Consider the following 101,934-nt stretch of genomic DNA (forward strand, 5'->3'; position numbering starts at 1 on the left):
TAAAAAAGAATATTCTACATAAAGAAGACAATTTGTTTTTGGTATCGTGACATTATTTTCAAACAAGCACATTTTCCCCCCACAATCTTATTATAATAACACAAAATCAAAAATCACATAATTTGACATGAAAAGCATCATGTCTTGATTCAATGAACAATATATATTTTTTATTTTTGCTAAATTATGAAAATAATGATACAATGCAAAAAGAATGTTCTAAAAATATTTTTAGAACATTCTTTTTTGCATTGTGTCATTATATGTGTGTGTGTATATATATATATATATATATATATATATATATACGTTTGACAGAACATATATTTATATATTCTTACAAGGAAAAATACTTTTACAGCATTTATTAATCTTGATTAATGTAACTTTTAAAATTTAAATATATTTTTTTATATATCATTATTAGTTAATGCTCAACTAACAATGAACAACTTTATTTTTGTAAACTAACATTAACAAAGATAAATGCTGTAAAAAAATATATATTGTTTATTGTTAGCACATTATACCTAATGCATTAACTCATGTTAACGAATGTAACCTTATCTATATAAAATATAGATATAAAAAATTGGTAACACTACAATAAGGCTTATTGTAATTTTGTATATCTATATATTTTGAGATTCACCCAAAAATTATAGGCCTTGATCTGTTTATTTTAACCCTTTTCTGAGTAAATTAAAATATCATAGATTAAAGCAAAAGATTATCAAAAAAAGATGTCAAAAGATTAAACATGTAATTTTCTTACTCTTAATAATCAAATCCCCACCCTCTTATTGTTTCGGTCTGTTGAACGTCATCATATTAAATGAGGGGAAAATACTAAAAATCATCTGGAATATTCCATAAAACACTTTAGCCAAATAATTTCATTATAAAAGTCCAAGAACCTTTTATTTTACTCATTAGAAGTAGGTTTTTATTTTTCCCTAGTAGTGACGGGGTCATCCATCCATGCATGTAGGGGGCAGTATACGTGCACACATCGATGATTCCTATAGAGGAAGAGATTCATCCAATCAGCGCCATTCTCATCATCAACCGCAAAAATTTACACCACAGCAACAGCAGAGTTTGTTTATGATTGTTTTACATGTGACATTTTAGGGTTTACATTTAATTATCACTGTCAAATGTCTAAGCAGTTGGTTTGGATAATAACTTAAGCGTTCTCTGTGACATGTTAAATCGTCAGTGATGTGTGCAGTCAGGTTTATAGTGATGTATGTGGATGAGTCTGTGGATGTGTATTATACAGACGGACGCAGACTGCAGCTCTCACCCTGCGGGTCTGAATTCATCATAGAGAAACACATTTCACCCACCGCACACCCGCTGCAGGCCCGAGAGAGAGTCAGACAGAGGACCAGATTCGCCATCAGTGAGTATAAGGTAACAGATGGATCATGCATAACAACAGTATGTTACTCAGTGTGTCCGTGAAGTCAAATACATGTCTCTCTCCCTAATTTATATGCCTAACTGTCTGTCTCATTAGCTGTCCGTTTTCTGTCTGTCTAAATGTTTTTCTAATACGCTGCCTGTTTTCCGTCTGTCTTTCTAACTGTCTGTCTGACTAACTAGCTGCCTGTTTTCTGCCTGTCTTTCGAAATATCTGTCTGTCTATCTATCTAGCTGCCTGTTTTCTGTCTGTCTGACTAACTAGCTGCCTGTTTACTGTCTGTCTGACTAACTAGCTGCCTGTTCTCTGTCTGGCTGACTAATTAGCTGCCTGTTTTCTGTCTGTCTTTTATAACTGTCTGTCTGACTAACTAGCTGCCGGTTTTCTGTCTGTCTGACTAATTAGCTGCCTGTTCTCTGTCTGTCTGACTAATTAGCTGCCTGTTTTCTGTCTGTCTGAAAAACTGTCTGGCTGACTAATTAGCTGCCTGTTTTCTGTCTGTCTTTTATAACTGTCTGTCTTACTAACTAGCTGCCGGTTTTCTGTGTGTCTGACTAACTAGCTGCCGGTTTTCTGTCTGTCTGACTAATTAGCTGCCTGTTTTCTGTCTGTCTGACTAATTAGCTGCCGTTTTTCTGCCTGTCATTATAACTGTCTGTCTGACATACTAGCTTCCTGTTTTCTGTCTGTCTTTCTAAATATCTGTCTGTCTAACTAGCTGCCTGTTTTCTGTCTGTCTTTATAAATGTCTGTCTGTCTAACTAGCTGCATGTTTTCTGTTGGTCTAATTAACTGTCTGTCTTTTTAGCTATCTGTCTTCTAACTAGCTGTTCATTTTCTGTCTGTTTGTCTCTGTCTTACTATCTGTCCATCTTACTAAATGTCTGTCTGTCTTTCCAGCCATCTCTCTTTTTTCTAAACATCTGTTTGCCTGTCCATCTCTCTTGCTGCCCCTTTTTTGTCTGTCTAATTAACTGTCTGTCTTTTTTAATTGTCTGCCCATTTAATTATCTGCCTGTCTGTTTGTCCAGTTAACTGTACGTCTGTAACTTACTGACCTTTCCTTTTCTTTTCAAACAGTCTGTATGTCTCTGTCTAAATAACTGTCTGTCTGTCTACAGTAACTAGTTATCCATTTTCTGTTTAACTAAGTGCGTCTGTATTTCTAACCATCTGAGCTGCCTGTTTTCTATCTGTCTTTCTAACTATTGGTTTGTCTGTCCATCTAACAATCTAATTAATACTGAACTCTATCTGTCTAACTTTCTGTCCATTTAACTAGCTGCCTGTTTTCTGCCTGTCTTTCTGTCTAATCTATCTTCCTAACTAACTGTCATTGTAACAATCTGTCTGTTTATCTTTCCATATAAAATCTGTCTTCCTGTATGTTTAAAGACCACTGTAAATATATATATATTATTCATTATATATTTGTTTCCTCTTAGGTATTGGTACTTAATGCCTTGGAGTTCAGAAACAAGTATGCAACTCATCCATATTTGCCAGAAGAGCTCATAACCATGGAATTCACAAAGGTTAGCCTTTTATTAAGGTGTAGATAAATTGTCTTTTCATTACTAATATATGGTAATTCAGCTTAATTGCTTCATCAAATTCTCATTTTCAGGCTTTCACTGATACTGTTACAGAGGTGAAGTGGCCTATGTCAGACTCTTGTAGTGTCACATGTGGGCCGCACGGAGAGATCACTGTTTGCTCTGTAGATGGACACGCTAAACTCATTCTTTCTTCTTCTGGGGAGGAGTTCACTGTAGAGTTTATCTGTAGATCCAGCCAAAGTCAAGCAGTCTCACAATATCTGCAGCCTCAAGGAAACCAACACAAAAGCACATGTTTACTGAGTAGCCCATCATCAAGATCCTCCCCAGCTAAGGATATAAACTTATCTAAAGCATCAACAGGTGCTCAGGTAGACCTTCTTGGAACAGATGTAAAATCCCCAGACACAGCGGAATCAACCAGTAAAAAGTCCAGAAAGGTGCACCAGTACACCAGAGTGATCCAGCAGTATTCACGAGCACTTTACCCACAAACTTGGCACTATCCTCTGTCATTAGCTGTCAGGTATTGGGAATCACACAAAATTCAAATAAATGCTGTCACTGGACAAGACAAAATAAGGAATACAGATGGAGAAGACCGAAAAACTCACCAGCTGAAGTCGCAGCTTCCTGATCCTTTGCCTCTGAAATGTCCCTCACCTCATCAACACAGGTGTGAACAAACACAACATACAACCATTGTACTGCAGTTACAAAAAGCAAAAATAAATTTGTTTTGCTTGTGCTACTTAATACACAGTCATTTCTCATTTGAATGCTTTCAGTGTGTAGTTCACACTTATAACAGTCGTTGATATGATGTTCAGATGGAGATATGATGATGGGAATCCTGATATGCTGGAGCAGGTGGAGAGAGTCACAGCAGAGCTGGTGAAAGTGGTCTGGTGCAAAGGCATCATATACCGGTGATTACTGATACATTGCATGTCATATTCATACATCACTAACATTACCAGTAACCATCACTTTAAATAAAAATACTATGGTAATGCATAGTTAGGGTGGCAACATAAGGTTAAAGCACAGGATTCCTATTTTTGTTCTTGCGTAAATTGGAACCAATCCTATATATTGCAACATTCACACCCACTTTTCAGCCGTCTTGACTCCAGAAGTATTCTTCCAATACATTTTTTTCCATTGGGATTTCATAAAATCCTTCTTAAAGAGTTCTAAGGCCTCAACCAAATCTACCAAAAGAGTATTTGAAAATCAGACAAAAAGACAAAGGTAAGACGGTGTACGTAACGTCTTTAATAAGGGAATGAACTACAATCCCATGAAGGAATGTGGATGACGATCGCATTACGATGGGAAAAAATAAAGTTATTAATCTAGTTAAACTATTTATCTTAAGTGTATTGCAAAATATTTAATATTCAAAAATATAAGTCGGTACTGCCGCTCCCTATACGCATACTACGCAGTCTGCGTAGGGCACAAACTCCCTAAGGGGGCACCAGAAAGTCCACCGGCTGCCCTTACTTGCACGTTATACGTTATTCAAGGACCCAAAAGCAGTTGCGGAACAAAGACGATCGGTTCATGCTCATCATGCGAAGGGGTGTGATTGCGTCATTCACAGAGTATTATAGGATTGGCCGGTTGCTGCAGAGCTTTGTCTGCAGTTGGCTTGGCTGCAACTCTCTGATTGGTGGATCTTTTTCTTCAGGATCATGGGTAGTGTAGTTCTGCACCAGGAATTCCTCTATTAAACAATGCAGACTGAAAAGTTCAACAGGAGCATATATCATCGATTAACAACCTCAGAGTTCACAATATGCCTGTCTGTAAAGGTTTACCAAGTTATCGTTTATAATTCCCCTATGGAAAAAAAAATGAATGGGAATTTTACTTCCAGAAACAGACTGTTGTGTTCTATTGGAATCAAGAAATTATCCAGCTGGATAAACTGAAATTCTTAAAAAAATAAAAAGCAAAAATAGGAATTTCATTTTAACTTGTAGAATCTTATTGAACTTGGATCTTGTAGAATTGCTGCCAAAATATAATAGACATTCCCATCAGAGCTCTGTACACATTTGTACTCTTAAGATGTTTATGACTAAGGTTGTTAGTTCTCTCTCTGTGGACTCAAAGAGTGTCTTTTTTAACATAAACAATGAAGAGGATACTTTATGTTTCTCTTCTTCAGGATAATTGATGGTGTGATAGCAGTAGTAGAGATTTCTCCTGGTGATGGATCTGTCATCCGATCCAGTGGTGTCTTAACCAATTACTTTACACATTACAAAGCTGGAGCTGCTCAGAGAGATGTAAGAATACACTAAGTTTACTCACTATCAAGTGGACTTGATTCACTTTAATGTCCAGTGGAATAAAGGCACTTGGTCTTTTTAAAGAACAGTAGTCTTGTGCTGATACATGTGATTTTCATGAGTCCATTACATGAATCTTAATATACAAATGTATAATTCTGAAGATGAGTTGATTTGTTGTTTTTTTTTCAGGCAGTGGAGTGTGTGTATTATTTATGTGGGCTTCCACCTGACATATCAGGACAAATGTATTCTGTCAGATCAGTCGTCTCCCGAGCCAGTAGGTGAGACAAGAGGCTTTAGACTTCCCATAAACTTGCATTGAATGATGCCCAGAATTTCTTGGGAACCGTGATTCTCCAGTTAATTTATTTAGAAGGTACTTGACATTTGATTAGTTACTATTTTCCAAAGCAACATAGATTTCATTAATTATACAAGGTCGACAAAGTTGACTAATTTCTTACTAATTAACCCGTCCTTGGCCTTGTGGAACTTTCAGACCCATTTAGAACCATTTAAAAACTGGTAAAAAATTAACCGCAACAACAGGGAATGGTTAAAAGGATCAATTAAAAAGTGTACTCCTTGTTTACTCACCCCTGTGTTGTTATAAACCTATATGACTATCTTTCTTTTTCTTAACCCAAAGGGAGAAATAGTGAAAAAAAAAATGTTGGTTTTTGGTCATTACCGCTTCAAAAGTATGATTCAAAAGTCTAATAAATGATTCCATTTGAGACTCATGATTGTTATTAAAGCATACAATAAGGTTTAGAGAGAAACAAACCAAAATCGAATGTATTGTTTAGTGAAAATGTTCACTGACTGTTGATCTCCTGTGTGCATTCATGATAGGGCACGAGAGCAATGGTTGATGCAGCCCCCTTGCAAAATTGGGGCGTTCAAGCAAAAACGTGTTTTGTTTATCTAAAAACAGGGACTTCACAGCGATTGTGAATACACTACACAGCTGCACACAAATCAGAGAACAGAACTTACTAAACATTTCTGAAGAGTTTGTATTCGAAGTTATGCATTTCTATGCCCAGCCTTAATTTTTTTTTTTAAGTTTTTGGACCAGTGCCAGTTCACAGTGGATTTAGTTACCCGCATGATGCCGAAAATAGAAAACAAGTGATCGATAGAAAGTACCATCGCTCATCACAGCTGGTTAGAACAAAAAAATCTGATTACCATAGAACATATACCTTTTATTGCGTGTTGTTTGCTGTCAGTTTTGGACACTGTGTGATGTTCCTGTTATAACCTTTTATTCACTGTGTGAAACTCCATTATAAAAATAAGGCTGGGCATAGAAATGCATAATTTCTTCAACTACAAACTCCTCAGACATTTTTAGTAAGTTCTGTTCTCTGGTTTTGTGTGTAGCTGTGTTGCGTACTTTTGTCACTATTGCTGGGCCGGACCTGTTTTTAGATAAAATGTCGACAGGAAGCTTCATGATCTGTTGCTCTCGTGCCATATCATGAATGCATGTGCACAGGAGATCAACGGTAAGTGAACATTTTCAGGAAATATTACTTAAGGTTTCGGTTTGATTCTCACTATACCTTATTGTAGACTTTCATAACAATCATGCCTCTCATGGAATAATATATTAGACTTCTGAATTATACTTTTGCATTCTTTTGAAACTTGAAAAGGTGGTCACCAAAAACTGCCATTGAATGACATCACTAAGCAACAATTTGTTTCACAATTTCTCCCAATGTGTTTGGGAAAAAAAGATAGTCATATATGGTAATAACAACACAGGGGTGAGTAAACAATCACTGAATTTTCATTTTTGGTTGAACTAATCTTTTAATTAAAAATACGTTGTTCAGTGGAAACAAAATCACATTTTTGTTTGTTTCATTAGGATTCTGAAATGCTACAGCCAGGCCAAAACGTCTCTGAGAGCCCCTGTCTCTTTTTGCTGTTGGAAAGAGGTGTGTTTCCAGTGTGCAGTGTATGGGTGTGTATAATTAAAACAGCTTCTTATATTGAAGTTTTACTGTTGTGTCTCCAGCAGGCTGCAGTGTGTGATTGTGTGAGTGTAGTTCAGGAGGTGACAGTGGCAGGCACAGGATATTTTAAAGCTCTCTCAGACGGGACTGCTGAGGTCTTGTTCCTGGATGGAGTGAGGGCACAGATGACATGGAAATCTAACACCTGTAAACCTGCACAGGAACAACACGTATGTATTTCATTAAATGTACAAGTGTACACCTCAACACAGGGGTGCCTTACTAAACTGTTTATTGATTAAAGGAATTAATTAGTGGAAATGTGTTGACAAAAATCCAATACACTTCTATTGTAAGTGGATTTCTCTCAAAGCTAAGAAACAGGTCAGTATTATTTTCTGTGGTACTCAGTCAGCTTGCCACAGAAGCTGTTAATAGAACTTAAGTTGTATGTATGATGGGACATTCCTTTAAATTTACATTTATACATTCGCCAGACGATTTTATCAGCATGTTTATCAGTGGTTTCCTTGGGAAGCGAACCTATGGCCTTGGTGTTGCTAGCACCATGACCTGCCAAATTGAGCTACATTAAAGGAATAATCAATATTCAACAATGATTTTTATTACCACAAATATGTATTTCGACTTGTCCCTACCTTACTTATATATATATGTATATGTAATACATCTGTGTAACAGTGAGGCACTTACAATATAAGTGAATGGGCCATTCTGTAAATGTTAAAATACTCATAAAAATATAAGGTTCATATTTCTGCCTTTTAAACCCTCCAAAAACTGGCCCCATTCACTTCCATTGTAAGTGCTTCACTGTAACCTTGATTTCTCGATTTGTTTTTGTCATTATCAACACGATACCACAAATGCTGTCGATTGAGTTTAACTTGTATTAAACCCGGAATATTCATTAAACAATTTTAATCCTGTCAGCAGGTCTAATTGTGTTGAATCCTGTATTTTTTTTTTTTTTATAGGTTGTGGATTAATGAATGTATTCATTTTGTTTTTACCTGTGATGACAGAGCTATCACTACATAATGGAGCAGAGACACCTGGCAGAAGCCAGGCCGTCCCAAAGATGGTGCCATCTCAATTTGCCTGATGGACACCAGACTCTTGTTCAAGTGGAGACAGACAAAACTTATCAAAGGTAAAGATAAGATAAGACAAGAATAGGGGTGTAAATGCAATGCATTGTGATGCATCAATCTGACAATGATTCAATGCATTGATTGTGGAATTTAATAATCGGTTATATTAACTAAAATCCAGCAACAAGTAATTTTTCTGTCTGCACTGAAACAGAAATGCTGCATGATGCCACACAGAATAATATTCTTGATGTTTCAGAACATATTTGATATTTAACCTTTTTAAAGATTTTCTGCTTCAGTGGCATACCCAAAAATTAAAGGCTTATAAATCGAGAGAGAAAAAAATTGTCAAGAGTTTAGTATGATTTTATAGAAAACTTTTCAGATTGTATTGTATTGTATTCAGCGGTATCTGAGAAAAATGTTGTGTTGATACAACAAAACAATCAAAAGTTATTGCATTACAAATATAATTTATTTTAGTCATCTCCAAGTCTCTAAAAGCCTCTTCAACCAAATAAAACATAATAACTCTACTTAAGAACTAATTACACATGCCAACACAACAATGACTAAAGGTTTGCATAGCATGCAGACAAGATTTTAGTAATGAAATCAAACCATAATAATTAAATTGTTCTAACTAGAATCAAGTTGAGCTATCTTATAGTGATTGTAGGTGTAGAGGAGAGTTTTTTTATATAGCTGTTTTCTCTGTCTCTCTCTTAGGTATGTGTCGGCAGTAGTGGAGTGGTGTGACTGGATAAAGAAGACAGAACAAAGCATAAGTGCAGAGGGTGTGGCTTTCTCAAACTCTGCCCATTCTAACATGCATCAGCCAATAACCAGCAGGTTTTATTGAACTCCTATTCCCTTCATCGTTTTTTATCAAATCATATCTTTGGTTTTTGTCTTTTATGATAAGAAGCGTAAGAGAAAGCATATCACAATTTATGATTACTTTTGCCCCAACAGATCTGTTGTTTCAGAGCTGGAAAAGATCAAAAGGTTTAACTGTATCCTTTTCTTGGGAGATTAAATTCACTATTTTCATCGTTTTAGAATCATAGAAAAGTCCTCAACTGAAATTGCACAAATTTAAGGGTAACACTTTACAATAAGGTTCCATTTGTTAACATTAGTTAATGCATTAGGTATCATGAACAATAATGTTTTTACAGCATGTATGAATCTTTGGTAATGTTAGTTAAATGTAATTGTTGATTGTTAGTTCATAATGCATTAACTAATGTTAACAAATTCAAATCCCTTTATTGTCACTCAACCTTATAAACAAGTGCAACAGTGGGTGAAGGTCTTGTGTGCACAGGGAATACAGGAGTGGGCTGAGAACAACGCTCTGCGGTGCTCCAGTGTTGAGGGTCAGTGATAATATGTTGCTGCCCATTCTAACCACCTGGGACCAGGATCCAGCTGCACAGCGAGCTTTTTAAGTCCAGAGCCCGGAGTTTCTCATCAAGCTTGGAGGGCACTATGGTGTTGAATGCTGAGCTGTAGTCTACAAACAGAATTCTCAAATATGTGTTCCTTTATTCCAGGTGGGAGAGAGAAGTGTGCAGTGTAGATGCAATGGCATCATCAGTGGAGCGGTTGTTGTGGTAGGCTAACTGCAGTGGGTCCAGTGAGGTAGGCAGCACAGAGCAGATGTAATCTCTGATTAGTCTCTCAAAGCATTTGCTGATGATGGGGGTCAGACTACTGTTATATTTTGGATTGCTTTGGTACAGGCAGAATGGTGAACATTTTAAAGCATGTGGGGACCACAGACAATGAGAGGGAAAGGTTAAAAATATCCGTAAAAACACCAGCCAGTTGTTTCACGCACGCTCTGATGACTTGGTCAGGAATGCCACCTGGACCCATGCCTTTACGGATATTCACCCATCAGAAGGATCAGGTTACATCCGCTACAGAGACTGAGAGTGGTTTAACCTCTGTTAACCTCTCTCTCTGCAAGGGGGGGGGTGTTATTTCCCTCGAAACAAGCATAAAAAGCTTGTTTAGATCTTTTTGGCTCACGTACACGATGAGCCAAAACATCATGACAACCAGCCTAATATGCAGTTGGACTTGATCCCTGAAGGTATCCTGTGGTATCTGGCACCAAGACATTTGCAGAAGATCCTTCCAAGTCCTGTAAGTTGTGAGGTAGACAGACTCGTTGGTCCAGCAGATCCCACAGATGCTCAATCAGATTGAGATCTGGAGAATTTGGAGGCCAGGGCAACACCTTGAACTCTTCATCATGTTTCATTAAACCATTCCCCAAAAATATGTGCAGTGTGGCAGGGTGCATTATCCTGTTGAAAAAGGCCACTGCCATCAGGGAATACCATTGCCATGAAGGGGTGTATCTGGTCTGCAACAATGTTTATGTAGGTGGCATGTTTATATTGACATCCACACAGGGTATCCCAGCAGAACATTGCCCAGAGCATCACACTCCTTTCACCGGCTTGTCGTCTTCCCACAGTGCATCCTCGTGCCATCACTTCCCTAGGTAAATAGCGCACATGTACACAGCCGTTCACGTGATGTAAAAGAAAACAGGACTCATCAGACCAGGCGACCTTCTTCCACTGCTCCAAGGTCCAGTTCTGATGCTCGCATGCCCATTGTAGGCGCTTTCGTCAGTGGACAGGTGTCATCGTGGGTCCTCCCTGGTCTGCGGCTACGCAGCCCCATACGCAGCAGTGTGCGATGACAATTTGACCCTTGTCAAAGTCGCTCAGGTCTTCACTCCAGCCCATTTCTCCTGTATTCAACACGTTGACCACAAGTACTGATTGTTTGCTTACCATCTAATCTACCCAGACCTTGACATGTGGCTTTGTTAGTAGATGATCAATGTTATTTGCTTCACCTGTGAGTGGTTATAATGTTTTGGCTTATCAGTTGTATACAGTTTTACATTTTAAAAAGTGTAAGTTTACATTGAAATTAACAAAAAACAAGATTAATAAATGCTATAAAAGTATTGTTCATTGATAGTTCAACAAATGGAACCTTATTTTAAAGTGTTACCAATGGAAGTATAAGAAAAACGTAGTGTCCATATTAATGCTTAACAAGTCATAACTTATATTACAGCTTCTTTAAAGTAGTGTGCATTGAGAATATAATGCCTATGTGTTTTTTTTCCTTAATACAAACAAACCAGTTTTGCTGGAGAACAGCCCTGTCCTGCGTTCCACAGGGAAATCTTTGAGCTGTGAGCGTTCTTCTGATCACTCTCATCTCCCGCTCACTGATAACTGTATTTCTGAGGCTCTTCAGAAGACATCTAAAGCCATACAGGACATTAACACACTTCTATCAGAGAGACCATAGACTGTCTTAATGGATACCCATGTGCATATACTGAAAAAACAAACCGGTTGATTATTTGAGGATACAAAAAACTTTTTTTGTTGTTTTTTGGGGGGAAATAAAATCTGCTATTTGTGGAACATAGTCAGATGTCATATATAATTTGACACAAATGAAAAAATATATTACTAATTGATCAAATTAATAAATATTTGTAACTTTTTCGGAAAGTCGTGTTTTATCAATGCAAAAGTGCTAAATAATAATAAATTAATAAACAAATTGAATGGACTATCATTTTTATTCCTCACAGCCTTGCTTTCATTTGTGTCAAATGAAAGGAATTCTTAACTCAAGAATGATGATTCTGTCATTATTTACTCACCCTCATGTCATTCCATACCCTATATGCTGTTATTTATTTTCCTTGGAACACAAAAGCGCTTTAGTAGAATCTTCATACAGCTCTTTTCCATACTGTGGAATTCATAGTGACCACAGCTGTCAAGCTTCAAACAGGAGCCATGAAAGCAATCCAAATGACTCATGCACTGTATTTCAAGTCTTCTGATGCCATTTGATAGCTTTGTGTAAAATAAGAGACCAAAGGTTGTTATTCACTGAAAATCCAGCTCTCCACTGCAGCTCTCAAATTTTTATCATCACACAAATGTGACGCCAATGATGTCAATCCTGCTGTGACAGCAGTAGTATCTAGGAATTGTCATTGTATGGAAGGGAACAAGATGAACATTCTTCAAAAATTCTCCTTTTGTGTTTATATGGGTTTGAAACAAACATGAGGCTGAGTCAATGATTATAGAATATACATTTTTTGGGTGAATATTCTGTGAAATATGACATCTACCCTGACTAAGCTGCAATATGATCATCTTTTATACAAAAATAGATATTATGTCTGTCTTCTTCATTATCACCGTTGAGTGCCTTTCTAAGTGTTTTATTTAATTATAAAACTTGATATCTGGTTATAATTGAATGTACTTATTCAATTATTGAATTTCTGTTATACCAAAAATAAATGTGTCTCACTCGTTACTTTAACTTGGTGTTACTGGGCAAAAGTTAAAGCCTTTTAAGAGGAAGGAAAAAGGCTGTGGCCAGAGTTTCAGTCATCAGTTCTCCCTGTACTTTTGGTGACACTTGTGGGCATAAAATCCACAAAGCAACAAATTACTTTGTGATAGCATAATGATATGTGCTGGAAGAACTAAGTATAATTTGTTTGCTTTAATTCTGTTATTTGTGAAACGTTTGTTTCTAAATTAGAATACTGACCTTTTTGTGATGCTCAACCGAACACTATAGTGCTGAATTGCAACAAACCTATAGTGATATTTATAAGGGCTTCATTACTAAGGTTTTCTTAAGGGTTTTGTTGCAATTAGCTGATTAGCATTATAGCTAACTGTGTAGTGTAGCTCTGTCATTTACAGTGGCAATAAAATATACCCTTTGGAATTCCCAGCTTTTGCGGGGTTGGTGGGATTTTCTCCCCAATTTGGAATTAACAATGTGCACTCTAAATCCTCGTGGTGGTGTAGTGACGAATCTCAGTTACCTCCACGTTTGAGACCGTCAATCCGTGCATCTTATCATGTGGCATGTTGAGCACATGTGGAGGCTTCACACTATTCTTCACTGCATCCATGTACAACTCCACGTGCCGCACTGAGAGCGAGATCCACATAATAGCGACCACAAGGACGTTAACCCGGGCCAATTGGTTGCTAGGATTACTGAATTGCCAGCTTTTTTGTTTAAATTTGTCTTAAAGTCTGGTTTGACCTTCATCCAAGTTACAATAATGAACAAACCCAATCTGTTTTAACTAATAACACAAATTATTGTATTGTTCTTGTACATATTGAAAACATCATTCGAACATTCACAGTGTAGGTTGGAAAAAGTATGCAAACCCTTAGTCTAATGATGTCAACAAAAGCTAATTAGTCAGGAGTTGGCAAACCTGGCATCCATTTAATGAAATGAGATTTGAAGTGTGGGTTAGAGCTACTTTGGCTTATAAAGGCATTGAAACTTTTTGTGTTTGGTATCACAAGAAGCATATGCTAACATGAACCAGGTCTGCAAAAAAGATATCTCAGAAGACCTACAGTAAAGAATTGTTTCTTTGCATAAAGATGATTTAGCTTAGATATGTATCTGTCCACAGTTGGACAAACTCTATAAATGGAGACAATTTAGTGCTGTGGCTACTCTCCCTAGAAGTGCCGTCCAGCCAATATAACTCAAAAGACACACCGCAGAATGCTCAATGAGGTAAAAAAAGAGCCGTAGACTGACAGCTTAAGACTTGAAGGAATCATTGGAACTGGTTAACATCTCTGTTCATGAGTCTACTATACAGAAAACATTAAACAGACATTGTGTTCATGGCAGGACACAATGAAGGAAGCTGCTGATTCCCAACAAAAACATTTCTGTGTGCCTGAAATTTGCCAAAGTCCATTTTGACACTCCACAATGCTACTGGGAAAATGTTTAGTGGACTGATGAAACTAAGGCTGAATTGTTTAGGAAGAACACGCAGCAGTATGTATGGCATAAAAAGTGCACCGCATACCAACATGAAAACATCATCCCAATGGTGAAGTATGGTGGAGGGAGCATCATGATTTGGGGCTGCTTTTCTGCTTGGGGCCTGGACCATTTGCCATCATCGAGGGAAAAATTAATTCCCAAGTTTATCAGTCAGGGTGGCTGTGTGCCAGCTTAAGCTCAGTAGAAGTTGGGTGATGCAGCAGGACAATGACCCTAAACATTGAAGTAAGTCACTAAAGAATGCCTTTAAAAAAACACCTTTTTGGAGTGGACCTTAACCCAATAGAGATGCTGTGGAATGACCACAAGAGAGCCGTTCACATGGCTTTTTTTTCTCTCCCCAGTTGGCATGCCTAATTCCCAATGCTCACTATGTCCTTGTGGTTGTGCCGTTGCTCCGCTTAATCCGGGGGCAGAGGTCAACCCAAGCATCTTATCAAGTGGCTTACAGGGCACGTTACTGCGGAGACTTGGCACATGTGGAGGCAATCACGCTTTTCCCTGAGATCTCCACACACAACTTACCAAGCGTCCCATTGAGATCGGGAACCACTATATCTTGACCACATGGAGGGTAACTCATGTGACTCTACCCTCTCTTGCAACCGGGTCAATTTGGTTGCTTCGGAGGCCTGGCTAGAGTCACTCAGCACACCCTGGATTCAAACTCGCGACTCCAGGGGTGGTTGCCAGTGTCATTGCTCTCTGAGCTACCCAAGCCCTCCTGAAGCAGTTCTGTAAGGAACAATGGTCCAAAATTCCTTCTGAAAATCTTTCAAGTCTAATCTGCAAATTGGAAAACTTGGTTGAAGTTATTGCTGCCAAAGGAGGATCAGCCATTTATTAAATCCAAGGGTTCACTTACTTTTTCCACAGCACTGTGAATGTTTTTCAGTATTCCCTATCAAATTCCATGTGTCATATGTTGTTGAAAGCTCTCAAAGAGTAGAACACAACCAGACTATCTGTTTTACTCACAGACAAAAATATATCGAGTAATAATATGTCTTTGACAATTATGTTGGTGTTAGTTAATATGCCACTGTGACGAGGAGAAGGGAGGGAACCGGAGTAATCTCAAAGTAATCTCATCAGTAATCAAAATACTTTTTGAATGTAACTGTATTCTAATTTCCAATTATTTAAATTGCAGCTGTAGTGGAATACAGTTACTTCTATTTTGTATTTTAAATACGTAATCCTGTTACATGTATTCCTTTTACTCCCCAAACTTGCTCGTTGTGCATGACACTGTGGAGACTCGCAGCATGTGGAGGCTCATGCTACTCTCCGCTATCCATGCACAACTTACCACATGCACCGTTGAGAGCAAGAACCACTAATGGCGACTACGAGGAGGTTACCCCATGTAACTCTACCTGTAGCTTGTGCACGTTCGTGTTAACAGAGATGACCAAGCAGGGAACGAAAAACATATTAGGGATTTCAAATATGTGTTTTTCATAGTTGAATCATTGGAGCAGAATAATTGACTGGTGAAGATCCCTACCCAAAAACATTTATTCACAATGTGTGGATGTTGATTTTATTTAGAGTAAAACCTGAAATCACCAAGTACATTTTTGAATATGAAATCTTGGACTTATGCAGCATCATACAAATGCAACAGTTTTTTAGTTATGGACGTCATTGTAGAAATGTACTATTAATATTCAGACGTGAGTAATTTAATCTAATGGTGAAAGTGTCCAATAACAATAGTTTTCGGCTGGTCATGTGATTCTAATATGGCAGCCCCAATGAGTAAACCCTCTGTAGATTAAATCAGCTTTTATAAGGTTACTGATATGACTGGAGTCTTAATTTATGTGAGTGGTCATGATTTTATACATATGTTTCAAAATTACAATTAATTTCTATAGGAGTCAGTCTTTTTGAAGAAAAGAAAATACTGAGAAAAAAAATACTGAGTGCTTCTTGAAGGCCTTCTGTGTTGTTCTTGCGTCCACTCTTCTGACTCGCTGCTCGCCTGACTTTACCATTTTTCTCCTCATAAAAAGCAGTCACAAAGTGGTGAATTTCACCACTCCAACAGTGCGAGAATACCCACTCCCCTGGCCTCTTGAGCTTAACTTGTATTGAACACTGAATATTCCTTAAATTGTCAACAATATTAGCCTCTTGAGACCAGGGGAGTGAGGTTTACACACTGCACAGCTACCTACCAGTCGGCTACCGTTACACTCACCCTCCCCCCAAACCTCACTCCCATCCGGGTCACGGCACCACTGTAACCGGTCCTGCTCGACCCACTCAGAGCGGGATTCGAACCGGCATTCTAAGGCGGTGCACTAACATGGAGGCTAAAGGCTACATCCTCTAGCGTCCATAACTAGTGCGCCTCTTGAGGCCAGGGGAGTGACAATTGCACGCAAAGTCACTATGGATAAAAGCATCTGCCAAAATGCATAGATGTAAATGTATATAAACAAGAAATCATGGTATGGCAATGACTGTCGTTACCTCAGAAAATGTCCTTTCTTATCTACCTGTTGTCATAAAATTAATACACTAGCAGTTAAGTAACAAACAGAATTTATTAAATGTAAGTTTTGTTCATTAAAATTGAAGAAAATTGTTTTTATATAAAACTGAAGTGACCTGAAGCATGCTTGAAGTAACACTAATGGTGAACTCTTGCAGGCACAATCTCTTGGCGCTCTTTTTTTCCCCTTGCTATTTTTTAAATTATGACCATATTTTTTTTGTGTATTGTTGATTACCACAAAAAATTATTTTGAATGCGCATAAATAATAAAAAAAACGCAAAAATCTTGGTTACAGTGAGGCGCTTACAATGGAAGTGAATGGGGCCAATTTTTGGAGGGTTTAAAGTCAGAAATATGAAGCTTATAATTTTATAAAAGCACTTACATTAATTCTTCTTTAAAACTTGTGTATTATTTTAGCTGTAAAGTTGTTTAAATCAACCTTTTTGGGTTTTAGGGTTTGTTGTAATTACATTGTCATGAAAACAAAGTGGTAAAATTGGATGTAACTTTGCACAGAAAAGGTTAGTAATCAATTTTATCACACTAAAATCATGTTAACACGCATATTGTTTACATCTTGTTGCTATAATTGTTTGAAGTGAGTATTTTAATGTCCCCAATTCACTTCCATTGTAAGTGTCTCACTGGAGCCCATATTTTTGCTTTTTTAAAAGAAAAAAAAAGGAAGGATGAGTCTAAATAAATGTTTGTGATAATCAATATTATGCTACCAATGCTGTCGATTGAGCTTAAATATTTCTTTAAGTAAACACAAATGCAAAGTTACTGCTTCAAAAACCCAAATTTTAGGGGTTTTTGTATAGATTTAAAATTATTTTATGACCCTGTGTTCTACTTCAAACAAAATAAAAATTTCTTTTATTGAAATTAATTATTGATTCCTTGAGATATAAGTGTTAGTGGGTGGGGGTTATAATTTTTTTTTATATATATATATATATATAAATATTTTATATTACTATTTCTGTTTTACTACTTAAACTATATTTATTGTTTAATATTGTAATTTTTAATTTTTGGATGTTGTTTTAGACTGGCTCTGTGTCTTACATCTTCTATTTCAATATTCAAAATGAAAGCATAAAAAAATATATTTCAGTGACAGGTGATTGTGTGATGATGTCTGCACATATGAATGGACACAAATTTACTGGTTGAACAGTATAAAATATTCAAATATTCCAAAGAATAATGATAGCTTACTATTAACTCCATGTTCTGAGCAATACGGCTCTAAATCCATCCCATTGTATTATGATATCTATTTAATTATTTTATATTATTGAATAATAAGAAGAAGATGATGAGCTCCAACGAAAAGCTCTGACCCTCTCAAAGAAAGTGATCTCGCAAACATCGCGAGAGTTTACGAGAGTTCCGGTGTTGTGACGATTGAACGTCCCTGCCAACATGGCGGTCAGCATCCGCGGCCGTCCGACCCGGAGTGTACGGATGAGAGGTAATTTAACACCACCCACACGCCCACCACCATTCACCACCAACGCTTTTAATAAACCTCCGATTATGTGTTTTTCACTAAGTCTCGGTTAAAAGCTCACGGCGCCTTTATTGTGTCGATTTGTGTGTTTGCTAGGTCGGAATGACAGCGGGGAGGAGAATGTGCCGCTGGATTTAACGCGAGGTGAGTCACCGTAAACAGCATAATGATCACTTTTACAATGTTGCTTCTTCAATATTCCAGTATCGATCAAATTCCACCCAAAATTCATAAGAGAGTAGCAGTCTTCCATTGCCATTCGTAATTTCTTTTCCTCTGTCTCTATCGTTGTGGCCTGCAGAGAGAAGAAAACAAGGGTGCAGGGGCGTAGAAAACTTGGGGCATCTGGGTGACGTGTACCCCTCACTTTCAATAAAACCAACGTTCATCCCCCACACTTTTTCACTGGGCAAATGTGTTTACGCTGTGTCTTTCATACAGCAAATGTCTAAAGGTGCAAATGCAACAGTTAAAATTCACTAGTCAATTATATAATTAATTTAATAACAAATTTTAATCGATTGAGAACCTTAAAAATATATCCTATATATTTATGTTTGCCTTGCACTAATCGTTCTGTCCCCCTCACTTTTGAAATGATTGCCACGCCCCTGCAAGTGTGGATGAGATGTTGGCCGAGATGGTGTCTCAAAATCAAATGAGCTTCCTATATAGACAGCATTTTTGTCTTATGATGCCCACAAAATGTTGCCTAGCTAGGGAACTGACTGGGGTTTGAGACACAGCTAGAAGCAGTTTGTGTTCTCTAGTAAACATCTGCATGTCAACAGAATACCTGCAGCTTAGTGTCTAAAGCAGAAGGCCTTGCTTCCTAGTCAGTCAATGCCTTAACAGACAGCTGAAGGAGCCTTGAAACCTTCCTACCCCCAGATACTGCATTATAGGGTAGCATTGTGAAAGTGTTGGATGGCCTTAGTCTGTCTGATTCATCTAATCTGATTCTTTAAAGATACAGAATATCTTTCAAGACCCTGATCTCTGTATTTGAGATCCCTCTTGAGTGATGGACTAATTACAGACTTGAGCTGGGGAAGAGTTTAATTGCGATTGCAGAATATAGGGTATATATATCACAAATGTGCTAAACGTTCTCTGACACAATCTTCTGATTTTTTTGGTTTTATTTCTGATCTGCACAAGGGAAATTATGATTCACGGTGTCTTTGGAGATAATAAACGTTGTGCTAGTGATATTGCCTACTTGTTTTGGATCTCATTTGGCTCTGAATTTAACTTTTTGATCATTTATTTTTTTACACAGAACCTTCAGATAACATGCGAGAGATCCTTCAGAACATAGCCAAACCGCACGGGGTTTCCAACATGAGGAAGCTCGGCCATCTGAACAACTTTGTTAAGGTAATACAACTTTTATTAATGCTGGATTTTCTTTCAAGGATAGTTTCCCCAAATATAAAAATGTACCCTCATATTGATCCATATCCGGATGACTTTCTTCTCGGGGGCACAAAAGGAGATGTTGAGCAGATTGACATCCTCACTCAACATTCATTTTCATTGTATGGGGGCAAAAAAAAGCTGGGAGGAGGCCTCGGGGAAGACCCAGGACTAGGTGGAGAGATTACATCTCCACACTGGCCTGGGAACGCCTCGGGGTCGCCCAGTCAGAGTTGGTTAATGTGGCTCGGGATAGGGAAGTTTGGGGCCCCCTGCTGGAGCAGCTGCCCCCGCGACCCGACTTCGGATAAGCGGTTGAAGATGGATGGATGGATAGATGGATGGATGGATGGGGGCAAAAAAAAAGATATGTTGAAAGTGAATGGTGACTGAGACTAACTTACTGCCTAACAGGGGGGTTGGGGGGGGTTATCCCTTCAAAGACAGGTATACACTATGCTTGCATATGTTTTCAGCAATGAGAGAAGTTCAGAATTAGTCCCATTTTCTGCACTGATTTGGGGGGAAAAGTCTTTAAACATTGTAAAATGTATTAAAATGGTACTGTACTTTCATTTATAGCTGAAAACATAGGCAAGTTGGCCTAAATACTTACTAAACTAAAAATCAAGGGGGGCAAGAATATGTGCAACGTTCCAGTTCTGCAGGCAATGATTCCCTGTGTTCCAAACAGCATAAATGATGCTTTAGGAGGGAATTTTGAAGGGAGAACAGCACGACTGTAAGCTATGCTGTAAGGTAACTTAAAAACAAGTAATTCCAGGTAATTGTTATTGGTAAATGTTCTGTCTGCCTAGCAGGGCGTTACTAGGATGTGAACTTTAGGGTGGGCAATAGGTTCTCTCTTGGTCTGACCGGGACGGTTCCCCCTTGGTCGTTTTGTTGTCTGACTGAGGGGGGTACAAGTAAATATAGGGGGCAATGTCCCCTCTATAAGCGCATGAGTCGTCGTTCGAGAATCTGTAATGGAACTGAAAGTCATGAAATCCTTCAGTTCTGGTATTTTAAATAAAAAATGGAACTGGTTCTAGGTTCCCACCCCTAATCATGATTACCTTTGCTCATACTTGGAGTTAAAGGCCCATGCATACTTCTACATCGAACCTACTCCGTAGGCTTCGTGTAGCTACTGTGGTTATGGTGTAATTTACGGCGTAGCATGACAAGCACCTCTTAAAAAATATAACTGCTTGATGCATTAATGCAGACTACAACAGCTGTGATTGGTGCACTTTGTAACCAGAGACCACCCCCAGGATGACCAACGATATCTGATGTAGCATCACATTTTAACTAGATTATCTATGCATTATATCACATTGTATTAGGACTCGAGACCATTAAAGCAATTGTCTCAATCGGGAGCATCTGCTGTTTTTATGTTCTGTTTGTTTTTTCATAAAGTTTTTAAAGAAACACTATTCAAAAGATATTTGTTTACAGCTTATCAACTCCACAAAAACTAATTCTCAGGGCTTTTACTTGATATCACTTGACATGTGAGTGAAATAATATGTGTTGTATTCTACTCGCACAATTTCTGATCCGCACGATGATTGACGAACGTATGTTTGACTGTATTGCGTTCAGTAAATAATCATATTTAATAAGTTATAGTAATAGAACACGTCTAATTTGTCAGCAAATTAAAAAGCACCTGGTTAAGAGTTGGTTATATTGCCTATATGTATTGTAAAGTCTTTAATAAGACACCCATTTAGTGTTCGCCAAGAGAGGTATAGTTATTCATTGATTTGATGATTTCTTTTCGAAACATTAAAAGTATGCCAAAATATTTATTTATTTTTAAGCGTCTCAACATCAAGCTTACATTCACATAAAATATCCAAAGAATCTTATATGCTGTTTTTTACAGTCTCCTCTAAGCAGTTCTGTAATATGATAAACAGCAGCAGGCAGTGTGTGTGTGTGTGTGTGTGTGTGTGTGTGTGTGTGTGTGTGTGTGTGTGTGTGTGTGTGTGTGTGTGTGTGTGTGTGTGTGTGTGTGTGTTCTTGGGTTGTTTATCTCAGTGGGCGCTCTGCTCTCACTTTCAGTTTCAGTCTGAGAAATTGTATGTGTGTGTTGAAAATGAGTGTGTTTTAGACCTGTGTGTAAGAGTTTTGTCTCGGAGGATAAAACTTGTGACCATTTGTAAATCAAGAGTTGTTTACTCCATTATGCTGTTGTTTTTATTGTGGAATACCGAGATATTTTGAAGAATTTCCATGTTGGTCTTATCCATATAACTAAATACAATATCCATGTCTAAGTGCCAAAAAGCACAAAACAAACTAAGAGTAATTAAACTAGTCCGTAGTACTTGTTTGCTATATTCCTAGTCTTCTGAAGCCAATTCAGTAACTTTAAGTGAGGACAAAACCTGAAATTTGAGAGTGAAAAACAACTTGTATTTCTCTCTGTTTCTCACACAAAGCTATGATATGAAAACTATGGACTACTTTATTTGTGGGTTTTAAGTGGTGTGTGCATAGATGGTGTGAATGTTCATGCATAAATTGTGTGTGTGTGTGTGTGTGTGGCCTTTTAAGGATGCTGATATAGAGGAGATCTAATCCTCTCAGAGGGTCACATGGCCGCCTCCTAACTGCCTGAGCTCTGATATCATCACAAACACACGCATGCATACACAGCCTGTTAAGGTCATTACGCTCTGCAGTAACACACACTCAAACATGTTTGGTAGGTATGCTACACTAATTTTACTCTGTGGTAATCTTTGATCAATTGTGTGGATGTGCCAGTCTTAGTTTACTTCCGGGTTCATTCAGTTCATGTGTCTCATGGTTACCAGATGATGTTATACTTCCTCGGTTATTTTATACAACTTTCAACAGCTTTTAGAAATTTTAAAGAACAAAATATGTAATTAACTGTGCAGCTACTTTAACTGCAGCACCCATAGAGGCCAACTGTTAACTATAATAATGGAGAGTTTTTTTTCTTCTAGCAGATGGAAAGGAATTTTTATTAATAATGTTGTAATGAAAATTTGCGTCCCTCATAATTTTGTCGTAACCATCTTATAGAAAGGCCATACATTTGTGAATTTAGTTACAGCTGAAGGTATTGCAGTCAATGCGTGTCTTACCTAAAAATGCGCAGTGGCTATATTGTTCAAATACAGTATTATTTTATTTAAATATATTTAATTGTTTATATATTTTGGCTGTCAATCAATTTAAAATATTGTAGGAAATCTATTCAATTCAATTGTAATCATTAAAATGATCACAAATTAATATTTACTTAGGCCCCCAAATAATGTTAATATTGGAAATACTAATTAACTTAATGATCTATCTATCTCCTCTCTCTCTCTCTCTCTCTCTCTCTCTCTCTCTCTCTCTCTCTCTATTTTCAATTTAAAAGTACTTTATTGGCATGATTGTGTTTACATACAATATTGCCAAAACATTAATACACAAAACAGATAATATTGATAAGATATTATATCATATATATATATATATATATATATATATATACACACTCACTACCGGTCAAAAGTTTTGAAACACACTCATTCTTTATTTATATATATATATATATATATATATATATATATATATATATTTATTTATTTATTTATTTCCCCACATTTTAGAATAATAGTAGTCATTAAAACTATGGAATAACATAAATGGAACTTTTGAATTTTGCAGACATTAACTGCTTAACTGGCTGCTTTTTAGCAATGTTAATATTGAATTGCTCCGATGGCGGGAACATTAACATCAAATTCACAGCCCTAATATATGCATATAATATCATAGTGCTGTTGTGTAACGTCATGCCTATTGCCTAACAACACCTTTACTATAGGTAGAATCACTGTAACTCATGACCTCGAGTGGCTTATTGCTATATTCAATGACCAGAGATTTGTATGTTTATACACTCACCTAAAGGATTATTAGGAACACCATACTAATACTGTGTTTTAATACTTTCCCCTTCAGAACTGCCTTAATTCTACGTGGCATTGATTCAACAAGGTGCTGAAAGCATTCTTTAGAAATGTTGGCCCATATTGATGGGATAGCATCTTGCAGTTGATGGAGATTTGTGGGATGCACATCCAGGGCACGAAGCTCCCGTTCCACCACATCCCAAAGATGCTCTATTGGGTTGAGATCTGGTGACTGTGGGGGCCATTTTAGTACAGTGAACTCATTGTCATGTTCAAGAAACCAATTTGAAATGATTCGAGCTTTGTGACATGGTGCATTATCCTGCTGGAAGTAGCCATCAGAGGATGGGTACATGGTGGCCATAAAGGGATGGACATGGTCAGAAACAATGCTCCGGTAGGCCGTGGCATTTAAACGATGCCCAATTGGCACTAAGGGGCCTAAAGTGTGCCAAGAAAACATCCCCCATACCATTACACCACCACCACCACCAGCCTGCACAGTGGTAACAAGGCATGATGGATCCATGTTCTCATTCTGTTTACGCCAAATTCTGACTCTACCATCTGAATGTCTCAACAGAAATCGAGACTCATCAGACCAGGCAACATTTTTCCAGTCTTCAACTGTCCAATTTTGGTGAGCTCTTGCAAATTGTAGCCTCTTTTTCCTATTTGTAGTGGAGATGAGTGGTACCCAGTGGGGTCTTCTGCTGTTGTAGCCCATCCGCCTCAAGGTTGTGCGTGTTGTGGCTTCACAAATGCTTTGCTGCATACCTCGGTTGTAACGAGTGGTTATTTCAGGCAAAGTTGCTCTTCTATCAGCTTGAATCAGTCGGCCCATTCTCCTCTGACCTCTAGCATCAACAAGGCATTTTAGCCCACAGGACTGCCGCATACTGGATGTTTTTCCTTTTCACACCATTCCTTGTAAACCCTAGAAATGATTGTGCGTGAAAATCCCAGTAACTGAGCAGATTGTGAAATACTCAGACCGGCCCGTTTGGCACCAACAACCATGCCACGCTCAAAATTGCTTAAATCACCTTTCTTTCCCATTCTGACATTCAGTTTGGAGTTCAGGAGATTGTCTTGACCAGGACCACACCCCTAAATGCATTGAAGCAACTGCCATGTGATTGGTTGATTAGATAATTGCATTAATGAGAAATTGAACAGGTGTTCCTAATAATCCTTTAGGTGAGTGTATAATACAGTAGAAAGATGCGATGAATCATTTTTACTCTTTTTTTTTTTTTTTTTTTTTTTTTCTTCAGCTCCTGAACAGTGTTGGTCACTGTGAAGAGAAATTAGGATTTACATTTGAGGAAATCATCATTTGGTAAGTGCTATGGTTGGGGAAACATTTCAACTTTCTGTATGTCGTATCAATGGGTCACTGCCAGAAAAATAATGCTGGCTGTAGATTTGTGTCCTATAAAGTACAAAAATACATTGAATTTATATTTAAGATCATTACTTTCTTTATTTGTTGCTATCAATTTGAATAAAATAACATGGCTGTAAATTCCGTTCCTCTTTTTTTTTCTTTCTTCTCAGTCTGCGTGTTGCGTTGCTGAATGAGGTTAAGGAGGTTCGGGCTGCAGGTTTGAGAGTACTACGGTATCTGATCCGAGACTGCAGCATCCTCCAGAAAGTTCTTCAACTTCAGGTGGATTACCTGGTCTCCAGGTGAGCTTACACACTTAGCATCTTCAGAAGGGATGAGAATCTTTAGGGATTAAACAATTTTAGTTCTGAAGTAGTTTATAGTAAGAAATATTTGGAAAGAAAAAAAGCAATTCTTATTAGATTTACTGCCCTTAGCAGCTTGTTACCAAATGATGAGAGAATTTCATATTTTAACAAAACAGATTCTTGGAAATGATGTGTTTACGCAAACTTTTTAATTGAGATATTTTATTAATTTATCCATTTTTTTTATGTAATACCATGAATTACAAAACTCATGATGTGTATCTTAATACACATTGACATATAAACAACCATCCAATAATTTATTCTGAATTCATAATTCAATTGGTTTCAGTTGCGGTTTATTAAGTTTTTCATTCAATGAAAAGAACGACTCGAAAGTCGTTCGTTCGGGAATCAGACTACTCCTGCTTATTCAATAGTGGTGTTGCAGTGCGGCTGAATGGAAGCACAGAAAACACTGTCAGAGCATTTTAGCATAGTGTCTCATCTGCATCAGTGGAAGAATGCATGTTCAAGAACAGTAACGGGGGCCCTGGTGCCTGGGTAGCTCAGAGACTATTGACTCCGACTACCACCCCTGGAATTCAGGGTGTGCTGAGTGACTCCAGCCAAAGCAACTCCTAAGCAACCACATTGGCCCAGTTGTTAGGAAGGGTAGAGTCACATAGGGTAACCTCCTCGTGGTCTTGATTAGTGGTTCTCGCTCTCAATGGAGCACGTGGTAAGTTGTGCATGGATCGCGGAGAGTAGCATGAGTCTCCACATGCTGTGAGTCGCTTCGGTGTCATGCACAACGAGCCACTTGATAAGATGTGTGGACTGACGGTCTCAGTAGCGTAGGCAAATGAGACTTGCCCTCCGCCACCCGGATTGAGGTGCGTAACCGCGCCACCACAAGTACCTACTAAGTAGTGGGAATTAGACATTCCAATTTGGGAGAAAATGGACAGTAACGGAACCAAAATTCATAAATCATCATTTTTTTATCTTTTTCTAAATTTAACCTGTTCTGAAAATTGAATCTGTTCTTGATTCCCAAGCCAGTCTTCAGTCTTGTTTTTATTGTCATAGTGTTATGGTGCATTCACATACAACGCGAAGCGAGCGTTTCACGTGACGTGATTACATACGGAGTCAATGCGAAGACGCGAATTCGAGCAGGGCGGAGCGAATGGCGCGAGTCGAACATGCGAAATCGCTTCATTCGGAATGTTTCAACTCAAGGTAGATAAACGGATGATGCGCTGTCACGAAAGCCTATCAGCATTGAGATGTCCGGATGTCACTGACGTAGGAGCAGAAGAAATCTGAAGTAAAAATGTGTGAAAAGATTGTTGTAGCGGTGTGTGGGCGCCCGGATTTGTATGACACAACGTCATACATGTACATAGACTGGATGAAGAAAGAAAGTGAGCGAGGAAGTTGGACTTCCTGGTAAGTTATGAAAATATGCGCATCTACTTGATTCCAGCTGTTGGTTGTACTTTACTATGAACCAAGTCGTAGAAGCCTCTCCTCCGGTCCTTTTCTGGAAGAGAAGGGGGAAAACTCACAGGTTCGCTTTACTCGCACGAACGAAAGTTTAAACAAAATATTTCGCCAGGCGAAAATTTTCTTTGCGTTGTATGTGAACGCACTATAATGGAGATTTTTCTAAAAAGGCACGATGCGACAAGTTTCCAGGGACAAACTATTTTTCTGTCAACACTGAACGCAAAACTTCTGCATGACCAATGAGATTTGACTATGGCCAGACATCCCAGAAATAGAGACCAAGTTTTGACATTATGTTCTGTTACTTGCCATGGCTTGTTAGGACACGGTGTTTCTGAGAACTACTAAAAGGCTGCATGCCATTTTTTCAAATTGAATGTGTTCGTTTAAAAAAATAATGTTTAACTTTTTAAATCGATTTGTTCAAGAGAAAATAGTTTGCTGTGGTATCTAGAATGAAATCAAGAATTGTGAAAGTTGACTTGAATTGGGACAACCCTTTTGTGTGTTTGTGTGTTGGTGTTTTATTCTCCACTAGAAAGGAGAAGATTAACAGTTTATTGTCTGATATCTTTGATGTTCAGACATCTGACATGAGTGATGAGGTGCTGATCTTGAAATGCTGTAATGATTTGTGTTCAGGTGTATTGACATTCAGCAGAGTAATGAGGTGGAGAGAACTCAAGCACTCAGACTGGTCAGGAAGGTACAACCTCCAAACTTTCATTTTCCAGAATTTTTTAGACTAAGCTGCATATTTTATCTGTGTTGAATATCTTTCATCGTTTTATGTTGTCATTGTTTTTTTTCTGCTCAGATGATAACAGTGAATGCACAGCTCTTTCCCAGCTCCCTGACGAACTCTCTGATCGCAGTGGGCAACGACGGGCTCCAGGAGAGAGATCGTATGGTGCGATCATGTATTGCCATCATATGCGAACTTGGTGAGAATTTTTCTTGACGCAAGACAAAAGCTGGTTCACCCTTAAAATAATTGACAATAGTTACAAGAAAACTGTTGAAACTTCACATTAGCCACCTCTGTCACCACTATTCTATACAGCTAATTAGGGGAGACAGGCAAGTTTTCACACGAGGAAGTGGTCACAAGGACTACATCTCAGTAATGTTAAGATTTGGAGTCAAAAGTCCAATTGTGCAAACGTGTGCTTGCTTTTGCAGATATTTTGTATGTTAGTTTCAAAAACCTATTTCAAATTCAAAACCCTCTTTAATTAGAATATTTTTTTAAATTCTGCCCTCCAATTCTACCCGCCAAAGTAAATTTTCACCATCATTATTTTTAGGTTATAGCTCTTTATAAGCAAACCACACTGGCATACATCAATGCAAGGGTCAACTCTGTAATAAATATAGATTTGTACTGAAAGGTTTAAATATGTTCTTAGGACTAATGTATTTTCCAGGTCAGGTCGGGTTATCTTATAACTGATCAATTACAATATTTGTTGGCAAAAGAATGTTTTTGTCTCCTTTCATTAATGGTAAATGGTCTGCACTTATATAGCGCCTTTTTAACCTTAACAGTATTCAAAGCGCTTTACACTGTGACACATTCACCCATTCACACACACTCATACACCAATGGCAGCAGAGCTGCCATGCAAGGTGCTAGCCTGCCATTGGGAGCAACTTTGGGTTCAGTGTTTTGCCCAAGGACACTTCGGCATGTGGAGTCGTGTGTAGCCGGGATTCGAACCACCAACCCTGCGATTAGTGGCCGACCCACTCTACCACCTGAGCCACAAATTAATAATTTTGTGCCTCTTAAAGGTGCTGTAAGTTTGGCAATGTTTGCAAAAAACTTTACTACTTCCTGCAAGATATTAATGAAATAAATGCCCTGAGCTATCTCACCAGTCTCTGTGACCGCTCTAGACTCTGTAATCAGCAAAGAAAAATGTGAGTCGGACAATGACTCTTTCTGCCTGTCAATCATTTTGTGCGTTCTTATAGTATTGTAGTTGAAGTGAATATTTGAGGCTTTCTGCCTTTTTTATGCCATGTTGCTAATGACAGTTGTCAGTTGAGGGCGATATTTTGCTGTTTTTGTTTTTGACAACAGCTTGTGTCGGTCTAAAGCAATAAAGCTTATTTGGTATCTTTGAGTGCTGGGTTTTGGAAAGAGGGGGCATGGCTAATCCAACGGCTCTGCTTGGGGTGACTTCTAGAATGGCTAAAATCATTTACAGCACCTTTTAATTGATTTACTTTTTAAATTGAGCTTAAAAGCCTTTAATTTACTGTTTAATACAGGCATAGGTTTTTAAAAAAGAGGCGTGGCGTCAGTTTTGGTGGTGGGGTGACATAGGAACGTGTCCCTCCCCAATGTGTACATGAAAATGTGTGGTCTTCTCTATTTGCTCAATATACTCTGAGAGCTGCTCTCTAATGAAGAGGGTGCTTATGGTTGGATTCTTTGTTGTCTTACAGCGTTGAGGAACCCAGAGGTGGTGGCTGAGCGGGGGGGACTGAGCACCATCCTGAAGAATGTCATCGACTGTCAGCTGAGCCGCATCAACGAGGCCCTGGTCACTACCATACTGCACCTGCTCAATCACCCCCATACACGCCAGTATATACGCGCTGATGTCGAACTAGAGGTACACACACACATACAGTACATACAAAAAGTGTGAAAATTGTGTGTAATTGGGACAATAGGTAGTTTGCACATCCCTAGCAGGTACACACTATATTAATATATTATCTGATAGCCGTATGTTCTTGTTTTGTTTTTTTCCAGCAAATCCTTGCACCTTACACAGACTTTCACTACAGACACAACCCTGAAACAGCAGAGGCACAAATCAAGTGAGTAGTGTGTGCTTTTTCATTTGACTTGGACTTGGAATTGTTCTCCTGAGATGAAAATTCAGTCATTTAGCCTTTACTGATGTTGTTGCAAACCCGCATGACTTTCTGTCTTCTATGGAACAATAAGAGAGATGTTAGGCAGAATGATAGCCTCAATATAGTTGTATAGAAAAAAGATAAACATCTAAATAAACAATAAAGGTGAACCATATTGTTCCATAGAAGATAGAAAGTCATACAGGTTTGGAATGACATGAGGGCTATTTTTTTATGCTTGCAGTGTATATGAATATATGTGAATTTTCAAGAGTAACTGTTTTCTGATTGGTTCTGTTACACAGAGAGGACAGAGAAGCTCGTTTTTTATCCAGTAAAATGGCCATTGTGGCAGCGTTTCGCTCTTGGTCAGGTATGTGAGTCGCTGAACTTTTCTTCAGCTACTGTAGTAGAAAACAGGAACTGGATTGCAGGCCACTTCCTCCTCTCATCCATCTCTTCTGCTTTTGTTTTAATTTTTTTTTCTTCTGCAGGTATCATAAACCTTTGTAAAGCTGGCAACTCAGGGGTTCAGTCTCTGATTGGTCTGCTCTGTATACCAAACATGGAAGTCAGGGTGAGTCTTTAATGCTTGTTTATATAGACAAGGACTACTCAACTTCAGAAAGCTCAGGGGCCATAAAGCTGGATCCCTATAGCCTCGAGGGCCATACTCTTCACTCTTTATAAGCATTTATTTTATAGTTATTATTATAAAATGTTTATCATGTGTGTGTAATACATCTTTATAATAAAAATTGTTATATTGTTAATTAAATATTTTGACACTAATTATTTAATACATTATATAGCCTATAAATTAGGGCTGCGTGTTTTTTCAGATTTTTACGATTAATTCGAATTTGCGTTTTGACACTATATTTTTTATTTGAGAAATCAAGATTTTGCATAACAACATTGCAAACGCTGGTGTCAGATACGTTGTAAATCCGCCAAAAAAAATAATTCACTGCGCTTGTCTTGATGCTGCTCCCTCTCTGCACGTGTGTGGCACGCTCCAAATAAACGTGACAGTTTAACAACATGGAGACTGATATAAAAGACAGCGGTAATATTCCCACAGTGGGATTGTAGCTCAGCTTTGTCCATCAAGCAGGTATACACTTCGTCCATCAAGCAGGTATACATAACTGGCCTCGGCGTGCGCATGTTGATGAACATCTCCTTTCTTTGACCTATAAAAAAGTGTCAAATACTATCAAATTATTTGGATAGGCTATATCTACTGCTCCTTTTACCATGATGATTCAAATAGATCTCCAATTATTGCCTTGTTCTGTGACGTTTCAAGTGTGCTGCATCTATAGCCAACATTGTAAAGCGATCATTTTGACAAATTTTGCTAGTTGAATTGTAAAGTCATGCGATTAATGTCATATTGCTGCCCTGTTCAGCGTGAACTGCTAGAGTGTGCATCTCTATCTGCAGGGGTTTATGAATATGCACACAAATTGTTTGATATACAATGAGTACTTTCTAGATAAACTTGATAATGTATAGATATTGATGTCTAGATATATTTGTTCTTGATCAAATTAATACCTACACTGGCTAAGAAGTATTTTGCGGTTATCTTATTTGATTCTATTATTTCTGAACTTCTGGGTTTATTAGATTTTAATTTGATTTACATTTACACACTGTTGACAACATCCCCCAGCGGTGCCCTTTTTTGTGCATTTTTCTTACACCTTTGTTTCCTATAATGAAAAGGAGTTGGATTTCTCTAACCAGGTTGCTTTGCTTTATAATAATGAACATGCAATTTGAATCATGTTGAGTACATTTAAAAGTTGAAATTAATAGAATCGTGAATCGCCCATAAGTTTGATCAAAATTGAGATTTGATGTATTTGCCATATCACCCAGCCCTACTATAAAGTAGGGGTGTTACAGATACATTTTCTCATGGTTTGGTTTTATTTATTCAAAAAGGCAGCTGCTTTCATGTAATTTCAGCTATGCTCAGATATTCTTTATTTCATTAGTTACATTCATTTGCAGTTTATTTCCCTCTCAAACTGTGCTGTTATTCAGCAAACTGAGAACTACTAAATACTCTTCAAAATGCACACCTCAGTTTAAACTGATGTTTTTATTTTTTATACTTTTCAAATTCCTTTTATGTGTAGATTTATTGTTTTAGCCAGATACCGACTTTGTATTTTTATCATGGATTTTCATAGATAAATATTCAAATGATTACATTTTTAAAACGATCATAATCTAAATAAAGAGTGAAATAAGCATATACCACTTATAAAAAAAGATATTTATTGTTTGAACATTTTCCATAAATTTTTCAATAATTACAACTGTTGCATTTCTGCTGTCATTTCCTCCACTCCAAACCATTTTGGACCTAATATCCATCCATCCATCCATCCATCTTCAACCGCTTATCCGAAGTCGGGTCGGCTCTGACTGGGGGACCCCGAGGCGTTCCCAGGCCAGTGTGGAGATGTAATCTCTCCACCTAATCCTGGGTCTTCCCCGAGGCCTCCTCCCAGCTGGACGTGCCTGAAACACCCCCCTAGGGAGGCGGCCAGGGGGCATCCTTACCAGATGCCCAAACCACCTCAACTGACTCCTTTCGACGCAAAGGAGCAGCGGCTCTACTCCGAGCTCCTCACGGATGACTGAGCTCCTCACCCTATCTCTAAGGGAGAAGCCCGCCACCCTTCTGAGGAAGCCCATTTCGGCCGCTTGTACTCGCGACATAGTTCTTTCGGTCATGACCCAGCCTTCATGACCATAGGTGAGGGTAGGAACAAAAATTGACCGGTAGATCGAGAGCTTTGCCTTCCGGCTCAGCTCTCTTTTCGTGACAACGGTGCGCTAGAGCGAGTGCAATACCGCCCCCGCTGCCCCGATTCTCCGGCCAACCTCCTGCTCCATTGTCCCCTCACTCGTGAACAAGACCCTGAGGTACTTCAACTCCTTCACTTGGGGCAATACCTCCTTTCCTACCTGGAGTACGCACTCCATCGGTTTCCTGCTGAGAACCTAATAACCTAATATTTTGGACCTAATAACATTTAAAAATATATATATTTTTAAAGTTTGTGTACTTGGCCAATTCGACAAAATGTCAGTGAAGAGCTTCAGATGTAATATTAAAATTGTCTGTATATTAAAAAATATTGGGGTAAATAGAACTTCTGAGCAGAGTATTTTTATGGGCGTCATTTCCAATCAAGCAGTAATTTTGCCAAATTATGCAAAAAGTGTGAAAATTTTGTGTTTTGGGAATAAATAAAATGTTAGATATGACATTAGCTTTAACAATACAAAGATATTTTTTTAAATCCATCACCTTCATTTCTTGCACATAATTCTATTAAACAGTGCAGAATTTTAGATGTGCTGGAAATTACACTATGGTGGGAATTTTCATGACTTTCAGAAAAAAAATGACAAAATTATATAAATCTCCTATGGTACATGTATATACAGACATGCTCGGAATTTATTGGTACCCTTACTGCTCATTGAAATAATGCTTCATTCCTCCTGAAAAGTGTTGAAATTAAAAACTATTTTATCATGAGTACTTGCATGCCTTTGGTATGTCATTGAATAAAGCAAAGAAGCTGTGAAAAGAGATGAATTATTCTACAAAAAAAATTCTAAAATGGCCTGGGCACATTTGTTGGTAACCCTTAGAAAAGATCATAAATAATTGGATTATAGTGATATTTCAAACTAATTTGTTTCTTTAATTAGTGTCACACATGTCTCCAATCTTGTAATCAGTCATTCAGCCTATGCAAATGGAGAAAAGTAGTCACTGTGCTGTTTGGTATCATTGTGTGCGCCACACTGAACATGGACCAGAGAAGGCAAAGGAGAGACTTGTCAGTGGAGATCAGAAAGAAAATGATAGACAAGCAGCTTGATGTTCCTGTGACAACAGTTGCAAATATTATTAAGAAGTTTATGGGGCGGCTGTGGCTCAGTTGGTAGAGCATGTTGTCCACTAATCGCAGGGTTGGAGGTTCGATTCCCGGCCCACATGACTGCACATGCCGAAGTGTCCTCTGGCAAGACACTGAACCCCAAGTTGCTCCCAATGGCAGGCTAGCACCTTGCATGGCAGCTCTGCCGACATTGGTGTATGAGTGTGTGTGTGTGTGAATGTGTCACAGTGTAAAGCGCTTTGAATACCGATAAGGTTAAAAAGGCGCTATATAAGTGTAGGCCATTAAGGTCCATGGAACTGTAGCCAGCCTCCTTGGTCACAGCAGCAAGAGGAAAATCGACCAGATTGAACAGAATGATAGTGCAAATGGTAGAAAAAGTGGTGGTGGCATAGTGGGCTAAATCTCTGAACTGGTAATCAGAAGGTTGTAGGTTCAACACCATTGTGTCCTTGAGCAAGGCACTTAACTCCAGGTTGCTCCAGGGGGATTGTCCCTGTAATTAGTGTAAGTCGCTTTGGTGTCTGCCAAATGCAGACACCAAATGTCTGCCAAATGCATAAATGTAAATGTAGAAAATGAACCAAGGATAACTGGCAAAGAGATGCAAGCTGAACTCCAAGGTGAAGGTACTTCAGTTTCTGATCGCACCATCCGTTGCTTTTTTAGCAAAAGTGGGCTCCACAGAAGAAGACCCAGGTGGACTTTTGAAAGAAAAACATAAAAAAGTCAGACTGGAATTTGCTAAAATACATATTGACAAGCTACAATCCTTCTGGTAGAATGTCCTTTGGACAGATGAGTCAAAACTGTAGAGCTTATTGGCAAGTCACATCAGGTCTATGTTCACAGATGAAAAAATGAAGCTTTCAAAGAAAAGAACACCATACCTACAGGGAAACATGGAGGAGGCTCGGTTATGTTTTGGGGCTGCTTTGCTGCTATTTACAATATTATGTTGAATAAAATAATCAAAAGCGAAGTCTGATTTCTTTTAAATATGGAATAAACAACGGTGGATGCCAATTACTTTTGACAAATGGATTTTTAAAGCCAGAACTATCCATTTTGTAATCTAATGTTTTGGTTCCTCTGTATTTCTACAGAAAGCTTTATTAGAAGTAATGTATGAGATCTTCAGATTGCCTGTTCCCTTAGTGACGGGAGATTTTGAGGAAGCCCTGCACAGTGTTGGTAAGAAGCACCTTTAATAACACACGATCTGATTGAAACAGGCTGTAACATCCTTTGGTGTCTGTGTGGTTAATTCTGGATTTTGGTTAGTATGTTGTTCTGTCTGTCCGGGTTGTGTGCGTGACTTGCCGATGTTTGTGCCCCTCAGACCCCAGCAGATTCCAGGACAGCTGGAGGTTATCTGATGGGTTTGTAGCTGCAGAGGCCAAAGTCATATTGCCTCATAGAGCACGATCCAGGTGAGACATTCTTAACCTGATGCAATAAAAAAGCAAATTATCCATACTGTACCTGAATGCAGTAAAGGAGTAAAGGGAGTAAGACTTCTTTCTTGAATGTGTGCTTGTATTAATGCTCCTCTTCTTCTCACTCCAGACCAGACCTCATGGACAATTACCTGGCACTGCTACTGTCTGCTTTTATCAACAGTGGACTACTGGAGGTATAGAAAGAGAAGATCACACTATCGATTTATTTATTTTTTAACATTAATTGAATGGGTCTGGTGATATTATTTGTTTGTTTGTACAGGGTCTAGTAGAGGTGGTGACCAGCAGTGATGAAAAGATAGCAGTCAGAGCCACAATACTGCTGGGAGAACTTCTGCAAATGGTGTGGTACTGCATTAAAACAGACCTGTAAACATGGTCTATATGTAAATGTTTTCCAATGGCTGATGCATTAATAAAATGTGTCGAAAATAGCCATAAACTAGGCCTGTCGATTATTACATAATTCGATTATTTGATCCAACCACGTTTAAGGTAACCATGATTATTGTGCAATTCATTCACATTTTGCTATCCTAATAAGTGAATTTTTAACAAATATAGAAATGCCAGGAATTATGAATTTTTGTGTAATTTTCCGGTGTTATTGCATTGTGTGAGCACTCCAAATTAACTCTGATGTAATGGCAAATGTTCTTGGTCGTGGGTTCATACATGAAGTGACGTAGAGGATGAGGCGCCCACTTACTCTTATGTCTGTGGAGATGAAGGGATTAACATAATTTCAAATAAACACGGGATCTCAAAGGTCTTCACACCAAATAAGGACTTGTAGGCCTTTAAAGTATGTGTGAAAGTGAAGAATTAAGGACAGAAATATAATAGTTTTGCATAAAATAATATAATATTCGGTTGGCTGGGTTCCCGAAACAACAGTAAATTTAAGGTTAACCAAAAAGAGACATTTTTAGAATATTAATATTTTAATTATTATTTGCAAATGTCTCGTGTCTTCTGTCTTTATATTTATGCATGCATTTTGCTAAAAGAAGAGGCGGCCTCATGCTATTTTCTTTAATTATTACATATGTGTATTGAATTCAGGGTTTCTTGTGCATGGGAGAAAGAGCACCTTTACATGAATACTGTGTTTTATTTTATCCTTGCAATAAAAATAGCAGTGCGGTTCAGCAATTTGGTTGTCTATACTATGAGCTTAGTCCAAATCAAATTGCTTACACTGCTATTTTGAATGCCAGGATAATATAACCGGCACAGTAATATACACATTACATAATGCACATTAATACATAACAGGTTTATTAATATATTGTATCAGCACATTTCATAAATATAAAAAAAAGGAAAGAATGTGTTTACAGTTTCTATATCATTTACCTCTTATTTGCATTGATGTTAGAGTTAATGCGTGATTCAGCACCAGCAATTATAATGGGTTATGTTGCTTTTGACATGACTAGTGTCCGGTGTAGACAGGGTGTGAATGTTAACAGTTGTGCTTCAGATGAACAGTTTAATATATTCGGACGCAATACATTGGATGTACGTTGTGTGTAAATCCTGACATTTAGTTTTATAATGTTGTTGAGCTGGTTTATTCTCTTCTGATTATGTTTCAAAAATGGCTGTATTCGAGGGGCTGCACAATGTTAGCCAATCGGAACAGTGGGTGTTTACGTTGAGGCGCTTATGCCAAAAATGAGCAGTTCAGACAGAGGGCCAAAAACAGGGTCAAAATTATGATTTATTACTAAATTATGACTTTTAATGCAAACAAAAAAAACTTTAGTAACATCATCAGTGGACCTCACCTCAGGGAAGATAATACTTTTTATATATATAAAAGAGCTTTTCATGACCCCTTTTTTTTCTCTATTTCAGGCCAATACGATTCTTCCTCACTCTCACAGTCATCATCTGCACTGTCTGCCCACGCTAATCAACATGGCTGCTTCCTTCGACATCGCTCAGGAGAAACGGCTGTAAGTGCAATTAAGCAAACACACAAAAAAATAAATCAGTGCTTCTGGTTTCAAGCCGAGCGATTGATCTTTGTTTGTTGGTATACTTCCAGGCGTGCCAGTGCAGCTGTGAATCACCTAAAGCGTTTCCATGAAAAGAAACGGTGTGGCCCCAAACCTTACAGTCTTTATCTTGATCACATCATCTGCAGGACATGCACATCTACACATAAGATAGACCAGCACCAGCGCTCACACAAAGACATCTATATAATGAAGGTACACACGCTATACCAGTTCTGCACCTACAACTTGCATGACTTATATTGGGGTGAATCTCACAAATCTAACCTGTCAAGAAAATGTCTGGTCATATTTCAAGCCAAAATCAAAATAAATGTATATTGTATATATTATATATTAGGGCTGCATGACAAAAATTCTAATATTCATTTGGGGTGGATCTACTGCATGCCATGTTATTTATTTTGGGTGCACATCCAAACAAGCTGAGAACTGTATTCCTTATGACTTAATGCTGTTTTATACATCAGTAAATCAAGACTAGTTAATTAAACCCTCTTGAAAGCATGAAAAACAAAACTGTTTTGAAATAATCATACACAGAAGTGATCAATGGACATGTCTCTGATCACTTCTGACCACGCAGCCATCATACCGCTCAGGAAGGAGATCCATTCTGTCTCCTAGTGATAAATGTAGTTTGGTGCAAAAAGTGTAAATCAATCCCAGAACAACAGCAAAGGACCTTGTGAAAATGCTGGAGGAAACAGGTAGACAAGTATCTATATCCACAGTTAAACGACATAACCTGAAAGGCTGCTCAGCAAGGAAGAAGCCACTACTCCAAATCCACCATAAAAAAGCCAGACTACCATTTGCAAGTGCACATGGGGACAAAGATCTTACTTTTTGGAGAAATGTCCTCTGGTCTGATGAAACAAAATTTAACTGTTTGGCCATAATGACCATTGTTATGTTTGGAGAAAAAGGGTGAGGCTTGTAAGTTGAATAACACATCCCAACCGTGAGGCATGGGGGTGGCAGCATCATGTTGTGGGGGTGCTTTGCTGTTGGAGGGACTGGTGCACTTCACAAAATCGATGGCATCATAAGGATATATTTAAGCAAAATCTCAAGACATCAGCCAGGAAGTTAAAGATCGGTCACAAATGGGTCTTCACAAATGTGACACTGACACCAAGCATACATCCAAATTGTGGCAAAATGGCTTAAGGACAACAAAGTCAAGGTATTGGTGTGGCCATCACAAAGCCCTGACCTCAATCAGAATTTTGGACAGAAGTGAAAAAGCATGTGCGTGAAAGAAGGCCTACAAACCTGACTCCGTTTCACCAGTTCTGTCTGGAGGAATGGGCCAAAATTCCAGCAACTTATTGTGAGAAGCTTGTGGAAGACTACCCAAAATGTTTGACCCAAGTTAAACCATGTTAAAGGCAATGCTACCAAATACTAACAAAGTGTATGTAAACTTCTGACCCACTGGGAATGTGATGAAAGAAATAAAAGCTGAAATCCTTCTCTGTACTATTATTTGAACATTTCACATTCTTAAAATAAAGTAGTGATCCTGACTGACCTAAGACAGGGAATGTTTTCTGCGATTAAATGTCAGGAATTGTGAAAAACTGAGTTTAAATGTATTTGGCTAAGGTGTCTTTAAACTTCTAACAGTAAGTAAGTAAGTAAGTAAGTGTATGTGTGTATATATATTGTAGTAATTAAGCAGTTATACATAATGTTAGTATTTGTTTTATGGCCTTTAGCCTGATTTATGTGGAAAAAAAGAAATGAGTATTTTTTCTTCAAAGAAAGAGGTAAATATGCATAATTGTAATTAAAACAATTTCACAAAGCAAAAAAAATAAATAAAAAGGTCCTAAAATTGAATTTTACCTGGATGTTTTCATAGATTCACCCATTGTACACCATAAAGTATAGCCTTAATTGATATGATAAAATTCCTGCTTAAAACGCTTGGTATCTGAGTGGTTTTAAGTCTCTATGTGTGTTCGTGTAGGACACTGAAGAGGCGCTGATGATGAACTTGAGGGACAGTCAAATCCTCAACCACAAACAAAATCTGGTGTGGAACTGGGTTCTTATTATCACTATACTGAAGGTAAAACCCCCAGACAAAGGACCAGCTCTCTCTTTCTAGTTTCTTTCATGGTCTATCTCCTGTACATGCACATTGACCATGTTCGGATTGTAAAACTAGCATATTGCATAGTAAGTACTGTAAACTGACAACAATATTTTGAAATAGATACAGAGACACAGTATCCAGAATGCATCGGCAGACGTTCCAAACAGTATTACGCTTACTACGACCTCACTACATTCCATGTTTAATTCTGCGTGTGGCGTCCAGATTTCATTCTAGAAATACAGTTATTTTGCATTTATCCAATTTTGCTGTTTTGTAACTGGCTGCTTTGTGACATTTTTCCTTTCCAGTGGCCAAACGTGAACCTCAGATACAACAGGGATGAGCAGATGCACAAGTAAGACCAGCAGTCTGTGTGACCCATAATCACATTCACGTCATGATTTCAGACGTGTGTGTGTTCTGTGTAACGTCTGAGCTCTATTAGCAAACCACATCCCTAACATTTGTTTTTTATGTGTGTATGTAGGTTTGTTCGGAGATTGCTGTATTTCTATAAGCCCAGCAGTAAGCTGTACTCTGCTCTAGAGTTGGATCACGCTAAAGCCAGACAGCTGACAGTAGCAGGATGCCAGTTCATCCAGTTCCTTCTGGATTCAGATGAGGTGAGAAGAGAGTCTGTGTTGCGTTTCTAAGACTCTGTGTCTGATTAAATTCTGCTGTCTGTTATTTTTGACTGTTAAACTGTATAATTGAATGGTGTCCCTGCAAATGGTTTCCTACATGGAAAATGGTAAATGGTCTGAGATGCAGTGGAACGCGCTTTTAATTCCGCTAAGGTTAAAAAGGCGCTATATAAGTGCATTCACCCATTCATACATAACGTACATATTCAGCTATGCTAGTTTCATGTCTCATGTATCTCTCTGCGATCTCTCTCTTTTTTTTTTTTCACATAATAACTTAATATTCATAATTCAGATTTCTTGTCCAGTTATTCATTTATTTGTTAAGTATCTATGTAATAAGCATGAACATGTACAGTCAGATGTCAGTTATGCTAAATAAACCCATTCAGAGTGATCTAAGAGCCCTTTACTTCACATCAGGGTCCTAATCAACCTGTTTATGTAAAGGATAATGTAAGGTCAGCTTGTCATTACTGCTAAATAAACTGAGAGGGTGGTCAACTGGTTACTCATCCCAACTAGATGGGTAAAGAGTGGTGGTGGCGTAGTGGCTAAAGCACGGTGCTGTTAATCAGAAGATCACTGGTACAAATAACTGGGTATTAAGTGGCTACTTATCAAATAAATTAGGTACAGTATGCGCCAATGTATCAGCTGCCGATATTTATTGGTTAATTATTTATCAAAATTCTATTAATCTACAAAAACAGAAGTTTAAAAATGCTTTAAGTACAAATTAAATTTTTTTTCGTATCAATCATCATGTTATCATATTTAGTTATTTTTATATCTTTTATCTTCTGTTTATCTTTCACTGTGGCTCTCTTTAAAATGCCTGTCCAACAGATCAACATATCCAATCCATGTTCAGTGGAAGTGATTTATTGTTAGAACAGTAAAAAAGCTTTTGTAAATTTTTATACATTTTTAAAGCATAATCCCAAACGGGGCGGACTGGCCATCGGGAGATCCGGGCCAGCCACGAAACAGGGCCAAATGGGCCCTAAATAAGCTGAAATGGGCTGCCGTCTTATGCAGAACGGACCACAAAACAGTGCTGCAATATGCAGAAAAGGACCCCCAACCCCCCACCGGGCTTATTTCTCTTCCCAGTCCACCGCTGATTCCAAAGTAAAATTTGATGACTAGTGGTGGTGGCGTAGTGGGCTAAAGCACATAACTGTTAATCAGAAGGTCACTGGTTCGATCCCCAAAGCCACCACCATTGTGTCCTTGAGCAAGGCACTTAACTCCAGGTTGCTCCGGGGGGATTGTCCCTGTAATAAGTGCACTGTAAGTCGCTTTGGATAAAAGCATCTGCCAAATGCATAAATGTAAATGTAATTTAACCACTGAATGTCATGATTTGACATTCAGAGTCAGGTATTGAAGAGAGCCTTTTTGCAATAATGAGCGACCAAGGAGCATTCACAACTAATGTTTTTTTTTAGTCTGTCTTAACTGTTTTTTAAAGTTGTATCCTTTGTAAATATGCACTAGATGGACAGTTATTTTGGCCTCTAATTTAAAAAAATAAAAAATAAATGTACACGTTTTTTAGAAGCCAGGTAAAAATGAAGTACATTTTGAGACACCTGCAATCTCTTCTATTTATTGGGCTGTTTTGACTTTTTAATTTTTTTTAGCACAAGAATATGTTCAGTATGAACAACCCTTAACTGTACATTATCCAATTAATAATTTTCTTTTTCTATCTCCCCTGTGTCTGTTTCATAGGATGGTCAGGTGTATTTGGAGGATTTGGTGAAAGACATTGTCCAGTGGCTCAGTATGTCATGTGGTCTTAAACCTGAACGCAGTCTCCATAGTAACGGCCTCCTCAGCACCCTCAGTCAGCACTACTTCCTGTTTCTGGGAACTCTGTCTTCGCAGCCATCTGGAGTTAAAATGCTGGAAAAGTATGGCGTGTTTCAGTGGTGAGAACACACACTTACAAAGAAATTAAAATTTAATTTGTTTAGTGTCCTGATATACTTTATTATGCTTTTTATAGAAGGATGAAAAGGTAAAATACCCATAAAAGAAAGTACTGTGGCAGTACCATAGTACAACAGTGATATCAGATGATAATACCAATATACTTGGATTGATTTTTTTCAACTTGAGGCACTTTTAGCTCTGTGAAATTCTCTTTAAGACATCGTTCACACTTGCACGTACATGCAACTGTTGGACATGGCATCTCAAGTAATTATTGTCTTTTTTATGAAAGTCCACAGTGTCATTTCAACCACGTCTAAAATTTTGTGTTGTGTTTAAAAGAATTCAGCTGTAGAAATGATGGTGATGAAACTAAAATAATGGTCTCCTTTCTCCCGGCAGAAATCAACACTTCTGTTGTTTTATCAAAGAAATTAACTTTTGATTAAAAAAAAAATAATTTAAGGGGCAAAATTCTTTGATGTGGTGGAAATGAAACCTCAACTGTGGGACAACCGTAATAATATATCCCGTTTTCTCCCAATTGGAATGACCAATTCCCACTACTACAGTCTGGGTGGCAGAGGTGATGCTTCTGAGAACGTCAATTCACTCATCTTATCAGTGGAGTCTCATGCTACTCTCCGCGATCCACACATAACTTAACACATGCTCAATTGAGATTGAAAAGCACTAATCATGACCACAAGGAGGTTACCCCGTATGGCTTTACCCTCCCTAGCAACCGGGCCAATTGGGTTGCTTAGGAGACCTGGCTGGAGTCACTCAGCACACCCTGGATTCAAACTTGCTACTCCAGTGGAGGTAGTCAGCGTCAATACTCTGAGCTACCCAGGCCCCCTGGTACAAGTTGTTAATGTGTATTTCACTCGGTTTAGTTTATTTTATATATACAATAAGAAACATCCCTTTTTCATGACACTGTATTTTAAAGATAATTTTGTAAAAATACAAATTACTTTACAGATCCTTAATGTAAAGGGTTCAAACAATGTTTTCTATGCTTACCTTAAACAATAAATGAACATGCACCTGTGGAATGGTCGTTAAGACACTAACAGCTTACAGACGGTAGGCAGTTAAGGTCACAGTAAAACTTAGGACACTAAAGAGACCTTTCTACTGACCCTGAAAAACACCAAAAGAAAGATGCCCAGGGTCCCTGCTCATCTGCTCGAACGTGTCTTAGGCATGCTGCATGGAGGCATGAGGACTGCAGATGTGGCCAGTGCAATAAATTGCAATATCCGTACTGTGAGATGCCTAAGACAGCGCTACAGGAAGACAGGAAGGACAGCTTATTGCCCTCGCAGTAGCAGGCCACGTGTAATAACACCTGCACAGGATCAGTACATCCAAATATCACACCTGCAGGACAGGGATAGGATGACAACAACAACTGCCCGAGTTACACCAGGAACGCACAATCCCTCCATCAGTGCTCAGACTGTCCATAATAGGCTGAGAGAGGCTGGACTGAGGGCTTGTAGGCCTGTTGTAAGGAAGGTCCTTATCTGGCAAACAGAAATTAGCAGTATGAGTGCCACAAATGAGTAGCGTTTGCAGCAAATGGTATTACCATGGCACAATGTACAAAATCATGGTAATACCATACTAAATCTTTGTTAGTGACCGTAAAAGTGTTAAGTGAATAGCGTGATTTAACTATGCTTTTGTTTTTTGTAGTCTGTTGAGCATTTGTTCAATGAAAAACCAGGATCATCTGCTGAAGCTAACGGTCTCAACGCTGGACTACAGCAGAGATGGTCTTGCTCGAGTCATTCTCTCCAAGATCCTCACAGCGGCTACTGATGTAAGATAATCTCTCTTAGTCCAGTTGCTCTGTTTCCGAGGGCGTTCCTACATTTACACAATGAGAAGATACATAAGATTATAAGAAACAAAAAATGTCCCTATTTGACCCATTACAGAACTGTCGTCTGTATGCCACCAAACACCTGCGTGTGCTGCTGCGTGCTAATGTGGAGTTTTTCAGTAACTGGGGGATGGAGTTGCTGGTCACACAGCTCCATGACCACAACAAAACCATTTCCATGGAGGCGTTGGACATCCTGGACGAAGCCTGCGAAGACAAGGTAATCACGCTTTTAGGATCACAAGAGAGTGTCACAGCTACAGGAAGTGGGTTCACTTCTTGTCATTAGTCAGGTTCCCATGAGTTGTAAAAGTTGTAAAGTATGTACAATTACAAATACAAATCTGTTATATACAGTACATATGCAAGGGAATGTATTACAGAAGAGGTTGGGTATGTTGGATGAATATAAATAGACCAAGCTGTGTATTTCACGTAATTATTGCTCAATGGGACAGTTTTAGCTGTTCATGAGGTGGATATAGCCTGAGGGAAAAAAACAGTTTCTGTGTTTGATGGTTCTGGTGCTCTGAAGCGTTGGCAAGAAGGCAACAGTTCAAAAGGTAGTGGGCTGGGTGAGTGGGGTCCAGAGTGATTTTACCAGCCTTTTTCCTCACTCTGGAAGTGTATAGTTCTTGACGTATAAGAGTAATATAAGATTATCAAACTTCAAAAGAATACGATTTATTATATAAGTGCATTCGCTGCTTCCTTCAGAGTGAAAACGCAGCACTGTTGTATATCTCCAAGCACGTGGAGGCTTGTGAGTGTTTCCAGCTGTTGCAGAGCAGTTCACAATCATTAAGCCATATCGGAAATTAATGACGAGCGATCACTAATGATCAACTGTTGTTGATGATATAGTGTTGATGAAATATGACAATGTTTACTTTTAGTTCTTTATATTGCAATTTATTGTAGGAGTGCACATTTTATTTCACTTATTTGTTTGAATGAGTTCCGGAAGCAGTGAAGTGTAAGCATTTCAAAATAAGAGTCCCTGACTTCAAAGTTAAAGTGCCTTTAAAGTTAAATAATTAAGTCTGTGATAATTCATTTAGAGATTTGTGTGTTTTTTTGTTGTTGTTTGTTTTTGGTATGGGGATACGGTATTAATTTTATTTGTTCATGTCTTGAAAAGGTCTTAAAAATTCGATTTTAAAATCTCTACAGCAACTCTGAATGACAGAGCAGGCTGCATATATGAAAATACACAGAAATGTTAGTTTACAATTTAAATATATCTTACAAAATGTATATGTCAGGATTTTTTGTTTTTGTATTTGGGCATGAATGGAGTGTAATGGTGATTTGAGAGTTATACCTCAAAAGCCTGTTAGATCATATTTGACACATTGATTTCAAAGGGAGGTTTTCAATAATATAATATTAAACATTTTAACTAAGCACAAGTTGCTTATATTCAGCAAATACCAATTTTAAAATATCAGTAACAATATAATATTTACTGTCACTTTTACTTTATTAAAATAAGCTTTTTAAGCTAATTATCCCAACATAAGAGTCACTTTTCAAACTAGTCCGCTGCCATTTTAAATAGATCGATATAAACATTGACACCACTTTTTTTTCACAAATAGCCACTAGATGGTGCCATAAACTTGTGTAACTTAAATACCATAGGTTGTTTGGCTCATCAGCTTGAACAGCGAGTGAAACAGTAGCCGTGAAATGTTGTGTATCATATTTGGTACACACTGTGTTATAGGGTTAAGAGTTAACTTGAGATTAACATAGACTGCATAATGATGTTAGCAATGCAAGTTGTTATAAAGTTTCACCTAGGATGCTGATTTGTTTGTATCAGTTAAATGTGTTGTCCCTCTGAAATCACTGATGTGTTTTTTATCTCTGATTTGTTGTGATCACTCTAGGCTAACCTGCACACTCTGATCCACATGAAACCAGCTCTGTCTCACCTGGGAGATAAAGGGGTTCTGCTGCTGTTAAGGTAGAACAACATTAGGTTAAGGTTAAACATTGCATTCAGTTACATTATGCTTGCCACATAAGTGTATCATACTGCACTCAGTACAAGATTTCTCTTCCAAGGGCATGTAGACCGAAGGAGAGTAGTTTGGTTACAATAGGTTAATAACATGTTGATGTTGAAGTGATGATTCCAAATTAATAGCTGTGCGTCACTCTCTCTCTCTCTCTCTCTCTCGCTCGCTCGCCTAGTTCAGCTTTACTTTATGATACTGGGTCATTTCATGTGCACACCCTGCTTTTGACAATGTAAAATGTGTCTGTTATCCGATCTGTTGTAGTCGCAGTTTTTGTTCGGATTGTTAGCCAAAAGAGTCCCGGGCAGTCCTGGGGATTTTTTTAAAGAGTCTGTACAGAGTAAACAGTAGTTATATACGATTTTGATAGAAGACTTCTAAGTCATTAATTTAATACAGGTATTCAGTTCCCATTAAACTCGCTCAACTCAGTGACTATGAACTCGGTCACTATCTGTGAATATGTTTCGATTGTATTTAATTTGTCAACCAGAAGATGTCGCTGTGGCCTCCAAGCTCCACTCTGGAGCACTCCGAGTTAGACTGCTATGCCTCAGGGATAAAGCACGCCCCCCTCATTACCATGCAGACAAAGAAATTTAGAAATAAATAAATGTGGACATCTAAAAATTTGGAAATAAAAAATATGGAAATATACACAAATAAATAAATATATGAGAAAAATTAATTAATGTGGAAAACATAAATTAATACAATTATACACAAGGAATTAATAGTATAAATGCTTATGTTGGTTTGATTTTAACATTTATGTATTTATATGTACACTTTTTTTTTTATTATTTTATTTGCAAATAGATTTATTTATTTTTAATACGGCAGTCCTCGTTCTCCATAACGGCTGATGTTGCTACTCTGACGCGAATCATGAACACAGCTTCACTATTGCTAAAACAAAGTGGATAGCTACAGTCTACCGGCAAATTAATGTTGTGAAGGATGAGAGTTTAAGAGATTTAATGCACATTGCAATGAATGCAACCAATGTGGGGACTAGTTCTTTCAATTAGTCAAACTCCCGCTTAGAATTTGGGAGACATTTAATGTTACTTGAATTGGTTACTTGAATTTTAGTGCATTGTCTTTATATTGTCGAGGACTTTGTTTGGAAAATGTTAATAAAGCATTATATTGGAGGTCACGCAATGCCATGCGAGGAGCAGATGGGTAACTGCGAGCTCTGTGCACTTTGCTATTTTTTTTAATTATTTTCATGTTATAATCCATGGAGATTCGATACACCCATCTACATATTTGTTCTTTGAGGTAAGCATGGCAAAGAAGTCAAAATCCTCAGGCTCTGAAGACATTAAAAGACACTTATGTGCTCAAGATGAAGCCTCTGTCAGCCCTGCTGACAGGGACTCTATTTGAATGGTGCGGCAGGAGAAATTCAGCTTCAACTGTCCAACATGTCTGTGATGCTGACAAAGGTTGTTGCTGATTTGGAAGATCAAGTTGTAATACGTCGATTGATTACAAATCGAAACAAAATTCTCTGAGTTGGTTACAAGAGTGGCAGATGTTGAGAAACTGATTGATTATCTGGAGTCATCGGAAAGGGAATTATCTGTTAATCAGCGACCAAATGTAGAGGTGGAAAGCATTTTGGAAAAATTGGAAGAATTGGAAAATTGGAGCTGATGATGTAATGTACGGATTGTTGGAATTCCTGAGCATGAGGAAGGCAGAGATATGGTGAAACTCCTAAACGAGCTCTTCCCGAGTCTGCTCGACATAACAGGCCACAAGCTGGAAATCTGGAGTCCCGGCTCTGAGATCCGCTGAGGGAGACAGGCCCTGATCAATTCTGGCCAAATTTCTGAGATCATCTGATAAAGATCTTGTGTTGCGCGAGGCGAGGAGCAAAGGAAAGCTTTCTTTGAAGTATCACAATATTTTCTTGTTCCTGGACTTTGCAAATTCGACAAGAGAGAAATGTGGTCGATTCAAGGAATGTAAGAAACTCTTACATCAACGGAAGATCGCTTTTGCACTGATGTTTACGGCCAAACTGAAAATAGATACATAAGTATTTACGTGTCCCAAGCAAGCACTGTCATTCATAGAAACAATGGGGAAGTAAGCCATTTGGTGTTTCTCATGTAGCTCCAGAGTGGATTAACTCCCTTTTCTTACTCTGGCTGTCTGAGAAAGCTGGGCGCCATTTTTGTTTCTGTTTGTTCCGCCTAGTGGCTGGAGTTTGTTTTGTGGAATAACACTCCTTCAAGAAACTTTTGCATTGACAGAAGATCGCTTCTAAACTTAAGTTCCCGGCCAGAATGAGAATGAATATTAAGGATGGCTGCAAAATATCTATATGCCCACACAAATGTTGTCTTTTATATTAAGTTGACTGAAGTCACGGTGTATTTGTTTTTATGCGGCCTCCAAGTGAATTTGACTCTTGACCATCCGAGGAACCTGTTTTGTTTTCTTTTTGTGCTGATTCCGCGCAGCGGCTGGAGTTTGTTTCGTGGAATATTGTTGCACTAATGTTGGAAAGTGGTCTGAATAGTCTTGTTTTTGACAATTAATATTTTCTATTATATCCACGTTAAATTTGAATGGGTTGGGGCACCCCATAAAAAGAAGGAAGGTTTTTCTGCGTAAGAAATGTGATCTTTCCTCGCAGGAAGCTGAAAAATTTGGGAAGGTATGGGGTGGGCATGTTTTCTTTGGTTCTGGCACAAGTAAGATTGGAGGAGTCATTACATTTGATAAGTAAACATCTACAATTCAAATCTCTCAAAAAGATTCATGATAAATTAGGAAGAGTCATTGTTCCAGGGGCAAAGGTTGGATTTGGCTAATATATACGTGCCTAACGTTGATGATAAGGGCTTTTTTATTCATCTTGAAGGGATGTTGCAAGCTCTGGCACCCCTCATGATATAATATTGGGTGGAGACTTTGATCTTTTGATAGACTTAGTCCTTGATCATAGTGAAGCAAATGTGTGTAAGCCCCCTAGAGCAACATTGATGCTTCACAGGATGTGTAAAAAATTTGGTCTTACAGATATTTGGTGACTTTTTAACCCATCTGGCAGGGACTATACATTCTTTTCATCAGTCCTGTTGTTTCATCTGTTGTTGATCGCTCAATTGGAAACATCTTAGTCTCAGATCACGCCCTGGTGAGAGATGTTGCCACGTATGGAGAAAAATAAAGCATATAGTTGCCGCTGTAATGTATCCCTTTTGCAAAATCCTGATTTCCAACATATGTTAAAGACTGAAATCAATGTTTATATGGAGACCAAATGGTCCTCTGTATCTTCTGTGGGCACGGCTTGGGAGGCACTTAAGGCAGTTCTCAGGGGTCGGAACATTCTGTATGCTTTATTTATCAAAGAATCCAAAGCACTAGAACTTGTGGAGTTGGAAGGGAATATTAAAGTGCTGAGGCATAGCTGAAGCACCGAATGTCGTCTTTTGGCCTCATAGAATTGACCCGATTGAAAAACAGATTTAATAAAGTGGAGTTTTGGTTATTCAGGGCAAGACAGTCATACAAAGAGTCGGTGGACAAAGCAGGGAAGCTTTTGGCTAGATGTATAAAGCAGAGAGAGTCTTTTTCTCTCATTCCCTCAGTGAAATCTGGAAGCATTAGCATCTGCGATAAGAATGGAGGATGATTTCCAGGGGTGATGGTGGGAGGTGTGGTGCATAAGCTTCTGCTTTACACAGATTATATTTTATTATTTGTCACTGACCCTACTAGATATATGCGTGCCTCCACAGAATTATTCATTCCTTTTCCATGTTCTCAGGATACTAAGTCAATTGGTCTAAATCCGAAGCTTTGGCTCTGACAGCGTACTGTCCAGTAGCGGCCTTCCAGCTGTGCCCCTTCCAGTGGCACAAACAGGGCATTTAAGTATTTGAGTATTTTATTCCCAGCATATTTGTCTGATTTAGTTAGTTCATTTTGACCCTTTATTAAAGTTATTGATGATTGAGAAGGTTAAATTTGTTAAAATGAACTGTATTCCAAAATTCAACTACCTGCTAAAGTCACTCCCTATAGATGTAAAGTCACTCCCTCTCTTATTTCAAGCAATTTGATAGTATAGCAAAGTACTTCATTTGGAATGGTAAACGTCCCAGACTACATTCCAACAAAAAACATAGACCGATTGACATAGGTGGGCCAAGCCTACCTAAGATTTAGTTTAATTATATTGTGTTTGTCTCAGGCATTTGGCTCATTGGTCGCTTCCACTCAACATGTTGGTATTCCCAGATCTCAGATTTTTTTGGGGGGTATTTACAGTTGCGCCACCTTCTCTTTACTGTTTTTGGGAGTAGCATACACCTACCTAAATTGGCAGACACCCTGGGAGTGGTGATTACTGCTTTTGGAAAAGGTCATGAGGCATCAGTGTATTACTCCCTGCTAGTTCAGAGTCTGGGAGATGGAGCTTTCACCTCTATCAAGAGATTATGGGAGAAAGATTTTAATTTGGTATTGTGAGAAGGGAGTGCGGGTTGGGATTCTAAAAAACGCCAAGTCTGTATCTAGAGATGCAAGGGTGCATAGACTGTATAGGCTTGGTCTTAAAGACACACCCACCTGCTGGCATTGCCTATCTGAAGATGGAGACATGGCCCATATTTTTGGTGGTGCACGGAGATTCAGGAATTTTGATGGGGCGGTCATCAACGTAGGTTTCAAATACATCAAAGATTGGGTCCTCACCAGTGCGATGATAGGCAGGCAGATTGTTTTAAGGGGTTGAAATTCGGTGGGAGCACCCTCAATTCGGGAGTGGTGTGGAGAGATGGGAAGGGTGGCAGCCTTCGATGTAGAAGGCTGGGTATATAGGATTCTTTTAATGCGAAATGGGGTAGATATTTGATGTTTTTGGGGGGCTCAGAGTGGGACTATGGAAAGAGAGGAATAGTTTTAGAGTTATGTGTTTATTATATGTGTATGTATTTGTCTATGTGTTATATATATATTTTTTCTCTCTCTCTCTCTCTCTGTGTGTGGTGTGTGCGCGCGCGCTTATGTAAGACCACTGGATGTTTGTTTGGGGTCGGGTGGGGTTCTTGATTTGGGAGGGGTAGTAGTGGTAGTTAAATGTTGATTCATTGTATATGTTTTGTTTTTCTTTGTCTTTGAAGAATCAATAAAATTGTTGATCACAAAAAATTTAAATAACACATTATATTGCTACATGTTTTGTTTTCTTTCCGAAGATGGAGTTAAATACATTTTGAGAAGCAAAAAAAGTGTAAAAGTTCTGCACTTTTAAAATCTGATTAATCGTGATTTTTACATTTTACTCGACTGACAGCTCTGCAGTAAATATCTTCTACATTCTCCTCCGTAGATTCCTGTCCATACCAAAGGGGTTCTCTTACCTCAACGAAAGAGGCTACGTCAACAAACAACTAGAAAAATGGCAGAAGGTAAGCAGATCAATCCATTGGTGCTTTTATGTCCATCTCGGTCTTGTTCCTTTTTAATGAAGATGGTATATTGAGCCATCTCTGTCTTTGCAGGAGTATAATCTGAAGTATGTGGACATGATTGAAGAGCAGTTGAATGAAGCTCTGACAACATATCGCAAACCTGTCAACGGAGACAACTATGTTCGGCGCAGCAACCAAAGGTTTAGAGATAGTTCACTCAAAAATAAGAACTCGGTCATCCGTTACTGATCCTCATGTTGTTCCAAAACCATATTTCTGTCTTTCATGGAACACAAAAGTAGATGGTTGGTGCATATTCTTCAAATTGTATACCTTTGTGTTCCACTGGTAGAATGAAAGTCACATAGGTTTGGAACAACATTAGGGTGTGTATATGTTGACTGTTTTCAAACATGTTGAATTGCATTGTTTCAAACTATTTCTGTCTCTCTCTCATGTTGTAGGTTACAGAGGCCAAATGTTTTTCTCCCTGTTCATTTGTATGGGCAGTTGGTCCATGATAAGACAGGCTGCCTCTTATTGGAAGCTCAGGTACATGATGCTTGCTAGTTGTTGTACAGCATTTTTCTGGCATTTGTGTCTTGGTAGTGATTGTAACCTTGTGTGTTTGTTAGGGTGTTATCCCGGATCTCAGCTACACTCTTCGTTCTCCAGTTCTGGATAAATGGGAAGGCATTAAACAGCTAAAGGCAGCGCTATGGGCTCTGGTCAGTTATGGTTTTTGATTCTTGCGCTGTGCATTCTCTCACCAGTATTTAATGATTGCATTCAATTTTTGTGGTTCTGTCATGATTTACCCTGATGTTGTTCCAAACCTGTGTGACTTTCTGTCTTTAGTGGACATGAAAGGAGATGTTAGGTAGAATGTTAGCCTGTGTGGAAAAAATCCACTGCAGTGTAAGTGAACAGTGACTGAGGCTTACATTCTGCCTAACATCTCCTTTGTTTCACTGAAGAGAAGTCATACGGGAGCAACATAAGGGAAGTAAATGGTTTTGGGGTGGAGTATACCTTTTATTTATTTTTTTTAAGTATACTTACCATTTTCAGGGCAACATTGGAAGCTCAAACTGGGGTCTGAACCTGCTCCAGGAAGAGAATGTGATTCCAGATATAATATCTCTGGCTCAGCACTGTGAGGTTCTGTCCATACGTGGGTAAGACTGCCTCATATCACCGTTTGATAGAAATATTCTCTGTAATTTGTAACATAATGGCAATGGAAAACATACATGGCAACTTAACATGTTAGCACGAGACTGGTGCGATCAAATTGCTTGTCTGTGCACCAATTAAGGTTACCATTCTTTCACGTACAGCAAAAAAGTAAACCTGAAACGGTGTGAAATGCAACTGCTAGTAACAGACAGCTTTTTTGTGTGCAGTACGTGTGTGTATGTGCTGGGTGTAATCAGCCGTACGTGGCAGGGCAGTGACGTGCTTAAGTCTTTAGGATGGGACTCTGTACGTCACAGCCGTAGACAGCAGTGGCCCGTTGTTGTTCCCGATGAGGTGGACGCTCCGCTGCCCAGCGAACTCTCATCTGTGCCCAGCACGCTCAGCCTCAACTCCGAGTCCACCAGCTCACGGCACAACAGTGAGAGCGAAAGTCAACCCAGTGAGTCGATACACATGGTTAAACTAAAGTCAACATCAATTTAAAATGAATCCTACACTGCAAAAAATTACTGTCTTTATCAGTCTAGTTTCCTGTAGTATATCTAAGCATCCCTAAACAAGATTAAATTAGCTAAGAAGCAAAACTGAATCATGTTTCTCATGATCTTAAAAACCTTTTGATCTGAATGTTTTAAATAAGTTTTGTAGACAAAAATATAGTTGTGCCACCATTTGATCAACATATGAAAAACGAGTTTTTTAAATGAAAGACCAAGCAGTCAATAATTGCCCAGCATAGATGGGTACAAGCGGCCGAAATGGGCTTCCTCAGAAGGGTGGCGGGCTTCTCCCTTAGAGATAGGGTGAGGAGCTCAGTCATCCGTGAGGAGCTCGGAGTAGAGCCGCTGCTCCTTTGCGTTGAAAGGAGTCAGTTGAGGTGGTTTGGGCATCTGGTAAGGATGCCCCCTGGCCGCCTCCCTAGGGAGGTGTTTCAGGCACGTCCAGCTGGGAGGAGGCCTCGGGGAAGACCCAGGACTAGGTGGAGAGATTACATCTCCACACTGGCCTGGGAACGCCTCGGGGTCGCCCAGTCAGAGCTGGTTAATGTGGCTCGGGATAGGGAAGTTTGGGGCCCCCTGCTGGAGCAGCTGCCCCCGCGACCCGACTTCGGATAAGCGGTTGAAGATGGATGGATGGATGGATAGATGGGAACTCCTTAATACTGCGGTGCTTTCACACTGGCAGTTTAGTTCAAAACGGCGCGCGTTTTGCAAGGATAATTGGTAATGTGAAAGCTGTCATGTGGGATTCGCACCGTGGTACCGAACCCGAGACTACCTGTAGGAGGTGGTCTGAATTTGCTTGCAATGGAACTGTAGCGCGATTCACGTGAATGTCAAAGCAACTCGGACTAGGGTGCGCAATTGTTCAGGAAGTAAAGTAACCTGCACATGCATTTTAGCCGACGATGACATCATTAGTTTCGACAACACACGAGCATCCACACATTCCTGAAAGTCCCAAAAAAGTAATGACACCACAATGTCAAGTACAATCTGTCTATCTATAAACCTTATGAATACTATATATACATACTATTATAGGTTATAAATAATAGGGTATAATAGGAGATGACAAGCATGAGTAAGCGTGCAGTGTAAACGAAGATGCAAATTAATTCCTTGCAATCAGCTGTCTCCTCAAAATATGCTGTTTGCAAGCCGCCTTCCCTTGGACATCTGATGAGTTATGCCATGAAGTGCACATATACGCATGAATATATATATATTCATGGTTTAATTCTTAAAATAAGGTGAAACAACATTTATTGCCATGAAAATATTTAATAAGTACGAAAACAAGTTTTCCAATGGAGTAATAAAAATAAACTTAATTTAGTTTGTTTACCATTATCAACACAATTTTGCTTCACTAGCAAATTTTGCTTGTTTTAATGATGTTTACCTAGGTATTTTTCTGGAAAACAAAATAATTTTTCTTTTTTTGCTCTGTATGTACTTTCATAATGCATATTCCTGGTCTTATTGTGCACAATGTTTCGGTGCACATTATTCCAATAAAAAAACATTTGTTTGACTTTGTAATATCATTCAAATATTATATAACAATAATTATAATAACTTAATCTGAAACAACTTTCAATCCCTTCCCTCCAACCAACCATCTCCATTCTAGTATGTAACGGACACTTTTCACGATTCAGTCAATTCTGATGGATAAAATCTAGTACCACCCTAAACATTTTTTCTCATGTCTTGTTTAACTCTGAAAAACGTCACGTTACAGAAGTAAAATGAGTTGCAAATGTTGTTTCATGTTGACGTTATCAGTTGATGCATGTATGAAAAAGAATTTAAGCATAATATATATGTAGGGATGCACCGATGTATCGGCTGCCGATATTTATCGACAAATTATTGATGATGAATGAAAACTATCGGTAATAAGCATGAAACGCCGATATGAAAAACCGATGGATGATTTATACAAAACTAGTAACACTTTGTAAAAACTCAGAATCCAGAAATAGGAATAGCCACAAAATGTAGAAGGTTTGGCACTCCTATAAACATTTGTATTTGTATTCTTTCTTGTTCTCACGTTGCGAATGAAATGTGGAAACAACGGGATAAACGGACGTGACAGTTGTGAAAGCAGCACTTACCTATAGACTATTAAAAGCACTTTGAAACCTGCAGACTTGGACATCTGAGATATCAGAAATGATATATACTAGAAATGTAATATATTGGATATTATTTAATGTTAGAACAGTAAAAATGCTTTTGTACTTCTTTATAAAAAATGTTAAGCATTCCAAAGTATAATCATACAATAACAAAATGAGCTAAGAGGTAAAATATCGATTTCGGCCTGTAGTTATTGTTAAAATTGGTATCGGCCAATAATGTTCATATCGGTTCATCTCTAAATGTATGCAGTACAAGCTGCTGTTGCTCTTGACGACCATTGTAAAACTAAATGTGTGTGCTCTCAGGTTTGTATTTTATGGACGATGATCGCGAGGGGTTGGACATGTACGAGGACTCTTCCTTCTGCTCACACATGAAGCCCTCAAAGGATAGAAGCCCCTTCACCATTCTGACCCCTTCACACCTCAGAAATCGCTTCTTAAACTCTCTCCCTAGTAAGAAGGGGCGGAGCATAAGTGACTCTAAAGGCACGAACAATGCGGGAAAATTGCCAGAGGAACTTTGGCTAGTGCGGCGGAACCGTACCATAACGGAACCCTCAAACTACTCTCCTGGCAACTCGGGGCAGTGCGAAGTTTTCTTTAACGGTAATCGCATGCCCCGCAGCCCTACGGTAAGCCTGGAGACATCGTTTGTGGGCATAAAAGCACTAGCGGAGCCATACTTGACCGACGGAAGCTCTGATTCGGAGATCAAAGGTCACCATAAAGCTGTGATCCCTGGCCATGGCCTGCGGGAGCGTAGCAGCAGGGAGCGTTTGACATGTGACGGCACCTCTGTGTTGCCGGGAGGCTGTACATTTAAGAGTCGCAGTCAAAGTTTTAACACTGACACAACCACCAGCGGCATCAGTTCAATGAGCTCCTCCCCCTCCCGAGAACCGGCCGTCGCCATGGATACGGACTGCGCCAGCCTCAACACAGTGGTCAGTGCCAAAACGGTGAAAATGCAAGACTCTCTCCGCCCACAAGCCCACCACAATCACATCCCCTTGTCCAAGTCCAATTCCACCTCGCTGGTTCCTCCCGGCTCGGCGCATACACTTCCACGCAGGGCACAGTCACTGAAATCGCCCTCCGTGGCTACCATCAATAGTTTAGTGGACTGTAGCTATATGTACACGAGCCCTCGTGATGCACTGGGCTACGCAACCTTAAAGCGACTACAGCAGCAAAGGATACACCCTTCATTGTCCCACAGCGAAGCATTGGCGTCTCCTGCTAAAGATGTGCTGTTTACCGACACAATCACCATGAAAACGCACCGTCTCGAATCACGACTCACCCCACGCAGGTACCCTTGCACTCTTAATTTCTACCCTTGCATCTTTTATTGTACTTTTTTTTTTCTCTCTCTCTGAACTCATTGCATATTTTTATTGAGCTGTTTAATATGAGGGTGAATCTCATGAAAATTTTCAAAAACATGTCCAGGTTAGGGTTGCACGGTAATATCGCAATACCTAAAAATTTTAAACAGTACGATATCACCTTGTTGCTTATTCCAGTACCATACTACAGTATGTTACTATTACCAACATTTTACAGGTTGTGACATTTTTTATTTATTTATTAAATGTATAACAATTTGACAGTTAATCAAATTCAAATCTCAAAAATGGCCAAGTGTGGTCATTACAGTGTGCATGCGCTGTAACTTCAGAATGAATGAGAGGTGCCGCTGTGCTCTGTCATCTACTTCACACCCAAGTGTGCCGCACAAGCCCTCAAAAGTGAAGCCAAAACGTCTGGAACGCCCCCCAGTGACTGGTCCTAGTATAGGTCATAAACCCCACCTCCCCATGTTATTCAACGGGACGTGAGACCAAATTAACAATTAAATTACACTTCACATATCTTTTTCCAAAGATAGTTTCTGTCATTTACTGTAGTTTCTATCACGTTGATGTAATTTCAAGTGTTTGTTTTCATAATAAGTTTGTTTTTAGTTATTTGATGCTATAAAAACGGTGCTGTGACATCATGATTGACAGCTGTGATTGACAGGTTCTCTGAGCGAAGTAGTCACTGAAGCACCAACTGACTTTTTTTCGGGATCTTCGGTGGACTGAGGAGATTGGAGCTTTAAATTTAATATCTAAATTTCTATAATTAATTATTTCACACAGTCAAAAGTCAAAAGTGCAGGGTCGTGTGCTTGCGATTGATTCAGCGAGAGTGAGGGCGGGGCCATGATTTCGCGGCTTTACTTCCTGCTCACTACTGCGCAGGTCTGGTCCCGAAATCGCAACTGCGCAGACTCAAGTCCCAAGATGTCAGCGCCATATCGGGACACTGGTGGCTTCAGTTCTCACCAATGGAAAAGAGCGAAGGGGCGTCGTCCATCTTTTTTTTACAGTCTATGCTTCACACACACACGAGAGAGAGAGAGAGATGGGATGCTTATAATACTTGTTTAGTTTAGCTGTGAACACTCGCATATTCTCCTCCGGTGCAGCTCTAAATTTTCAGCTTGCCAGGAGCTTGTTAAAAACAACCATCAAATGCTGGATTAACTCAAAGTTCTGCCAAAATAAAAGCTCTGTTCAACTGGATGCATTTAAACTGAAGAATTTTGACAATCATTTCATATTAACACATTTTTTAATGGTTGTATAATAATTATAGTACTAGTATTAATAATAATAATAATAATAAAATGTAAGAAATATCACAAAAGCCAGTGTACTGAATATCAGCACGATATGAAGCGTGAACACTGAAAGGCTGCTTTTGTGCAGCATTTTATTTGACCAAAGAATTTACAATTGTTATATTTTAATTTGATTAAAACGGTATGCATTAATTTGATTAAACACTGTGTTGATGATAACATATAATTAAAACATTTAAACAAATTTAAATAGAAACAGTTTGTAAGTGCAAGACTTTATGCAGTTCTTTAGTCAAGTAATTTTCTATGTAATTTCATCAGAAGTCTTGATACCAAGGTACCAAGGCAGGGATCATACAGAAGATAAAATTTTGGTTTTGGAGCAACCCTAGTACAGGTCATATTTCACCCAAAAATCAAAAGAAAGAAATCAAAAGTTTGCCTAAAAAAATAAGCTTATTTTAGGCCATTACGATTTTTGACATAGTGAAATTTTTTTCATGAAAATCAAAATTCTCACTACTGTGATAATGTATCCTGACTTATATACATACATACATACATACATACACACACACATATATATATATAATATATATAATTTATTTATTTATATATTGTTCTGTTATTGGAATCACTGTTGAGATTAATTGCACAAAAAAGAAAATCTCAAAGTATCAAACTCATTACATTAATTTCCGTTTTTTTTTATTGTATTGTTTATTCTATGTTGCAATATAACCTGAACATGTTCTTGACAGGTTTCATGAGATTCACCCATATATAAAAGAATAAAACTTGGTTGGTTACATAAATCTGACTTTCATGTAAGAGTTTCAGGATTTTTTTTTGCTGGTCCTCAGGTGTTGTCATAAAAGGTTCAGTTATTCTGGACCATTCAACTCCCATCGCAGAGAGTCCAGAACTGTCAAGCCGTGGTGGGTAGGGCGACTATAGTGAACAGTCCTCATTAGCTTAGACCCAACGTAGAGTTTCCATTGTAGAACAGGCAACATCCTGTCCTATAGAAATGAGGTTCTTAGTTCCCAAATCTTAAAATGTTTCGCTCACCCTTCACTTTATATGAAGAGTTGAGTGACCGGATACTAATACACCTCAAATATTCTGTCTCATCCTTGTTGAAACAGTTCTTTTGAAAACTGCAACCTAGTAACATGTAAAGAAGTAGTACTCAAATCTTCTTTGGTAGATCCGCATTACTGTAAAGTTTAGATCCAATCTCTAACACGCCTGTTCTAAAGCTAAACAAAATCTGCATCATGTGCTGTAAATGGAGATAGAAGGGTCTCGAGACCCATCCAAATCCAATGTTTGCGTCACATCCTGTATAATGAGATGCCTTTATCTGGTCAATTTGTGAAGCATTGATGTGTCCTTCAATGCCACCAATGAACCACTAGAGGTTGACCGGTAGTGGATGTTGCTGAAACCGATACCTTAGGTGGTGTAAAAGGTCCAAAATCTATTAAACAGCCGATAGCATTTAAAAGCGATTCATAGAATGTCAAATGTGACGAGCACTAGGGCCGAAACAATTAGTCGACGTTTCGACAACATGTTTTATTGTTGAATAGTCGTTTGATCTCATTTAACGTAACATGAGATCACATTAAACTGTAATGATGATGCACGAGAGCAGCACCTGCAGTTCACACCTGACTGAGGAGAGGAAGAATTACACAGATCAGAGTCCAGATATACTCTAAACCTTCCAAACAGCTTCAGTTGATGTAGATTGCAAATTGTGAGGGAATTATACAAAAATACCAAATAAGTACATACAGAAGCTCTCTCGTTGTGGAATAAGTGGAGTCAGAGCACTTTAAAGGAAACACCCCGGTGTTACATCTTAAATGCAGTTATATTTAATGCGTTATAACTTTATTCAATTTCAAATAAAACTGGCATTTCTCTGTGTGGTCAGCACCTCTTCGATGAGTTGCGCGAAGTGTCCTGATCTAAGAGGGAGAGATTGCTCGCGACTTATTGAATCATAATATAGTATATGTGTCATGTGCATTTCTAATCATGGCAATACACAGCTTTATTAATAAGAGAGGTTTTATTTGAGAGTTAAAAATGGATTGAAGTGAACAGAAAGGTGAGAGAGGAATTATATATACTGCAACAAAATACATTTATGATTTGTTTTGGTTTTGGCTTGTTTTCCAATAGAAATATCTAAAACTCATTTAAAACTATGTACATTTACATTATCAGCAATACTGCAGAATAAAACATTCAAGAATGTTGAATATAATATTAAAAATACAAATATTTTTAAATATCTAAAAATCCTTTTAAAAAAAAAAAAAAAGATGCATTCACCTGAGAAGCAGCATAGAAGATATTTAGACTTGCTTTTAGAGAATAGATCTTTAAAAGTATTTTTAAAAGATGATTTTGTCCTCTTTATTGTTAGTAAGCATGTTTAACACAACCTATTATGTTGAGGAACAACCTGAATAGTCGGTTAAGAGCTAATGAGATAGACAGATAAGTACGGTGGTAAAAAAAATGATAACCTATTAATTGGTCGATAGTTTTTAAAATTGATTCTTGGAATGTTTAAAAAAAAAACCCAACAAAATCCCAGTAATAACCAGAAACAAGATTTGCCGCATAACGCAGGTCTATGAACAAGCCCGAAATACACTTATTTCAGGACTCTTATTTTGAAATGACGGAGATATGGTGCCGTTATAATGCTCTATATTTAACTATTTACCAAATTAAGCTTTTTATAGCCTATTTATTCTCCAGATTAAGGTATTTTACATTGATGTGAGGATAAAAATTGGCTGAATTTTGTCAGTGGATGTTTTTATTTCACCTTTAGAGGCCGCTGCTATACTGTTGAATCCTCCAGCGCTTACCACAGTGGAATAAAAACAACTTTCAGCAACTGTTGGCACAGATTAATCTGTAAACCTGATATATCGGTCTACCTGTAATCATTAGACATGAACTTAAAATCCCTCGGAAGCCAGTCTGAAACCAACGTCCTTACAAGGTGCCTTCATATGCATAATGCTGCTTGTGATGTCATATACTGGACAGTGAGGCAACACTCACTCTCTTTTAGCTCTGGGGGATCTTTTAGTAGTTTCTGAATCGTTTGAACAAAAACACTTTGAATATTCCAAAATAATTTTTAATAAAGGTAAAGTTACCGGAAGAGATTATGGGATAGAACGGCTAATGCTTTTTGTTTATTTTTGCTCTGTACTCAGGTTTCTGAAAGCTTTGAGTTTTGCAGCTCTTGATAAGGAGGATTTGCTGAGTCCGATAAATCACTCCACACTACAACGATCCTCGTCGCTGCGGTCCATGGTCTCTAGCGCCACCTTTGGCTGCAGCGAGGACTATATTGGCCTAGCACTGCCCATGGACATCAACAACATGTTCCAGGTAAATTTTAGTGTCTATACTTACAGTACATATATGCTTCTCTCATGTTTAAGTAAGTCATCGACTGATTGCACTGAATAATGTTATTGCTGTTCACATATTGTGTTTTTATTATTTCAGATTTTTCTTCCCGTTTATTCATTTTAATCTTTCAATATTAAAACTTTTTAGTTAATGTTACTTTTTTATGCTTTGTTCTTTTGTTTCTCATTATATAAAAAAAATAACAAATTAAAATGGCAACTTGTGTTTTTATCTGTCGTTTTATTTCTGTGTAGAGCACTTTTAATTACAATTGTGTATATCATTGTGGCTTATGAGACTTTATAAAAAAATAAAAATAAAAATACAAGTGTTATTTGATTTAAGTTGAGTTAAAATGCAAGATAACCTAATATTTTATCTTTTTTTTTTTTGTTTTTTAGATTAAAGAAACGTCCTATTTCCAGAAGAGAACAAGCCCCCCTGCTGGAGAAAAATCATCCAAATTTATTTTCGGAGATTCAGATGGTAAAGCTTAACAACATCATGTTTGCAACATCACCCTCAATGTTTATGTAGTGTTATAAAAATTACCTTAAAAGATGTGGATCTTATTTTTACACTTAAAAAGTTTTACATCTAACAGAAAAGTACTTTTGATTTTTTTTATATATATATACTATATATATGTATATATATAGCTATATGATATTAGAGCTGTTGACACATGTACTCACTTTACCACAATGCTGATTCATTTCAAAATTCAAAGGTGATTCATTTTAAAACAATTTATGGGATTTAACACATTTAAATTCGGACATTTTATTCAGCTCTGTGTGAGTTCTAAACTCTGGCTGGAATAGAGTGTAAACTTTGCGACGTGTCGGGACATCACACAGATATACATGTACAAGTGATGTAGAAAAGATCTCTTAACTGTAATTTTGTACAAAACAAACCAAGAAGGGACATGTGATAAGCTGCATTCGCATAACTTGCTGAAGTAAAGCATCAGCATATTCCCGGCGTTGCGTTGTGCCTCCGTTTTACCAAACCATTTGTATGAAGTTTAATTATGTGGAAAGTGCTAGTGCTAAAAGCAAAACAAGACATTATATGCAATGCTTTGCATGTGGAGTTTAAAAGTGTGCGAATCATGTAAATGCAGCTTCACGATTGCTGTAGCAAAGAGAATAGCCACGATTAATATTGTGGAGATTGAATGCCCCTTGCAATGAATATTCAACCTATGGGGACAAGTTCTTTCAATTAAGGAAACATGTACGTTACATGAAATGGTGCTATTTTTGGTCATTTCTGTCTTTATACTATGGAAATACTTTTGGGAAATGTTCATAAAACATTATTGTTACATATTATTATGCTTTCTTTTCTAAAATGGAACTTAATGCATCTTGTAAGTAAAGTATATACATAGTCAAATTTCAGTACTTTCAAAATCTGACAGCACAAATGCATACATGTGGTGATTTTAATTACTTAACGTCCCTATAATTGGAAACTTGCAATTGTGGTATAAGCATTGGTGACAAATACATTTGCAAATATGCTATTTTTATAATGTTATTGCTAACTAAAACATTTGCTTTTACGTTATACTGTGATTGTGCTGATCCAAATGAAAAGAAGCAACAATAACAATTGCTTGGTGAACCATTAGCATTGCTAAGTCTGAACGTTTGTTTGTTGGTGTGTGTGCACATTTAGGTTTTTTAGACTCATGTCGCGGGCCTCTGTTGAAGACGCAGGTTAGCATAACGGAGCTGTTAAACAGCAGTCGTTCGGAACAGCACCACATGCTGGGCGCAGATGAAACTACAGGCTTACAGGAGCACACAGAGGAGAACTGCCTCTACTGCAGCGCACTCACTGCCCTCGGCTCGCACACACACAGCCACCTGAACAACACGCACAATCGTACAGGTGAGAACACAAACACACACGCACCTTAAGAAGACATCCACCATATAGTACTAATCTATCAGAAATGCTCAAAACCCATCAACTTAAACTAGGCACAGGGATGAGCCTAGCGTACTAGGCTGTTCTTGTTAGACAGCTCAAAGGTTGTCACTATCTTAAATGATAAATTGGTAATTAATATGACATTATTATGAATCAATTCCAGGGCTAAATGCTACTTTTTATTCATAAATTGGTCATTTCATTTTCATTCAACATCTCACACTTGTCCTGCAGTGTCCAAATGTTGGAACCTTTGGATAAAATTATCTGCAAAATGATTAGGAATTTAGTTAGGAGATTTTTTTCTTTATCTGCCATACTCTCTATGGCAGATCTGTCAGATGGCTTCTCTCAGTGGCACAGCCAGCCATCTCATAATCATCTCGAGGTGGTCGCCCAGTCGAAGTTTTCCGGGATCTCTGGGTGCAGCGATGCAACTGTGAGTCAAGACTCGGCCAGCAGCACTCCCAGCACGGAGCTCATACTGGGTGAGAATGAGACCAGATTCCACGAATGCACACAACTCTACTTCCTATGAAATTACAAACCCAGGGTCCAATACTAACTTTTTAGCCATGTGAAAAAAATTACTACCCAGTCAGATTTCTTACCAAAACAAAGAATAGAAAAAAGTCTGCTCATAAGAGTCTTGGTCAATACTGTTCAGGCTGTTGTTGACTCACTTAAAAGAACTGGCTCAAAGGGTCATTTGCTTGGGAATCGGACTGCACTTGTGCTGTATAATCAGTAACGAAGTTACGGCGCCGCTGAATTGTAGTGCAGGAAACACTGTCTGAGTAGGCTACTTTAGTATGGTTTGAGGTGCCCATCGCTGGAATGCACTTTCAGGAGCCGTTAATGAAAACAAATGTCTTGAAAATCATTCAGTCCCATTGTTTTAATGCAATCATTACCGGAGAATTACTCAAAATCTGAGTGGTCTTCCGTTCTTCCCGATGGCATGAATGGTCCTGGATATTGCCTTCATCATGCTTTGAGATTTACAGCTGAGGCCATCGAACTGGAAACTACTATTCTTAGAACAAAAGTGGAACGTGTTACGTTACTTTTTAAAGCTAACACGCATTGAAGATTTCAGACCTTGCACAAACCTCATGCTGATACACAGAAAACATTTGACAAACTACTGTCTTCTGCGTACTTCAGTGTATCATACACTCTTAAGTTAACGTCTAAAAACGGGCTGTAATGTCAGATTTAAAATGCTGTCTACTCTGGTTAAGGTTTCTTTTGAAATCTGGTCTGGGTAACGTGTAAACCGTTTGAATAAAAAATAAAAAGGCCATCTTACCACCTGCTTCCAATATCAAAACATGCAAACAAATACAAATATTGCAAACACAGATGAGTACATCCTGCTTCCCCATTTAGAAACGGAGTAAACAATGGGTTTACCATCATTATGGGGACCAAATAGGAAAATAATTGTCTGTTTGTGGGTGTATGTAGGTGGGAAGGCGATATCTGAGGATGGACCTGCCTGTAGAGTTCTGTTAAGGAAAGAGGTTTTGCGACTGGTCATCAATCTCAGCTCATCAGTCGGGACCAAAGGACACGAAACGGGACTGCTTACGTAAGATTGAGCTTGAGAAATACTGTGCAAATGTGTGTCTTTGGTTTGTTTTTGTGAATGTTTAAGTAAGTCATTCCATACCTCTATAACACTGCTGCCATCTGCAGGATAAAGGAGAAGTTTCCATATGCATTTGATGACATCTGCCTGTACTCTGAAGTCTCCTTCCTGCTGGCAAACTGCATGTTTCGTTTGGCTTCACGTCGCTTTATTCAAGAGCTCTTCCAGGATGTGCAGTTCATTCCGGTACAGATTCTCTCTTCAACACATCTTATAGCATCTGAATAACAGTATTCTGAGTTCTGTCATACCTGCCACAGTTGTTTGGATGAGAACTGGGATTACACAAATTGACTGTTCCTGGAGACCCCCCAAACACTATACATTTTGGATGGATCCCAAATCAAACACACCCGATCAGGGCTGGACTGGGAAGAGAAATCGGCGCGGGATTTCACATGGCAACTTGCCCAATGGCCCAACTGTTTAGCGGGGGATGGGGGTGTATGTTCACTGTCCTTTGCTGCATATCGCGGCTCCGTTCTGCATAATGCGACGGCTTATCGCGGCCCAATCGGCACGTTTCGCGGCAGAACAACCGGCCCGCTCGGTTCTCCCAATGGTCATTACGCCCCAGATCGGCCCAAAAGTGCATCAGCCCTCGGGGAAAATTCCCGGTATGCCAGATTACCTGTCCAGCCCTGCACCTGATACAACTCATCAGCTAGTTACTGGAGACTCCCAAGACCTGAATTGGTTGTGTCAGGGAAAGGAGATCTACAAAATATGCAGTGTGTTGGGGGCCTCCAGGATCAGGGTTGGGAACCACTGGTCTACTGTGTTTCTCTCTCTGACAGTGTTTATTTTGTTTCTCTCTGACTGTCTATTGTGTTTCTTTCTTATGGTGTTTGTTTCTCTCTGACAGTGTTTGTGCTTCTCTGACAGAGTTTGAGTTTTTCTCTGAAGTGTTTGTGTGTCTGACGTTGTTTGTTCCTCTCTGATGGTGTTTGTTCTCTGACATCATTTGTGTTTTTCTCTGTTAGTGTTTCTCTCTGATGGTGTTTTGTTTCTCTCTGACTGTGACTATCGTGTTTCTCTGGTGTTTGTTCTTATTGTGTTTGTTTCTCTCAGAAAGTGTTTGTGTTTCTCTATTACAGGTTGTTTTCTCTGATGGTGTGTTTTGTTTTCCTTCTGATGGTGTTTTTGCTTCTCTCAGATAGTTTGTTTTTATCTGTCAGAGTTTGTTTCTCTCTGACACTGTGCTTCTCTCTAACAGAGTTAATTGTGTTTCAGTGTTTGTGTTTCTTTATAATGGTGTTGGTTTCTTTTTGACTATGTTTCTTTCTAATGCTGTTTGTGTTTTTCTTTGATGTTTATTCAGTTTTCATTATGGTGGTTATTTTGTATCTCTCTGAAAGTGTTGTTTGTATTTTCTTTCTGACATTGTTTATTGTGTTTCTGTCTTAACTGTGTGTCTCCAGCTGTATGATGAAGCTGAAGCTGTGTTGGCTAAGCCACCCAAACCTGTTCCATTGGAGACAACGGAGTCTTGATACCTACGTAAACTTCCTAAACACTTCATCACTGTTAACCACCATCCCTCCATCTCACCTTCCATTCTCCCATACACATGGAGAAATTGAAAATGGAGGACAGAGAAAGCATGAGAACCTGGAGTGGATTTGGCAGATTGGAGGACAGAAAGCAAAGGAGAAAATCACTCCGCTTTACTTTAAAAGAGGCAGTTACTGGAATAGAAATAGTGAGGAACTTAGCAAACATGCCCCTGGACTTTAGACTGTGTTTGGGGAATGGTTAGCAGTTTACCAAATTGTGTCTACAGACAGCGAGACAAACCAGAATGCTTTAAACTGACAACTACACCCGCGTGTTCTCCAATTACAAATACTAGGGTGACTTTAGTAGAACAAAATTTAAATGTGGTTTACACTTAAAAAGCACCGGATGTGTAGATGAGATATAAGGTTCCATTATCTGCCGTGTGTACATATACCACATCTTGATGTTTTCAGAATATGTCACGTAAACACTACAACAACTAAAACAACAAAAATCACTGGACTGCTTTGGAATCGGCAGAAATGACTGAGCGGCAACTATGAATTTAGGACTTCCATGCAAACAAAATTGCATTTATACTATTTATTCTTTTCTTTATTTGTATGTGTGTGTGGATTTTTATGACCTCCAGACAATCAAACAATTAGTGTGGAACATTCAAACTCTTACCGTCATTCATAACCATTCATTGGCTTATACTTCTCACAGGAAATTTGTCTTATGAAACATATTGTGAATCTCACAAAACCATTTCTTTCACCCAGAATGAAAAGGAAATATATACACCGATCAGCCATATCATTAAAACCACCTGATTTGATGAGAGAGGTCAACAGAGAATGGCCAGACTGATTTGAAAGGACAACGTCTACGGTAACTCAGATAACCCCTCTGTACAATTGTGATGAGAAGAATATCATAACTGAATGGTATTCTGAGATGCAGGTTGGCGTTGTTTTTGCAGCACAAGGGGGACCTACACAATATTAGGCAGGTGGTTTTAATGTTGTGGCTGATCGGTGTATAGATACTGTATATAAATTGCTAAAAAAATTGTTTACCATGAAGACTTTTTGCATTGTGACATTTTTGTGCCACTTTATCCCAAAATGTAATTACTGTAATGTGTTCAGATGTGATTCTCATTGTTTTTTTTTTAATTATTATTATTATTTACATTAGCATGAATTAAAGCCGGTACAAAATAAAATATTTATATGACGTTTAAATACTTAACAATTGAAATCATCGTAAATGGTGGTGGTGGGGCGTATCTTAATTTTAATGAAGAAAAAAAAAATGACAATGCAAAAAAATACATTATATTTCTTTTGATTTTTGGGGTGAAATATGAAATGTTCTTCACCAGTTTTGTAGGATTCATCATCCATTTATAAGCAGTACAACAGCAAAAGCAACAATGCGCACATTCACAGACCTAATGGAGATTTGATGAGTATGCATGTGCACAGTGAAAGTTATTTGACTGCTAATAGTGTGGACAATGTCTTATCAGTTGGATTGGATGAACCATGTTTAGTAAGCTGAGATAAGGTTGCAAACATAGTTTTAAAGCATACTCTAAGTCTCGCATAAAAGTACTCGTTCTGTGCTGTGGCTTGATCATGATACTTAAGTATGATGGTCCAGATCAGAGATACAGTGGTGGTTAGTTTCAATTCTGACTTACAGGAAAAGAAACCGCATAAGCATTATCTTGCATAGCATCATTTTGTTTGATGTTAGTTTAATAAAAGTGATCAAAGTACCCTTAAAGGAATATTCAGGGATAAATACAAGTTTAGCTGTGTAGACGACATGTGTGGAATGCTGTTAATTAACAAAGAAAGTCATTTTGACCTGTACTTTAATTTGTAAAAGCAAACAAAAATTGTGTTGAGCTTTGGTACTTACTATGGAAGTCTGTGGGGCAAGTAAACATTTAAAGGTTTACCCATTGAATTCAATTGTAAATGCATTGCTGTACACGGGTGAATCTCTCAAAAACCATCAAGAACATATCTGGGTCATATTTCAGCCTAAAATCAAATGAGTATTTTCCATTTAAAGAAATTTAAGTAATTTTATTTTTTTATTTGGACCATTAAGATTTTGTGCATTATGACATTAATACGAAAAACAAAATTTAATTCTTATTGCTGTAATGCAGAAAAAAAATCATTATTTTATAAGTATATATACCTAATGGTAGTGTTTGTTGCATTTCCGTTATGCTTATTTAAATTAAATAAAATAATGCCGTACAAAATATTACTATATTACAATAATGAGAATAAATGGAAATGAAAAATACTCAAAAGCAGCCAAACTACATAATTGTCAAATAAAATGATAATTGTCACAAAAATGTCACGATGCATAAAATTGTAATCGTCCTAAAATAAGCTTCCATTTCTTTTCGCAAAATATAATTCCTTATATTTATTTAATTCAAGTTTGCCTGAAGGTTTGTTTTTACAATTTAAGTACGAGCCAGAAGCAATTTGTTTGAACTGACCGCATGTTTAAATCGTTTTGAACCTGAAAAATTCCTTGAAGCTGCCAAAGCACTGATTTAGGTAGTTTAACCCAATATTTGCTCCACCTGTTATCTTTATTGGTGCTTACTTTTACATACATTTAATCCCAGTGTAGTTTGGAGTGTTACTTTGAATGTGTTCCTGGTTTATCACTTCAAACTCTGAACAACTGAAACCTGCACTGAATTGTTTTACACATGTTGAAACACTGGCAGAGAGGTATAACATATCTAAACGGGCATCTTAATATTGATGTATTATCAATTTTGTAATAAGCCATGATTTTTGCCTCCGTCTTGTTTATTGCTGTTCTCGTAGTGTTCCATATGTTCACACAAAGCACTGATCCGGTTAATGTTTCCTATGCGCATATTCTCCTAAAATGATGTTTATTAGATTGCATGCTGAATTGACACTCAAATCCAGTTGCTTATTTATTTACTGCAAGACATTTTGTTAATATGTGTTTACCAACAGAACTGTTTATGTCTCCGTGCTGCTGCTACTGCTTTGAACTGACTGCGATTTGATTGGCTGAAGAGAGTGCCATAGCTTTTGAGTATTGTCTATGCCACGGATCTGTGCCATAGTGGCGTGAGACGGGAAAAGAAAAACATATATATTTATATTTTTCCTAAAGGATGATGAGACGATGTAATTTAGTGTTCTTTTTTTTTTTTTTTGCCTGAGTTTTTGTTTCCCTTGCAAAGTGTGCACACTGTGTTTTGAAAATCTTAGTCTTATCAAAGGGATATATAATTAAAGATAAGAACTCGTGGCGTGCAGTTTCATCATTTTCTGTGTGATATAAAAGACCATATGATATTTTGTGTCACAAATTAACCAATCTCTTCGAGCATTTTACATTTACATTTATGCATTTGGCAGACGCTTTTATCCAAAGCGACTTACAGTGCACTTATTACAGGGACAATCCCCCAGAGCAACCTGGAGTTAAGTGCCTTGCTCAAGGACACAATGGTGGTGGCTGTGGGGATCGAACGGACAACCTTCTACTTAACAGTATAGTGCTTTAGCCCACTACGCCACCACCACTCCATTTAGGTGCTTAAATATGGGACGATCTAGATGTTTTCATCTTGGCCAAAATATGGGACGTCCCAGAGGGTGGGGGCTTGTTGAGGAGAGATGTGCATTACTAAAAGCGATTAGACTTGAGAGTTTCGCCCGGAGGACGTTAAAATGGGCAGTGGTGGCTCAGCTGTTAAGGCTCTGGGTTACTGACCAGAAGGTCGGGGGTTCAAGCCCCAACACCACCAAGACACCACTGTTGGGCCCTTGAGCAAGGCCCTTGAACCTATCTGCTCCAGGGGCGCCGTATCATGGCTGACCCTGCACTCTGACCCCAGCTTAGCTGGGATATGTGAAAAATAAATAATTTCACCATGTATATGCAGAAATGTATGTATAATGTGTGACAATTGATAAATTGATATTTTTTTTATATTTTATTTTAAATGCTGAAAAAAATTCCATAGGCTTGCAGACTTGTACCATTAAAGGTACAAGGGCTGTCACTGGGGTCATACCTTCAAGGGGACCTTTTTGTACCTCCTATTTAAAATGTATTACTGTGAGTGGTGGCACAGGGCTGGTAATCAGAAGGTCGCTGGTTCTAACCCCATGGCCACCACCATTGTGTCCTTGAGCAAGGCTCTTAACTCCAGGTTGCTCTGGGGGGATTGTCCCTGTAATAAGTGCACTGTAAGTCGCTTTGGATAAAAGCGTCTGCCAAATGCATAAATGTAAATGTTTGGTGTATATAATTGTACCCTAAGGACCTATTGTGTACCATGTAAAGACACTTATATTTTTGTCTCTTTAAGGGTACCACGGAGTGAGGGCTTTGCACCTTTGTACTGCAATTGTTTACATGGAAATGTGTCCAATAAAAAATTGAAATACGTGAAAGATGGGGTACAACGGGGCTTAAGACACACCTTAAGGAAAATTAGCTTTTTTTCTGGTCTCACAGTTTTTGAAGATTTAAATCATTGATTTCTTTGTATTTATATTGATGGAGCAACATCATTTGTGTGAAAATAAATATTAACGCAAGGTTGTTTTGATTACAATTTTGTTTTTTGAAAAGGTGGCAAGGGAGCCTTTTACCCCACACTTGGGGGTTTAAAGTGATATGGTGTAGATATAGGGACAATAGTTATAATTCAAAATTGGTCAACTTATGCAAACAAATTAAGATATGCTTACTCAAAATAAAAGGGTGCAAGATTTCCTGTTATTTACAGTCACATTTGGCATTTTATAATATCGTAAGTATTCTATAAACAAATTAATCTCCATTGTGATTGGGTCAGTCAATGTGAGCCCACTTTGAACATTTGTAATAATAAATCTATCTCCCCTGCTTTAAAAAACTATGTGTTTATGGGAGCCTTTAGCGCCTACAACAGGGGGCCTTTTTACCCCAAATACCATCCTTTTACTTACTGGACAGTTATTTAAAAACTTGATTTAATGACCTTGAACAAAACCGAAAATGACAAAAAAAAGTATTTTGCCTCAAAATAAATGTGTTAATTTCTGGGATTTTCATTCGCTGCATACATTTGCACAATTGAAAACAAATTGCCTTAAAATGAACCTTTAGACAGCAGATGCATTGATCTTGTGTATCAGGAAAATGTTGCGGTAGATGGAGACAAACAGGTGTTTAGGGAAGTGCTGATGTAGTTTTTGTTGTTATTTAGTGTTTTGGGAGAAAATCAGATCAAAGCAGCTTTTAGCCCCCGTTGTACCCTATTAATAAAATGTGTCGTGAGATTTCTCACCTGTCTAAACGACAAACAAAAATGTGTCTGCGGACCGCGGTCTCTCACACTTGCTGCCTGTCAATCATTTTGCGTGTTCTCATAGTATTGTAGTTGCAGCAAATTATTGAAGCTTAATGCCATTTTTATGCCATGCTGTTCATAACAGTTGTCAGTTGAGGGCGCTATTTTTCTGCTCTTGTTTTAGACAACCGTTACTCTTGATGTTGTTCTCAATAATGATAATTTTGTATCTTTGTAGTGCTGGGTTTTGGAAGAAGGGGCGTGGCTAATTCAATGGCTCAGCTTGTGGACATTTTAGAATTGATAAAATCACTTAAAGCGCATTTAACGGTACCTAAAGTGTAGGGTCTAAAAAAAATCTTGCAGATGTGTTTTTTTGACTTGGACCAGTGAGTTACCACCTCGTAACACCCTAGCAACCAGATAACGACACGCTAAAAACCACTCAGACAACTGACAACATGGCAGCGACTTTTGCATGGACATGCAACACCACTCACATTTTGTTCAGAAAGTCTAGTTTTTATTTATTAGAAGGTTTTGTGGACTTTATTGAAACATTCGTTTATTTCAAATATGGAATGAACACTTTTTGACACTATATACTCAAATGTGTATTGACATGAACCTTGTAGTTTAATACAGAAAGAGGCTGAATTCACAAAATCTTTCAACATTTTGTGAATTTACATAATTCTTTAGATAAATATTATAAGAAGTAGGTAAGACGATGTTTAGCTATATACATTGATAGTTTCAGGAAAAAAATGTAAGAAAATTTTTAAAGGAATGCTCTGGGGTCAATACAAGATAAGTTCAATCTACAGCATTTCTGGCACAGTACTGATTACAATACATATATATATATATATATATACACACTCATATGTACACTGGAGACCAAAATTTTGGAATAATGTGCAGATTTTGCTGTTTCTTAAGGAAATTGGTTCTTTTATTCACCAAAGTGGCATTCAACTGATCACAAAGTATAGTCAAAAACAGCATCATCACTATTTGAAAAAAGTCATTTTTGATCGAATCTAGACAGCAGCATCACTCCAACACCTTATCCTTGAGTAATCATGCTAAATTGCTAATTTTGTGCTAGAAAATCACTTGCCATTATATCAAACACAGTTGAAAGGTATTTGGTTCGTTAAATGAAGCTTAACATTGTCTTTGTGAGATGTGGAAGGTCAGATGTGCAACTAATCAAGAGGATAAGTACATCAGAGTCTCTAGTTTGAGAAATAGATGCCTCACATGTCCTCCGCTGACAGCTTCATTGAATTCTACCCGCTCAACACCAGTTTCATGTACAACAGTAAAGAGAAGACTCAGGAGGCCTTATGGGAAGAATTGCAAAGAAAAAGCCACTTTTGAAACAGAAAAACAAAAAGAAAAGTTTTGAGTGGGCAAAGAAACACAGACATTGGACAACAGATAATTGGAAAAGAGTGTTATGGATTTTAACCCCATTGAGCTTTTGTGGGATCTGCTAGACTGTAAGGTGCGTGAGAAGTGCCCGACAAGACAGCCACACCTATAGCAAGTGCTACAGGAAGTGTGAGGTGAAATGTCACCTGAGTATCTGGACAAACTGACAGCTAGAATAACAAGGGTCTGCAAAGCTGTCATTGCTGCACATGGAGGATTTTTTTATAAGAACTCTTTGAAGCAGTTTAAGAAGTTCTGAACATTTCTTTCAAATTGTAATAGTAATTTTTCACATTATTAATGTCCTGACTATACATTGTGTTCAGTTGAATGACACTTTGGTGAATAAAAGTACTAATTTCTTTCCATAAGAGCAAAATATGTACATTACTCCAAACTATTGGCCACCAATGTGTATATATATATATATATATATATATATACTGTATATACACCGATAAGCCACAACATTAAAACCACCTGCCTAATATTGTGTAGGTCCCAGGAGATCAGCAGTTACAGAAATACTCAAACCAGCCCGTCTGGCACCAACAGTCATGCCATGTCCCAATTCAGATGTTTGATGTGAACAATAACTGAAGCTCCTGACCCGTATCTGCATGATTGTATGCACTGCCTTGCTGCCACACGATTGGCTAATTAGATAATTGCATGGATGATTGTTGGTACCAGACGGGCTGGTTTGAGTATTTCTGTAACTGCTGATCTCCTGGGATTTACTCAGAATGGTGCCACAAACAAAAAAACATCCAGTGAGCGGCAGTTCTGTGGTGGGAAACGTCTTGTTGATGAGGGAGGTCAACAGAGAATGGCCAGACTGGTTTGAACTTACAAAGTCTACGGTAACTCAGATAATCACTCTGTACAATCGTGGTGAGAAGAATATAATCTCAGAATGCTATTTTGAGATGAGGGTTGGCGCTGTTTTGGCGGCACGAGGGGGACCAATGCAATATTAGGCAGGTGGTATTAATAGAGGCTGATCGGTGTATAGATACTGTATATATATATATATATTCAACTGGTCAGTCGTTCATTACATTTAATATTATGCAAACATTCAATTACACACTGTTATAACATAGCAACAAGATGTGAACATTTGAGATTTGAACATGATTTTAGAGTGACAAAATCACTTGCTAACCTTATCTGTGTACTGTAGTTTCATCTGATATTATATGATGACGCAACACTAGTTAATTAAGCAATTTTATCACACTTAGAACAAAAAACATTGTATTACACTAAAATCATGTTAACATGAATAATGTTTGTGTCTTGTGGCTATACTTTTGAAACAGTGTGAATTTGAATGTGTTTGGACTGGCCCCATTCACTTCCATTGTAAATGCATTACTGGAACCATGCTTTTTGCTTCTTTTGTTTAAATAAACAAAAGAAGAGTTGAAAATGTTTTCTGTGGTAATCAACATTTTGCTACAAATGCTGTCGATTGAACTTTAAAACGTCTTTTCAGGGATACAAAATATAACTTTTGCTTAAGTTAAAAAACAAGAAGAAAATCGGAATACAGAAATCCTTATAATATAGACCAGAAAGTTGACAGGGTTTTTTTTACCTACAATGAGAGAACAGACAGGTCTAGCATTTAAAAACAATACAAAAACAAAGATATAGAATCTGACAGAGATTGCAAAATTTCATGTCTCAAATATCGCAATATCACTTCTCGTATTTAAAGCCTGCTTTGCAGAAGGAAGAGAGGGGCCGGTATGCGTGGGGCCCCTAAGAAACATGCTGTGCCTTTAAGTGACATGAGCTGTTGTGATCTCACTGAACATCTTTGCGATAAGATCACACCTCTTAATTTTCAACACTGCTTTGAGTGTGTTTATTGAGGCAAAATTGGGTTTTGAACACTCAGATGGCTACCGAGGTCACATAGTCACTCGTAAAGCTAGGGTTTTCTGGCTCCTGCTTTGTTCCCTCTTCATCGGGTGTCTTAAACATTTCAGCAGGCAAATCTTGTTGTACAGTGGACATGTAAGTGAAGTTGGTGAGACTTGTGTCTGTCCCATACACCTGCCCATCCCACATGTTTGCGGTAAGCTGGTAAGGTACCATCAGGGATGAGGGAACCGCAACTTTAAGGCTAACGAATGAACAACTTGGATCCTCTAAACTCGTCAGCCAGGTTTTCCCTGCCATGGTGGTCTGCACGTCTGAAACCTCAACATCACACCAGTTACACTCCTCTATGCTCAGTGTACGGATTTTTTCACTTGCCTTGAATAGAAAAACAAAAGAGTGAAACTGAGTATCAAAGTACACATGAAATGCAGTTCACATTTGCAATCCAATTCAGTGAGACTGTATGGTGGGACTTGATTTTATTCATCAGGAATTGATTATATTAATTAAAATAGGTGTTCCATACCAGAATGGAGGAAAGAGGTTAAATATTAAGGGGGAATCGTAACATCATCCAAAAAGGAAGGCAGAGTCAGTTATAACAATTTTATAAAAGACTACAAAGAGGTTTTATACATTTATTTTTTTTAACCACTTGTTAAAGTAATAAGTGGCGATCTGGCACCGAAGTTTGATGTGTAGATCGTTATCCAATTAATTATGTGAAATATTTCAGGAGCTTCAATTGGTCATGAAGAATGACAATTTTTAAAACGGTAAAAGATTATTTGACATTATCCCCACATAACCTAATTAATATTCATGAGTTTCACCACTTATGGGGCTTTTCCATTGCACGGTACAGCTCGACTGGACTCTGCTCGCTTTTTGGGGATTTTCTACTGTGGATAGTATCTGGTACCTGGTACTTTTTTAGTTCCACGTCAGTCAAGGTTCCAAGCGAGCCGAGCCGATACTAAATGTGCTGTCAAAATCCTGCAGATCACTGATTGGTCAGAGAGAATCGTCACTACCAGCGTCACTGGATTTGCGACACAGGACACCAACACGCTAATTTTAAAGTTAGCTACAGCGATAGCAGTATCATTAGTTCACGTGACTTTTGAATTGTAAAAAGAAATGGCTGTGCGCAAAACCAAGCCGTGGTCAATAAATGAGGTGCAGATGTTCTTCTTGTTAGCGACAAACAAAATGACGTGAAACTAAAAAGTCGTTCAGGAAGTGTGTCAACTGCTGGCCTCATACGGATACCACCGGACCTACCAACAGTGTAAAAAATGTTACAAGTGCAGAAACATCAAGGAAAAGTGGAAGTGGTTCGAACAAATGGACGCTATCTAAACCGGCGAGCAATGGGAGGGAGAGTGCCCTGAACTGGCGTTGTTCCACGATGGAGGATGGTACGTTTTGTTACGTTAACTCTATACTCTGCTTGAGAGCTTCACTTTATTTAGTTGAACAGCTACTGGAAACTTGCTTCTAAAACAACCAGGCCAATTTAACAGTTACACTTGTGTAAAATCACCATGCAACAACTGCTTTATGCAGCACAATGAGCTAGTAGCTAACAGCTAGCGGTCGTGCTATGGTTTATGGTCAGTAATGTTTGTGTCGCGTTTAAGATGATGTCACGGCAGTAGAGGCGACGCATCTATGACGATCAGCCTATAATCACACCCACGTTGAGGCGGCACTAAACTGCAGTGGAAATGCAAGCTCAGAAAAGTAAAGCGAGTCGAGTTGAGTTGAACCGAACTGTAAAGTGCAGTGCAGAAGTACCAGTAGTGACCCCACACTTACACACACACTTTCTAAAACAAAGTGACAGTGAGGCAACTACAATGGAAGTGAATGGGGCCAATTTTTGGAGGGTTTAAAGGCAGAAATATAAAGCTTATAATTGTATAAAAACAATTGCATTAATTCCTCATGTATTATTTGATTCAAATCGTAATTTTAACAGTAATTTTAGGGTTTGTTGACATAACATCGTCATGGAAACTAAGTTTTAAAATTGGCTATAACTTTACACAGAAAAGGTAAGTATGTGATTTTATCACACTTAAATCTTGTTTACACACAGATTGTTTAGGTCTTGTGGCTATACTTTTGAAATAGTGAGAATTTAAACATTTACGGATTGGCCCCCAGAAAGCGTCCAATGCAAGTGTCTCTAGTTTTGCTTTTTTTTAATTAAAAGGAGGGACAGGTCGAAATACATTTTTGTGATAATCAATATTATGCCCCAAATGCTGTTGATCGAGACTAACTTGTATTGAATATCTGTTAAAGGAGGACAACTTTTAATTTTATCTGTCAAAAAACAAAAAAATAAACAAACCAAAAAAAATTCCTGTAACTAATTTGATTAAAACCTTAAGGGATTGGAGCCCTAATAGTAATGAATAGTTATAATAAATTACTTCATAAAGATCCTCATCCAGGTCCAGTGCTTTTATGTGCAGAAAACCGAATGCTTTCTCTGGACTGATGCTGGAAATGAGTCAAAATGAAAAAGAAGAAAGAGTTGTAACGCTTGCAACAGGTAAGAACTGTATTCTATCACCAGGCAGCAAATTATATTCTTTAATAATATCAGCAACTTACATTTTTCTATAAGCACACAGACAAAAGCAACAACCGACCAATACCATGAGGGGAATGAAAATCCTGGCCATTAGCAGATAATCTGTGGAGAAAATTTCCCATTATAATTCCACTTTATGAAATGGATAAATGCCTATTCATATCTACCGTGCATATTCACCAAATATGTTATTCAGTGTGAACAAGATTTTAAATGTAAACAATGCATTCCTATGGAGCATGGCTGGACTAGGAAGAGAAATCGGCCTGGGATTTTACATAGCAACTGGCCCCTTAGCATGGGAACCACCGGATCGCTCGGTTCTACTGATGGCCATTCCGCCCCAAAGTGCGTTGGCCCACCGGGAAAATGCCCGGTATCCCACATTACCAGTCCAACCCTGCTATGGAGATATTCACATCTTGGTATAAAAATGTTTTTGAGGGTGTATTATTCTGACTTTCATGGAACAGTTTGCAAAAATCCAAATCATGAGCTGTTCGTCTTACATCGTTTTCTCCTCTGTTATAAGCAGACCAGCATGTAAAAGAGCAAATCTGCTTTTTCTATTACCCCAATAAATATTTGTTTCACGCTCAGTGACAACTTTCGTAATAGCACTATATATTAATCAGGATCTATGAGATCCGTGCTCACAGTTTTTTCCGGTTCTGAAGGTTCCGATGGTCTCCGTTCCACAACCCACAGATGTACATGCTGCCAGGGAAAATTTATATGGTTGGTCCTCCTGTAGATCACTGAATGTAAAGGACTTGATATGAGGGTTGTCTATTGACTGTCTATGGTAATCTGCAATGACAGATGGGAAGGTAAATATGATGGTAAATGCCTGTATGAACCAGACTTGACATTTTAGAAAAGTGCATTTAATGATTGTATCAGCTTGCTTGGTTGTAAGGCTCTGTGCACATATCGTGACATAAAAAATAGCGATGAAGCATTTTGGCACACTACAATGCTACAGTACTTCTTGTAAAAAGTATCTGTTAACTAGAAAAATGACATACACTATTAAACAGATTAGTTACTATCAAGCTACTGAAAACTGTTAGTAGCACCTCTACTTCAAATGGTTTCTCCTCAACATATTTCTATATACATATTAAAGAACTTCTATTATAAATGTGCTTTCTTTTATTTCAATTCTGTTAGAGAAACTGAAGAGATGTTCATTGTAGTTTAGAGCAATGTAACACTTACTAAGAGCAGAGCCGCTGTCTGAATCTCTCTGTACTGTAATCTCATATCCTGTGATGAATCCAGTGTTTTTCAGGTCATCTTCATTGAAACTCCATTTCAGGTTTATAGAAGACCAAGTTACACTTGGATTTAGGTCCAGTGTAGGCGACTGGGTGGGTTCTTTAGAGTACAGACAGACAAATCGTGTTCATATGTGGACAAATGTGAAATAATACATTAATGCCAATGTGAGTTTTTAAGTTTTAGGAAAGATTGTGTGTTCTCTCACTTAGTTCTTCCAAATACCCAATCTGTTTCTCGTGAGGTCTGTGTCCCACAATGGTACATCCGTAGATAATGAAAGTGTATCTAACACCCATTTTGAAATCTGCTGCAAAAACAAGCGTTTAATATAATTGTACTGATAAGAAAGGATAAAGAAAAGAAATAAGAAAGAAAGAAAAGAAAAAGAGGAAAAGGTAAAGAAAGGGAAGAAAGGGTAAGAAAGAAAGAGGAAAAGAAAGAAAGAAAGAAAGAAAAAATAAAATAAAGTAAAAAGAAAGAAAAAAGGAACTGGAAAAAGAAAGAAAGAAAGGAAAAATAAATGAAAGAAGTAAAAAGAAAGAAAAAGAGGAAAAGGAAAAGAAAGAAAGAGGAACAGGAAAAAGGAAAGATGAAAGAAAGAAAGAAAAATAGGAAAAGGAAGAAGTAAGGGTAAGAAAGAAAGAAGTAAAAAGAAAGAAAAAAGTACAGGAAAAAGAAAAAGCAAGAAAGAAAGGAAAAATAAATGAAAGAAGTAAAAAGAAAGAAAAAGAGGAAAAGGAAGAAAAGAAAGGGAAGGGAAGAAGAAAGGGTACGAAAGAAAGAGGAAAAGAAAGAAAGAAAGAAAGACAAAGAGGAAAAGGAAAAAGGAAAGATGAAAGAAAGAAGGAAAAATAGGAAAAGGAAGAAGTAAGGGTAAGAAAGAAAGAAATAAAGAGAAACGGAAAAGAAAGAAAGATGAAAAAGAATAAATAAAGAAAGAAGAAAATGAAAGAAAAGGGAACTAGAAAAGAAAGAAAGAAAAAATAAAAGAAAGTAAAAAGAAAGAAAAAAGGAAAAATAAATGAAAAAGGAAAAAGAAAGAAAAAGATGAAAAGGAAAAGAAAGGGAAGGGAAGAAGAATGGAAAGTAAGAGGAAAAGAAAGAGGAAAAGGAAAGAAAGGAAAAGAAAGAGGAACAGGAAAAAGGAAAGATGAAAGAAAGAAAGAAAAATAGGAAAAGGAAGAAGTAAGGGTAAGAAAGAAAGAAAGAAAAAAGAAAGAAAAGTAAAAAGAAAGAAAAAAGTACAGGAAAAGAAAGAAAGAAAGGAAAAATAAATGAAAGAAGTAAAAAGAAAGAAAAAGAGTAAAAGGAAGAAGAAAAGGAAAAAATGAAAGAAAGAAAGAGGAAAGGAAAAGGAAAGAAAGCAAGAAAACAAGAATGGAAAAATAAAGATAAACAAAAAGGCAAAAAAACAAGAAAGAAAACGGAAATCGGACGGACGGATCGATAAATAGATAGATCGATAGATTGATTTAACCTGCTTTGAGGGATAAGGATGTCTGATTAGCAGGGACACTTTTCCACTTTAAGGTGCAGGGGATCACACTACCCAACATGCACCATTCAATAATGTAGTCGCACGTGGTGGCAGAGTCCTCTGACCACAAGAGCTGGAATTCCTCTGCATTACCCATAATCCTCTTCTCCTTCATCATGCCCCCTGCAGCAGTAAAAGAGCTCGTTAACTCACAAAGATAAAGTTTATCTCACATTTCCACCATATGTATCTGTGCCATGTTGTGTTATGTCTCGTTAACGGACTGTGTTGTTGTGGTTAAGTTATTTAGTGACACTTGTGATCAGAGGTTGTGTCTGGCATTAGGGTTGGAAACTGAGAAACCATTCTTCATGGTTCTTGAACGAGCATTATTTTACCGATGCTGACAGGACAGCCTGCTATAATACAGTGTTTCCTGTCCTAACATTCAGCGGCAGAGCAACATCGCTACTAAATCAGCAGCGTAAAAAAAATACAGTAATGATATGAAAATATGAAATGATCTGGGGCCGTATTCATAAAACATCTTAAGGCTAAAAGTAGCTCCTAACTTGCTGATTTAGGAGAAACTCTTAAAAATAATGGCCATGTCAGTCCTAATTTTAGGACTCCTAAATTTTTGCTCTAAGATTATTTCACAAGTGTTTTAGCGCTAAAACCAGCTCCTAAATCTGTGAAAAGTTAGGGGAGGTCAACAGGACTCCTAAGTCACTAAGACCAAATCACAAACAATCCTAAAATGGGTGTTGCCGGAAATCCGCCTCAGAACGTAAACATTTTAGAAACATTTCACGATAATGAGCTTTCAAAAAGGAAATCGCCTTAAACGTGAGGTATTATGAGTGTAGTAGAGCTAGTCACTTCACCAACGAATAGAAACAACACAATAACACCGGAGATCAAGGTTTTGACAACTATACCCTACTTGGCCACAGGGAAAATGCAGCTATGCAGCGGAGACGTACTAGGTATATCTCAGCCATCCGTCAGTAGAATATTGCATCAAACAATAAATGCCCTCTCCAGACCCCACATCGTCTGACAATTCATACGGTTTCCTCTTGATGTTCACCAAGTACAAAGAAACAAAGCCCTCTTGGCCATAGCTGGACTACCGGGTTTAGTTGGTGCTATAGATGGGACACAAGTCGGAATATTGCACCATCACAAGATGAACACGCATATGTAAACAGAAAACAAATTCATAGCATTAACACACAGGAGGTTTCTGATGCCAACTACAATATTCTGGACATTGTCGCCAAGTGGCCAGGCACAACACATGACTCCCGGATCCTACAGGAGATTGGCCTGAGGCTGCGGTTTGAGAGGCATCAGGTCCCAGCTGGATGTCACTTGGTGGTGGACAGTGGCTATCCCTGCAGGACGTGGCTCCTCATGCCTTACATCCACCCACAAACGGGACCTCAGTTAAATTACATCAGGAAAGCTCACAAAATGCTTGCTTTCCTTTTGAAATGATAGTTGTTACATGGTAAATGGTCTGCACCTATGGTATAGCACCTTTTTAACCGTAACGGTATTCAAAGCGCTTTTCACTGTGACCCATTCACCCATTCACACACACTCATACACCAATGGAGGCCATGCAAGGCGCTAGCCTGCCATTGGGAGCAACTTGGGGTTCAGTGTCTTGCCCAAGGACACTTCGGCATGTGGAGTCATGTGGGCCAGGAATCGAACCGCCAACCCTGCGATTAGTGGTTAACCCGCTCTACCACCTGAACTACAGCCGCCCCAAATATAGAACATATACACATATAGGACATATACTGTATTGAACCTTACAATATGTATTCACAGTCTCACTCAAGACGTTATATGTTATAGAGTCCACAAGAAAACTCGCAGTTTTGTGGAAAAAGGCATTGGGCAGATGAAATGTCGTTTTCATGCCCTACATGGGGAAATCCAGCTAACTCCAGAGAAAGCTAGCAGGACCATCACTGTCTGTGCATCCAGGGACCACTTCACCAATACACACTTTGGGTAAACCATCACAACAACAATATCCTGCTAATAAGAGCAGCATTACAGAGTTTGAGAGTAATGTCAAATTTAAGCTTGAATAGTGCGATAGTGCAGATACATGTGCCTGGGATTAGCAAGCTATAATAAGAATTTAAATTACAATTATTGTAGCTATACCTTGCATCTACACAAATGAGTCAAAACACAAGTTATTGTAATACATTTATTCAAGAGAATCTTTAAGCATCTTCAGTTTCTGAGAATAGTACTGCTTCTGTAAGTGAAGGAGCCTCTCCTGTGTGTCAAGGAGCCTATACTGTTTCTTTAATAAACTCATTTCGAACTCCAATATCTGTGCCAACAGAGATGCTGATGGAGCAGGACCACCACCAGTCGCTGCAGGACTGGCAGGAGCCAAGAGAGCACGAAGAAAGGGGGCAGGAGCAGCGCCATGATTGGCCCTAAAAAGAGAGAGTTTTGGCATTTTATTTTGTCTAGCCTATGTAGCCTTGTGAGGCATTTACAAACTGATTATTATTATTTTGAAAGTCATTGTAATTATATGATTCTTAACTGATTTATTAAACATGAGAATCATTAATGACTGTCCCAGCTGTGAGGCAAATGCTCTATTAAAAAAACTTACCCATCAAGTTCATTCAGCAATTGCATTGCAGGGTCAATGCACCCCTCCAGCCCGTTATGCTGGTGTCTGAGTGCCCAAGGACACTGTACGCCAATGAGGAAATAGGCGATAGAGCCTTAGGTGCTGAGCCTCCTCCTCATAAATGCAATAAATATTTTGAATTATAGATTTTAATCTGCAATATAAAACGAGGTTCATTTATGTATAGGCAAATAAAACATTGCGTTCAAGTTGATAATAATGCCCTATTACCCGTGCCAGTTGTTTGTTGCTTGAATTCTGCAATATTTTCAGTCAGCTATGCTTCTGGACATTAGTGGGAAAGCCGCATTTAATTCCAAACATATATTCTCCCACGCTTCTTTTTTGGTTTTGGAAGTTATCCCAACTCCAAATTTCCCTTTAATTATGTCCTTCTTTTCATGTACATGTTGGGCAAGAAGTAACAGCTGTTCTTGCGTCCAGTTTGGTTTTCTTTAACGTTTGCGCAACGTCTTACTATCAGCCATGATTATTCTAGTCTGTTAATTAAAAGGCTGCTTATATGCATATATGCGAATTGATTACGAGATGCAGACATGTAATGCAGAGTTTACACTACACGATTTTAAGCCCAATTGTCGGTCGCTGACAGTTTTGTGGAGATCGCCGACAAAAGCCTGAAATCGTAGGCAAATCGGAGTTCGCTCCTGTGTGCGACGATCTCAAATGGAGGAAATATTAGTGGGACATTAGCAAGAGCACCAGTTTCATCTGAACTGTAGCACAACCGGGTGGAGAAAGAGAAGAGTTGGAGAGAAATTGCCAATTCTCTTGGACAGTCAGGTGAGCAAATATGTAGATTTTAAGGTAGAAGGTACTTTTTCATATTGTAACCAATAAAATATATGATTAAAAACATACACATCATATTCTGAAATGCATAACATATGATCATGCATTTGTTTTCGTATCTCGTATCACTTGTCGCTTGTACTCGGTTGTGAAATGTGATTTGGAGTCCACGCAGAGTCATCGGGGATTCAGCAATAGTGAAATGTCTTGTAATGTGTTCACCCCTGTCGCAGATTCGGCGTGTAATTTGAAAATGCTATGACTTCAGTGACAAGACAAACAGTTGTGTAATATGAACGGTACCACGATCTGACGTCTTTGAAAGTCGTGTAGTGTGTAGTGATTCTGACAATTAGCTGAACGATCTGTCATGGACCTGCCATATTAACTTCATGGTGAAGAAGGCCCGTCAGCGTCTTAACCACTTCAGGTGCTTAAAGGACTTTAAACTGCCCTCTATGGTGCTAAACATTTACACCTGCACCATTGAGAGTATCCTGACAGGAAACATCACATCCTGTTATTTGCAAACTGCACAAAACAAGATAGGCTCTACAAAGAGTGATGCGATCATCTGAGCACATCACCCACATCAAACTCCCTGACCTGCAGTCCATCAACAGCAAACAATGCTGGACCAAAGCCAGGAAGATCATTAAAGACCTCAGCCATCCTAATAATGGACTCTTCTCTTTGTTGCGGTCAGGGAAGCGCTTCCGCTCCCTGATGGCCAAAACAGAGAGAATGAGAAGGAGCTTCTTTCCCCAGGCCATCCGTATCCTGAACCGAGGACAACATCAGGACTACGTTCACTATTCAACACCACACACTTGAAGCAATATTAGACTCTGCATTATCATATTATCATTATTATACATCTACAACATCACCGTCATTTTTTAAACAAAATTCCAGTATTAATGTGATGTTAATTGCACCAGGCATATAGTTCTGAGTATTGTCAATACCGTGCAGTAAGTCTAATTTACATAGAATGGAGGCGTATTTGCTGAAAAGAATGACATTGACCTAATTTGACTATTAATGACACAGCAGCACTATACCTGCACATTAAGTGCCTGGTTAGACTGGATTGCGGGTGGTTAGTAAACAAGACGTTATAAGACAAGTTTGGTTGCACAAGATAAACCTCTTTTACCTGTATATGCTGATGGTATAGTGACGTGCGATGGTACAGATAAGCCTATTTGAGTGACAGCCTTCACGGTGATGTCACACACATGGACATCAATGGTTAAATCCACCGGTGAATGTGTGAAGTTTGTGCACACACTATTCGGTGTATCTCTGTGGCTCATACACACCTCATAGGCTTCGATATCCGACTCTGAATCAGTGTTCACCTAATAAAGAATTAAATAATTAGAGTTGAACGGTGTTGTCGTCTTCAGTCCTGTTGATTTAACAAAGCAATCAACGCACCGATTATGTCAAATTTAAGATGTATTTGTGGTAGCAGTATACATTTTTGCTCTGTCCATAATTCAGTTTTATTACGATTATTTACTTGACAATACAATGCACAGACAAAATCTGAAATCTGGAACAATTTTCAAAAGTAAACAAGCTCTACCCAAGTATGTGAACGCTAACGCTTCTAGTCATTAAAAGAATAGCTCACCCAAAATGAAAATTCTCTCATCATTTATTTATAATACATATAATAAGTGAATGGTGACCAAAACTTTGAAACACCAAAAATCACATAAAGGCAGCATAAAAGTAATCTATCTGACTTCAGTGAATAAATTCATGTCCTCTGCAGCAATCCAATAGGTTTTGGGTTTGAATAGAAGAAAATATTTTTTTAAATGTCACTATAAATCTCGATTACACTTCCTAGTGCCATCTAGCACTCTGCTTGGAGCTTCAAAATTCTGGCCACCATTCACTTTGCATTGTATGGACCTACAGAGCGGAGATATTTTCAAAAAATCTTTGTTTGTGTTCAGCAGAGGAAAGAAAGTCATACACATCTGGGATGGCATGAGGGTGATTAAATGATGAGAGAATTTTCATTTAAGGGTGAACTATCCCTTTAATTACTTCGTAATAATCCTCCATAGCTTTCAAATGAAATATGGTGCCTCGTGTGTTCTTGCGTGTCTCACGAGTCCAAATGTGATAGACGTCAAACTTGTCTATATTTGATTTGAGAGCTGCTGCGGAGATCAGTTTTCTTCAGAAGACTTGGAATATGCACAAGTCATTTGAACTTCTTTTATGATGCTTTTATGGCCTTTTCTTTTTCCATTAGTTTTTCATTTTTTTGACAGATGTTGTCACTCTGAAAAGAGCGGTGTAAAACTTGTTCAGAAATTCTCCTTTTGTGCTCCACAGATAAAATAAAAGAATACAGGTTTTGAACAACACAAGGGTGATTAAGTAATGACAGAATTTTCATTTTTGGGTGAACTATTCCTTTAAAAAGTCTGGACAAAATGTTGCAAAGGGAAGCTTACAGTGTTCCACAGAAGTGTGACAGTGCGATTGGGATACACGGATTCCCTGATTTGTCTCCACAGATCCAATGTCACCAAAGGCTCTGCAGAGAAAAAGAAATTAAAAACAGAAGACTTGGAATCTCTTTTCTGCACAGCTTCATTCAGCATGCATATGTCATAGAGAACATACAGTACACATTATGGCGGTAACAATGTTTCTCTAACCCCTAGTTTACCTGTAACAAATGACCTTAGTTGTGTCCATTGGCCCCAGTCATTTCCTTGTACAGCACAGCGTCCCCTAGTGGAGTATTGTGTGCTGGGCTGCAGTTGCTGTAGTTTGAATGTGTAATGTTGTACTGAGTCAGAACCCTTCTTTTGTAACTCCTGAAGAAAGAGCACAGTATGGGACCTCAAACAGGAAGTGTCTCAGCATTGTTACAAACGATGGGTGCAAACAGCTCTGTAAAGTTTTTACACGGTTATGAAACTCTCTCCTGTCAAAATTTTGATGCTTTCTCATGACTTGCAGAAACCACGAAATAGCTCAGTTCTGCTTTAAAGGAATATTACGGGTTCAATACAAGTTAAGCTCAATCAAAATTGCGTGATATGAGCGCAAAGTGATCATCTGTGTTCCACAACTGCTTTCGGGTCCTTGAATAACGTATAACGTGCGAGTAAGGGCAGCCGGTGGACTTGCTGGTGCCCCCCCTAGGGTAAGATGGTGCCGCCCTAGGGAGTTGGTGCCCTACGCAGACTGCGTAGTCTGCTTATACGGAGCGGCGGTACTGCTCCTGAAGCCTCTATTGCTCAATTTACAAACCGGTTACATTCACAGACATAGAATACATACTAAATTCTATAAAAAAATATATATATATAAAAAAAATAATTTAGAAATTCTAGAATTTAAAAATTAGACACGGTTGACCACAACATTCTCCTAGACAAATTGCAAAACTGGGTAGGGCTCTCTGGGACGGTCCTCAGCTGCTTTAGGTCATATCTTGAAGGGAGGGGTTACTATGTGAACATAGGCAACTATGAATCTGAGTGGACATCCATGACGTGTGGAGTCACACAAGGCTCAACTCTTGCACCACTCCTGTTCAACCTGTACAGGTCCTTCTCAAAAAATTAGCATATTGTGATAAAGTTCATTATTTTCCATAATGTAATGATAAAAATGAAACTTTCATATATTTTAGATTCATTGCACACCAACTGAAATATTTCAGGTCTTTTATTGTTTTAATACTGATGATTTTGGCATACAGCTCATGAAAACCCAAAATTCCTATCTCAAAAAATTATGAAAAGGGTCTCTAAACGAGCTATTAACCTAATCATCTGAATCAACTAATTAACTCTAAACACCTGCAAAAGATTCCTGAGGCTTTTAAAAACTCCCAGCCTGTTTCATTACTCAAAACCGCAATCATGGGTAAGACTGCCGACCTGACTGCTGTCCAGAAGGCCATCATTGACACCCTCAAGCAAGAGGGTAAGACACAGAAAGAAATTTCTGAACAAATAGGCTGTTCCCAGAGTGCTGTATCAAGGCACCTCAGTGGGAAGTCTGTGGGAAGGAAAAAGTGTGGCAAAAAAACACTGCACAACGAGAAGAGGTGACCGGACCCTGAGGAAGATTGTGGAGAAGGACCGATTCCAGACCTTGGGGGACCTGCGGAAGCAGTGGACTGAGTCTGGAGTAGAAACATCCAGAGCCACCGTGCACAGGCACCAGAAACAGCGGCAGAAGCCCCTGACCTGGGCTACAGAGAAGCAGCACTGGACTGTTGCTCAGTGGTCCAAAGTATTTTTTTCGGATGAAAGCAAATTTTGCATGTCATTCGGAAATCAAGGTGCCAGAGTCTGGAGGAAGACTGGGGAGAAGGAAATGCCAAAATGCCTGAAGTCCAGTGTCAAGTACCCACAGTCAGTGATGGTCTGGGGTGCCATGTCAGCTGCTGGTGTTGGTCCACTGTGTTTTATCAAGGGCAGGGTCAATGCAGCTAGCTATCAGGAGATTTTGGAGCACTTCATGCTTCCATCTGCTGAAAAGCTTTATGGAGATGAAGATTTCATTTTTCAGCACGACCTGGCACCTGCTCACAGTGCCAAAACCACTGGTAAATGGTTTACTGACCATGGTATTACTGTGCTCAATTGGCCTGCCAACTCTCCTGACCTGAACCCCATAGAGAATCTGTGGGATATTGTGAAGAGAAAGTTGAGAGACGCAAGACCCAACACTTTGGATGAGCTTAAGGCCGCTATCGAAGCATCCTGGGCCTCCATAACACCTCAGCAGTGCCACAGGCTGATTGCCTCCATGCCACGCCGCATTGAAGCAGTCATTTCTGCAAAAGGATTCCCGACCAAGTACTGAGTGCATAACTGAACATAATTATTTGAAGGTTGACTTTTTTTGTATTAAAAACACTTCTTTTATTGGTCGGATGAATATGCAAATTTTTTGAGATAGGAATTTTGGGTTTTCATGAGCTGTATGCCAAAATCATCAGTATTAAAACAATAAAAGACCTGAAATATTTCAGTTGGTGTGCAATGAATCTAAAATATATGAAAGTTTAATTTTTATCATTACATTATGGAAAATAATGAACTTTATCACAATATGCAAATTTTTTGAGAAGGACCTGTATATGCTCCCACTAGGCCAAATTTTGAAAAAGAACCCAGATTTGCCTAAACCTGTCGCCAAATGACTACAGCCCCATAGACTCTCTGTGCCAGTGCATTGATGAAATGAACAGTCGGATGTGCCAAAACGTCCTTCAGTTAAACAATGACAACACAGAAGTCATTGTATTTGGAAACAAAGGCAAAATTTCCAAGGTGAACACATACCTTGACTCAAAAGGGTCTAAAGACAAAAAATCAAGTAAGAAATCTTGGTGTCATTTCAGAGTCATTTCAGTAGTCACATCAAAGCAATAACTAAATCAGCCTACTATTATCTAAAAAATATTGCCAGATTTAGATGTTTTGTATCCGGTCTAGACTTAGAGAAACTTGTTCATGTATTCGTCAATATTAGGGTGGACTACTGCAATGGACTCCTCACCGCCATTAGACATCTGCAGCTCATTCAGAATGCTGCTGCCAGGATTCTCACCAGAACCAAAAAATATGAGCATATAACTCCAGTCCTCATGTATCTACACTGGTTTCCAGTTACATTTGGAATTGATTTTAAAGTACAATTACTTGTTTATAAAGGAGTTTAAGCTAGACTTAAATACATCTCAGATCAGTAGGATCAAGTCAGTTAGAAATTTCAAGGGTTCACTCAAAAACAAGGTGAGACAGCGTTTAGCTATTATGCCACCCGCAGCTGGAACCAGCTTCCAGAAGAGGTCAGGTGTGCTCCTACACGCTTTTAAAGTTGACATGGCATCTAAAAACAGGGCACTCCTTTGTGAAATGTTTTTTCTGCATTTTGCAAAGGAGTGTTTGGTCAAATGGTCAAAGACACATGTTTACATAAAATTATGGAAAATAGAGCACAGACTGACAAAAACGCATTCTGTGCGAACGCCCCCTTAGAAAGCAACTACCTATGTAGGCAGTCGACAGCAAAGCAGCTCAACTGAGCTAACAGACACCCAATTTAATATATACTGTATGTACAAACCTGTATTATTCCTCCTGGTTCCAGTTCAGTCTGACAAATTAATGGAAGTCCTATGAAACTCCCACTCAACTGTAGAACCACCACAGCTTCCAGGACACCGGCAGTCACTCCAACATGCTCCGGAACTGGGAAAACTGGGATGGGTAAAAAATAACACACTTCAGGCCTGCAGAGCATAAAGGCATACATCAAAAGTGGTACATTGCAAGATGCTGACACCGTGCTGCCTCCAACTAATGAACTAATTTATAAATAAGTAATTTAATATAGGCATAATGACTTAAATGATCTTAAAGTACTCTTATTACTAGGACAGTAACCTAAAGGGATATTTCAGATGAATGCACGTAAATGGCTGGAGTGCTCTTGATGTACCTTTCATTGCCGATGAAAGCAAACCTTTCATTGGCGATTTGTTTTGCTTTTTCGTTTTGCTGTTGATGTAACTGTGCCTTTAATGTGTCTTACAAATGGTCACAACGGTATATATACATTGTTTGAATCTATAACCTTTTGGTTAATAGCCCAAATCTTAAACACACCAATGCTGTAAACTCTGTTTTTATTCACATAACATTAAGCCAATCTGCATTTTATCCTAAAGATGTATACTAGTACAAACTTTAACTTTTTCATCTTTTAGTGTTACACATTCACCTCTGTCTATGATATTGAATATGTAGCTCTCTTTTGCTTCCCCCAAACTATTGGTCACACGCAAGGTGATGTTGTAACTGGTCTGCTCTGGGATAACTGGAAAATCACAGATTTGGCTACCCCGTTTACAATCGACAGACTTGGAGTCCCTGATCAACAGATGAAAATGAGGTCAAAGTGAGTTATAAACAAATCAATTGTCAAGTCAATTCTAAAATAAGTATGATAACAATAATCATTGTAGCAATCAAATGCATGAATGTGAATTGTCAGCTCCCCTTTCTTTATGTCTTTTATCTTAAAGGGATAGTTCACTTCAAAATGAAAGTTCTCTCATCATTTACTCACCCAGATGCCATCCCAGATGTGTGACTTTCTTTCTTCTGCTTAACCCAAATTAAGATTTTTAGAAGAATATCTCAGCTCTGTAGATCCATAGAATAAAAGTGAATGGTGACCAGAACTTTGAAGTTCCAAAACATATATAAAGGCAGCATAAAAGTAATCCATATGACTCCAGCGGTTAAGTTAATATCTTCAGAAGTGATGATAGGTGCGAGTGAGAAAAAGCTAAATATTTAAGTCCTTTTATCTTATAAATTCTCCTCCCTGCCCAGTAGGTGGAGATAAGCATGAAGAATGTGAAACGTTAAAAACAAAGAAGAATGTGGAAGTGAAAGTAAAAAGTGGAGATTTATATTAAAAAAGGACTTAAATATTGATCTCTTTCTCACCCACACCTATCATAGTGCTTCTGAAGACATGGATTTGTTTGATTACTTTTGTAAGGCGGGTGCCAGTGAGTCTGGGCTACTCCTCAAGAACGCAAAAGGCTCTCATGAGAATTAACATCTGAACTCTCTCTTGCATTTGTAACAGCAACATCCGAGATGCAACAAACTGTGCAGTTAACACCTCCCTTCTAAAGTCTCTTCATCTCACTCCTCCTCCTCACTTAAAGCTCACTAAAAACCTATGCAATGTGAAGTGTGTACAAAAAAGTAACTATAACATGTTTGGTATCATTTAAAGTCTCTCAGTGTGCCTGGTAAACTGGTCTCATCCTCCCAGCCATAATGAAAAGCAAAAAGAAGTAATAAAATATGAGAACTGTGGTGTGCCCCTTAAAGGTGTGCCCTCCCCCAGATCCTCCATACCTCCTGTATGTAAATCTACAGGAACCCCCTCAATAGGGGACCAAAATCTAATTATAATGACAGACACCACCATTTGGTAAGCATATTGAATGATCTGGGTATTTAAGGAGATGTGACACATTGCTCATGGTTCTCTGTAGTCAGACGATGCCACACAGTTTACTGTGTGTAATTTATATCAGGTGATTGCAATTAGAATATCTTATGTTTTGATAAAATGTCTAACTTTGACTTATCACTGTCTAATTGGAATTAATGAATTGATTATGTTACCTGGTCAATAAAATGTCAACATTTGATTTTATTCTGACTGACTCTGACATTGTGTTTCCCAAACAGATTAAACGATTCGTATGTTACTGCAAGTCTGCATCAGATTAGTGCCGACTAATATTTGGCATAAATTCAAGTGTACTTGGTTTGCAAAGACAAAAAGGGAATTTCCGTTTAGAACAGCGAACGCTGCTTGACCAATCTAAATTCGGGTGTGTCTTACCTCTGTTTTGATTTGATGTTGCTCCAGATAAGTGTACGTGGGAAACCACGCATGGCCAATCCAAAGCTATTATAAGAGAAGTTATGTTGGTCAACTTACATCTGTAATAGTGGCCGTGACCTCTACTGAAGAAAACGTTAAGTTACATTCAAGTGTATGCAATTCCATGAGGGCTATACTGATGTATCTTTGATTGTGTAAACGTGAACGTGACCGATCTCAGGTGTATAGCAATTACCTCTGTTTGATGATCCAATACTGGCCGCTTGTGATCGTGAGACCCGCGGTGTAGAGAAAAACACGCGAGGACCTCAAAGCGACATAGTTTCTAAATCTAAACGGGTAAAATATAATTAAAGGAGTTAAAAAGACTAATCAAACATTCGCTCACTTTTAATGATGCTCAGATATTATTAAAACCTTTTTCATTCATGGAGTCAGATGAAATAACGAGGTAATACATACGAGAGCATTTATTTCATTTAATCTTGTTGTGTGGCATAACAAGAAAGACAGTAACGCGCAGAGACCTTCACCCGTATTATTGGAGACCGCCATTGGGCCGATAAACGGGCTTACACTTTTATGCGGCTTTTTTGACATTCAAAGTCCTACAGAGCTGAAATATTCACTTGTATTCAACAGAAGAAAGAAAGTCATATATATCTGGATGGCATGAGGGTGAGTAAATAATGAGAGAATTTACATTTTTGGGTGAAATATCCCTATAAAAATATGCCCAAACCCTGAAGTATACAAAAACAATTTTTGCGTGACCTGGTACATTTCAAAGTGTACCAAATATGCTTTGAAATCTCACACCATTTGTTAAATTCCACTGAAAACCACCAGATAACCTGGGGTTCTGCAAGTCTGTGTACTTTGATGAAATCAGACTAACCTGTTGAGTAATGTGTACTTCCTTCTATGTTTGCCAACTAAGTTAGAAGCTCTGCCTGATATCCAGGAGCAAGAGATTTTTCTCATGTCTTTGGTTTCACATCTGAAGTCCTGGGGTTTTTCTGGAGGGACTGATTAAGGTTTAGCAGAAAATTTTGCATCATTTAATCTGCTTAGAAGAAAACATTTCTATTTATAATTGATTCCATCTGACACTGGTCAAACAAACCAATTTAAGCCAATTTGGCATTTTAGGGCAATAGAATATAGTAAATGGTTGCACTTCAATTGTCATTTCATATTACTTTCATGTAAAATGTTTACAGAGACAAGCAGGTGGGGTTAGAATTACTCTAGAACTCACAGGTGACAGAGTTTAATGCTTTACTCTCATCACAGCAGAAATTTACACCAGGCCATTCTGTGGCTTTGATGTTTTCCACTCGAATGGCTTTGACTTGCGGGCTTATGTTGATGACTTTGTAAGCTGTGTTGCCAAAGTACATCGAGGTGACATTGACGTCTTTGGAATAAATACAGCAGAAGAACACTGTAGAGCCCTCTTTTAGCACCTGGTCAACTGGGTACATCTTGATGTTATCGTGAGCCAAGTTCACATCCCCTACAAGAAAAAACAAATTAATAAATAGAAGGGGAAACTATCCAGCCACTCTACAAATTCATTTTAGGGACAAGGGAGTCGATTTTTAAATTTTCTTAAGTAATGCTTACTCCTGCAAAACTTAAAACCACGATGCTGGAGTGTTGTGGATGGTCGTCAGGATGTTGCTATGTGGTTGCAAAGGTGTTTGAGATTTACTAGGTGGTTGCTCGTTTACTGGTCTAAGTCAAAAGAAACAAACAAGCTCTTTTGACGCAAGTCTCTATGATATTCTGGTCCCTACATATGGCTCGAGTCCCTCCTACAATCAAAGTCTATGGGATTTCTTTTGCCTATTTTATTATCCGCCATGCAAAAAGTCTGATTCCAAGTCAGATTGTTTAAGAAAGTTAACAAACCTCTCATGAACAAGCTGCATGATTTCAGGTATCATTCATGTTCGTTGCACTAACTGACAAAGGCAAACTTTAAAAAACTTGTGCCATCACTGTCCTCCATTGCCTTAGTAATGTTTCTTGCATTGTCTCTGACTACTGCATGTCCTTTGGATTTATCGATTTTCCATGTTTCAAGTATTGTGTTGAATGCTGAAGAGATCATCTCTAGGGTGTGTGACCCTGTAAATTCTTGTGCATGCAGCATTATTTTTTGCAACTTTAAATCTTTGTCTATTGCCCTGTGGGGTAAAATACCTGAGCCACAGAAGGGAGTCGGAATACTGGGAGGTGGCAGTTTTTCCTTAGCGGCACTGAGGAATGCAGCATGCTGTTCGGGATGCAATTTCAAGTGGCAAATTAAATTGGAAGTGTTGAAACTCTTAGCTGTGCTACCCCCTCTTGATATTGCAGTGGAACACTCATTGCAAATGGCAATTTTTATTGTTGTTGTTATTTTTTTGGTCCTTATCCAAGACATTGAAAAAGGCCCAGACCACAGACATTTTCATTGTCTCCGAAATACTCCCATTCAGTGCGCATGGCTGACCACTCACGTCATTTATAATGTTTCTTTTTTCCGACGCATGACTGACAGACTATATTTTTTACGGATTTCATTCATTTGGTTAAGTATTTAATAATATTACACAGAGAGAAAAACTTTATGCAATAGACTTTATACAACTCAGTACATTCACGCAATTAATTAATAAACAATCAGTTTGTTATATCTGACATTTTCATGCTTATAGCTGATAAGCCGATGGTTTTAATTTGATAAACAATCGGCCGATATATACCGGTGGCCGATATGTCGGTGCATCTCTGTTAATATGACATTTTATCTCATCATTTTGACATAGTATCTCATAAACATTACTTAGCATCTCATAATTTTGACTTTTTATCTAATAATTTTGACATAGTATCTCATAAACATTACTTAGCATCTCATAATTTTTACTATTTCATAATAAAGAAATTTTATCTCATAATTTTGACTTAGTATCTCATAAATATTACTTAGCATCTCATAATTTTGACTTTTTATCTAATAATTTTGACATAGTATCTCATAAACATTACTTAGCATCTCATAATTTTGACTTTTTATCTAATAATTTTGACATAGTATCTCATAAACATTACTTAGCATCTCATAATTTTTACTATTTCATAATAAAGAAATTTTATCTCATAATTTTGACTTAGTATCTCATAAATATTACTTAGCATCTCATAATTTTGACTATCTCATAATAATGAATTTTTATCTAATAATTTTGCCATAGTATCTCATAAATGTTACTTAGCATCTCATAATTTAGCCATAGTATCTCATAAATATTACTTAGCATCTCATAATTTTGACATAGTATCTCATAAATATTACTTAGCATCTCATAATTTTGACTATTTCATAATAATGAATTTTTATCTAATAATTTTGACATAGTATCTCATAAATATTACTTAGCATCTCATAATTTTGACTTAGTATCTCATAAATATTACTTAGCATCTCATAATTTTGACATAGTATCTCATAAATATTACTTAGCATCTCATAATTTTGACTATTTCATAATAATGAATTTTTATCTAATAATTTTGACATAGTATCTCATAAATATTACTTAGCATCTCATAATAATGACTTTTTATCTCATAATTTTGACTTAGTATCTCATAAATATTACTTAGCATCTCATAATAATGACTTTTTATCTCATAATTTTGACTTTTTCATAATAATGAATTTTTATCTAATAATTTTGACATAGTATCTCATAAATATTACTTAGCATCTCATAATTTAGACATAGTATCTCATAAATATTACTTAGCATCTCATGATTTTGACATAGTATCTCATAAATATTACTTAGCATCTCATAATTTTGACTATTTCATAATAATGAATTTTTATCTAATCATTTTGACATAGTATCTCATAAATATTACTTAGCATCTCATAATTTTGACATAGTATCTCATAAATATTACTTAGCATCTCATAATTTTGACTATCTCATAATAATGAATTTTTATCTAATAATTTTTAAATAGTATCTCATAAATATTACTTAGCATCTCATAATTTAGACATAGTATCTCATAAATATTACTTAGCATCTCATAATTTTGACATAATATCTCATAAATATTACTTAGCATCTCATAATTTTGACTATTTCATAATAATGAATTTTTATCTAATAATTTTGACATAGTATCTCATAAATATTACTTAGCATCTCATAATTTTGACTATTTCATAATAATGAATTTGTATCTAATAATTTTGACATAGTATCTCATAAATATTACTTAGCATCTCATAATTTTGACTATCTCATAATAATGAATTTTTATCTAATAATTTTGACTTAGTATCTCATAAATATTACTTAGCATCTCATAATTTTGACATAGTATCTCATAAATATTACTCAGCATCTCATAATTTTGACTATTTCATAATAATGAATTTTTATCTAATAATTTTGACATAGTATCTCATAAATATTACTTAGCATCTCATAATTTTGACTTAGTATCTCATAAATATTACTTAGCATCTCATAATTTTGACATAGTATCTCATAAATATTACTTAGCATCTCATAATTTTGACTATTTCATAATAATGAATTTTTATCTAATAATTTTGACATATTATCTCATAAATATTACTTAGCATCTCATAATTTTGACTTTTTATCTAATAATTTTGACATAGTATCTCATAAATATTACTTAGTATCTCATAATTTTGACTATTTCATAATAAAGAAATTGTATCTAATAATTTTGACTTAGTATCTCATAAATATTACTTAGCATCTCATAATTTTGACATAGTATCTCATAAATATTACTTAGCATCTCATAATTTTGACTATTTCATAATAATTAATTTTTATCTAATAATTTTGACATAGTATCTCATAAATATTACTTAGCATCTCATAATTTTGACTATCTCATAAATATTACTTAGCATCTCATAATAATGACTTTTTATCTCATAATTTTGACTATATCATAATTATGATTCTGTATCTCTTAATTATTATGAATTTTTATCTTAAAATGATGTCTTAGAATCTCAAACTCTCAAAATCAAAATCTCTTTTCTATATTTTTTTTCTCTAACTTTTCTATACTTCTAAAAATGTAAAACTCATTTTGTGGTGCACAATTGTACCCTAAGGACATATTGTGTACCTTTAAAGATACATTTATATGTTTTGTTTCACCGGAAACAAAAATACAGAAATTTTTGTCTCCTTAAGGGTACAAATATGTACATAGCATTGTATGTTAAAGGTGCAGTATGTAACAATTCTCATGCAATATTTGCCTTTTTTGCCAATGTGTTAACGGCTTGTAACACAACTTAATAAATGAGCCGTTCCCGGACTTTCTAGGTTGCCTATTCAAGCCTGTATTTTCATGTGAAGGGAGCGGGTCGCTTTTGCCGGGAAAATCCAAAGGATGTGACGTTTATGCGTGCTCCCGAGAGCCTTCAACTGAATCCTAACCTAAGCGGGAAAGTGATCGTGGTCGAGTGAAAACTATAGTGAACATCGGTAGGGCATTTCATTCCTGAAGGGACCTTTGTCCGACCCTGAATTGGCGTTCTTCTTATTGGACAGGTAAGCTTACATAACTACAAAGCATGTGAAATATAGTGCCATAAGGATTGATCTGTATAATGTTAGCTAACTTGATCTTGCCTGCTATTGCTGACAAATTGCAAGCTAACTTGCTTCGTAACTTTCAAATAATTTCAATGATCTTCTCGTTATTCTAAAAGTCAGGTATACAGGATATATTTAAGCAAATACACTGGCTTCTTGATCATAGTACAACATATGACATACAAAACATACAATAGTTCAACAGTAAACTGTCTGCTATAGTTTGTTAGTATGTAGCTGTATGTGTGTATCAGTGTGCTATGTTAGCTGATAAGTAGTTTTAGTTTAGTCTCAAAGTTTGTAGTAAAATAATCATAACTGTGTCATTTTAATCATGCTACCTCATCTTTCAGCATGATGCCGGTGGATCACGTTCAGTCTCTTTGTACGTTACGTGATTGTTTTGGCCGATGCTTGCTCACGCGCATCCCTATGGAGTGTGTGCACGGGTGCGAGCACAAGCAACAGGTAGCTGGCTGCAGTTCACTTAATGGCCACAGGAGTCATTAATTACAATTGCTTCTGAATCTTACATACTGCACCTTTAAACAGTAAGTTTAAAGTTTTTTCTGAAAGTGGATGAATCATCCATTAAAACTACTAATTTACATGAATCAACCACATAAACCATTTCACTAAAATGAATAGGACTTCCAAATGATTCGCATGAGACAGAGAGAGGACAGTTTAGGAGAACAACATATACATGAATCGTGCAAATGAACCAATTCACTCAAATGAATCGGACTTTCTAATGATATGTATGAAAGAGAGGTTTAGGAGAGCGTGTCTGATCAGATTATTCACCCTGAATAGTGTGCATATAAACAAGTGCTAATATGGGTAAACGTGTCTTGAAAATGCACAAAATGTCCTGAAATGGACAAAAACCGGGACGATCCTAGAAAATACTGGATGGGTGGCAACCCTAGCTTAGACCAGTATGTACTTTAGTGCTGGTGCTGGTTAGCTGGCAAGGCTGGTTAGTTGACCAATGTGTTCTCAGATAAAGTGCAAACTCATTAATGACAGTTGGGAGGTGCACAGCAGGGATGTTCAAATCTATTAAGTTAGGGGTAAAAAGAGGAAGTTCATGTCATAATGCAGTTTGAGACATCAAAATTAAAAGTAAAATAATAATGTATTAGGGCTCTCTGAAGTTTTTGCTCTGTAAATTAATGAGTAGCCTAGATGATGGTATTCCTACTTAAAATATACACTAGAAAATGTATAAAAATAAATGACCATTTTATAAAGTGCATGGAATATAAATATGGATGGAATAAAAAATGTATATGCAGTGGACTCCAAACGACTGAGACCACTTGTAAAAATAAATGTTTTTCCCATTACAAATTACACTTCAAAATATTTGATACCTTTTTTACTTATAAAATTGAAATTAGTTATCTTTAACCTTTTAAGCTCGGATGGACCTGCAAGAAACAAATTTGTCAATAGTTTTAATAACTAGTCTTGACCAAGACAAAATAGGTATTGTTTTAAAGCATAGAAGCTCTACTTTACAATGCATGAAGTCAATATGACCAAAACTGAACAAGTGCTTTGAAATTTGTAGACAAATCAGAAGTGTTCCGTTTTGGTAATTTATATAAAATTTTGCAATGTACATATTATTATAATCGGTAAAAACATCAAAATGATCAAATATCCATGTGTCATTGGAAAACGCTCAAAGAGTAGAACAGAACCATCAAAAATATAGCGAGTAATAGCTAAGTATATGTCTTTGACATTTATGTTTCATGTGAACAGGTGTTGTTCATATGGCGTGTTTTTCGCTTATACATAAAATATCAAATTCCATTATTAAGAGGAGGCGATTATCTTTCAAAAGAGCCCACTTACAAGGTAATTGGATTCATAGATCATTAGATAATCCACATGAAGCACAATGTTACACGAAGCCACCAGGAGATGGCGCCAAGTAAATTACACAAACTAAATAATGACTCAAATGGCACAGAATGAAACTCATTCTGTGAAATCTATCTAAAATCATGTGCATGCTATGCAAACCTTTAGTCATTGTTGTGTTTTTAGTGTTTTTATTGCATGTGCAATTAGTTCTTATGTAGAGTTATTATGTTTTATTTGATTGGAGAAACTTTTAGACACTAGGATAAATTATATTTGTAATGCTATAGCTTTTGATTGCTTTATTGAATCAACACAAACTTTTTCTCAGTTGCAGTTGACATGATTGGGAACAAATGAAAAGCAGTTTTTCAGAGCCACCTTATTTACACCAAGAGATATATAATGTAAAATCAGAAAAATAAGAAAAAAGCATATATCAGTTATTGAAACCATTTCAAACTTTTTTATGCATTTTTAAGATTTACTTAATCATTCACAGATTAAATTAACTTTAAATGTCCTACCATAGTTGGTTTTCCATGAACTCCAAGAGCTGTATAATAAAGGATTAGAGATGTATCTTATTCTAACCAAATGATCTACACAGTTCAGCGGTAGTTGTGATGTCCAAACCAATGTGTGAACTGAAAACTCTGTTTCCAGTGAAACCCTGCTTACATTTATCTGTGAAAAGACACAAAACAATTAGTATAATCACAATATTCATAGTCATAACGCATTTGGAGCTGAGAAATGATGTGTTGCACTCACCGTGTCGATAATATCCATGTTTTTGGTGCGTCCAATTTGTATTTCATACATCTGATTTCTCGGTATTCCACTCTGATTCATACTCCACACCATCTCTAGTCTCCACATGTCCAACGCCCGAAGTTTAATAATGCTCGGAACAATGGCGTTATCTATGGTAAAATTATTTACATGTGAAATTCAAAGTTAAAATCCTCTTGGGAGAGAAAACGAATTAGTAGCACTATACTGTACATTACAGTCTCCATGTTTTACAAATTACATACACATTTTGTAATTAAGTATCTGACATGAATATTTGTAGGCCAACATTTAAAACTTCATTCGTCACACCTTAAGACCATTTAAAATCCAAATTAACATGTGAAGGAAAAAAGGTGATTAAAAAGTATGATAAATCTTTGAAGAAGAAAAAAGATGTACTTTAATCTAAATCCCTTGATGTTGATGAATTAAACAAAAACCCCTAATGGACATGTTATGCTTCAACTACCCAATTACAATAGTGATAATACCAACAACGTGTGCTTACAAGCAGCCCCACAAAATGATTACAGTGTAACATGAATACTGTATTGTCAAGTACGACTAATATATCTGAGAAGGTTAATTTAATCAGAGTTATATCTGACCTGAATGAGAATTCCACCCTTTTACATTTTGGAAGAAGATGAGAAATATAAGCGTCTTTGTCCAAATTAAAATCATCTTAGTGGACATATATTCTTCAAGCATTCAGTCTCTGTGCTGCTATGAATGTGCGTGATGTGTCATGAACCGTTAAAGTTTTCCTCCTACTGCTGCCTTCCGTCTGAAGTTAAAAAAAATAATACCAAAGACATTGATTTATTGCTTGAAGTCATAAAGAGTCAGAATATTCTTTGGTGTCATTTAATAATGTGCTGGTTTAAAAATAATGGTGAGAAAGGTGCAGAAAGGTAAACTGATGATGAATCATAAGCCTTAAAAACTATTTTAAGATTAATTTAATGAATGACTTCTATCTTACAGTCCACACTTCATATAAACATAGAGTTCCATCTACAGGCCCTTGGTGGAAATACTTCTACAATGCAAGCTTTATGACACCAGTTCTGAATATACTATGTATTTGTAATTGGTATTTTAAGTACTTAACTATAAATATACTGAAAAAAATAGACATTTTAAAATTGCCTTTATGTATACATACAGACAGACGGATGGGGAATTATGTCTAACAGCCGTTTCCTCTTTTGCAGTGAGCGCTTCAGGGGTATAAGAGGGAGCCA

The 101,934-nt window shown here is 37.7% G+C and overlaps 3 protein-coding genes across 4 annotated transcripts; 2 read left to right on the top strand and 1 right to left on the bottom strand.

Annotated features, from left to right (window-relative positions):
- Positions 1 to 1,095: 1,095 nt before the first annotated feature.
- Positions 1,096 to 12,662, top strand: c3h5orf34 (chromosome 3 C5orf34 homolog). The gene is made up of 12 exons (XM_052111501.1): positions 1,096 to 1,419; positions 2,875 to 2,964; positions 3,057 to 3,664; positions 3,819 to 3,917; positions 5,168 to 5,288; positions 5,484 to 5,575; positions 7,177 to 7,246; positions 7,327 to 7,494; positions 8,311 to 8,438; positions 9,112 to 9,234; positions 9,358 to 9,398; positions 11,564 to 12,662. The coding sequence occupies exons 1-12, from the start codon at positions 1,225 to 1,227 to the stop codon at positions 11,731 to 11,733; spliced, it is 1,905 nt and encodes a 634-aa protein (XP_051967461.1). The 5' UTR covers positions 1,096 to 1,224; the 3' UTR covers positions 11,734 to 12,662.
- Positions 12,663 to 18,238: 5,576 nt separating this feature from the next.
- Positions 18,239 to 69,821, top strand: rictora (RPTOR independent companion of MTOR, complex 2 a). The gene is made up of 38 exons (XM_052111428.1): positions 18,239 to 18,291; positions 18,427 to 18,474; positions 19,613 to 19,710; positions 24,980 to 25,044; positions 25,263 to 25,394; positions 27,558 to 27,621; positions 27,733 to 27,859; positions 29,370 to 29,539; positions 29,683 to 29,750; positions 30,095 to 30,162; positions 30,284 to 30,366; positions 34,837 to 34,924; positions 35,073 to 35,163; positions 35,300 to 35,366; positions 35,456 to 35,536; positions 37,057 to 37,157; positions 37,250 to 37,415; positions 39,199 to 39,300; positions 39,639 to 39,685; positions 39,818 to 39,953; positions 41,715 to 41,914; positions 43,626 to 43,752; positions 43,871 to 44,035; positions 45,711 to 45,787; positions 51,205 to 51,283; positions 51,377 to 51,486; positions 51,751 to 51,838; positions 51,922 to 52,014; positions 52,358 to 52,464; positions 52,693 to 52,925; positions 55,446 to 56,454; positions 61,029 to 61,206; positions 61,632 to 61,716; positions 62,920 to 63,135; positions 63,510 to 63,665; positions 64,648 to 64,771; positions 64,879 to 65,017; positions 66,253 to 69,821. The coding sequence occupies exons 1-38, from the start codon at positions 18,243 to 18,245 to the stop codon at positions 66,322 to 66,324; spliced, it is 5,109 nt and encodes a 1,702-aa protein (XP_051967388.1). The 5' UTR covers positions 18,239 to 18,242; the 3' UTR covers positions 66,325 to 69,821.
- Positions 69,822 to 72,222: 2,401 nt separating this feature from the next.
- Positions 72,223 to 101,423, bottom strand: osmr (oncostatin M receptor). Of its 2 annotated transcripts, none has more exons than XM_052111487.1 (17): positions 101,296 to 101,423; positions 100,664 to 100,815; positions 100,417 to 100,576; positions 93,610 to 93,867; positions 93,247 to 93,376; positions 90,693 to 90,841; positions 90,036 to 90,169; positions 86,608 to 86,758; positions 86,390 to 86,472; positions 85,066 to 85,270; positions 80,414 to 80,596; positions 79,142 to 79,240; positions 78,874 to 79,032; positions 78,310 to 78,462; positions 77,673 to 77,754; positions 77,489 to 77,558; positions 72,223 to 75,419 (listed from the first exon to the last, which is right to left on the bottom strand). In XM_052111487.1, the coding sequence occupies exons 1-17, from the start codon at positions 101,396 to 101,398 to the stop codon at positions 75,054 to 75,056; spliced, it is 2,637 nt and encodes an 878-aa protein (XP_051967447.1). In that variant the 5' UTR covers positions 101,399 to 101,423; the 3' UTR covers positions 72,223 to 75,053. The 2 variants fall into 2 exon arrangements, with proteins under 2 accessions (XP_051967447.1, XP_051967440.1); XM_052111480.1 differs by having other exon boundaries at positions 79,142 to 79,243.
- Between the last annotated feature and the right edge of the window lie 511 nt (positions 101,424 to 101,934).

Source organism: Xyrauchen texanus, chromosome 3, assembly GCF_025860055.1.
Source record: "Xyrauchen texanus isolate HMW12.3.18 chromosome 3, RBS_HiC_50CHRs, whole genome shotgun sequence".
Taxonomy (NCBI): Eukaryota; Metazoa; Chordata; class Actinopteri; order Cypriniformes; family Catostomidae; genus Xyrauchen; species Xyrauchen texanus.

What these genes read in the sequence shown, in the direction of transcription:
- c3h5orf34 (XM_052111501.1), top strand. Translation starts at nt 1,225, where the DNA reads ATGTGTGCAGTCAGGTTTATAGTGATGTATGTGGATGAGTCTGTGGAT. An exon ending in TCGCCATCAGTGAGTATAAG is followed by an intron (nt 1,420 to 2,874) that starts GTAACAGATGGA and finishes GTTTCCTCTTAG; the next exon opens with GTATTGGTACTTAATGCCTT. An exon ending in CTGGAGCTGCTCAGAGAGAT is followed by an intron (nt 5,289 to 5,483) that starts GTAAGAATACAC and finishes TTTTTTTTTCAG; the next exon opens with GCAGTGGAGTGTGTGTATTA.
- rictora (XM_052111428.1), top strand. Translation starts at nt 18,243, where the DNA reads ATGGCGGTCAGCATCCGCGGCCGTCCGACCCGGAGTGTACGGATGAGA. An exon ending in TACCAAACATGGAAGTCAGG is followed by an intron (nt 30,367 to 34,836) that starts GTGAGTCTTTAA and finishes GTATTTCTACAG; the next exon opens with AAAGCTTTATTAGAAGTAAT. An exon ending in CAGCACGGAGCTCATACTGG is followed by an intron (nt 63,666 to 64,647) that starts GTGAGAATGAGA and finishes GGGTGTATGTAG; the next exon opens with GTGGGAAGGCGATATCTGAG.
- osmr (XM_052111480.1), bottom strand. Translation starts at nt 101,398, where the DNA reads ATGCTTGAAGAATATATGTCCACTAAGATGATTTTAATTTGGACAAAG. An exon ending in AACCAGGAGGAATAATACAG is followed by an intron (nt 86,759 to 90,035) that starts GTTTGTACATAC and finishes CTCTTTCTTCAG; the next exon opens with GAGTTACAAAAGAAGGGTTC. An exon ending in TGGATGAGGATCTTTATGAA is followed by an intron (nt 75,420 to 77,488) that starts GTAATTTATTAT and finishes TTTCTATTCAAG; the next exon opens with GCAAGTGAAAAAATCCGTAC.